A 131,969-nucleotide genomic window follows, 5' to 3' on the forward strand; every position below is an offset into this window, starting at 1 on the left:
GTACAGAGTAAAAGGAAACTACGTTCATCCAGGACCCTGGTGCTACATGAAACACAGACCTATAAGACAACATAGAAATAAATACACTACCTAGACTTACACAGTACTACATAAAGTGTAAAGATATGCAAAGAGTACAATATTTATGACAGTGGAGCGCCAGCCAGTATGCAGTACAGTGCAGTTGTATTTTAGTGTATAACCTAATAGCTACAGTATTTTCACAGATATTATTTTTACCCGAAGAGATCATTCAGTGTTCAAGCGATGCAGTGCCTGTGCTTTTCAATGTCTAACATTTTCCACATGACACTAATAACCACGTAATACACTCTGAGTTACAGCTTTTAATATTCTTTTACCTTTTAAGGCTGCATGTTGATCCGGTTGCTTTTTGATCGTAAACAGAATCACACAGTAAAATGCAATGCTTTGATATGGACCAAGCAGCTGCCAAGTACTGCGGGTTTTACATGTTCAAGGAATTTGCTTTGGTGTATTGGTGCACACTGATAAAAAATATAAACATAAAAATATGAAGTGAGCAGTATAAACTGCTCAAGTATAACATTATGACCACCTGCCTAATATTGTGTTGGTTCCCCTTTTGCTGCCAAAACAGCCCTGACCCATCGAGGCATGGACTCCACTAGATCTCTGAAGGTGTGCTGTGGTATCTGGCACCAAGATGTTATCACCAGATCCTTTAAGTCCTGTAAGTTGTGAGGTGGAGCATCCATGGATCGGACTTGTTTGTCCAGACGCACACACGCACCCGACCATCCACATGATGTAAAAGAAAAAGTGATCAGACCAGGCCACCTTCGTCCAGTTCTGATGCAACTAACAGTGATACACTGTGTATTCTGACACCTTTCTATCAGAACCAGCATTAACTTCTTTAGCATATTGAGAAAAAGTTGGATCGGATCACACGGGCCAGCCTTCACTCCCCACGTGCATCAATGAGCCTTAACCGCCTTGATCGGTGTAATATTGTATAAAAGTGAACCAGTGCAAACATTAAATTACAAATGCTACATTCAGTGCAGATGGAAAAAATAAACTGTACATTAGTGGACCAGTGCAAAACTCACAGTTTGAGGTAGGAAGATAAGATAAAGTGCAGGTGCAGTATGGCTGTCTGGGTCATTTACAGGTGGATCACGTTCTCCAGCATTGAATTTTTTGGAAAAAAGCAGTCCCCCCTCATTGTTTTACATTTAAGACAGCAAGTGATGTTGGAGTAATACGTGGCATGTGGCACGTAGTCTGCGTGATACGAGTGAAAAGAGCTACTGTTTGCGTATTACATTTCACATCTTTTCAACGATGTGACGCTTCAATCTGACGCGAACTCTTCTCCATATGCATTAGCGTCTCCCTTACCTGCAATTTTCATGTCATGTCTTGGCTCTTTCACTATCTACTGACATTTTAAGGTGAATCAAAATGTTTTATAAAAGGTTCGGGAAAGGAATAAATACGAATAACTCCACCAGGTCAGATTTAATCCATGTCTGGCAAATGTAAGATTTTTTTTAAAAAATGATTTTATGGTTTTATTAGCAGGAAAAGTTGGAAAAAATACTAGACTCTTTCATTAATACAGTATATGCTTATTTAATATCCAGTAATGCGTGCTTATTTAACAACACAGTATAAAATTGTTGTAGCAAAATACAAGGACACTGTAACTGTAACATTAGCAGCATATCCCGGTATAAACGACTGCAGTATCACGTTTTTGGCTTCTCTTTATACCATCGATCAACATGTCCTTTACCCATATTCATTTGTAACTGTACATGGGCTTCAAGTGACTTGCCATTTTTAAACAGCTCTAAAGAACAGGCACTCGAGCCACACACTAGAAAAGAAAAAGATATCGGGAAATGTAAGGTGAAGTAGCAAGTCTAGATCATTACTCCTGTTCTATTTCTATTCCTACTCTATCTGGTTTCACGCCAACTACAAGACTAAATCTTTCCAGGGTTCTTTGCTTGGAGATGTTGCGATACAGCCAGCTGCAAAAAAATAATGCATTAATTTATCTTTAAATTTAATAAAATATTAAAAACTATTAAAGACACTGAGCAGTTAAGGATTATTCCTGGAGTTCATTGAATTTGACCTCACAACCTTCTGATCACTGGCCCAACACCTTAACCACTGAGCTACCACATCCACACACAGCCTATACGCAGGGTCAAAGGGAGCATGGGGTTTATCCTTAGGGTCCTCAAGGCAGGGCATATCCTGGATACGGTGCAAACGCCTCACAGATATCACACACACTACAGACCATTCAAGGTGGACGCTGGAATAGAACCCTTATCCTCGGAGGTTTTGAGGCACACCAGGAAGGCCCTCAGAAATGGTGGCTCAAGTGGTTAAGGCTCTGGGTTGTTTATCGGAAGATCAGGTTCAAGCTCTGGTGCTGTATCATAGCTGCCCCTGTGCTCTGACCCCAATTTCCTCAGCTGGGGTATGTGCAGAAAAGTATTCTGCTGTAATGTATGTGTGGTGATAATAAAGGCTTCATGCTCTCTGTTTAGTTCTAAATCTTACAACCAGCAGTGTATTTAAGCTCTTACTGTGTGTGTGTGTGTGTGTGTGTGTGTGTGTGTGTGTGTGAGAGAGAGAGAGAGAGAGAGAGAGAGAGAGAATGTTTGTAGCATATAAACAAAGAACTGAACTAAAATGGTAGAACGAACCCATTATGAAGTGCAATGTGACATCAATTTCCAAACCCTGTTAGGGAGCCATGCATTTCCAAATGACATTCATTCATTTAATCAGGAACTGCGTTATCCTGATCAGGCTTGCAGTGACTATCCACGAGGCGGGAATTTACTCTGAAATGGGACGTCAGTGCATTGCAGCACACACACACACACACATTCACACACTCATTCACACCAAGGGCAACTTGGCAAAGCCAGTCTATCTACTGCCATGGTTTTTGGGAGGTGGGAGGAAACCCACATGCACAAAAAAAAACTCCACAGAAAAATGCATGCAGCTCACAATTAAACCCTCTAACTGTGAGATTGTCCGAATGCCATATTCATGTGTTTTTTGAAGGCATTTAATTCTTAATGCAGTTAATTCTGTAGAGAACCCTTTCTACATGTCCAAAAATGGCACGCGCTTGTGGTACACTGGGGCAACCTTTTTTTAAGTTGAAATAGTTGTTTTTTTCCAGCAGGCTAACAAAAAAAAATAATTTGCGCGTCATAGATGACGCAAACAAGGATCTCTTAAGGAGCATACGGAAATCTGGGGGAGTATAGTACGGTGGTTGGAGAGTAGTTTGCAGGATGGGTGTGCGGCGTGTCAGGAGCGGGGTGGAGGGACAGGTGGTGTCCCTGCGCGCGCTGTCTCTTTAAGGTTAGTCTCGTGCCGCGCGCTGTCTCCCGCACGCTGCGCTCGCGCGCATCGCGTCTTAATTACAGCGCGGAGAGAGCTCGCGCGGAGCAGGTGCATCACGCATCTCCAAACGGACACGATGGACCAGCGAGTCTCGCGCTTCGTGAATTATATCTTCACTGATTCTAGATTAAGACACAGGGATCAGTCATAGTTTGAATCCGGATCTGATCGCGACAGTAGTTCAACTAAAAGATGCGCTTTTCTCTAAATGCGACAGGTTCTGCTTGTGTGGGTATTTTTTTGTATGTGTGTGTGTGTGTGTGTGTGTTGCTGTTACGCGCGCGCTTGTAACTATGGGACGTGGCGCTTTCAGGGATTGTTCACTCGCTTTTTCTGCAAACACCACGCAAACATCACTCTTGTTGCTTAAATAATCGACTCGAACATACCGGACAAGCCGGGGGACAATGGCGTTGCGGGTCAGAAAAAGCTTCCTGCTGATTTTCATTCGGATCTGCCTATGCACAGGTAAGTTTCCAAAGAAAGTGCACTTAATTAAACAAAAAGTTGAAATTTAGTACAGTGAAAGTATTTAAGGTTTATGGAATGCATATGCTTTAAGTCATGGACTTGTTTAGATAAATAACAATAGTTGTATAAAAAGCATTTGTCTAGCTCGTACTGAATGTACTAATAATCATCTCTAATGCAATTATTATACTTTAGGCTTATTACTGCAATGTTTCTCACATTATAATTTAGACAAACCAAAATAAAATACTCTATCTATCTATCTATCTATCTATCTATCTATCTATCTATCTATCTATCTATCTATCTATCTATCTATCTATCTATCTATCTAAACCATTTATTACTATGTAATACAATAAGCTCAACCTTTGTATGGCTCATTTGTGACGTATGGCGTGGTGTGAGATTGGTGTGTGTCCGTCCAGAGGTTTCACTCACTGCATTATGCATACAGACTTGACAGCAACAAAGGTGCAGACCCCTAAAACCATTTGTATAATTCAGCAGCAAGCGAAAGTGCCAGAGGCGTCTGATCATATAATTAGGGATATTCATCTAATAAGTGTTGCATCAAATCTCTGAAGTCGTCATGCTATTGTCTTAGTTGGTTACAAAGGAAAAACACAACAACATGTAGGTTTCTTATTCTGGAAAAAATGGAAAGCTCAGCGTTGCTGTTTAATCCACCGAAGAGACCCGGAGTGTCGTGCGTTCATTTAGCCCTCGGGGTGAAACGTGGTGGTGAATTTTAATATGAAGAAATTTAACAATACATGTTTTAGAATTGAATATCTGTAATGATGTTACACGTGTTGGCTTTTTATGAGAATAAACCTATCGTGTTTATTTTTTTTATTTTTATGAATTAATGTAATACGTACACACAGCTGTTGATTGGTCAGAGGACTTATGTGGTCGTTCAGCTGTTGAATTTACTCCTACAGTGTGTACTGAACATCTGTGAGGAATTGTATTTTATAGTTTTCAGCTTCATCTAGAGCAAAACTCCAGGTGTTTCAGGTATTAAGGTTTGTCTGCTGTGTATTAAGGTTTGTCTGCTATGGCCAAAGGAAGGCTTTGTGAAGTCTCACTTCAAGTGATGTTCATTAGGCTGTAAACACTGGTTTCTAGGAAACTATTACGTAAAGTAAATGTAAAGCAGAGGAAGCTTATGTCCACCACTTTGCATTGTGTAAACTGTAAATTAATAGCAGCTTGAACAAACGGTCAGATTGTTCATTTAATTTGACTTAAAAGAATTACTGAGAGATTGAAAAATATGAACAGAACTGTGTTACATATATGACTTGTTTGATTATATGCATAAACCCGGCTATAACCGCAGCCTTATTTAACCAGTTCCCATAATACAATTATCCATGTAGAAATTGTCGAACTGACGGCCAAGACAATGTTCTCCGAGGCAAACGAGTGATAATTTTATCTTATCATGCAGGTCAGCATTCCTACATTGGCCTTATGCAGAAACTGCAGCAGAGTTTTTAAATCCACATTAGAAGCTTGCCCCAGGCCCTTGAAGGAAAACGGCCTTGTTAATGCAATGAAAAAGCTGTAAATATAGAACATAGCGCTGGCTTTTTCTGCCCTGGCTTGCTGCCTTGTTTGCCAGTTAAATAAAAGTAGTGTGCGAAGTGGATGTGTCAGTTCCGTAGGCAGTGTGAAACATTTGTTCGCTTCTTGGGTAAAATGATTTGTTGCTTGAACTTTAGAAAACTAACTTTTGTTGCTTTGAAACAATCAAATCATTGACGTTTTTGGCGCCTGAGAAGATTCACTGTGGTGAATGTCCTTCGTGTGTGATTATTATGACTGCACCATAATGAACAGTTTGTCAGTGCTGTTTGAAGTGATTTAATGTTGTTTTAGGTTGTGTTATTTTTATTATTCCACCGAATAATATACAGAAATGTCAAGTGGTTGCTTGTCTCTTGAGTAAAATCTAAGCACCTACACGTAATGTTTAGAAGAAGAAGAAGCCTTTATTATCGCCACACTTACAGTACATTACAGCACAGTGATACTCCTTTCTTCACATATCCCAGCTGAGGAAGTTGTGGTCAGAGCACAGGGGCAGCTATGATACAGCCTCCCTGGAGCAGAGAGGGTTAAGTGCCTTGCTCAGGGGCCCACAGTGGAGCTTGGTAGTGCTGGGGCTTGAACTCTGATCAGCAACCCAGAGACTTAACCACTTGAGCTACGACTGCCTCCAAAGTATACACCACTGCCTCAGTGTTTAAAGCACTACATGGCCTCATACTTTAATATTCTGCATCATTTCCTTCTCCAGCGCTTGAGTCCTTGAGGTTTTTGGTCAACTGCTGGTTCCTAAAATCAAAATCGCTTCAAAGTAAGGGCAAATTGTTGGTGCCGATGTTTGGCTCAAAGACTTTTTTTTGAAACATGATTCCACAATGTCTCTGTATTCTTACTTGTATATTTTATGGTTCTGCTTCTTTATTCACTTTCAAACCGAGTAAAAGCATGCTTGTTCTCTCGACATGTTCGGCTCTCTTCCTTCTTCTGTAGTATAAAGATTTAAAAAGGAGTTTAAGAGGGGATAATGAAAACAGGACCTGCTGGCTTTGAATAATAATAATAATAATAATAATAATAATAATAATAATTATTATTATTATAATAATTATAATAAATAAATAAATAAATAAAAACATAATATTATTAGTATGAAATATTTTAACTTTTAGTAAATGTTTACATAAAATGTAATTTTTATTATTATTATTATTATTATTATTATTATTATTATTATTATTATTTATTTTGTCAATCTATAAAAATGTATTTTATCGCAATACAATTTTTTTTTATACCATGCCATTTATTACACAAATAATGTTAGCCTCCATTTCTCTGGGGAAAGCTAGTGTTTTATTTACTTTCCTGCTGTTCATTTAGCAACAGTCAAATATTATTTAATGGCAGTCATTCAAACCGGAATTGCTCATTCCACCAAATTGATTTGTTTAATATCAGGAGATTAAGCCGATGGATCACAGCAGTATTTTTTAAATCGAGCACGGCATTGCGAAAGTCTTCCTGGAGTCATTAACATATTAGGGATTAAACTGGGGATAGGGCAGAAAAAAAGACTGTGTGGTTTGTGTGTCACTCAGTGGCCTTAGGTTCATGGAGGAACCGAGCAGTGTGGTGATAAAAGGCATTACACAAACAGACATTATATAATGCAGAATATGTGTGTGTTCTAGTGCCTTGTGAGATTAGCATTAAGCATAATGCCCCCCCCCCCCCCCACACCCTTTCCATAACGCCCCCTTATATTTTTCTTAGGTCAATATCAAACACTGCATAAATAATGCTCTTTATTTTAGCATATTCATTTGAGACTGCATTATTTGCATAACTCTAAAGTAAACCACTTTGGAAATACAACCCTCTCTGGCCCTCGTCTTCAATCAATTAGTCTAACAAGATCGTAGTTAGGCTCTGAGGAGGCAGCAGGAGATGCATGTTTAATATTTGTTCATATTAATTAATGAGCGTTACATAACGGTGCAGGCTCGTCTCCGTGCCGCATCCGAGTCACGGCTAGCGATATCACAGGAGAAAAGACTCGAGTGTGCTTTGTCTTGCACCAACACTGGTCTTCCGCTCCAGCGGAGCTGCGTGAAAGCTTTGATCGAACAACAATTGAAGTTAACTTCTGACACTCAAGGCCTTGAGATTAATCCCAGTTTGTTCTGCTCTGGTAATTCCTTCCAGAGTTATCACTTACTACATCCCCAGAGGAAGTGCGTCTAAAACGGGAGGGAGGGAATTGATGAAGGCTGGTGGGTCTGATTGAAAGCCTGCACTATGGGATGCGATGATATGCTCTCATTATCGTGAGAAATTATAGCGCGATAGACTTTTCATCATATTTATAGAACACTCAGCAACCGCAGACAGTTAGAGATCGATAAACTGTGTTTTTTTGAGCAGCAACCTGTGATATCGCATGACAAATTAAAATACACTGAAAAAAAAAAGGAATGTGTGGTCAGTCGGATTTAAAATAAAATTATATATATAAAGGTTACGTTTCTTGACAAAATGTGATTTCGTTTATTTAGATTATTTTACTAAACTCGATTTAACTTTCGGAGGTAGGACGCAAACTCAGTTTATTGAGTGTCACAAAAATAGGTACAGCTAAAAAAAAATCAATATATAAGGAGTAAGGATCAATAAAGAACGAGTGAACAATCCAATACACGTTAGACAAATAACAGGGTCCAAAACCAGCACAGGTCAATCAGGATCTAATCAATTTCTCAATAGGATAGGCACAATTGTTGTTTAGAAGAAGAAGACTTTATTATCACTACACATACACCGATCAGGTATAACATTGTGAACAGTGCCAGGTGAAGTGAATAAGACTGATGATCTCCTCATCATGGCACCTGTTAGTGGGTGGGATATATTAGGCTGCAAGTGAACATTTTGTCCTCAAAGTTGATGTGTTAGAAGCAGGAAAAATGGACAAGCGTAAGGATTTGAGCGAGTTTGATAAAGGCCCAAATTGTGATGGCTAGACCACTGGATAAGAGCATCTCCAAAACTGCAGCTCTTGTGGGGTGTTCCCGGTCTGCAGTGGTCAGTATCTTTCAAAAGTGGTCCAAGGAAGGAACAGTGGAGAACGGGCGACAGGGTCATGGGCTTGTGGAACATCATTAAAAGAAAGAATTTCCTGTTACAGCAGATATAAACTGCTGTTCCTCCACAATGCCTCATTTTAATGCTCAAAATAAAACCTTTTCATCGGAAAAAATGATAAAGTTTACTGTTTTATCCCTAATGAACAACCTGAGGTGATGGATGAGGAAAAACTCCCTGAGATGATATGAGGAAGAAACCTTGAGAGAAACCAGGCTCAGAAGGGAACGTCATCCTCATTTGGATGACACTGGACAGTCAATAATGTAAATGAAAAATAATAATAATAATAATAATAATAATAATAATAATAATAATAATAATAATAATGTCTTTTCTACAATAAAATAATAAATGTGGTTTGAGTTATAGACAGCACTACTAAGACTGATGATCTCCTCATCATGTCACCTGTTAGTGGGTGGGATATATTAGACAGCAAGTCAACATTTTGTCCTCAAAGTTGATGTGTTAGAATCAGGATAAATGGACAAGTGTAAGGATTTGAGCGAGTTTGATAAAGGCCCAAATTGTGATGGCTAGACCACTGGATCAGAGCATCTCCAAAACTGCAGCTCTTGTGGGGTGTTCCCGGTCTGCAGTGGTCAGTATCTTTAAAAAGTGGTCCAAGGAAAGAACAATGGTGAACCGGCGACAGGGTCATGGGTGGTCAAGGCTCATTGATGCACGTGGGGAGAGAAGACTGGACCGTGTGATCCGATCCAACAGACGAGCTACTGTTGCTCAGATTGCTGAAGAAGTTAATGCTGGTTCTGATAGAAAGGTGTCAGAATACACAGTGCATGACGGGTCAGCAAAAGGGGGACTAACACAATATTAGGTAGGTGGTCATAATGTTGTGCCTCGGTGTACATTACAGCATATCCCAGCTGAGGAAGTTGTGGTCAGTGCACAGGGGCAGCTATGATATGGCACCTCTAGAGCAGAGGAGGTTAAGTGCCTTGCTCAACTGCCCAACAGTAGCAGTGTTGGGAATGCTGGGGCTTGAACCTTGACCTTCTGATCAACAACCCAGAGCCTTAACCACCTGAGCTACCACTGCCCCCCTGTATTTTCTGGACGTTTGAAAACACATTGTTTTAATGTTACCGATGTACACATCTGGATTAAGTAAATCCAACAAGCTCTTTTTGTGTAGGAGCTCACAGGGATGGAATTTGAGCCCATTGTATTATTGTGTTTATTGAATTTTATCACTCAGACACAATGCAGCGAATATTCCCTCCCCCCACCCCAGAAATGTGTGAAGATGTACATGCTGGGTGGTTGTTCAGAAAAATTTGACTTTGTCATTTAGCATGTTCTCACACTGTGTCTGCGTTTATTAGGAAGCATCGTGTTAGCTGTATATTCGTATGCAAATGGTTCTAAATTTTTTTTAAATGTTTGACTGAAAACCGTTTTGGTTTTTTTGGTTTTTTGTCAAAGAGAAGAAGCAATTAAAATTCTCTCTTCCTTATGGTTGTTTTTTTTTTTTTTTGCTATCTTTTGTCTGCGTTTGAGCTGTCGGGGTATGAGCTTATCCTTGAGACGCACAGCAAGAATAATTATCCAGTGCTCCTTCATTAGAGGCTGTCACACACTCCTCTTTTACCAAAGCACACAGAGGTGTCTGAAACATCCGGCTTTATGGAAAGCCACCCATTTATCCTCTTTATGATTAAAACCACTGTTGAACATAGGCTCTCTTGACATAATGCACTTTAATTATAGCAAAAAAATGTAATGTGTAATATTTGTTTTTCAAGTAGCTGCATTTAGCCGTAAACGTGGTTCATATTTGAACCCCTACGACTTTTTCCCCTAAGTAATTTATTATTATTATTATTATTATTATTATAAATTTCAATCTATAATAAAACACAAGAGCGAGTCATGCTGCAGGTTTTCAGCTAAAACAACTGTTGCTGTGAAGTAATGCATGAACACGTCTTTAATGAGCGCTAATAAATAAACTTGCATTGTTTTATTCTTTCTGTACCAAATCTAATTCCTATCTCAGATCCTGACCTGTTTATATTAAAGGATATGTTTTAAAAGGAGTTGCTCCGGATGAAGGCGTCCACCAGATGCTGAAATCGTTAACAATTTGAGATTGTGGTGGTGTGAAACGACAAAATCATACTTTAGGAACTTTTTTAGGCACTATAGTTTTCGATACCGATGATGAAAAGTGTTTTTGTAAGTTTATTTGTTCGCAGCCTCATTTTCAGCGCCATTATCCTCCATTCAACGATGCCATAGCAACACAACTCGGTCGGCCATGAGGTGCTCATTTCCTGGAATGCAAGAATATGAGATATGTTCTATCTGTGTCTGGCTCTTATCTGCATCTCCATCTCCATTCAGTCCCACGAGGGGATGTGCGGTTCGTTTTCAAAGCTTTCTTTCCAGACAGCAGCTGTGCCAAACCCCAACCTTAATGTCAGCTTTTTATTTTTTCTTTCTTTCTTCCTTTCATTTTTTTTTTTTAACGTGCTCCCTCCTTTCCGTCTGCACGCCTAGACTCTCCGAAAGCCTAATAGATGCTGAGTCATCAACTCCTCAGACTCGCTCCATCACCAGCCATTAAACGTCTACTCCACTCCCGTTCCGTGTCTGATGTCATCCGAAGCCGGACGTTTTCATTTCTTTTAACTTCAGCACAAATGCCTGTGTGAAATATTGCCGTATTGACTGGGAGGCAAATAAAAGTCTATTTTCACCTGTAGAAGCCACATCTGATTTAATCGCTACCTGTCAGACAGAAAGGAAGTTAAAAGCTTTCTGAACTAGTTGCTTATTTCTTTGTTTTGTTTTGTTTGTTTGCTTTTTTAAAATCAGCGTGCAATAGCCTTTAAAAAACTTCCGGTCAATTTCCTTGATTTTTAATTATTTGAGTTTAAAAGCTTTTCGGACATGCCATACATTTGCGATACTTTTGTTTATATCCATGGTCCGTCTAGACAGGAACCGCACTAAGCACTCTGAACAGTGTAAGTTGATTTCCTTAATTTCCCACAGGCTCTCGGTTGCGTCTGGAGGACAGTCCGCCTCGGATCGTGGAGGACCCGTCTGATCTGATTGTGTCTAAAGGTGAACCAGCTACGCTGAACTGCAAAGCTGAGGGTCGGCCTACGCCGAGTGTGGAGTGGTACAAAGACGGAGAACATGTCGAGACGGATAAAGATGACCCGCGTTCACACCGCATGCTGTTGCCCAGCGGCTCGCTCTTCTTCCTGCGCATCGTCCACGGCCGCCGCAGCAAGCCGGACGAAGGCGTCTACACCTGCGTGGCCCGTAACTACCTGGGCGAGGCAGTGAGTCGTAACGCCTCCTTAGAGGTGGCCAGTAAGTTCAATTTCAGCTGTCTTTGTGTAATCTAGGAATTCATTTATTCTTATGGGCTTTGTTTGGTTTATTGGATTGTTGATTTGAGCACTATATGTCCAGAAAGATGTAGATCATCACACATATCTGCTTGTTGGACATCCACTTCCCAAACTGGTGTTAGTCCTAGAATGACCTCCACTTTTCTACGAAGGCTTTTAGATTGTGGCTGTGGGGATTCGTACTCATTCAGCCTCAAGAGCATTGGCATGCAATCCCCCCTATTTATCCCAAAGGTGTTCATTGGGTTTGAGGTCAGTGCTCTGTGCAGGACATTGAGTTCTTCCACTCCAAATGTCTTCAAGCAGCCCCAGCGACTCTTAATTCCAGTGAAGGAAAACTGTAATGCTAAAACGTTAAAAACAAAAACATTTAAGGCAGTTCTGTCCTATGAATTTATTGACCACAGCTTGATAAGGGTTCACACATGGATGTGATGGCCAGGATTCCATATACTTCCGGCTGTATGTCGGAAATATTTAGGAGGAAAAAAGATGAATATAGATCAACCTGACGCTAAAATTACTAACCATTCTCCTGTGTGTATGATGATGCTAATTACATGTAAATAAATAAGCATATTTGCAGCACAGCTGATACGTTTAATGACGCCCACAAAACGCTGACGGGGAGCTGATAACCGATAAAATCACCTAAACAGTGAAATAACATGCCCTGAGTGCAGCATGCTCTAATCGTGATTTACGACTAGGAAAATGTTGGAATTTGGGAATTCTCATCCTGGCGAGTGACCTTTCTTCTGTCATAATTTATTGGCTAAATATTGTGACATATTATGTGTCAGTATCCTGGAATATAATATTACTCACTCATACCTGTTCAGAGCCACAGAACGGATTAGTCACTGGCTTATGAAGCTGCCGCATTATTTCACCCACTTGCAGTGTTTCTGAAACTCGATGATGCTTCCCAAATATCAGTAAAGAAAAAGCTTGGATTTATTTAGTGGAAATATGATGAAGATACATGGGAGACTGTAATATGCTTGAATAGATATTGAGAGATAAAGAGCTAATATACATCAGCATTCAAATGTTACACACGTAGACACAGCCATGTTTTCTGTTGAAAAATGAACCGAACGACATGCATATGCATTGAAAACATTTGAAACGACAATTTATAAACTCTGCATTGCCCAGTGCTTGTGTGGCATAAAAAAGTTCCGGGAAGAAAGGTGCAAGCTGATTCATTAACAGGATCTACTGATAATTCTATCCTTTAAATTGGCAAAAATAACATATCCTCCCTGTTCTGCATGTTTTTGCCTTAGTGAATATGTAATTTTAGATGTTTCTGCTGAGAAGTGCAAAATACAGGGCGGAGTCTATGGAAATAGATTCATTTCATGCCCGCAGTGTGATTTACTGAACCTGACAGATACTTTGGAAGCAGAAATTGTGTGTCAGAAAATGTTCACGTTTGGATGGAAACCCAGGTTTCAGTTTATTGAGAAAACCAGAGCAGACAAACTGAAAAAAAAAAGAAGTAATATTCAAGATCAGAAAACAGATGCGTCAAGTGATGTACAAATGGACAGAACTGGACGAAGACAGAATGTAGAAATAGGCAAAAAAAAGGCAGAAATAAAGGAGGAAAATACTTCAGATACTATGAGAGACTGAGGCATTTGTGAGTCTTGATGGAATTTGTAGTTCACTGCCTGGCTGGGAATCATGGGAAATGTAATATCTGGTATCCACAAAGGCAGTTGAAGTGGTCACTTAATAGGTTGATCTCCAAGGTCTGCCCTGGATTGAGGTGCCGGACATTCTGTTCGACGGCTATGAAACTCTCTGATCAGGACATAGGTCCTGAGTGTCTTGTGTTAAGACCGGCAATATTTCGAAGGGCCATATCCTTCCTGTCAATCAGCTACTAAATTCTGCCACCACCGTGCCTGTAATTGAGTACGGCTCTGACTGTGTAGGCGAGCTGTCCCTTCAGGTCCTGAAGTGGTGATGGAGAATCCAGAGGACCTGGAACTAGAGCTTACATAAAAGAGCTATAGAAGGTAGGTGACAAATGAGACCAGCATGGGAATCGAAGGTCATACATCAGCTCATTGATTTGGTGGATGATCCACTGGACCAGTGTAGTGATGCATCAGTAACTGGCACGCTCAGTGAAAATGGACCAATGAGTAACTGAAAGAGGTCAGGCAATATTCAAGATCAGAAAAGAGATGGGGAAGGGGTAGCTCAGTGGTTAAGGTGTTGAAGGTTGTACGTTTGAATTCACCAGGCTACCACTGCTGGGCCATTTAGCAAGGCCTCAGTTGTATAAAAAAATGAGATAAATGTAAGTCACTCTGGATAAGTGTGCCTGTAAATATATGGCCAAGTGGCATAAAAATAGGATGACCTCTGCAAAGACAGAATGTAGAAGTAGACAAGAAAGAAAATGGACTTACAGGAGTTACTGGGACAGTTCCTTGCCAGGCCATTATGGGGTCCTGGCAAGTGGTTTATTTATGTATCATTGTCTTATTACCATGTGGGCAGTGCCACACCCTAATGAGTTGTCCTGCTTTCTCATCTGTGCCTTGTTTTCCCTCTATGTGCTTCTATATATAAAGGTGAAGTGTAGTGTAGTGTAATTATGCAAAATGGAGGTCCTAGTAGAAAGCCTTACACAGTGCTCTGGTTCGTATTGATGTTGTAGTGGATGAAATTCCTTGTTCTGTCTTAATCGTCTGTTCTCAGAACCTTCTGGTTGTCCATTTGCATGAGTGTGACAGCCTGAAGACCCTCAATGTGTCCATTTGGAGATGCCCAAATATCTGAAGAGATGTTTGAATAGGAGTAAAAGCAAGGCAGAAAAATAAATCATGCATGGAAAAGCCGAATATTAGTTAATCAGTGTCACATCTATGGCCAGGAGGAATTGGAGGTTGTGGCAGTTTATCAATCAGTAGGATTCTAGGGACCTCAGCTTGGACATGATGGATTACCTCCAGTATTTACTGCTGAGAAACTGCTAGATTTTGACTTTGGCATCCCATGATGCAACTGATATATGAGCCCAAGTGATTAGTTTTTGTAATTTCTGTGTTATTTAAGTTCAAACAACACTTAGCAATTGAACAACCTGAGTATATATATACAGAGTCAGAGTAAACCAGAATGAGGTACAATACATGTAATCAATACGCTGCCAAGCTGGACTGAAGAACGCATAGCTAGAGGCGGAATTCTCAGAGTTCCTGCAAAGAGATTTGTGGTTATAACACCAATTATCAAAATAATAGTCAGCTTCAGCCCTAGTCGAATATAACCCTGCTGAAGGGGTTCTGCAGATGATGAAGATTAAACCCAGGATCTATAAAGATCTATTACGCAGTCATTAGCGTGATGAAAGGGTAGAGCATATTCTTTACCTTTATCATTCTTGGGTGTCAGGACTTATATGAGGCTAGTAAATGAAAGGTGAGTGATGCATGAATTGTCATAGGCTAGAGCTTCTTTCACCGACCAGTGGATCTGGGAAGTGTGTGTTTGAAGTCAGGGTGATGGGTGATGAGGTTAAAAGAAAGGAAATAAGTTCACTATAGAGGGCAGCCCCGATGAGGCTCATTTATCAGTCTTTTGTTCAAATCGTGTGTAAATGTTTGCCTAAACCAAACCAAACACAAAAAAGCAAGAAAAACGAAACCACTCTTAAATAACCATGCACAGTACAGCTGATTTGCATGTAGTGATGAACTGCATAATATTTCAAATGCACAAGCAATTGTGAGCACAGAATGCTTGTTCATGGTGCAAATGATTTTGACTCACTATACTAGTAAAAATAGACGGCTGGTGGTCCAGCGGCAGGATCCCACGCTCTCGTTGCCATGGCCCGGGTTGGATTTCTGAGCAGAACGCTAACCCAGCCACTGAAGAGTTAACTCTCAGTGCCGGTCCCAAGCCCGGTTAAAATGGGAAGGTTGTGTCAGAGAGGGCATCAGGCGTAAAACCTGTGCCAAATCGAAACATGCGGACCTGCTGATGATCTGCTGTGGCGACCCCGATCGGGGAGCAGGCGAAAGAACGATAACAACTATACTAGTAAAAATGATTTATGTATGCACTGATCAGCCATAGCATTAAAACTACTGATAGGTGACGTGAATAGCATTGTAGCCTTATATTGTTACATTAGGACCTGTCAAGGGGGGGGGTATATGAGGTAGCAAGTGAAGGGTCAGTTCTCGAAGTGTTGGAAGCGGGAAAAATGGGCAAGCGTAAGGATCTGAGTGGCCAAATTGTGATGGTTAGCCAAGTGAGTCAGAGCATCACCAAAACAGCACTTCTTCACAGATGCAGTGGTTAGTACAGTACCTACAAAAAGTGCTCCAAGGAAAGGAGATCTGGTGAACCAGCGACAGGGTCATGGACACCCAAGCCTCAGTGATTTGCATGGGGAGCAAAGGCTACTGTAAGAACAAAAAAAGTTGAAAGTGTGTCAGAACACACACTGCATCACTGATTGTTGTGTATGGGGCTGCAGATTAGTCATGCTGACCGCTGTCCACTACAGAAAACACCTACAATAGATACATGAGCATGAGAACTGGATCATGGAGCAGTGGAAAAAGGTGACCTGGTCTTGTCTTTTACATCATGTGGACAGCTGTGCATGTATGTGTGTGTGTGTGTTTGTGTGTTCACCTGGGGAAGAGATGGCACCCACATCCATTGTATGTTATAAAGTGACATTTCTGTTGTCTGTCAATTGAATGATTAGTTTTATTCGTCTTAATTTATAGGTTTGTGCAAACATACATGATGGACAGTGTATAGTTAAGAATGTTTTAATTGTCCAGGCTGAATTTAGCCTGTGGGGAAAAAACTATTCTTGTGCCTGGGTGCTCTGGTGGTCAGTGCCCTGTAGTGCCATCCAGAAGGCAACAGATCGAAGAGAGAGTGGACTGGGTGTGAGGGGTCCAAAGTGATTTTCTTAGCCCTTTTCCTCACTCTGGAGGTATAAAGATCTAGGAGGTTGGTCAGGGGGGCACCAATAATCCTCTCAGCAGTCCTGACTGTCCGTTGTAGTCTCTTTGATGTCTGATTTGGTAGCTGAACCAAACCAGACACTTATTTCATATCTAAAAGTGCAGTAATCTATTCAAATGATATGATTTGAAGACGATCCTTAAGACTAAGGTTTACATTAGCTAGTTTCCTTATGCCTACATTTCTACTCACTCAGTCAGATCATTTTCCAAATTCATGGGACACCAGATTCCTCGTGTAAATACTCATACAAATGATTGGTGCATAAATCTGTTCATATCCATCTTGATAAATGAGGCCCATTGGCAGAATGCGGTGAGCGATGACTCCACCTGTCGACTATACAGCGCTTGGATGTGCATGGATTATTCAACTGAGGCAGGTTCCAGTGAAGCTGTGATAATGAATACACGCTTATTTTAAATATTGTTTTGTGTGCGGTATTATAACATACATTATAAAATGTATCAGATCGAACATGCGGTTTAGTTTAGTTTAGTTTAGTTTAGTTTAGTTATGCTACACTGGGAATCTTAAACCGTTGTACCCTGCTGTAATTAACACTGTATGTAACTCATTCAGGAGTGAAGTGTGCGCTTGAGAGCTGTATATGATCTCAGTAGGCTTTAATATTCCGATACTGACATGTCACACAGTCAAGGTTTTCCTTTTTTCTCAGCTGAAGTAGAAATATTTGCCCCGTATAATTGCCACGCTGCTGATATCCCGATACCATGCGGCAGAAACATCCGAGTCACAGTAAGCGCATTGATTTGTGAAGAAGCATAACAGATTAGAGTGGCTTCATTAACAACACTAAACAGCAGTTTAATATCAGCCCATTCCCTTGGCTGGATCTAATTCTCAGCTTTAGTCACTAACAGCTTGTAGCTGAATGACCTCATCATCAGATCGCATCAATGATAATTATGTATTTATGCTAAGGATCCCTTATGTACTATTGACTTGCTTAAGTATTGACTTATTTATCAGCAACTACGTCTGTTTGCAGCTGTGATTTAAACATGATCTCAAACCTCAACAATTTTGTTATAGGATCAGAATCGATTTTCCATGAAGAACTGTGGCAGAACTTTTGTAACTGGCTGTGGATGAGATCATCTTCCCAGTGCTGGAAATGGTGTCACAAGCTGCAATAGGAAGGAATTTGGGGGATGCTGATGTTGAGTATTGAATGTCTTTGCCATGTTACACTTCACAGTGGTGGTTAATGACTCATATGAAAGTAGACACTTTCACAGGGCTTTATGAATTCATAAGTATTTGGGCAATATATTCATAGAAATGTTAAAAAAAACAACGGTCATTTCACAGAAATGTTCAAATTAAATGATGATACTAGTTATTCCAACAATGGTAAAACAAACCTCCCACACTGAAAGCCTATAGCCTATGATGTCCCATAAGTCGATTTCCATCCTGCTGACATACTGGTATGACCACGTCTATCTAAGCTATGCACATCTTTTTATGTGGATCAACATTTTCCAAAACGTGCCTCGGTCCAGTTTGGTTTCTAAATGATGATGTAAGCGCTGACAGTGGAACCATTATCCAAATGGATTAAGAGGATCACTGTAGCTGAGGTAAGAATCAGAAGAAGAATCATTTCACCTTGAAAGAGCGTGTTTACTCGTGTGTAAAAAACCTTAACTGCCGCAATGAAATCATTTATCTATGAGAGAAAGAAAGAAATTATTATATACATACTGCAACCGGTAAATTATTTATATTCGATATAGAGCGGCAATCTAAAGAGTAGGTCGTATTTCACTGTCGTGCCACGTTCGGTATATATATCTGCTGCTTAATGGGCTCTCTGCTGTATTAGTAAGACCTGTACTGCACTTAGGGATCAAGTGCTTGTCCTTGTGGGTGATGAAATCACGAGAGTGAGGTCATAGCAGTGGGATCATACACTGTTGCCAGTCTGCTCCCCGTTAGCTGTGATTCATATGCTAATTAGCGCTGGCCTGCTGCCTACGTTCTGGCTGGGTGATCTATGAGCGGAGGACAACAGGTGGAGGAAGGCGAGGATGTGGGCTGGCAATTCGACCTCGCTTCCTCCCATGCACCTCTTTTGAAATTTGTTTACATCTGCTAGAGCTGCGGCTCCCGCAGCGTAGATTACACGGCGGGGGGAGAACATGCGGCCATCCACGGACGCGTTGGGCGTTGCGCGTCGATAAGCGAGCAACATTCGCAGTGATAAATCAGTTTTTAAACCTTTTAGGGATTAGGAGAATAATGCAGCGCTGTCATCGCCTTCCCATTTGTTTTTATTTTATGATACTTGTTATTCTAGGGAGTGCGAAATGTCCGGAAACACTTATCACTCATAAGCTGTGGTGCTGTCATGGTGTAGGTTTTTGAGTTAGACTAAAAGCCTGATCATAAGGACTAAAGCTAACCTTTATGGAGCCTTTACATCAGGATTAAAAAGCAATAGGGCTAGACGAAATTATATTATCACTGTCAGACCCACAGTGCTGTGTGAAGCAAAACTATGAGTTACAGTGGATGGAAATCACATCCCTCAATGATGAAGACATTCCAACAATTTCTCACGACTCACTTCATGTTAGCATCAGTCAGGCTATGTACTTCCTTTCCGTAAGAGATGACTTAACATAGAACATTATCTCAGAATCTTAGCTAAAATATTTATTTCAGCTTTTAGTTACTAAATCAGATTTTCAGCCGTTCAAAATTTAGCTTTACTTTTTTAATCTTTTTGTGGTTTTGCTTCTGTACTTTCTTAGAATGCTATGCTGGAATTTTTACTCGCACCTCCAGGTTTGTGGGCTTGCCCTTGCCCATGCAGGTTTTTTCCCCACAAATCTTCTGTGAGATTCAGGTCAGGGCTTTGTTGTGGTCACTCCAATACTTTAAGCTTTAAGCTATTTTGTTACACCTTTGGTGTATTGGGTAAGCTTAGGATCACTATCCTGCTGGAAGATTTGACCAGGTTTTAACTTTCTTTCTGCTTCCTGGTTATGTTGCTTCATTATTTTTTAGCTAATCCTCCTTCCTTGTTATCTACATCATCTGCTAAGTCTCCTCCACACCTCCACAGCATGATGCTGCCACCTCCATGCTTAGGATGAGGTTCTTCCGATTGAAATCCTCACCTTTGTTCCTCTACACTTGCTGCTTCATCAGTTTCTCTCGGTGTTGTCCTGAGGGTTCAGTTTAAACTTTTCCGCTTGTTCTTCCCTGGGAGTTTCGTGCGTGCCTCTTTCCCAAACCTTGCTGTTATTTGTGTGGTGAGTGGTTACTTCAACTTGAATTAAACTGGACTTGCTTGGATTTTCTCATTGTATCAATAGCAAAGAGGTACTCGCTGTAAATACAGCCACATATACACTCCCACTTAACTCTTGATAAAGACAAGCAGCTTCTTAAATCTTCCTTTTAGTCAGTACAGCAGTTTCTGGAAACTTCTAGAAAGTCAACTTGGTGCATGGAAAGTTTTATTCCACTGGAACTCTGGAAAAGTGAAGTTCTAATTAAAGCTGAAATAAATCTGTCTCTATCTGATTGATTTGAAATGACTCAGGTGTGAACAAAACGGACGCCGTTATGGATTTACCGAAATGAGCAAATTGGGTAAATGTGAAAGCAATTATTTTGAAAGTCTTTAGCCTACACTCTTAAAAAATTAAAGTGCCAGGAAAAAACAAAACGAGGTGTAGTGATGCTGTAGAAGAACACCTTTCAGTAAATGGTCCTTAAAAGATCCCGTTTTTTTTCTTAGTGCCATAAAATATATATTAATAGTCCAATTAAATAAAGAACATTTTGTGCAGCGGAAACCTTCCATGGAACCTTCTCCATAGAAGCGTTTGAGAACTTTTATTGTTAGGAGTGTAGACAACACCTAGACCACTTTATATGAAAGGACACATGACACTCATGCCGGAATACCGGCGAAAGGCCACTTGCCGAGCTCAGGAAAAATGTGACAGGACCGATTCCACGTTTGAAGAGAAACGTGTGAAACCCATCAGGCTTTCCTAAAATAGCAACACTTTTCTGTTGTCTGTTGTGTGTAGGAGAAAATTATCTGTTTTACAGCACTGAATGTGCGTGTGTGTGTGTGTGAGTGTGTGTGAGTGTGTGTGTGGCTGGGGGAGAAAAATGGCAGTGCTTCCTGAGCTAGGATTAAGATAAAGTAGGACAAACAAAAAAGTAATCAAACTTGCTTAAAAGGCATCTGAGCCAGCTGTTCCTCTCTCATTCAGTGTGGGATTACAGAGTAATGACGCTTCGAAGGCAGCGTTAATACTCCTCATCCAGCGCTTTCGCAAAGCGCCCTATATGAAACCACTAGATTTATTGTCTTTTCCGTTTAGCGTGATGCGTTTGGGCTTTTACTAATCATTCAGGCGGTTTGATTCGGCAGGTAACAGATGAGACGTGATCATTAAAAACGTGTTTCTATCACCTCTTACCTCACCTGGCATGTTCGGGTCTTCTGAAACTTCTTCATTAGGATTGTAGTGGATCAGCAGTTACTGTACAGTTCTGCACCACTGACCGGATGGAGGTGAATTTAAATCCCACGCCTGTCAGAGATCCAGACAGACCGCCTTGGGCGAGGAACTTAAACCTGCACTGCTCAGGAATACGCTGGGATTAAAGCGAATAAATCAAAGATCTGATCGGTCTGATCATCGCATTTTAATCCGCAGAGGCGTCTTTTTATACCGTACCGTTTACTTTCTCGACATCCCGTGTTAATCAATTTTTCCACGGCCCCTTCCTGCCCCGGATCTGTGAGTGTTTGTAAACACAGACAATGTCGCCTCTTCCCGCAAGCCAGGCCTTCATTAACTAAGACCTGTGGGTGGACAGAACAGTTATGTTATTTTAACTCACCTCTTGAGTGGATTTATTTATGCAGTTCTTTGTCATGCTGAAGTACACAATAACAACAGCAACAACAACAACGCCGAAGCGTTCTGATCCTGCCAGTGGTATATCTCTTATTCATACTGCTCGCCTCCTCACAACGACTTCTACGATTTGTCAAGCAGGTACCTATGCTGCATGCAGATCTACTTAATATCCATAAAGCAGCTTGTGTAAACGTTTTTTCATACTGATAATGCTTGAAAATGATGTGTTTTGGATAGAAGCTGTAGTCCGTGAAGGTAAGAGATTTGTGTATTTGTTTCGTGCCCCTTTAAATGTAAATAAAAAAAAAAAGGACCAAATGTTGAAGGAGGAGCTGAGCAGAATTTGGCAGTGGCACATTAATAATGCACTGCCCAACAGGCTTGCCATTTAGCGTCCCTTCATGAGTCCTACAGGAGGCCGAGAAGAAAGCGGCCCTGGCCTTTTGAAACGAGCTCAACCTGAGTGAGGCTCTGCAACAGAAGTGGCCTTTTATTCTTTTCGCTCATAGAACAGAGGTTCAGATCGTGTTCCCACTTGGCAACCAAGCAAGACTACAATTTCCTTCAATAATGCAGAATGCGTTTAAACTGATGAATGATTTTAACGCTCATGAGCGAATACGGCCGGAGTTTATCTGGGACAGACACTGACAGTTCGAGATCGGATGTAAATCCAGGTTGTTTATTTGGAGCGTGGCAAAATGAGGAATAGTTAAAAGGAACAAGGGGAAAAGCAAACAATCCGACAGGCAGGAAGCAGGGTCAAAAACAGGCACAGGTCAGTCAGGGTAACTGGTTCTGTACAGGCTTAGCAAAAAAAAAAAAAAAAATCAAGGTCAAGGGCAGAAAATGTAACGGATGTGAGAGAACTGGACTATAATAATAAAAGGAATAAACAGAACATAGTAAGTAATCAGAGGTAACAGGATGAGAAGGATGGTGCAGGCTGTTGCTGGGAGCCAGAGTCCATAGTGGTAAGGTTTGTGGGCGTGTCCATGATGTGTGATGATGTTACGATATCCTTCTTCACTTAGATAAGACAAAAAGCTATTTCACTGCTGTCTATAAGAGATATATAACAACACAAAAATAAACATTTGGGTTCGCAGTGGAAAACCCGGTCGTCCCAAATTAATATCATTTGTTTTTATCTCAGAGCAGATCTGCAGAAAACACTCGTCACTTCCACATAGGACTTTAGGCTTCCTTTTGATTTTTGATGCGTCCTGTGGGTTTGGCTTTTGTCATGTAGATCTGGCACACTCATATATATATATATTTATTATCTCACAGGTAAGAAAGACAGAGTAAACAGTACTTTGTGTCTTATTTAAAATTTTCTAAATGTTGAGCACAGGATAGAAACAATGGAAATGACACACTCTGTATATGAAGTTTATAAAGATATATATTTTTATCTCTCTCTCTCTCTCTTTCTCTCTCTCTCCCTCTCTCTCTGCCTCTTTGTCTCTCTGCCTCTCTCTCTCTCTCTCTCTCTCTCTCTCTCTCTCTCTTACACACGCGCACACACACACACACACTGATATAACCATTATTATTATTAATATATCTTATTCAAATAGCAAATCAGCCATTATTATGATCTCCTCATTGTTTAATCTGCATCTCTCTCTCTCTCTCTCTCTCTCTCTCTCTCTTTGTCTCTCTGCCTTTCTTGCTGTCTGCCTCTCTGTCTCCCTCTCCCTCCCTCCCTCTCTCTCTCTCTCTCTCTCTCCCTCTCCCTCTCTCTCTGCCTCTTTGTCTCTGTGCCTCTCTTGCTCTCTGCCTCTCTCTCTCTGTCTCTCTCTCTCTCTGCCTCACTCGCTCTCACGTGCTCTGTCTCTCTCTCTCTCTCTCTCTCTCTCTCTCTCTTACACACACACACACACACACACACACACACACTGATATAACCATTATTATTATTAATATATCTTATTCAAATAGCAAATCAGCCATTATTATGATCTCATTGTTTAATCTGCATCTCTCTCTCTCTCTCTCTCTCTCTCTTTAGTCCTGAGCTTTGACAGCTTTGTGGTTGTGCTTCTCAGCGACGTCACACACTGTGCTTGTCAATCTAGTAGACCTGGGTGATACGACCTAAATAAATGTAATATGATAAATATATTAACACCCATCATATGAATATGAATTTCTGTTTTATTTTACCAGTGTCTTGGTGTATATCATATTATCATGAAAATGATGCAAAGTATATCCGTGAGATTGTGTGATGATCCAAAGACCTCTAGAACTCCAGTATGTAGATCTGGGTCATGTGACCGGAGCACAATGCAAAAAAAATCATGTCAAGAGCTTCAGTTAGTGTTTATATCTAACAACAGAATATGATCTTTTCACACACAACAGTCCCCATCCATGCTGAGGGTCTGCAGGCTGAAATGCCTTGTTGGTGAGAATGACCGTAGAGGTTTAAGCTGACAGGAAGGATATAGTAACTCAAATAATCACTCTTTACAACTATGGTAAGCCCTGAGGTGTTTGAGCTGCAACAGTAGAAGATCAAACTGGGTTTCACTCCTGAACTGGAGTCTGAGGCTCACAAACTCACCCATACTGGACAGTTATATTAGAAAAAAAAATTAGAAGATCATCACCTGGTCTTCAGTCTTCAGCTTTCTCTGATGGAACCTGATGTAGTATTTCACTGTTGTTGCGCACCAACTTCAAGGTTTGATGTGTTCTGAGATGCACTTCTGCTCACCACGGTTGTAAAGAGTGACTACTTCCTGTCAGCTTACACCAGTCTGGTCATCCTCCTCTGACCTCTCACCTGTAGAACTGATGTCCACTCAGTGTTTTTCCCACCATTCTATGTAAACTCTAGAGTATGTTCTGTAATATAAAAATCCCAGGAGGTCAGCAGATTCTGAAATAGTCAAACATCTGGTAAACGCAACCATGATCAGAATTTTTCTTCATTCTTATGTTACATTCCATAAAGCTCTTGCCTTGTATCTTCACAATTTCTTGCATTGTCCTGCTTCCACATGAAGGACAGGTGTTACTAAAGACCATAAAGTGGACGATGAGGTACAGGCTGGTGAGTACATGGTGTTCAAACTGAGTTATGTTAAAATCAATGTTCCAGAATCTAGTCTTGAATATTGAGAATAATAATGCTGTTGAATAATTTAAACTTATTGAGTGAAGTGATACACATAAAATGCTCGTGGGCTTGAAGGGTTTGTCGGTTGTCGAGCTACTCATGTAGCTCAGTATCGACTGGAGTTCATGTCAGTAAGATATATAATTGCTTAAATGCAAATATGATGTCCAGTCATGTGACCTTAACGGAGATTGTTGACAAAGCTCCCTGCTCAAGTTGCTACTGTATCTCGAATGGCTAAAAATAATACTGCCGCTTTCTCCTTTTTGGCTCATGTATAACAGAGGACAAGGGAGTGGAGACTTGGGGCCAGGGTCTTATCTGCGTGGTGCAGAGCCTTGAGACAGGAGCATGGACAGGGTCGAGTGTGTTTCGCTCTTCCCCTTAACTAGGCGTGTGGTATTGCTGCGGACCTTACGGGCCAGCTGGAGGTAAACAGTGACACTTTTCCTCTGTTCTTCTCTCTACCTTAAGCAGAGCTCATGAATTACTCATGACTCTTGTCTCCTGAAAGATGCGGCATGTTTCAGAACAGCTTGTCCTTGTCCTTGCTTGTTCATGGGTCTTGTGCAAGTTATATTTAATTCAGCAAGGCGATTGGGCAGGGAGTAGGGAAGAGAGTGACAGAGAGAGAGTGTGTATGGGCATGATATGAGTAGAATGCATTTTGGGACCAGGCACGTTGGCATACAGTGCAGTTTGGACTTGTCAATCAGACAGTTAGTGTTAGAAGTTGCTGGTGAAATACGCTGTTAGTCCCGGGGTTCAGCTGAATCTAAGTATACTGTTCAACAATTAGTAATGAATGTCCATCCGTCCGTCCATCCGTCCGTCCATCCATCCAATCCATCTGTCCGTCTGTCCATCTAATTCATCCAACCATCCATCCATCCATCCCTTCATCCCTCCCTCCATCCATCCATCCATCCATCCATCCATCCATCCATCCATCCATCCATCCATCCATCCATCCATCTATCCATCTAGCCAGCCAGCCAGGCAGCCAGCCATTTTCTTTACTCCCTACGCAGGGTCAAGTGGAACTTGGAGGCTTTCCCAGGAGACTTAGGGGGCACCACAATGCAGGGCATTATCACACACACACACACACACACACTATAATAATAATAATAATACATTTTATTTATAGGCACCTTTCTCAACACTCAAGGACACCAAACAATAAGTTACAAAACAAAGCACATAGAAACAATACGACAAAAAAACAAGCAACAACAACAAAAAACTAAATACAGAAGAGACTGAGACTGTGTGAGAGGGCAAGTAAGATTTATTAAGAGTAAGCAAGCTTAAACAGGTGAGACTTGAGTCTAGATTTAAAGATAGACAGTGAGTCAATGTTACGGATGTCTGGAGGTAAAGAGTTCCAGAGCCGAGGAGCAGAGCAACAGAAAGCCCTCTGCCCCATGGTGGCGAGACGAGCAGAAGACACAGACAGATGAAGAGAAGAGGCAGATCTAAGAGAACGAGAGGGAACATGAATATGGAGAAGATCAGACAAGTAAGAAGGGGCAAGATTGTCAATAGCTTTAAAAGTGAGAAGAAGAATCTTAAAGTCAATGCGAAGTTTGACCGGAAGCTGCTGCAAAACCGGAGTGATGTGGTGAAATGAAGGAGTTTTAGTGGTGATACGAGCTGCCGAGTTTTGAACCAGTTGAAGTTTAAGAAGAGATGGACCATTTAAAGGTGACACTCATCATCCATCGCATATCTTTGGACTGGGAAGAAAACCGGAATACCTGAATGAATTCCCCGAAGCACATGGAGAACCTACAACCTCCATACACGCAGACCATAGGCAGGAATTGAACCTCCCAATCCTGGAGATTGTGTGGCAAACCATTAAGCCTCAGTGTCTCCCTATCAATGACCCAGTGTCTCATTGATGTTTTCTTTTGTAGACTTTATAAAATACATTTTTTAATGCTCAATATATCATCTTCACCTCTACGGACAATATAAACAATGTGTATACGAAATACATTCAAAAGCCCCTGAACATGCTTGGGGATAGTTTCAGTGTGTGTGTGTGTGTGTGTGTGTGTGTGTGTGTGTGTGGGAAGGCAAAATCATAGCTGTTAAACTGGGTAAGAAAAAGCTGCAGTGTTCTGCCCAGTCCCATGTTTTGTTTACCTGGAATCTTATGTGTAACGTGAGTCAGTGAGCTGCTTAACTGCTTGGACTGTGAGAAAGGAATAAGAACAAGAGTAAGTGATTATTATGCATTTATAACTCATTTATAACAATATAACGTTTCTATTATAGCACAACCCTCAACAAGAAGTCGTTCCACATTGCTGGATGCTCTTGATTTTGTAGATTTTGTCTGTCATCCAACTAGGAACATTTGTTATTAGTCATTTAATCCTTTTTACCAGGACATAAACATTGACTTATCAGGCATCTTCCATCAGTATAAACAAATGAATTTATTTTATCGTCAGAAGTCTGATGTAAAATAAATCAGGACACTGTTAGTGTTTGTTTTTATGTCTGTTAGGATAACCGTGAATTTCAGTGGTTCTGAGTATTAGTGGAACGTTTCTGAGAGCAGAAGTGGGTTTGATATCAGCATTTACTTTGAAGATACATAGAAACGTTTGTGTGAAATGCTTATGAAAAACTACAAATTCATAACGCTCTTGAGTGTCTACTTTCATATGAGTCATTAAGCACCACTGTGGAGTGTGACATGACAAAGAAATTCAGTGCTGCACATCAGCAACACAAAGCAGACACAGATTCCATTTTTTGGCCTCTGGGAAAACGAGTTAAACAGACAGCAAATGAAAACATTTGTTTTCGAAGTCAGTAGGCATTAGGATTTATTTTCTTTCACCGGTTGCTGAACCTACTTATCTGTCCGGCAATGCGATATCTGCTTGTCCGGAGCATCTGGTGTACTGGCCTGTCCACTCCTGATGCCAAAAATGACGTCATCTCTGTATAATGTAACGCATATCTAATTAAGTAAGTAAAACTATTAGCTGGTGAAAAGCATACGGATTTACGTTGATGTAGTTCAGTGCCAAGATTAGTAATGATCTTTTTTTTTTTTTTTTTTGGTCAGAAACAAAAGGGTTAACCATTCTAAATGTGCGTTTCTCCTCGTCTCGAGGTACTTGAGAGAGTAGGGGTTGCTGGGTAGGACAGATGTCAGCATAGCACATCCTTCTTTTCCTTCAGTTTCCCTGCCTCTGGGTCTGTTGGGTCATCAGCTCAGCCCTCACACACACACACACACACACACACACACATGCTCACAAAAATACACCCTAGAGGACTCTTTTTCTTTCTGTGAACATGGTCATAGAGAACAGCCTGGGGGACACAGTGGACACTCAGTCAGCAGTGACCGCCAACCACAAAGGAATCAGTGGCTTATGCAGGCAGCGGCACAAGGCAAGACTGAATATATATGTTACACTTTAGTGGTTTCATTATTGGCCCTTGTGGCCATGGAAGAGAAAAGACACTTCCTCACTCCTCGCTCTCCTGCTTTTTACAGTCTTTTGTTCGGGAAGTTTTGCTATGAAATAATTCCTGATTTGCAGTCCAATTACGAGAATCTGAATGACTTTGAAAGTATTTAGTAAACTGGAGAAGTGATGCAGCGTGAGAAGGGACCTGACAGATTGTGCGTGGCGTAAAAGGGCCGCCAGAGTCGTGCGAGTTGTGGCGGTGGAGTGCTGCGTGTGTGTGTGTGTGTGTGTATATTTCACAGTCCACAGGCTGACAGATGACCACTTCAAATGCTGCCGTGCGATCTGACAAATGAACTGCTCAGAGAGACAGTTTTCCCCCCCACCATTTGTCCCTGCTGGATGGATTTGAATATTCATACTTTAAAGAGGCAAAGCTGACATTCAGGGCTTTCACTGTGTCCTCCAAAATATTAACGTCCTCTGAACATCTATAACAGGAACGATCGAAATCCAAACCGGGAACGGTGGCATAGCAACGCCTCGATCGAAGAGCCGAGCTTGCTGAATCGGTATCATAATTAAGAATTGAAGTGAGGATTAATGACGGCCAATTCAATTTCCATTCAATTTTCATTTGCAAACACTAAATGATTAGATTAAGCTTTGCCATGCTCCATTACACTGATACAAATCTATACCAGACAAGAGAGGCAATATGGTTGCTAATGTGATGATTATTCCATTCTGCTGTGTGTAAATTGCTGTTTATCTCTGATTGAGCTGGTAAGACATTCAGAAGGCTGAATGAAGTCTTTTCATTTTGAAGGGGTTTTTTTTCCAACACACACACACACACACACACACACACACACAGTAATCCCAGGCAACTTCATAATGATCCGACGAGCTATCTGAATGGAGTGAAATGCAGGGATAGGACAGGACAAACGACTCTACCTTTGTTAAAGGCTTTCCACGCTGCGACACCCCGGGTTATTGTCACTCTAAACAGAGATTATAACCCTGGGTAGAGGAGGGTGTTGTGCCGGATGTGTACAGCGTAAAACGAGGCGGTGTTAGAACGTTACGCTTTAAGTGCTTAGCGACAGACAGCCAATCAGAAACTCAACAGCGTGTGCCTCATATGACATGAAAACCATGACGGAAAATCAACTGGTGGCAAAACAATGAACATCATGGACCTGCGCACCGTAACGAAAATGATAGAAAATACATGACACTTCTAAATTAGCATAAGTCAGATACACCGATCAGGCATAACACTGTGAGCAGTGAGAGGTGAAGTGAATAACAATGATGATCTCCTCATCATGGCACCTGTTAGTGGGTGGGATATATTAGGCAGCAAGTGAACATTTTGTCCTCAGAGTTGATGTGTTAGAAGCAGGAAAAATGGACAAGTGTAAGGATTTGAGCGAGTTTAACAAAGGGCCAAATTGTGATGGCTAGACCACTGGATCAGAGCATCTCCATAACTGCAGCTCTTGTGGGGTGTTCCCGGTCTGTAGTGGTAAAAGTATCCTTTAAGTCCTGTTAGTTGCTAGGTGAAACCCATGGAGGCCCCACCGCGCATCTTACTGGACTTAAAGGATCTGCTGCTAACATCTTAGTGCCAGATACCACAGCACACCTTCAGGGATCTAGTGGAGTCGACGGATCAGGGCCATCGTAGCACTTGGGTTTCTTTTTAAATAAATTATTTGCTACATTTATTTTTGAACAGTGTTAAAGATAATAATATATTTAACCCCGGAAGACTGTTAAAGAGCATTGAAAATAATTTCAGATGAAAGTCTATGCCTCATACGCAGATTGCTGAGTCGGCAGAAGCGGCAATGTCTGAGACAGTGAGGACCCAATTTAGGTTTAAATTAATGAAAGGAAACAATAAGGCTTTTCACGCCGCAGTTACCCCCAGGTGCTGTCGTTATAAACCCTGCTTTTAATCCCGGGTAGAGCAGGATTTCACACTTGGAAATGCACTTTTTACCCGGGGTTATGCAAACCCAGCTCCGAAGCTTTGCAGTGTTAGAATGTTACTGCTTGTTGCTTAGCAACAGGAATAGAGACGTTGTGCTGTATTTATCTGATCATGGTTGTTTATTATGAAAATATGTAAATAAGAAGGTTAATCCAGGGTTTAGGAAACTACAGACTGAAATGTAAGATTATGAATAGTCAGGATTAGTTTGTAAGCCCGGGTCAATTGGCTACAGTGTGGAAGGGGAAACAAAATGACCCAGGATTCCTTTTACCTGGGGTTTACCATCACCTAAAGTACCTAGTTGACATGCAAAGTATCTAGATCAGTGAACTACTTGTTTGATGTTTTAATGCATGAAAACGTGATTAATTGGGTAGTGGTGGCTCAAGTAGTTGATGCACTGGGTTGTTGATCAGGGATCAAGCCCCAGCACTGCCAAGCTACTGCTTTTTGGCCCCTGAACAAGGCTCTTAACCCTCACTGCTCCAGTGGTGCTGTATCATGGGTGACCACGTGCTCTGACCCTGATCTCCGAGGCGAAGCAAGAATCTAATGGATATGTGACAGATAAAGACTTCTTCTTCCTAAATTTAAGATGTCGTGATCTTCCTGTTGTGTTAAATATATCTAAGTGCTTCAGATATACCGATCAGGCATAACATTATGACCACCTGCATAGTGTCGTGTTGGTCCCCCTTTTTTGCTGCCAAAACAGCCCTGACCTGTCGAGGCATAGACTCCACTAGATCTCTGAAGGTGTGCTGTGGTTTCTCCATGGTCACCACCTCGCAACTTACAGGACTTAAAGGATACTTTTGATAGATAATGACCGCTGCAGACCGGGAACACCCCACAAGCTCTGATCCAGTGGTCTAGCCATCACAATTTGGACCTTTTGGTCAAATTCTCTCAAATCCTTACTCTTGTCCATTTTTCCTGCTTCTAACACATCAACTTTGAGGACAAAATGTTGACTTGCTGTCTAATATATCCCACCCACTAACAGGTCTTATTCACTTCACCTCTCAATGCTCACAATGTTATAGCTGATCTGTGTAGGTATACAGCATAATACGTAAGGGCAACTTTGCTAAATAAGTTAACTATGTAACTAGAAACGTATTTCAACAAACACGAGCTAGCTAGCTAAAGAAACTAGCATGCTACTGAATCCTCGACAGCATTTAGCTATTTATCCAGCGGTACACAAATTTCGTTGGAAATGAAGGGGGTATACCTCAGCATAGCTCACTTGGTTAGACATCATAAGAACAGAAGTTGTGTTAGTTGTGAAAATACAGAAAAGACATTTGTAAACTGATGGTAAAACTTTCTGACATTTAATTTTCTTGACTGCTGCTTTCACTCAAGTGAATTATTAGTACATTAGCACAACTTTTACTTTTATATACATCAGTATGATTTGTAATCTTTTCAGCACTAGTAAATGGTCACAGTTATATACAAAGCACTTTTTCCTTTTCAGTAGTTTCAATTCTAAGCACGAATTCTTAGGTGCACTTTTTAACCGCGATGATGCTTTAACTTTAATCGTGATCATATTTTATGATTGCTTAGCTGTCTTTTTGGTAGCCACGTTGATTGCAGTATTAGCTAATCTGCTGGAAAGTCAACCTGACCTCAAACTGACCCTTTTTTTCCCTGCTCATATCACTGGTTGGATCGTACATGAGTCACCTGCTTTAATCGCTTGAAGAGTGAAAATCCTTCTTTGTCCTTTTTTCTTTCACAAAAGTGCAAATGCTTTTATCCAGCTCTCGACGGTTTCAGATTTTTCTCACCTCCCGCACACCCAGAACGGAAAAGTGGTCAGTTCGTGTTCTAGTCACAGCAACGCCAATTAGCAAATAGCAACACTAGCAGGAGTGTCACCTCCTCTGATGGTATAGACGGTGGTGGTCATGCGGGATTGAGTGCAGGTTAGTGTCTAGATGAAACCGTGGATAGTCTGTCCTTCATAACAAAATGTCTGTTTCATGTTGTCTTTTTCCACAAAATGCGGTTCAGCAATGAATTTCTTTGTCACATCACACTCCACAGTAGTGTTGAATGACTCAAATGAAATGAGACACTCAGTGCTTTAAGAAGTTGTAGTTTTTCCTAAGTAGTTCAGTTTTTACCTAGCCTACTAGGAGCAATGTATTCATAAAGCAGTTATATTTTTTACACAATTGTTTATATCTTCAAAATACATAGTGATATCGAACCCATTTCTGCTCTGTTAGATGTGGAAAATTGTTGAATCATGAAAAGAGCACATTATTGCTAAGCTCTGTGTGCTGATAAACCAAGCAGCTAAATTCCACAGAGAGACAAAAAAGACAGCTATCGCTTAATCACAGAGTGAAACACAAAAACATTTGTGAATTTTAGCAATCAAGTGGATAAGGCACTGGGTTGCTGTTCAGAGGATCGAGTTTCAAGCTCCATTGCTGGGCAGTTGAGCAAGGCCCTTAACCCTCTCTGCTCCTGTATCATAGCTGCCACTGCACTCTGACCCCAACATCCTCAGCTGGGAAGAAAGAATTCCACTGTGCTGTAATGTACACTATGTTGCCAAAAGTTTTGGGACACCCCTCCAAATCATTGAATTCAGGTGTTGTTTTTCAGGGTTTGGGCTCGGCCCCTTAGTTCCAGTGAAAGACTGTGAGCCAGACCTTCTCGTCCAACATCAGTGCCTGACCTCATAAATGCGCTTCTAGAGAGGAATGGTCAAAAATTCCCATAAACACACTCCTGAACCTTGTGGAAAGCCTTCCCAGAAGAGTTGAAGCTGTTATAGCTGCAAAGGGCGGGACAACTCCATATTACATTCATGTGCATGTAAAGGTGATAATAAAGGCTTCTTGCCTTCAGTTCTTCTTTTTCCTAATCTGCCCGTGTTTACTGTTGAATTTCTTTGTCATGTCACAATCCACAGTGGTGCTTAATGACTCTCATGAAAGTGGATTTCATAGTCTGTTTTTTTCCACACAAATGTTTAAGGTAAATGTTGATATCAAACCCATTTCTACTCTCTGAGATGCCCCAAGCGCTTGATCATAAGCATTTAAAATTTCAAGTGCTTGTTGCACTTGGAGGTTATCCAACCAAAGGAAAAACATCTCCCAACAGCATCCTGACTCGTTTTATATCAGACTTACGGCGATAAAATAATTCATTTCCTGATTCCGACTGAAAATGGAACACCACTAAAAAGGGTTAAATATGTCAGCTTTCCACATCAGACATGAGCAAAACCTACTCTTCCCCCCAGGCTGTAATTTCTGCTCTAATAGCTTTGATTCACTACAAAGAAGAGTCACTAACACGCTGAAAGAACCTAGCTAGCTAAAAGCCTAACAGTTAATAAAATAACTAGCAGTTAATTCAATATCACATCCATTTAGCCAACGCCTGACTGAAATGGATTAGAAATACAACTGCTAGTTATGCGCTACAGAGGACAGCCAAAAGTACAGCTACATTTCATTAAACAGTCGAATTACTCGACATGAATGATCACTGATATTTTCTTCCTTTATATGCGAAAGCATGTTTTCTGTTTCATAGTGTGGATCATTTTAATTCAATTTTAAATTTTATGTTAAGTGTGATAATAATAGACGTTGTCTCAAAGCAGCTTTACAGAAAGATTAAAATTCAGAACAAAAATGTATTTATTTAAAAAAATTATTTATTTAATAATTTATGTACAGAATAAAAATTATTAAATTTATTTAAAAATATATGTTTAAAATAAATAAATAAATAAATAAATAAATATATGTTTAAAAATAAGTTTAAAATATAAATATCATTTTAAAATTTGAAATTAATATTTATCCCTAATAAGAAAGCCTGAGGCATTGATGAGAGGGAAATATATATTTAATCATTTATATTTAATCATTTATATACAGAATATAAATTATTAAATTCATTTAAAAATATGTTTAAAATAAAAAAAAAAGTTTAAAAATAAGATTAAGTAAAATATAAGTATAAATTAAAAAAAAAAAAAAGATTATTTATTCCTAATGAGCAAGCCTGATGTGATGGTGGTGGGGAAAAACTCCCTGAGACAATAGGAGGAAGAAACTTTAAGAGGAACCAGGCATAAATGGGAACCCAAACTCATCTGCATGACACCGAGCACGACAACAGCAGTTCAGAGCCACCGCCATGTGCTCCAAATGGTCCCATATCCCAGTCCCATATGGCGCCTTTTCAAAAATGAATCATTGGATTTTAAGCGATTTTATTTTTCAAGGTTTAAAGTTCAGTGCAATTGAATTTCTAAAGGAAAAAATATATATAATTGCAGTAAGTAAAAGTAAAAGTTTAAATAAACCTATTACAAATCCTGCTACATTAATACTTGTACTTGGAATTGCTTTAAGTTTGTTTTTTTATATGTAGTATACGTTCCTGATTTTTTCTTCCCCTGAATTCCTTTGACTTTTACTTACAACTTTTTAAAAAATTCAATCACAAGCACAAAATCGCTGCGTTCCTTTATAATCATTATAATCTTATTTGTAAAGTCCTAACCTTTTTGACAAAATGACTTCATTTTTTTTTACGTTCATACTTTAAGAGTTTTAAATGCCTGGTGCGAAGAATCCGATGCTGAACACCAGCTTTTATTGTGAATTTTTTTTTTCCTTATGAGTAATTGCACTTGCACCCTTGTAAAGGATTCTTTAACCACCTCTGGTGCAATTTAGCATTTTGGATGTCTATTCAAATGTCTGGCATTCCATTATAAACACTAAATAGAGATGATTCATATGTTGGATCAGAACAAATAGTACAGGCAGGTGAAAGTGATAATGGGGGACATGACAGAGGCAGAGCTGGAGAAGGAATGAACAGGAGTTGGAGAAGGTGCTGTGACAGCTATCAGGAGGAGACTAATGACAGGCAGTGTGTGTGAGGTGTGTGTGTGTGTGTGAGGTGTGAGTGAAACATTTCAGCTCCAGAGGGTTTCTATTCTTTGATGTGAATGCCCTTAGGCCCCAGCCACAGGGCACAGGACATGCTTTTAATCTGTCAATCATCCACTCGGGATTCATAGTTTCCATGGCATTTCCGTGTCCGTCTTATCTGTCGTGCTGTTAGACTCCGTTAACGGCACTGGTGATACTTCAGTCAAGATTAAATTCTTCATTTCTTTAGAAAGAGCTTGCTTCACTTTATTTGGAATCGAATCGAGGCCGAATAATGTCATGTAGCAGAAGAAGCGCTCCGTTTGTCCTGTCCCTTGCTTTGTCTGGAAAATTGTTGAATCATGAAAAGAGCACATTATTGTTCAGCTCTGTGTGCTGAGGCTCAATTCCTCAAAGAAAGACAACTATCACTTTATCGTGGAGTGGAACACAAGGAATTTGTAAATGTTTTCTCCTGGTATTTTAAGAATAAATTATTTGTTCATACTGTCAATTGGTCAAATTCAGTGCTGGTTAGTTAATAGATATCAAAAGATGTCATGCAGAGTGTAATTCTCTCTCTCTCTCTCTCTCTCTCTCTCTCTCTCTCTCTCTAATAGCCCTGAGAGATGATTTCCGCCAGGCCCCGAGTGATGTGGTGGTCGCTGCCGGTGAACCCGCCGTGTTGGAGTGCATCCCACCTCGCGGTCACCCAGAGCCCAGCATCTCCTGGAAGAGGAACAACGTCCGAGTGAGCGACACAGACAGCAGGATCTCTGTGAGTCTTCAGCAATCTATTGATTAGAGCCTGAGCGACTTAGATGGGGGAAAAAAAAAGCCTCGAAGCAGAGAGCGCTGATTGCCAAGTGCTTATTAGAGCTTGACCCCTGATCTGACATGACATCACCGTCTGGCAGTCAGGATTAGCTCGAAGAAGGTGCATCAGCATCTTTAGTAAGCGCTTGTGTCTTCTTCGAGTAAGATTGCTTTTCGAACAGGTGTTATTGTCATTACGGCTGAAGACGTGCATCCAAATCAGGAAGCAAATTGCTTCGAGAAGAAAGAGCACTGATTGATGTTCCTGAGCACTTTGTCGATTGTAAGCGTGTAGTGAAAATGTAACTGTCAGCAAGCAGCAGAAGTGTGATTGCTTTGTGCTGTCGCAGATGCGTGGTGGAAAGCTGATGATCTCACACACCCGGAAGAGCGACGCTGGGATGTATGTGTGCGTGGGATCCAACATGGTGGGTCAGAGGGACAGCGATCCGGCCGAGCTGGTGGTTTTCGGTGAGGGACTTCGCTCCTCGTGTATTCATGTCATGGGTCAGTATGTGATTGGATCTTATTATGTGTATGCGTGTGTGTGAGCAGAGAGACCGGTGTTCATCCGTAGGCCGGTGAATCAAATAGTGCTGGCAGAGGATACAGTGGACTTCCTGTGCGAGGTCCATGGAGATCCGGCTCCTACGATCCGCTGGAGGCGTGAAGGTGGAGAGCTGCCTCGTGCCAGGTCAGAAACCAGCTCTCTTAGAACACCCTAAAAACTGTACTTTTAAAAAACAAAACAGATTAATGATATGATTCCTCTGTCCAATCTTTCTTGAAAAAGAGTGCTGGATTTCATTCTAACTAAGGAGAAGCCACACTCGAGTCTATTATAATCAGCTTTCAGTAGACTCAGGTGTGTCTCCTGCTGGACTGGAATAAAAACCTGCACCCACACCAGCCCCTTGTGGATCGTACACCCTCGATCTGAGGTGTTTATTTTTTAATAAGGCGTGGCCACAAATGTACACCGATCAGGTATAACATCGTGAGCAGTGAGAGGTAAAGTGAATAAGACTGATGATCTCCTCATCATGGCACCTGTTAGTGGGTGGGATATATTAGGCAGCAAGTCAACATTTTGTCCTCAAAGTTGATGTGTTAGACGCAGGAAAAATGGACAAGCGTAAGGATTTGAGCGAGTTTGACAAAGAGGGCCAAATTGTGATGGCTAGACCACTGGATCAGAGCATCTCCAAAACTGCAGCTCTTGTGGGGTGTTCCCGGTCTGCAGTGGTCACTATCTATTAAAAGGAACAGTGGTGACAGGGTCATGGGCGGCCAAGGCCGGGAGCGAAGGCTGGCCCGTGTGATCCGATCCAACAGACGAGCTACTGTTGCTCAAATTGCTGAAGAAGTTAATGCTGGTTCTGATAGAAAGGGGTCAGAATACACAGTGCATGACGGGTCAGGGCTGTTTTGGCAGCAAAAGGGGCAATAGTAGTCAGGTGGTCATAATGTTATGCCTGATCGGTGTATATTTAAAAGGCATAGACAGAAGCTTACAAATTGTTAGATTGTGCCTATGTGATACCAAAATCTGTGTAACTTGAGGCTTAATACAGTATCTCATGGGATTATTATACTCAGTACATGTCTTCCAGCTAATTAAAAAAAAAATCTCTTTCGCCCAGAGGCTAAAAACTGTAATTTGTGCCTGTTTGGGATTGTGCGTATTCAGCACTGAATTTCTTTGTCATGTCACACTCCACCATGGTGGCTATTGGAACTTATGAAAATAGATACTTAGAGCTTTAAGAATTTGTATTTGTAGAAAAAACTGAAACGGTTCTTTCATTTCCGACATCTTTAAAGTAAACGGTGAGATCAAACCCGTTTCTGTTTTCTGTGATGCCCCAAGTGCTTCTTCATAAGCATCTAAAATGTGAAGGTGTAATTTTCAATCACCAAAATTCTGTCTAAGGTTACCAACAGATGGAAAAACATCTCACACCGAAAGCCAACAGCGACCTGACTCATTTTGTATCAGAACTCTGACAATAAAATAATTCACTTGTTTATATTCGAGTGAAATTAAACATTAGAGTGGACGACGCCACACCCACACCACTGGCGGTCGCGCTGATCTAATTGAGCTGATTTCTCCGTGTCTATATGATTGTTGCTGACCACAGAATACATAGTGAGAGCAATGTAATATAGGCACAGAGATAAATAATCGGTGGCCATCGCTTGTCCACTACGTCCCCAGAGATCATCCATCCTTTAAGTCTCTTCAAGGGGAAGCAAACTTCAATAAGTAGAGATGTCAGTCACTGCCAATTTAATAGTATTTAGTATTTATTGCATGCCTTATTACCTATGTTTGTGGATACTGCTGGAGGTTGTAAATTTCCCATTGGGATGAATAAAGCATCTATCTATAAATTCTCGTAGTATACACGGTTATATCCTCTCCATAAGGCAGCGAACGGAACAGTTTCGGTATAACACAATGGTTTTGGAGGTGAGGACTGATGAGCGAGTGTATGTGCAATTCCTCACACCACAAAGCTGTGATTTGTTCTCTTTCTTCGGGTGGGTGTAGATTCGAGATCCGCAGTGACAACACTCTCCGTCTGCTGAAGGTGCGAGAGGAGGATGAAGGGACGTACACGTGTGTGACAGAAAACAGCGTGGGGAGAACCGAAGCTTCGGCGACGCTGCAGGTCCACGGTACATAAAAAACCCATACGACTAACACACACACGCGGCATACACACACCCGGTCCATGACGAGGCACATGTGGGCACTCTGCAGCACTCATAAAATATAAAGCAGATGTCTGTGTTAATGGGTTTGTGTGTATGCTCATGCTTGATTTCCATTAAGCTGATCTGATTATGGCTCTTTGGGCCTGTCAGATGCCATCAGTGTTATCTGGGGGAATTCAGACGGAAGGAGTGTGCTTATAAGCTTCTTGTGCTCCGTCACAGACACTACATGCCGCTTGTGGTAAAGCATATGGATTACTACATCTGACAGCCATTAGGGAAGCAGCGCGGGCCAAGCGATGGAGAGCAAAGTATTAATAGAATTTCTTTGTGTTTGTGTGTGTGTGTGTGTGTGTGTGTGTGTCTCGTGAGGATATGTATATTTGCATGTTTTGACTTTTCGGGGACATTTTGACTTGTCCCCATGAAGAAAAACTGGTTTCTGGTTTGTTGCTGAGGTTAAACTTGAAGAAATGGCATTAATTATTTGGTGCAACAAAAATTGTGACAAACATGAATGCCTAAGGTTAGGTAGAGGCTTAGGGTTATTTATCTACAGGAAACAGAAGTCAATTGAAATATCTTACAAAGAATGTTTGTGTGTGTGTGTGTGTGTGTGAGAGAGAGAGAGAGAGGGATTGGGAGGCATTTTTCAAGGCTTTTTGAAATGGTTATGAGGATTAATGAGATAAAAATCGTCCCATTGTTCTTAGCATATTTCGGCGCAGTAGAGATAGAAGTTTCAATTAACATCCATCAGCAGCCAGACTGATGCACAGAGTGAAACCCAGATGCTTTTGGAAGAGCAGAGCCTTTTTATTATTATTTTTTCCCCCTCGTAATGGATGCTTCATCTCGGCCATCATCTTTAAAGTGTCCTCTGCCCAGTAAGCCCTGGAATGACTTAATGTCCTCCAGATTAGGGCTTGGCCACCCACACATCTGTTGTTTTTCCATTCATCACGAGAGAGTATCGGTTTAAAGCCAGCCAAAACCCTCCCGTGACTTAGTAGTGACTCAGTCACGTGACCACTAAAGAACCCCACTGTCTCGATCATCCAAAATTTATCGGACACGGAGCACAGAATAGGAAATGAGGCGTGGAGGTGATATTAAGTTCAAACTCTAAATATTTCATCCTTCAGAGGAAGATTTCTTCTGTACGGCTCATTATCTCAGTCTCTAAATCTGATGTACACTTTCTGGTCCTGTGGATGGCTGAGTTAATTGGCCCTCTCTCTCTCTCTTTCCTTTTCTCTCTGGAGTATTGTGGTAATCGGCGCCTTATTTTATTCTCCTTTTTGTCGCTGGATTGCTGTGGTAATCGTTTGCTTGTCACACTAGACAATTGTGCTCTTGGAGCTCAGTTTTCCTGGTTGCTTTCTCAGTGCAAGTGCTTATTTGCGTGGGAGTATGATAGTTCACTCTAGATTCTCTCTCTCTCTCTCTCTCTCTCATTTCTTTTTCTCACACCCTCTGCAACACGCCTGCTATGTTTATATGCCTGCTGTGAAATTTCTTGAGCAGCAGGATAGAAGACTGGTTATCAAAACAAAGGCCCACACAGCTCCGTGGCTTAGAAATCCATAGGACAGCCGTGCGTGGAGTTTTCACGGCTTGCCAGCCGACGAATTTACAGATCGTCTCGGAAAACTCGTGAAAAACATAACGTATTTAATTTATACTCTGATTTATCAAGAGACCAAACACAGGGGGGGGGGTGGAGCAGCTAATATGGGCTGGTTTGTAATCTTTTTGCTGCTGGCAGCTCTCACGTTTGCTACAGCTGTCTTGCCAAAACAAGTTCCAGCAGTGTGGAAGCAGAGGATAAATTAGATGGGAGTGCAGGGGAGAGGAGCTCCTATGCTATAATTTGATAGAAATGTAAATCATAGCCTGGCATAATGGTAATAATAATCATTTTGATGTAATACAGTATTGTGCTGCCTTGTAGAGGAACGCTTTCGTATCGGAATTGTAAACTGTTTTCCTTCGCTCACAGGAAATTGCTGTGTAGAAATTGAATCATTAAAGAGAAAGTGTGTTAATTTTGCTATTTTAACAAAGGATACTGACAGCAGCTGTAGTTAGCTAAAATAAATCCTTTCGGAACAGGCTGGGAAAGTATTCAAAACTTTTCGGTTTTTGCACAGCGTGTTGTGCTATAGATAAAATTTAAAATTGATAACTTTTTTTTTTTTAGCCACAGACAGTGATAAAATAAAAATGAATGTGATAAATGCATTTTTTGTCAATCTATTAAGATGGAGATTGTTGGATCTCAGGTGCATCCTGCTGGCTTTGAGTACCTTAAGATATCTCTAGACCGTGACTGGTGGTGGAAGTCTTGAGAAAATTGCACACTGGTAGGCACGGGCAAGAGTACAAAAAAAAGAGTTGAAGTTTTATTGCACTGCTGCGCAAAAGGGTCCACCGCTCTCTGAGATCATCCGATCATCCGTTACGCTTAGTCTTTATAGACGTCTTTCTAAACCAGAGATTTAAAGAAAAGGAACCAACTCCTTATATGGTAAAACATTCATTGGCTGCTTAATTTTGTTTTTCTCAGCTAATTTTTCCATTACACTATAGTCCAACTATGGTAAAGTCAGGTGACTTGAGGTACATGAATAAGTAGATCATTTAGAAAGGCACATCCCTGTGTTCATACAGTCCCATGAGTCACAGCACAGCATGCATAACCAAAAACCAAGCAATGATGTCCAAGGAACTCTCCACAGTCCTCAAATATTGGTGAGACATAGACCTGGTCATGGTCATGAAAAGCATTTTCAAAACCTTTGAATATTCCCTGGAGCACAATGGGCTCCATCATTGTGAAATTGAAATCGTCTGAGTTTGTGAGCAAACTCAGTCACCGAAACAAGAATGGCTCTGGTCAGAAAAGTGACCAAGAACCTAATAACCACTTTAACAAACATTCAGCAGTCCTCCACAAAGATGGAAGAACCTGCTGGAAGGACAGCTATACTCCATCAATCAAGCCTTTATGGAAGACTGACTAGACAGAAGCTACTCCTGAGTAAAAGGCATATGGAAGGCACTTAAAAGATTCTGAGAGCATGAGGAAAACACTCTCTGGTGACTGAAGTCTTTGGGCAGAACTCCAAGTGCTACGTCTGGCAAAATCTATACTGCTCATCGGCTGGTGAGAGCGTCTCTGTGAGTGGAAGCTTAGGAAAAATTGCACAAATCCAGGTACAGCTTGCACAGACCTGCTCAAGAAGACTTGCTGTAAAAGGTACTTCTACAAATGATTGATTAACGGATTTGAATGATTTCTTAATGAGAGTTTAAGGTTTTTTTTATTTAAATTAAATCTCCACGAACTACTTTGTCATAAACATTTAACACCTAAACTGAACAGTCATAAAAAGACAGTAGACATTCACTTAAATGGGGACATCTGTACACCTGCTCTTTCCACACAATTAGATTTTCACACACAAGAGTCTACAGAGTTATAGAGTATAGAGTTATAGAGTAAACTCAATCTACACCATATTGGCCATTTTGGGACACCCCTCCAAATCATTGAATTCAGGTGTTATTTTTCAGGGGTTCGGCTCGGCCCCTTAGTTCCAGTGAAAGGAACTCTTAATGCTTCGGCTTCATACCAAGACATTTTGGACAATTTCATGCTTTGTGGGAACAGTTTGGGGATGACCCCTTCCTGTTCCAACATGACTGCACACCAGTGCACAAAGTAAGCTCCATAAAGACATGGATGAGCGAGTTTGGTGTGGAGTCAAGTTCCTCCACACCAAGCTCACTTGTCCATGTGTTTATGGACCTTGCTTTGTGGCCAGATTGATTGAAGATGACAGGAAGCCTACTGTAAGACCACTTTTTACTACCGTGGTGAGCAGAAAAGCATCTCAGCATTCACAAAACTTGAGGAGGTTGGGCTACAACAGTAGAAGATCCACTCCTGACAGCCAAGAGCAAGAATCTGACGCTACAATGGTGACTTCCTCATTGAAAGTGGACAGTTGAAGAGCAGGCCAGTGTCTAGAGATTGGTTAAATGAATGGACAGGTTCCTATTAAAGTGGCCAGTTGGGGTATTTTTTTTTTTTTTAATTTCATTTCATTTACCATATTTGTTGCGCTTTTGGTTTTTGATTGAAAAAGCAAAAAACATGAACCGGAAGAAATGATTTAATAAGCCTAGTGTATAATAGTATAAAAGTGTCAGATTTATCACTGGTAACGGTAAAAATTCCAAATTAGAACGCGATTAAGCGTGAATGTGTTCAAACAATTTGAGCAGCCGCAGATCAACAGAGAAAATGTCAGCTGTGTGGAAAGATTTCACAGTTTCTACGAGGGACATTAGACAAATGATTTATAATCACTGTGCATGCACAGTATGAAGGGGGGGGACGATGCCGAAGGACTTCTCCACCGTTGGTTTGATGCACCACTCGAAAACGTGGCGTCCCTCTCAATATTGTCTAATAAAGCAAAACAACAGAAGCAAAAAGCCATCTGCAGCCATAGTTTATGAAATGATGCACAAATTCACAAAGGACAGCACTGAAGCACAAAGTATAACCAAAAACTAATGGAATTCATTGCTGCGGATGAACAACTGTTCCCTGTTGTCATGGATGCTGGATTTCATTTGATTGTGCTTAATTAGACACTGCTGCTGTAGATAATACAGAATTTTTCAGATGTCTATATAGTACACTATATGGGCATTCTAGATTCACACACACACACACACACACACACACAAACACACACACTCCCCATTTTGCTTTTAAAATAACCTCTGCTCTTCTGGGGAAGGTTTTCCACTAGATTCTGGAGCGTAACTGTGGGGATTTATACTCATTCAGCTGCATTAGTGAGTTTAGATACTGATGTTGAGGAGGATGAGGAGGTCTGGGGATGCAGTCAGCGTTACGGTTCTTCCCAAAGGTGTTGAGGTCAAGGATTTTTGCAGGAGTTCTTCCACTCCAGCCTTTCCAAACCATGCCTTTGTGCACAGGGGCATTGTCATGCTTGAACATATTTGTGCTTCTTAGTTCTGGTGAAGAGAACTTTTAATGCTACAGCATACAAAGACATCCTATATAACTGTGTGCTTCTAACTTTGTGGGTTTGCGGGTATAATGGTCTACAAACCTTTGGTCATAAAGTGCAGCTGCAGTTCATAATAGTGACCACTGCAGACCAGGAACACCCCACAAGAGCTGCAGTTTTGGAGATGCTCTGATCCAGTGGTCTAGCCATCACAATTTGGTCCTTCGTCAAACTCGCTCAAATCCTTACACGTGTCCATTTTTCCTGCTTCTAACACATCAACTTTGAGGACAAAATGTTGACTTGCTGCCTAATATATCCCACCCACTAACAGGTGCCATGATGAGGAGATCATCAGTCTAATTCACTTCACCTCTCACTGCTCACAGTGTTATACCTGATCGGTGCACATCATAATAGATCATAGATATTAGATAACGGATAAAAGCATAATAGATATTTCTGTTCGTTTTAAATACTAAAAATGTTTTTTTGTGTGTGTGTGTGTTTTTCAGCAAAGGATTTGCTAATCTCAGACCTCTTCTCTCTTCTCCTTTCTCCAGTCCCCCCGCAGATTGTCCTCCAGCCCCAGGACCAGGTCTCAGCCCAAGGACAGACTGTCACTTTCCGCTGTGGCACAAAAGGCAATCCTCCCCCAGCAGTTTTCTGGCAGAAAGAAGGGAATCAGGTACAGGTGCAGCTATTGAACCAGCTGAAATGGCTATGTTTTGCTTTCAGGCTCCACTTCATGCAAACTCTCAATAACAACACAGCGCTATTTGCTGATGAGCTATTATGTGTGGGTTACAGACGCCTAATCATTCGACGCTCTCGGTGCTAATTTCTTTCATTTTTCGTGTCTCACCGTTTTCATCCATGACTCATTAAATTCCTCCAACAAGCCAGAGTCTCTCAATAAGCAGTCTCTCTGCCCTACCCGTCGCCAATGCTGATTAGGTGCGTTGCGCTGATTACGCTGAAGTGGTAAATCAAAACCTCGGCTCATTTCGGCTCAGCAGATAAAGAGGCAGAGCCGCGTCGTTATGGGACCGCGTCTCGGGAAGGGCGCTTTTGTGGAGAAAATGTGAAGGAGGCGGAGTGGTGGTTGTGAGGAACATCAGGTGCCAATGCTCCTCCTTCAGACCTACACAGGCTCACTCTGCACACTCTCTCGCCTGATGGTGGATTGGAACAGACTACTGTTCTATAAATAGACAACAGGCCGAGTGAATGAGATGAAAGCCTCATGGGAGGCGGAGTGCAGTGCTCTTCCTGCGCAGGAATTTAGTGAAGTTAGCTTTAGTCATTTTACAGTGAACTGGTGTGCGTGTACGTATGTAGGTGTGTGTGTGTGTTTGTTTGTATGTATGTAGGCGTGTCAGTAGACCATGAGATTTTCAGTACTACATCAGTCATTTCTTAGAATCACTTTTTGCCTAAAGAGAGAGTACAGAATATTAATGACCACTTCACTGGAGACCTATTTATCCATCATGTTGTAATGAAAACTATGAGTCACGATTTGTAAGATTTTAATTATCTCTTATTTAAACACCCACGAATCACTGCATATAAACAAACCAGGTTGTTTGCTATTAATATTGATGGGGTAGTACGATGGAGTCGCAGCAGGTAGCCTTGCTGCCTCACAGCTCCAGGGTCCCAGTTGGATCCTTTGCTCAGGTTTCTTCTCCCCATGTCCTCAGGGTTCACCAGATCCTCCCCTGCGTGGATGTGTGTGGACTTCCTCTTTAGGTTATATTCCTTCAACTGATAAATAAAAGAATTCATTTGTATATCAATCATTATTAATGTTGGCTCCTCTGGAAGGCACTGAAGAAGGAAAGCGGGAGACATATTATATATTGTATAATCATTGTTTTAATGAAACAAAGTAGGCTTCTTTCAAGCATTACCCAGGACTCATATACCAAGGAAAGTTTAAAAACCTTTTGCTGCATGAGCATCATTAGGTGCCTTGCTCCCACAAAAAGCTGGCTCTGCACTTCTGTATGCTAGCCAGAGGGTTTACAAATATGGAAGCAGGCCCAAGAGGCCTCTGGCTAAATGTATTACTCTTTAAAAAAGCAGCACTTAGAGATCAGGTTTAAAATAGGAACCTCATTAGTGAATATATTAAAGGAATAGTTTTACAAAATTTCTTTTACCTCATACATCCACAATCAGCCAAGATGTGTTCAGTCTCCGTGGTTTGCTTGTTATTTTTGTGTAAAAGGTTTAAGATGCTTAACCATATTCAGGTAGGCAGTGTAGCATGCTGAAATCCCCACACACTCGCCCTGAAAGGCTCTGGCAAAGTTTGTAAATGTTTGTAAAAGTTGTGATTAAATAGCAACATAAGTTTATATTTAGAAATGAATTGTACATATTAAGAAACTATTTATATGTAACCTAATTTATATGTAACGTTGGCACAGTGGTGTAGGTAGGTAGGAGGTAGTATTGTGCAGGTTACTGCTCCTGTGGAGTTTATACCTATATATATATATATATATATATATATATATATATATATAGACAGACAGAGAGAGAGAGAGAGAGAGAGAGAATCATGAAAAAAAGTCATGTTTTTATTTACCAGAGTCTATATAACAATGTAGTCTTCGTTATCTTCTATAAACGTCTGGTGACAAAAAAAGACAGCTTTCGAGATGAACTCGTTTTTTCCCAGAAATAAACCAACTTTCATAAATCATGTGGGGGGGAGGGGGGTAGACATCAAGGGGGAGTAGACATTTCCTAGTTCCACAATCATTAAGAGAATAATTAGCAGCCATGTGTTACTGATTAAATTCATAAGATTATTTAATCATGTGTGACCATCTTTATTAAAGCAGAACTTTTGGCAGTTTGGTGTTCTGGAGATATCAGGTGTCTATATTATGCCAAGGAGAAAAAAAAAAAAAAGACATCAGCTATGACTTCAGAAAAGCAACTGATGCTGCTCATCAATCTGGGACGGGATATTTTATTATATCACTAAGAAAAATTCTTCAGATTCAGCCGAAGCTTAGATAATTAATAATAATCATAATAATAATAATATAAAGAACCCCTGAAGAGCTACATCATGTGACCTGCAGGCCTCTGTTGTTGTTGTTGTTGTTCTTTCGGCTGCACCCAAGGTGGATCATTTGGGCCGCATGTCTTGATTTGGCACAGGTTTTACCCTGGATGCCCTTCCTCATATAACTCTCCCATTTTATCTGGGCTCGTGCCCGGCACTGGGAGTTAGCTCCTGAGTAGGTGGGTTAGCTCACTGCCCGCGAGTCGAACCCAGGCCCCAGCAATGAGAGCAGGATCCTGCCACTGGACCACAGGGAGGCTTGAACAGGCCAGTGTAAGCACAGTAAATGTTTATGTTTGTGTCAGCTATGGCTTTTAGGGCAGGGTGACCATTTACGGAACAATATCAAGGAGATGTTTGATCATCATCAACACCAAGCATGTATCACCACAAGCACCCCATACCAACTGTCAAGCAAGCATGGGGGTGTTTGTTTTGCACAACAAAACCTGGGAAACTTGCACTCATTGGGATGATGATGAACTCACCAGAATATTCTTGAGACAAATGCGAGGCCATCTGTCCAGCAGCTTAAACCGGGCCAAATCAGGTCAGGCAACAGGACAGTGATCCCGAACACACTAGCAAATAAACATCCGAATGGCTAAAGAAAAAAAAAAAATAAATAATAAAATCTAAATCTAAAAAACTAAATCTTAAGTAAGTTGTGCATAAACAAATGCCTTCAGACATCAACGAACTGAAGCAATGTGGTAAAGAAGAATGGGCCGAAACAATGTGAGAGACTGACAGGGTGTACATACTTTTCCCCGACTTCTTGGTTTATTTTTTGGGAAAAAAGTCTACATATTGAAATATGTTGTGTTTTCTGTTGTCTGTTTTTATCTAAGGCTATTTATTTGCCTCGGAGAAGTTGTTGAGAACCAGACAAACTGTTATTAAGCCCTTTGTATATACAAAATGCTGGGACACCAGCATGATACCACATAAGTCTAGTGTATATTTCTGCACTAATGAACAGATGACATGTATTTCATAATTAATGATGTTTAAGCAAAATGGCTGAGCGAAGCAATCAAAGCAGACTGCAGACTGCGCTCTGTGTAAACATAAAGAGGAGCAACTACAGCATCCTCCTCCAAAACAAGCAACATGCGGCACCTCGTGCTCATTTTTTAATGATCACGATCGCTGATAAATCTCTGTGCCCACAGTTTGGCCACCCTCATCACAGCTTTCTATTAAAGATAATATTTAAACGCCATAATAACTTAAATAGCAGCAGCAAACAAACCGAGCTAAACAAAATGTTCCAAGAATCGATAATGGTATCGATGCCATTAAGATATAAGGAGGAGAAAGTGGAAGCAAGTCTGAGGCAGAGGGAGTGTATACAAAAGTAAACAGTAGTCTTGTTTCATTGCTGTCTGCCTGGAGCACCTTTCCCATAGATTTCTAGCTTTATTACAAGCAGGTGAGTTTAGAAACTTACAAAATAACATGTAAACTGACAGTAGTGCCAGTAAAATGATTTCAAGTGAGTAAATGGAGATAATATTAAATGCATAGCCACAGACCAGTCAGGGTGCCAATGCTGACCCCTGTGCCTGAGGCAGAGTCATTCTTTTGGCAACGTTCTGCTGGGAAACCTTGGATCCTGCCATCCATGTGGATGTTACTTTGACACGTACCACCTACCTAAGCATTGTTACAGACCATGTACACCCTTTCATGGAAACAGTATTCCCTGATGGCTGTGTCCTCTTTCAGCAGGATAATGCGCCGTGACACAAAGCAAAAATGCTTCAGGAATGGTTTGATGAACACAACAACCAGTTTGAGGTGTTGACTTGGCCTCCAAATTCCCCAGATCTCAATCCAATCCAGCATCTGTGGGATGTGCCGGACAAACATGTCCGATCCATGGACGCTCCACCTCCACCAACTTGCAGTACTTAAAGGATCTTGATGGCAGATACCACAGCGCACCTTCAGGGATCGAGTGGAGTCCATACCTCGAAGTGTCAGGGCTGCTTTGGCAGCAAAAGGGGGACTGACACAATATTAGGCAGGTGGTCATAAAGTTATGCCTGATTGGTGTGTACCTTTTTGAATCTAAGACTGGTAAATTACTATTTATCTTGAGTGAGCCGTTTGAGGAATTTCCTCCCGAGGAATAAAGTTAGGCCACTTTCAACACACACCAGTGCATTACTACTGGTGCCACAGCCCACTTCATTTTTAATCAAGGAAACTAATGCTCATATACACAGAAGTGTCAGTGTAACGTGAGGGATGGGCGTGTGTGAAATTAGGCCGGCTGTAATTACTACCCATCTCAGTTAAAAACAATGAACAAGCAGCACACTTTCCTTTGGAAGTGCAGTAGCACAGTTCAGCATTACTCCACAAACAGGGCTGTACATTTCAGGGAGATCCGTCTTGCAGAAATGTGAACAACTAAGGAGCATGTCTACATGAATGATTGCCTCTCTAATGTCAAGCTCCTGAAATTTGCAGATCACGTGATTATCAGGTGGTTCATCCAATTCAACAACGAGACTGTATACATGAGGGAGGCAGACAGACTTACTCTCAGCCACAACAACCTGGAGCTTAACTCCCTTCAAACTATGATAATGGTGGACTTAAGGAAAAATCCCAAGACAGTGAGATCCTTGAAGTTCTGTAGGGTTTCTGGGGATCATCATCTGCCCCATCCTGAAGTGAGAGACATATTGTCCATCATGAAAAGTGCACATCAAAAGGATTGGCTTCTTATGCCAATTAAGGAAGCTTCCTCAAGGTTTGTTAAGCCAGTTCTACACAGCTATTAGTGAGTCTGTCCCTTTGGAGTTCCATCACTGTCTGGGTTGGTCCAGCCACCAAGCATGACCACAGCAGATAACCCAGACTATGGTCAACACATTATACACTCCTCTGTCAGTAAACAAGGAGCTAATATTATCCCAGACCACTCGCATCTTCTGGGACAAATATCAGTGTGTCACAACAACCAGACTCTATTACTGTCACTGAACAATAACAACAACAACAACAACAACAATAATTATAATAATAATAAAACAAGAACAAGAATAATAACATTTCTTGACATACAGGACAATATCACTGTCATTATCAATGCCCATTATGTGTCTTTTTCCGTGCTGTGCAAGAGATTTTTGCTCATATTTAACGAAAGAATACCTGTGTACCACAGACTAGATTGTTTATACACTTAATAATAATAATAATAATAACATCAGCAACAATTATAAAAAAATAAATAATAAAAAATATTAGATGCTAAATAATAATAATAATAATAATAATTATTATTATTATTATTATTATTTTAAATATTATTATCAATAATCATCATACGATATTTAGCACATTATTTATGTTTGTGTATAAAGTAATCTTATTTTAATATAATATTAATAATAAATAATAATATATATATATAAATATATATTATGATATTACTGTAATAATAAAATATTATCATTTATTAATTTTTTATTTTGTGTGTTTGTATGTATGTGATAGAGCTATTAGCTATAATAATAATAATAATAATAATAATAATAATAATAATAATAATAATAATAATAATAATAATAATAAGACAGTAGTATTATTATTAGCTAGCATCTAATATTATATTATTATAACTATATTTTATTATCAATATTTTTTTGTGTTATTTATATTATTAAGTGTATAAGCAATTTAATCTGTGGTAATAGTATTAATAATAATTATAGTAATAAGAATTATTATTATTATTATTAGTAGTAGTAGCAGTAGTAGTAGTAGTAGTATTAGTTTAGATTTATCATCTATTATTTTTCGACATTAATGTTTACTATTTTCGAAGTGTGTGTGTGTGTGTGTGTGTGTGTATGTGTGTGTGTAAGAGAAATCCGTAGTTCAATTCCTCGTGTGTCCTCTGACTCGTGCTAGACTTTAATTTTATTGAGATTAATTTCCGGGTTCACGTCTCATGCGTATCTCTCAAGTCTGGAAGCAGTGCCTTGTGAGAACTACAGTACTGCGTAACGGACATTCAAGTCTGTGAACAAGCCCAAAGTGTCCTCCTAAGCCGCTCTGATGTTCGTCGCGAGCCAGTCATGACAGCTGGAAGCCTTGGAATGCAACTTGTTCCGCATAATAGACCACAGTCCAATACCACATTATCAGGACGTTCCTTTGACGACTGGAGATAAGAGGGAGGTAAAGTAAAAATCCTTCCAAAACTACCAAGGTCTGAAAGACATCCAGACAAGAAAATACGGCAAAAAAAAAAGAGAATATAAAGTCATAAAATCATGAGAATATAAAGAATACTATAAATATAACCATCAGCATTACTTTCAACACACAAACCGTGGAGCGTTCAAGGTTCTTTGAGATTACGTAACAACAGCTCACCCTGGTTTGAGGTGAGTGTGTGCTGATTTAGCATGCATTTTTAGCGCCATGCAATCCTACAAGCCTCGTGGATCGTGCTAACACACAACTTAGACATCAATTTTTCATCTATTTTTATCCGACCAAACAAAATATCAAATTCGGATATGAATGCTTTAAAAACTGAGCTTCACGGGACAAAAAGAAAATCTTGAATAATCCATTTAGAGAGGATAAACTGCTAAAAGTGGAACGACATCTTTTTAGCAATAAGCATCTCAGCCTGAGGTTTATTATGAAATTTTATTCAATCTTTCAGCAGCCCTTCAGCGTTTATTCACAACAATTTCCCAGTAGTCTAAGGTGTTTTGCATATCTTAAAATATTTCCCAGTATTCACAGAAGGCACAGTGTTAGCAGGACAAGATTTGAAAGGGTATTTTATCAGCAAGCCCAGGGGCTAATGATTACATTTTATTAAATGGGATTATGGGACAATTATATAAAATGGATGAAATCCCATTGTTCCAATGGCCTGTTTTTTCTGATTCGGTCACCTTGGGTACAGAAATAAGGCTCAGGCACACCTCTGTGGTTTAGAGACAAATATTTGATTATATAGTCCTAACACATGCTGAATGGAGAAGTCTGAAGAAATTCTGTACAGCAAAAGAAACCTGAAAATTTAGCGATCAAACAAACTATAGTGTTGGATTTTTTTTGTTTTTTTTTTGCTTTTAAAGCTGCACCAGAAAAAAAAGGAAAAGAAAGAAATGTTTTTAACATTACATTTTCCCAGGCATCTTGGAGATCCTGCCACGGTTCCTCTGCAGCCCTTGGCTGTCTCTCTTGCTTCTGTTTCTGCAGATAAACCCAGACAGCCTCCATTATGGTGTCAATCTAAAAAGTGCTACATTACTTACTAAGCCACACAAACAGTGTACAATTTCTGTGTAACGTTTAAATTGGCCTTTTTCTACTGACATACCAATAATGAAGGCATAAAAATAAACAACGTTTGCATTAAAATATTCTTTTCCTCTTTCTATATAAGAATGAAACGTCACAGTTACAGTAGAAAATCAAAATAGGGACCCGAGTATTTGTATGTATATTCACATTAATGTGGCTTGGAGTGGTTCTGATCTTGGCTGTGATGTTAAAGTAAAAAGGTTAATAACGGAAATGAAATAAATGTCATTTTTGTCATTGAGATTCGGAGTCGAAGATGTCGGCCGTGAAATTTCTGGCTTTTTATGGACATAAAATGGCTCCAGGTCTCAGAGACAAAGTCAGACGGTTTTTAATCAATGGCACGTCTAAATTTGTGGTGATGTAGCGTGTAGTGATGATGCCTCACAGCTTCGAGCTTCACAATTCGATCTTGAGCTCTGGTTACAGTCTGTATCTGAACTTCACATGTTCTCTCTGTATCTGTGTGGGTTTCGTCTGGGTTTTCTAGCACCTCCCTAGTGTCATTTGATTGATCACTCTAACATGCCCCTAGGAGAGAGAGAGAGAGAGAGAGAGAGAGAGAGTGTGTGTAATACCCTGCAGTAGATGATGAGAAGAAGAGAGATTTCAGAATGCAAGTAAATTACTTACTTCTCAAAGTCACAGAGAAAACATACATTTTTATAAGGGAGTAATGATGCAGTTGATGAACAAGACACGGGTAATGGGATGTTGAGCAAACAGAGATGCTGGGGTGTGTGTGGGGTGGTGGGGGTGTATGTGTGTGGGGGGGTGTTTATCTTGGTGATGACCAAATGTGTCACAAGGATGAGAATATCCGACAGTTTGACCTTGATAGTTATTTATTTATTTGTTTGTTTGTTTGTTTGTTTATGTTTTAATTGGAGCTTGTATATAAAAAGATTAAAGCAAAAAGCGCCAAAAAAGCTTTCCTTTTTTTCTGAGGATCAAGTTAGGTTTAGATGTAGGTGTAGGCAACACTTTAATTAGAATTGTGTCGATAGAACAACAATATTTAGATAAATTGTGTGTGTGTGTGTCTGTTTGTGTATGTGTGTGTGTTGTATAGATGCTGCTATTCCCCGGGCAGCCTCCCTCTCAGGCTGGACGCTACTCCGTGTCCATGAGCGGTGAGTTAATCATCACTGCTGTCCACAGTGAAGATTCTGGCTACTACATGTGCCAAGCCATCAGCGTGGCAGGAAGTACAGTCTCCAAAGCCTTCCTGAAGGTAGTCACTGGTAAGCACAGATATTTCCACTACTGGAGAATGGAACTGGAACTGAAACTGGTATTTGAACCCGGTTCTAACGGTTACATTCCTACAAATAATAGAAAAAAGTTCAATAAGAAATCTTGCACATTGTGCATTAACGATGTAATATTCATGTAAATAAGTAAATCGTTAATATAGTCATCGTCCTTGTTCGGATTAAACAGGTCACGTGTTCAAAACTGGACACAAGTACACACCGATGTGATTGACAAAGGTTTTTCAAATCATCTGATTAATTCATCTTATACTATTTATGGATTTCCGGTGCCTAGTCTAGATTATACGGTATTTACCCGCTGAAAAATATGTAGAGATTTCACATTGCTTTTCCAATAGACTCTGCCACTGTTCCTCTGCAGGGTTTGGCATTTAGCACTCGCTTCTGATTCTGTAAAAGATAAAGAAAAAAAAAGCCTCTTCATAGTGGTAGGCTTTATATTAAACAAACAAAAATAAAAGGCCACTACCTTTTCAGAAATCCTGAATACAGATACACGTACTATATACCTGACCATCATACACGTATGTGGGTCATGCCCATACTGTGGAAGCACACAAGAGCACCTATGCACAATGGAGACATGGCTTTCCGATGCTGAAAGGGAAAAACACCTTTGTGCCTGACTGTGTGCCAAGCCTTCTCATCCAGCATCGGTGCCCAATCTCACTAATGCTCTTTTGGCTGAATGGTAAAATCCCCACAGCTACGCTTCAAAATCTAGTGGAACATAAGCGTGTATAAGTAGAATGATCAGACGTCCACATTCTTTTGGCGGTATAGTGTATAATAGGATGTAATAATACAGTTTACTGGCCTGTCAAGCTCCTGGCTGGCTCGCCACAAAAATATCTTCCTCTTCATGTAAGATATGGTGCTTTACAGTATAAAATTCGTCAAAAAAAAGGCTGCCAGCATTCAAATCAATCCACGTTCCTAAATTATTTTAGGCAAAAGTGACCATCTAAAAACAGCATTGCTTGATTTATTCTGCAGGGTCCTCAGACCTCATTCCCCCAATCATCCACCAAGGCCCGGGTAACCAGACGCTGGCACGGGGCTCCAGTGCCAAGCTCCAGTGCCATGTAATGGGCGTCCCACCTCCCAGCATCAGGTGGGAGAAGGACGGATGGAGACTCTCAGCAGATGGCGTCCACGTCAGTCTGATTGAAAATGGCACTTTACACATCAGCAGCCTGCAGGTATTTGATTTGATGGACAGTTCAAGGCAAAACAGACTGTTGGCTTTTATTAATGGGTTGGAAATCGAAAGCACATATGATGTACACATGGCACATATAAAGGCAAGATGACTAGACTTCTCAAATCAAGTGAAAAGTTCACAAAAATACACAGCTAATGGGAGAGAGAGAAACATTGTTCTGCTCAAAAGCACTTACCATGACTCCACTGATTCGAATGGAACATAAAGTGTATTATTTGCCAGCTTTATTACTCTACATTTAAGGCGCATGTGTCTGGATACCATATCATATCAAGCAGTATTGCTATTTTTAGGATATTTAGAGGATCGACCCTTCTTTAAAATAAAATGATAGAATTTTATTCATTCTGAAGGAAATTCTTTTGCCAGAGACTGCTTCAGAGTACACAAAAGAAATAAACAGAAATAACATATATATATAGAATATACAAAAAGGTGCTTGAGAATTAAAATAATATTGCACATGATATGATTTTGACCTTGCCGCTACGCATTCTCCCAAAAAAGCAATACAATTTCCTAGCTTAGTGTTTGTTTTTAAAAACTGTTCACTGAGGAACTACAAGGGAGTTGAAGGATGGGGATTGATAGGGATCGGCTGATATTACAGTGTAGATGAAATTGCAATTCCCTTTATCATATTTGAATAAATAATAATTAAATATTAAATAAACGATCTGAAAACAGACACAGGTCAGGGAAAATAAGAATAGAATAGAAACAGAAAGCCCTTAAAGTCATTGTGTTGCCCTGCGAAGCACAGACAGACAGATAATGAGAGCAAGAATATAATAAAGTAAAAAAAATAAAATAGAAGATTAATGCATTGGTTTGGAATATAAGTGTAGCCTCTGAGGTCCAGAGATCTGGGGGTTACTGAGGTTACTGTTTTCCTGAATAACACCACAATCATCACGTCACCTTTGCACCCGAGACATTTACATTGATTATTATTATATTATTTAAATTTAAAGTCTTTGGGCTGTATTTTCCTCAACCATAGCATCAGCTCATTGTGTAGCTGTCATATTTTTATGACCTTCAACACGAGTGACTCACGGCAGAGCAAACCACAAATAAAAAACATTATTAACAGGGCACGGTTAGGTGAGCTGCGATGATATCCAATTATATCAGAACCGTGTTTCTTATTAACATTAAAGTTTCCTCTCATTATTTATCATCATATCTATACTGGTTTAGGATATTTTAACATTGGTTATTTTTCTTGGCTGTTATTCCACTGAGTCAGAGTCACGCGATGATGTTTGAGCAACTAGCGGAGGTAGACGGATGGAGAAATGTGTCCATTTTTATTGCCGGACTCCCACACTAGTGCACCGTGTCAGAATAAAACCGACTAAAACAGCGCAAAGACTCCTAATTTAAACGCGGCTCGCTTGCAGGTGACTCCCACTAACATTTCAAAATAATAGCGCACAAAATCTTTCCGCGTATTTATAGCGCTAGTCATGATATTCATTTGTAAAAATAAATCAATAATACAAGAGAGGAAACGAGTTTGTAAATCGCGCTCGGTCACAACCCTCTAGTCTGGGAACGCTGAGGTTAAGCCTGTAGACGTCAGGCTAATAAAGTAATGGGAAAAATATTGAAGAGTAAAACAAGCAGAAAGTCAGCGATGGATATCATCATTGATGGAGTGAGCTTCAGGCATATGCAAAGTTTCCTTTCTGTGTGGTTTATAAGCACTGTAAAAGGCTCTGTGGTGTATGCTTTATTGGTGTAAATAAAAGAGGACTATATTTACTGTATAGTTTGAATGAAAAGAAAAATATTACCAGATTTACACTTTTATCAGTGGAGCTGATTGAGTCATGAGTCACTACACGCTAATTATGTCTGAACACACTGTAAGCAAACAACATGTTGTGGATGTAAGACGAGTAGAAACAGATAAGTTAATGCTGGTTTAATTCCTTTTCTCTCCCCCCCCCCCCTTCTAACAACCTCCCAAAGAGCGACACGCTGTAGGTGTTGTAAACCATAACAACACAATTTTAAAAGGCTTCCAGAGCATCCATCATCCCGCTATTCCTCTAGAGTTTTAAATGGAAAATGGAAGCATTATCTTGCTTTAGAAAAGATCGCAGAAGGTTGAGGATTTTTTATTACTTGTTTCCCCAGCATTTCTTAAAATAAACCGTACTTCTTCTGTTAGCGACTCATAAGCCGCACGGGGGTTAGAAACGATCTCGATAAAAGCTCCCGATGTGGATTGCATCGCTGATGAATTTCAAGCGAGACGCCGCATGCGGCTATAGCTCACTCATCCCGTTCATTCGTTTCATTTCCTTCATTTAGTCATTGTTTGTTTCCTAATTGAGAGTTTTGTATTCAGTACACAATATGAGACAGATCGTTCCCTTCTCGTTACAGGCAGGTGTACAGTGAACGAGAGGAAATTGTGGCGCTCAGTTTAATGTAATTGTGGCTCGAGTGCAAATACTGCAGAATTGACAGTTTTTCTTGTATCAAATTGCGCTGGGAAACAAATCCAAATTGTGATTTAATATGCATTGTTGTGCAGTCTTTGCAAAACCTTTTACAAATTGGCTTGAGCCCAACAGCAACATGATGATTTTAATACTTGCACCGGTACGAAAATTGAGCCCATTAACTTGCCTGCATTGCGGATTGATGTCGGCAGCTGTTTAGGACTGTTCTTGATTGGTTCTTTCTTGTTTTTACTACCAGTCAAAAGTCTGGACACACCTTCTAATTCCATGGTCTTTCCTGATGTTTATTTCTTTCTACATTGTAAAACAATGCTGAAGGCGGCCGAAATACACAATAATCTCGTTTGAACAGTTGATATTGAGATATGTCTGCTATTGATGCTCTGTAAAGCCTTCATAACGCCTCTAATCTGAGGTGCTGTTAATTGGTGATTTCTGAGGCTGGTAACTCTAAATGAACTTCTCCTCTGCAGCAGAGGTCAGTTTTGGTCTTGCTTTACTGGGATGGTCTTCATGTGAGCCAGTTTCATCATGGTGCTTGATGGGTTTTGTAAATGCACTTGACAATACTGTTCTTGCAAGAACTATTCCAGAACACCTGACCTTCGTGTCTTAAAATAACATCTGACTGTTTTTTGTTGTCGTTACATATGGATTACTGAAGTCCATGTGTGTTATTTCATAGTTTTGAAATCTCCAGTATTGTTCTAGAATGTACAAAATAAATCCCTAAACAAAAAACATTGAATTAAAAGGTGTGTCCAAACTTTTGACTGGTAGTGTGTATATGATACAATTGTTGGGCGATGGTTAAAGCTCTGGTTTGTTGATCAAAAGATCAGGGTTCAAGCCCCAGCACTGCCAAGCTGCCACTGTTGGGCAGTTGAGCAAGGCTGACCCTGCGCTCTGAAGAAAACCCTCTAAGGACAGGATATATGAAGAAAAAATTTCACGTGCAGCAATGTACATGATCAAGCATAACATTATGACCACCTGCTTAATATTGTGTTGATCCTCCTTTTGCTGCCCAAACTTGCTGCACTGTGTATTTTGACACCTTTCTCTCAGAACCAGCATTAATTTCTTCTTCAGCAACTTTGAGGACAAAATGTTAATATATTGAATTTTTCCATTTTCATCAGTTGTTAAAACGATCCATCGATCCAAATCATTAGATCCTAGTTATGCGAAATGCTTTATGACTTATTCTGATGCTTTGTTCACACATACACCGATTTTATCGCTGCAAGTCGCCGTACTATGAATTCACCAGTAGGCGTTCCTACTACTGGTTGCCATAGCAATAACGTTTATCAGTGGGTGGCACAACTAGCATTACAAATCATGAAACATCCTGGAGGGAGATTTGACATTTGCATATAAAATCCAGCAGCGTGTTTATGCATCATATCATATGGAATGAACAAACAGCAGTGTGTTGCTCTTTGTACAGATCACATGCTCTCTGCTGTCTTGACCTCCATTGGGAGTCGCCACACCTGATCGCTTCATATTCGCAAGTTAAAATGTTTTCGCATCGCTGGACACGCCTATATCTAGTCGTCAGCAGTTGCTGTCATTTATGTATCTGGAAAACTGAAAATCAGTGATCTCCAGTCGCTTTATAGCTGCGAGTCGCTGCATGTTAGAATGTAGCATAGACTGCAAAATATTTGAAGTACTGAAACTTCAGCATTTTGACGACTTTCACAGTATTTTGATGAGTGTGCTCAAAGTTTCCAAGCATCCAAAAAGTACCATTGTTAATTCTTGCTCTGTATGTCACGTTAAGTTTTCTTTCTTTTAATTTCTCTTCGTCCATGTCTCTGTTCCGTACGGTTCTTCAGTCAAATTCCTATTAAGCGCACAAAATTGTATTAGTAATTAATGAGCTCGTTTAGAAATGTAAATAGTGGCTTTGACAGAGTGCCAGTTGGGTTTTTTTTTTTTCCTGGCCTCACCTGCTGTTTGCAGCTCTGAACAGAGCGTATTGGCTATAGTAATTAATTCAGACCGCATGTGATTTATAGTCTGGTGAATTCTAATTAGAAACTGTCAGGTGAAGAAATACTTTAAGCTTTGTCCCTTTTCAATACGGTTCAGTCACAGTGGCGAACGGTGTAAAGAGCCTTCTCTATGCCCAATACATCAGCGGAGTGAAGCGAATCTGTCATGCCGTGATAGTGTTGAACACGAGAGATGCATTAGCCTATCAAAGGCTTAGATAGCATAAAGAGATTTTTCCAAAAGTGGACTGAAATGCTTAATTCACATTACTCTGTAAAGCTGGCTTGAATACTAAAGCACTGGGCAGCACTGAACAAGCAGCTCGCCTTTCAAACGAGGTCTTTACATGACCTTTCGCAGGTCTCTGCAATTTTAATATCGTTTTGATGTAGCCACTGACACGGGCTGTTTAGATTTTAATATCAACTCATGTAATAATCTGTCAGCTTGCTTAGGCGCATGTATATACCTGCTCATTCATCCAGTTATCCAGTCAGCCAATCATGTAGCACTTAAGAAGATGAGTTGATAGGAAACCTGAGAATGGGGAAAGATCTCAATGACTCTGATGGTCGTTGGTGCGTAGAAGACTGGTTTTGTCACTGAGGACGATACAGGGGCAGGTTAACTGTCCAGAACTCTAGACAAAAAAAACAAAAAAAAAACAGGCAACAGGTATATAAAGTCATGAACCAGAAGAAGCAAACACTGACAGCAGGCTTGGATTGAACAGGACTCTAGGGAGACTGAAAGTACATGTCGCAATGTGGCTGAAACTAAAAGGGGTTTATAAAGGTGAGCAGTGTGTGTGAGACAATAGGCAGCAGGAGAGGTGTAATCAAAAGTCCGGTGATTGCTGGTCTGTTGTGGGAGGTGGAGTCCAGTGTGATGGGAAATTGAGTATTTGAGTTTGAGTATTTCAGGAACTGCTGCACTCCAGGGATTTTTATGCACAACATTCTCTAGAGTTTAAACAGAAGAAGAAGAAAAAAAAACACACATCCAGTACTGTAGGCAGAAACTCCTTGTTGGTGGGAGAGGTGGATGGAGAACAGAGGAGACTGGATGAAGCTGACATGAAAGCAATGGTAACCAAAATAACCAATTGGTGCAACTGTGGTGAGCAGAAATGCATAATCGCAGTAGATCCAGCATAATCCCAGCAGAACGTTAAACTGAAGGTTCCTGTATTTGCTGCATTGTGTCACACATGTGGCTGATTGAACAACTGCACGGACGATCAGATATCATTAGGTATTCCTAATAAAGTGGCCAATGAGTGGATACCCCTTGCAAATATTTAAATATCTCTGGATGGCTAGTTTACTGAGGTGGTTACGCTATTTTGAAAGCTGCCTGTAGATGATTTTAAGTGGCCTGCATGGCCTGATTTCAAGCTGTTAGACAAAGTCATGTACTCGTGCAGAAATGTTTGTCAGTTCCTTGGGTGACCTCTAATTCTCAGCAAACAGGCTGTATCTGCCCAAATGTCCCATTTGATCTGCTCCATTTGGATACGGAGCGCTGCTTGCAATTATCTCTGCCTGCTTTCATCCATAAAGTGAGATTATTTGGCCTTGACTGTTGCTAGGAGACCGACTCAGGGATGTACACGTGTGTAGCCTCCAGTTCCGCAGGAGAGACGAGGTGGAGTGGCGCCATCTCAGTGAGAGGTGAGACAACAAAGAATTCCTCACAATGAGAACTTTTTTTTTTTTGCATCCCAATGCATGCATTTGAAATGGTTTTTCCAGGCTTTAAGGTTACATGCTGGAAAAAAAAAGATGTGTCCGAGCGAGAGAGGTTTATTCATATAAAATCATGAAAAAGAATAGCATGAAAATGAGGGTATAATAAAGGGTTAAAGCCAGAATAAAAATAATATCATTTAAACATGCACGCGGTAATTATGTAAAGTTATGCGTCATTAATATAGACCTGGAATTTGAATTCCAGGCTATTTACATATCATGGGAATGAAAATTTTTATATAAAACGCCTAAGAGCATCTCGTAAACTTTAGTTGTGAGTCAGTATAAGAAAACCCTGGATGGTATTGTGGAGGAATTCAGGAAAAATTGGGTTTTGGCTAAAGGTTTTAGTGCCTGTATGAGATATTTTGACACTCATCTTCAAGAAAAATTCATATTTCAATTCAGTTCTATAGCCCTTTAAGCAAGGGACTATTTTTTTTTTGCAATGGTCACGAAACCATTTGCTTTACAGAAATCCGGATATAAAATTTGAATTGAAAATTATCTCTAACGAGCGAGCCGGAAGCGACAGAGGCAGAAGAAGACAAATTCCCTGAGGCGACAACAGGAAGAAACCTTGAAAGGACTCAGACTCAGAAGGGAAGCACATCCTCTTCTGGGTGACAGAGAATAGTGCGATTAAAGATCATTCCACTTCTATAACCGTATTCTACATGTATTATTTCAGCTTCTTTTTTTGGAAAGATCACGTTATCCAGTTAAACAAACACTGCAGTCTGAAACTTGAGAGCTAAGTGTGATTTTTTTAGGCGTAAAAACACAAGGTTCCCTTTTCGAGAGAACTCCATGCTGTGTCACGGCTGACGCTGTGGAAATGCTTCCCATAGCACCAGCCATGATGCAGCATCTGGTTCTCTTGCATGGTTACATACGTAACCTGGTGTAGTTCCCTTTCGAGGGAACATGACGCTGTGTCATGGCTGATGCTATGGAAACGCTTCCCATAGCCTAAGCCATGATGCAGAGGTTCCCTTCCCAGGGAACCGGGTTACATATGTAAACCGGTGTAGTTGTCCAAACGAGCAGTATAACTGACCCTAAGGTGTGTGTGTGTGTGTGTGTGAAAAAACAACTTTTATTTTTGCAAAAATTAAATTGATGTTTGTTGATAATTTTATATGGCTATGGAATGACCTGGATAGTGAGACAAAAACGTCTGTGTTCCAGATACAGAGACGTCGTCCCTGGTCCGGCTCTCTCAGACCCTGCAGCTGCCTGGACCCCCGCTGAAGCCCGCCGTGACAGACGTGAGCCAGAGCAGCGTCACACTGACGTGGCAGCCCAACCAGCACGAAGGAGGCGCTGCTGTCACCTCCTACATTATCGAAGCTTTTAGGTAAAGATCTACACTGGTACTTTCACGCCAATTCTCACCTCCAGTGTGTATTGTCTGCGTGTGAGCGTAATGAGTTCCATGACGTCGCGAGCGTGAATCACAAACATTTATTTCAACGCTGTGGATTTTTTTTTTCACTGTTCAGCTGAAGTGATAAAAGTCTGTAAAGCACAGCTCTGATAGCAGCGCCTGGAACTCGAATCCCAGGTTCGTATTAACGTGCTCCTTCTAATATCTGAGCGTTCTGTAGTAACGGCTCATTCACAGGGACTTGCATGGCAGATGCTTCACAAAAATGTATTGCTATTTAATCAACAAAAACATAGAATTGTTGATAATGTTGATAAGATGAAGCTTCTGTAAATGTTTATTTCAAATTTGCATACTGTATGTGTAATAAGATGGAGGCTTAGATTGATGCAAATGCAGGTACTGTGACCTAAAGATACAGAAATCATGAAGGTGGCTTTGGACTGTTTTGCACTCGAGTCCAGATCACTCTTTAGATCAATTTTTTGGTTACACAATTGACCATATAGTGCACAGTTATAGAAAGGCAATGATTTATAATCATGCTCTCCAGCTGAGGACGGCTTCCTTTATGAGCCTGCTTCCTCTCAAGGTTTCTTCCTCATATCATCTCACCATCATCTCTGGCTTTCTCATCATGGATAAATCTAAAACTATAAATTGCAATTGCTATACAAATTAAATTGAATGGGATTTATTAAAATAATAGCAAATAGTCCAACAAAACTAGGCAAAATTTGCAGCCAAAGAAACAGGAGATTAGCAGTGGGGATGAATTAGGCTAGGCGAGGCTAAGCGAGGAACGCAAACACATTAACAAAGGCTTGGGATCATTAGAACACAAGGTAAGATGAGCAGATACTTCACAAAGTGAGACTCGGTGAATGTCTCATATACACCAATCAGGCATTACATTATGAGGCAGGTGAAGTGAATAAGACTGAAGATCTCTTCATCATGGTACCTGTTAGTGGGTGGGATATATTAGGCAGAAAGTGAACATTTTGTCCTCAAAGTTGATGTTAGAAGCAGGAAAAATGGGCAAGAGTAAGGATTTGAGTGAGTTTGACGAAGGGCCAAATTGTGATGGCTAGACCACTGGATCAGAGCATCTCCAACACTGCAGCTCTTGTGGGGTGTTCCCGGTCTGCAGTGGTCAGTATCTAACAAAAGTGTCCTTTAAGTCCTGTAAGTTGCGAGGTGGGGTCTCTAGGGGAACTGCTGATAACATCTTGGTGCCAGATACCACAGCACACCTTCAGGGATCTAGTAGAGTCCATGCCTTGATGGGTCAGGGCTGTTTTGGAAGCAAAAGGGGGACCAAGACAATATTAGGCAGGTTGTCATAATGTTATGCCTGATCGGTGTATAAAGGGAGGCTGTAAGAGTGTGAGTCTCATTAAAAGTCCAGTGAACTAGAGCGAGGCTGTATGTGTGTGTGTGTGTGTTTTCTGGGATTTGGACTACTGATATAAAGGTTCTGAGGACCACCAAGCTGCCACTGCTGGGCCCCTGAGCGAGGCCCTTAATCCTCAGTTGCTTAGTTTTATATAAAATGAGATGAAAATGTAAGTCAGTCTGGATAAGCGCGTCTGCTAAATTGCAAAAATGTAAGATGTTTGGGTTGTCAGTGCTTTTTTCTTCCACTGGAGAGTCTTCATTTCCCAAGGGCTTTGTGTTCTCAGTAATGTAAAGTTGCCTTTCTTCAAAAAGAAAAAAAGAAAAGAAGAGAAAAGAAAAGAAAAGAAAAGAAAAGAAAAGAAAAGAAAAGAAAAGAAAAGAAAAGAAAAGAAAAGAAAAGAAAAGAAAGAAACAAAGAGCTCAGTGATGGATTCACTGTTTATAGAAGCTATAATATAAGTGATAACAGGAACTTGTTAAATATTCTTAAATATACCATATACTATAAATAGACAACATCCTAAAAATATTCTTTAGAATGTAGTCTAATAGGGAAATAATCACGGCGGTAGTAACAGTATCAGATCGGGCCAATTCACACCACTCCATCACTGGTTATTTTTCTATAGCAGCGTGTTCCAAATGCCTTCCACTTGACTTCAAGCGTCTAGTAAACTCGACTCTTTGCAGTGAATGCTGAATGAATGAAATGTATTTCTTTTTATCAGTCATCTTATAGTGTGATTATACCAAGCTTAGATTAGTTTACGCTCAAGGATTACTTTACACTCAAGTAGACCACTGGGTCTTGCGGGGTCATGTCAGTACATAACGCTGTTTTCTATCACACCTTATTTATCTGAACGAAACATTCCCCAGCACCTCATTGACATGAGACTGTTCTTTTTTTTCCCCCTATCTCTGTATGACTACGTTAGGTCTAGATATTGTCACTCAATTCATTATTATTTAATTTACCACCAAGTGTCGAAACTCATTATTACATGCAAATCAGCTTTCAGGTACAAAGACAGTGCGCTAGGGCTAACCCCATCCATCACACATCATTGTGTTAGCTCGTTCAGTTGCTCTTTCAGAATGGTACGTATTGTCGAAAGGTCTCATTAGGGTGATGGCTGTTGGAGCAGCTCTATTCAGAGGCTGTCATGCTGATGGAGGCTCAGGCTACACAGGAGAGCGCCGGCTTTTCTGTTGCAGAATCCCTTTAATGCTCTTTTGTTTAGCTCCGGAGCAATATTTTTAAAAGGATATTTATGTTCTTGGCTTTTTGGGATTAGTTTTGATGATGAGTCATTCTCAATATGACATAATACCAAAATAATATTCAGGTCATTTTGACCTGAGAGAGTAGCAAGATGAGGTAAAAAGATTAGAAGATGGGAAGTTGATGATGAATGTTCCGGTTGTGTTGCTGTAAAATCCACAGATATGGTCTGGGGCATCGGTACATTCATGGTGGGGTGTCAGCGAGGTTAGAAGCAGAGGTCAAGTCATTACTTAGCTTTGCTTTGACACCTTATTACGGATGTGGTCTGATTTATAGCGTGGCCTCTTCACACTTCACACAGAGTTTGCACATATACGGTACTGTCTTCCTTACCAAGCCTTGGCCTGTGTTAGGAAGGCTCTTCTCACACACATGTAGTAGCCTTTTTTTTTTTTTTAAATAAAATGGGAAAAAATGCGATTAACTTTCAGGATAGTTTACTGGCTCAGGCTGACGTGGTAGGTTCCAAAGGAGGTTCATTAGAAATCTGGGAACTTAACGCCGATGAGACTTTCACACATATCTTTGTCTAATAATGTGTATGCATTACCACCTTCCGCAGAAGCGCAGATTAGACCAGTTGTTTTGCAGCTTATCCGAAGTTGTGTGAGAATAAAATTCTATGAAAAAAGCCTTTTAGTCAGAGAAAAGCTTGTATTATGATACAGTAAACAGAGTGTCTAGTGTAGAAACACAAGAAGACAGCAAGTGCGTCTTTTACAAACTGCCGCATCACAGGGCTGTGTAACACACTCAGAGGAAAGTGCTGACGATGCTCTTCCACATACATGAGCTTACCGACGTCAGAGACTGAATATTGGTCAAGGGATAGTAATACCGTCTCCTGTCAATCAACTACACTAGCCTGTGAGCTCATGAAGGCAGAAGACCAAAGATAGATGTCTATACTCTGTATAGTGTGTTGATGTGTGATAATGGAGACCTAGCTAGTGGGTGGGACTAAGATCTTTCTTCAACCCTAGAAGTCTACCTTTGTGTGAAATTGCTTATTATTATTATTATTATTATTATTATTATTATTATTATTATTGCCATTGTTGTTATTGTTAAATTTATTTATTTATTTATTTTTGAAGCATTTTTGGATTATCTAGATAAATCCCAAAGATCATAGGGCTTTAGGCTTCCCATGATATGTTAAAAACAAATTTTCTTTTCGCAAAGAAATTCATTTTCAACCCATTACACAGCATGTTTTTGCCTACACTGAGATGGAGGATAATTAGTATGCTTTGTAATGACCCCTGGGCATTCAGTTCCACTGACTTGCCGGAATTTTCACATTCATTGTGTTTTGCAGTGAAACTCCTTGAATATAGTTCATAGACTGATTAAATTGCCAGCATAGACCGAGAAATGTAGATTGACCCTTGGATTGTGTAGTGACCATACCAAGGGAATTGTGAACTCATTTGCACAGGGTATTAACTCTTTTTCCCAGACCCACCAAAAATATGGTATTTGTTTTTGTTTGTGTCCATGTTCAGCACTGAATTTCTTTGCCATGTCACGTTCCACAGTAGTGGGTAATGACTCATGTGAAGGAGATGCTCAGGGCTTTAAGAATCTGTAGTTTTTCATAAACATTTCTGTTTATACTTTGCCTACTAGGGGCAACATATTCATAGAAAAGTTCCAAAAAACACAAATGTTTATATCATATGGTGATATCAAACCCATCTCTGCTCTCCGAGATGCTCCAAGTGTTTTGTTCATAAACATCTAAAATATGAAAAATTTATTGTCTTAAAACACTAAAATTTATCTGTGTAAGATAAAAACAAAACATCTGACACTGAAAGCGGAAAGCGTCCTCAATCGTTTTATATCAGACTTGAGGCGATAAAAATAATTCATTTGCTTGTACTGATTGAAAATGGCCATTTGTGTCCCCCAGCCGAAGGAAATACCAGAGTACTGGTAAATAGGGTTCATTCAAACTCAGCCTTGTTTTACATTTGTGCCACTCTGTGCTGCATACCAAAAAACATAATGCTCTACACAATATTCCTATAAACATGTATATTCATATATAACTGAAAAGCGAAAGCAATGACGTGTTTTAGTTGCTCTTTTATACGATTTTATATCTGACTCCACCAGGTAGATCATGTTATGTGTAAAATCCTGTTTTCTTGTTTTTGTTTTCCAGTCAGTCAGTGGGAAACACATGGCAGACTGTTGCAGAGCAGGTGAAGCAGGAGAAACACACAGTGTCCGGTCTCATCCCCAACACTGTGTACCTTTTCATTGTGCGTGCAGTGAACTCGTACGGCCTGAGCGACCCGAGCCCCATCTCAGAGCCTGTCAGGACGCAAGGTGAGATTTTACTGAAATCTTTTGTAGTGCTGAGCGATGAAGACATCTACACATATATACAGCAGCCTTGTTTACACCTTGCATGGACATGGTCAGTGCTCAAAAAAATATTTATAAAAACAAAAGGCATGCAGTCCAGACAGAATGTGACTGGCTTAGCCAGGTCATCTCTGTCAGCAGTGCACTACGATTGGATCTCATGCATTATTTTTGAATGATAAAAGGAAATACACAATCACTAATACACACAAGTGTTAATAAAAAGGCTACATAATACACCAGTCAGGCATAACATTATGACCACCTGCCTAATATTGTGCTTGTCCCCCTTTTGCTGCCAAAACAGCCCTGACCCATCGAGACACGGACTCCACTAGATCCCTGAAGGTGTGCTGTGGTATCTGTCACCATGATGTTAGCAGCAGATTCTTTAAGTCCTTAAAGGATACTTTTGATAGATACTGACCACTGCAGACTGGGAACACGCCACAAGAGCTGCAGTTTTGGAGATGCTCTGATCCAGTGGTCTGGCCATCACAGTTTGGCCCTTTAGGTCAAACTCGCTCAAATCCTTACGCTTGTCCATTTTTCCTGCTTCTAACACATCAACTTTGAGGACAAAATGTTGACTTGCTGCCTAATATATCCCACCCACTAACAGGTGCCATGATGAGGAGATCATCAGTGTTATTCACTTCACCTCTCACTGCTCACAATGTTATGCCTGACCTATAAGCACTTTGCTAACAGACAGATTGTCCAGACATCCTTTTCAGCAGCAAACTTTGTGTACACTTTGTTTACCTACATTTACTTTGATTCCTGATACTGATTCTATACATCCCTCATTCTCATAGATAGAACGCAGCATACTTTGTTACATACATATTATCCATGCAATTGTGAAGTGCAAAAGAGTCAGCTTGAGAAAAGCCTTTGGATGGCATTGTGGAGGAATTCAGGAACACTCAGTAAAGAGGAAAAATGTGGATTTGGCTAAAGGTTTTTCTGCCTGTAAGATTGTCCAAGAAACAAATTCACCAAATAAAAAAAAAAAAACAGTTTCAATTCAATTCAGTTTCAACTGTATAGCACTTTTAGCAATGGACACTGACACAAAGCAGCTTTATACAGTAGAAATCCAGGTAACAGCAAGAAACCTTGAAAGGAACCAAATTTTAAAAGAGAACAAATCCTCGTCTGGGTGAAGGACTTTTTGATTATAGATCACACCACTTCAATAACTGTATTCTACGTATATTATTCCACCGAATCGATTTAAATGTACTTTTTCATCTTGCCTGGGTAACCTTCCTGCAAGGGAAGTTGTGTAAGGAGCCAATTTAGCAAAAACAGCGATGTAAAATATAAACCTCGATTTTCTCACACGGTGAACGACAGACTTTGATCAAACTGTCGGATTGTTGCGTCACGTACACAGTAGCAAAACAGGCTTAAGCCTAATTAATTCAGTTTATAATCAGATACCCAGCAAAATGTCCAACATGCTACTGCACTGGGTTGAAATCTTTCGTTGCTATTTACATACAAATGAGAAACAATTGGAACAGCAAAGCCAATTAAGTTGTTTTTGCTGTGTAGACTGAAGACCTTTGAGTTTGAGATCAAAAGATGAGCGTTTTTAATTGCTATCTATATGTATATTTGTTATATTTGTAAAAACATAGAACCTAGCATGTTATGTATCATCCCAATGTCTAACACTGTGGAATATGGCAGATGTTACCCAGTTGTGCAGTGTTAGATCGATTGTTAAAACCCGAGTGTAAATAAACCTGAGTGTCTAATTTTAGCATTCAGATTCACCTGTGAAACCTGCTTTTGTTTAAAAAAACAGGATAATTCTACATGTAGATGTCTATGGGAGAAAAGCAAGCTGAATTTTGCAGCTGAGAAAAGAGGGAAAAATCAATCAGGGGCTTTGCAAAAACACTGGGCATAGCCACTACAACAATTTGGAATGATCTGAAAAACGAAATACACCACTGGTGTACTAATAACCAGGTGTCAGCGAAAGAAAACAACAGCAGTTGATGAAAGAAACATTGTGAGAGCTGTGAAGAAAATCCTCAAAATACAGTGGAGTATACATTGGTTCTGGAGGCGAATGTAAATGCAGATAATCCGTTCCAGCCGCCCAAAAACATGAGCAATATGACCAATACGAAGCGTATGTAAACTGCTTACAAAGAACCCAAGCCAAGCATTCCATGTTAGGGGTCCTCACAGGAAGTCGTGCCACCAAGCTTGGGCTAAAAATAGAACAGATCACCCACGCCACCAATCTGTCAACAAAAAAACGCCTGAAAAATCACCTAGCTTTTGAACGCATGCCGAAGGCAATGTTGGTATCGTGGGTTGACTCTTTCCAAACAGCTTCCACTGACTGAAAAAAAATTCGCTTGGCTTTCCACTGACGCTAACAAGTTTTGAACAGCTCCCGGGCGTACGCGCGACGGTTCAGTTCGGTTCGTTAGTATGAAGAAAACGCTCCATATGCCAATGCAGGTTTCTTGCAAAATTGACGAGGTTGATGACGAGCTTCCCCTGTAACAGTCTGTGACAACAGCAAGAACCTCCACAGGGCAGGGGTGAAGGTATCACAAAGAAGACATTCATAGAAGAAATATAGAGGTCATACCACAAGATACAAACCTGTCACCAGCAGTAAGAATCAGACAGCCAGATTGGAATTCAAAAAGAAGTACAGAGATGATCCACAAAAGTTCTGTAACAGGATTAACCTCTACCAAAGTGATGTCAGCTCATTTGTCAAGCACAGTGGGTGGAGTGTCCTGGCCTGGGCTTGCATGGCTGCTTCTGGAGCAGGAACACTAATGTTTATTGATGATGTAACTCATGTTGGCAGCAGAAGAATGAATTCCGAAGTTTACAGGAGCATTCTGTCTGCCAATTTACTGAGAAATGCATCCAATCTAATCAGGAGGAACTTTATCATGCAGCAAGACAGTGATCCAAAACACACTGCCAGCACAACAAAGGACTTCATTCCAGTTTTTTTTTTATTTTTCATGGAGAAAAGTAGAAGGTTTTAAACTGGCCAAGTAAATCATCTGACCTTAACCAAAGTGAGCATGGATTTCACCTCCTGAAGGGACAAACCACCCCAAACAAACACCATAAAGAGGCTGGAGTACAAACTGGATTAAATATCACAAAACCAGAACCCAACAGTTTGATGATGTCACTGATGAAGATTACTAAATATCAAGTGTTCTTTACTTTCATGTACTTCTTTTCCTGTACTTTTGCTTGGGTAAACATTGGGTGGTCTAATACAAAAGGTTCTATGTTGTAGAAGCTGAATTTCTGTTGTGTCATTCAAAAACAAAGAGATAGATAGATAGATAGATAGATAGATAGATAGATAGATAGATAGATAGATAGATAGATAGATAGATAGATGGATGGATGGATGGATGGATGGATGGATGGATAGATAGAGAGATAGATAGATAGATAGATAGATAGATAGATAGATAGATAGATAGATAGATAGATAGATAGATAATGAATGCAAGGATGGAAGAAAGAATGGATGGAAGGATAGATAGATAGATAGATAGATAGATAGATAGATAGATAGATAGATAGATAGATAGATAGATAGATAGATGGATGGACTGGATGGATAGATAATGAATGCAAGGATGGAAGAATGGATGGAAGGATAGATAGATAGATAGATAGATAGATAGATAGATAGATAGATAGATAGATAGATAGATAGATAGATAGACAGACAGACAGACAGACAGACAGACAGACAGATAGATAGATAGATAGATAGATAGATAGATAGATAGATAGATAGATAGATAGATAGATAGATAGATAATGAATGCAAGGTTGGAAGAAAGAATGGATGGAAGGAGAGATGTACTGGCCCAATGTACTTTTACAAGAAGTGAAATAAAACCACTACAACAGCCAGTATTTCCACATCCACTGTTTCTTTTGACTGATATTGTGGGTTGGTGTATTTTTGTCCATGGAATTATATAAATATTTTGAAAGCCAATATTAAAACTGTAATGTCAGTGAATGGCTTTAAAACTACAGAATTCATGTTGCTTTGTAACTATTACAATACAATATATAAGAACCAATTCCGGAGTTATTGACCTCTGGGCTGGTTTTGTAAAATTCACCCAGCAACTCTGCCCTCGGGTGAAATACGGTAAAGCTTTGGTAAGCAAAAATGATTATTAATGAAATAAAAAGATTCACTGAGGTGCACAGGTCATCAGAGCCTCAGACAGTTGTAGTAAAAAGAATTTTCAAGCCCACCAACTGCAGTTCTTTAGAGTCAGAGATGATGTGTGCTTTTTTTTAAATGTATTTATTTATTTTTGGGGGGAAGAATTTGTGCATTATGTACAAGTTGTAGTGGATGGGTTGTGTTCCTGGGGAGCCTTGTGAGCAGCAGAAAAAAATTCTGCATGTAGTAAATTAAGACTCGATTAAGATGGTCCTCGATAAATTAGATCTTATTGCTTCCTAAAAGAAAAATCATATTTTCATTCGTATCAGGAAAAAAAATGTGTAATCAAGTTGTGTGTGTGTGTGTGTGTGTGTGTGTTTCAGATGGCAGGCCTAGCAGCTCACCAATCGATCCCCGACGCATTCAGGCGGATTTAGCAGAGGTCACGGTGTATCTGCATCCTCCAGAGATCTTGACTCCCACCAGCATACAGATCACATGGACTGTAAGAAAACGTCTCCGTTATAGATGTGAATAGCGCGTTCATTTTCAGCTTAGCAAACCTTGAACAACGAGCGTGTTGTGTTATTTCAGGTTGAGCGTGAGCCTTACTACCTTCAGGGTTACAGGCTGCTGTACAGGCCGTCGGGCAGTGCCTGGCTGGTTCAGGACATAAAGGCAGGGTCCAAACACACAGCAGTGTTATCAGAGCTGCGCAGAGGCACAGAGTACGAGCTCAAAATGAGACCCTACTTCAAAGAGTTCCAGGGCTCTGACAGTGAGCTAGTAGTGTTTCGCACCCCAGAGGAAGGTATGTTTTTTTATATTAACTAATTCCTTTTCTGGTTTTATTCAGAGTGTACCAGATACCCTCCAGCTAGGAACAATGTTCCCTGAACCTACACTGTACCGCTTCCTGTATTGTCCATGGATGCCAACTCCAGTTATCTGACCCTAACCTCATTTCAGGATTCAGGGTTGGAGCTGTAGGGTTTTCTAAGCCAGCGGTTATTGAAATAAGTTGTGAACATTTTTTTCTGATGGCTCACGTCACCTCGGGACAGGTTTCTTAACGAAGTGTTTGGGGCAAAATGAAAACGGAACAAAAGTTAAAAGGAATGTTGAAGCTTGAACTTCATGAGCTTGGCTCAAAGCCTCGACTGAAGTTGTTCAGTAAAACGCTGTTTATATTGCAAGCTGACATTATTAAAGTGTGGCAAATGATTGGGATGTAACCAAAGAATGCTTTACACTGATCAGGTATGACATTATGATCACTGAGAGGTGAAGTGAATAAGACTGATGATCTCCTCATCATGGCACCTGTTAGTGGGTGGGATATATTAGGCAGCAAGTGAACATTTTGTCCTCAAAGTTGATGTGTTAGAAGCAGGAAAAATGGACAAGTGTAAGGATTTGAGTGAGATTTACGAAGGGCCACATTGTGATGGCTAGACCACTGGATCAGAGCATCTCCAAAACTGTAGCTCTTGTGGGGTGTTCCCTGTCTGCAGTGGTCAGTATCTATCAAAAGTGGTCCAAGGAAGGAACAGTGGTGAACCGGCGACAGGGTCATGGGTGGTCAAGGCTCATTGATGCACGTGGGGAGTGAAGGCTGGCCTGTGTGATCTGATCCAACAGACGAGCTACTGTTGCTCAAATTGCTGAAGAAGTTAATGCTGGTTCTGATAGAAAGGTGTCAGAATACACAGTGCAGGACGGATCAGGGCTGTTTTGGCAGCAAAAGGAGGACTAACACAATATTAGGCAGGTGGTCATAATGTTATGCCTGATCTGAGTATGTCCCTGCACTAGCTTTTATTATTTAATCCATGCAGGCTTAGTTTCATAAATCCTGCTGATAAATTAATATTTTATTTTGAGAATTTTAGCATAAAATATACAATTGTGTTGCAGTAGAATTGAACGAGATGAAGTGGGACATTCACTGCTTTGTAAAGAGCAGAGCATGAGGGATCACTAATGACTTGGATTTAATCAGACTTCTTTTTTTCTACTTTCTCAGTGCTAAGTGGCCCTCCTCAAGCGGTCACTGTGGTCCAGTTGGATAACAGCTCCACAGTGCAAGTATCCTGGGAGCCTCCCATAACTGATATCCAGGATGAGCCCATTTTGGAGTACAGGGTACAGAACTCTTTTCACCATCGTGCCCCATTTTTGCATTACGTTGACCCTGATACTGAGTGCCAGTCTGATGTCCCGTGCAGGTGTGGTGTGTAGGGAATGTGTCTGGACTTCAGATGCAGTTAAACCAAAGCGTGAGCAGTGAAGTCCTCCACGTGCTGGTGAATGACCTGGTGCCTGAGATTCTCTACAGCGTGCAGGTGGTTGCAGTGACCAGCGCAGGAGCTGGAGAACCCAGCGAGCCAGTATTTATTCTCATCAGTGAGTGCCTTCCCCCTGACAGCTGACAGCTGCCTCTGGAGCTCAGGGTGACATTTATTGGATGTTACAGATTGAACGAGAGAAACTTCCTACCCAATTGCTCATCATGTTCATTGAACTGCACTGCAGATGAACTTTGATAGATTGGGATATGTGATATTAATGCTTTTTTTACTACACGAGCAAGTCAGATTAACGTGGATCAGTATTTCATGAGACACAATATTTCAGAGCACATTTTAGATGATCTTTTCATTTGCATGCTTAATTTTCAGCCTGTAACAAAATGTTTTTTTTGTCAGATGGTTTCCAAACTTAAAGCTATTCACTTTTAGTGCCTTTTACTTTCATTTAGATCTGGTGTCGCAAACACAAACCTTTGGTGGTAAGCCGTTTATTGAGCTCATAACATTGGAAAACCACTCAAAATCTAAGGAACAAGGATCATTAAAGAGCTAGCAAATGATCCAATACACGTTAGGGAAATCCGCAAGGTCAAAAACAAGCACAGATCAATCAGGATATAATCAAGATCCAAACAGGATAGGCACAACCGTGTTCAAGAACGGAATATATTTAGTCTAGAAATCGGGTACACAGGAGCGTAAAGACAGGCTCGGTGAATGTCACAGACGTGAGAGACGTACTTCACAAATAAACAACTGATTAAAAGGTGCTTTTATACAGCGCTAAACCAAGCATACATAATTAGGATGGACACAGTCAGGATGATGTTGACTGCGAGAGCGTCTGTGCCAGCCCTGTTTGTAGACTGTGGTGAAATTTACTCTGTAATAAGTGATATAGTATTAAGTAATTACTATTTTTAGCATGTTCATTTTCTCTTTGTGAAATATATAACTGTTTTACTTATTTACATATAACTTTTTAAAATATATACACTGATCAGGCATAACATTATGACCACCTGCCTAATATTGTTGCCCAATTCAGCCCTGACCTGTCGAGGCATGGACTCCACTAGATCCCTGAAGGTGTGCTGTGGTATCTGGCACCAAGATGTTAGCAGCAGATCAAAAATTACAAGGCTAAAAGGATACTTTTAATAGATACTGACCCCTGCAGACCGGGAACACCACCACAAGAGCTGCAGTTTTGGAGATGCTCTGATCCAGTGGTCTGGCCATCACAATTTGGCCCTTTTGGTCAAACTCGCTCAAATCCTTACGCTTGTCCATTTTTCCTGCTTCTAACACATCAACTTTGAGGACAAAATGTTGACTTGCTGCCTAATATATCCCACCCACTAACAGGTGCCATGATGAGGAGATCATCAGTCTTATTCACTTCACCTGTCAGTGCTCACAGTCATGTTATGCCTGATCTGTGTAAATAAACCTAACATACAACCACATTCAAATAAAAAGAGGAATCCGCGTTCAACAAGCATACATGAATAGCCTCCAAGGAAAATAATGCACATTTGACATGAGCTTTAGGAAATCCCTGGTAGTCAGTGGATCAGAAACATCAAACATCTGATTTTTTCTTAGAAGCATCAAACCAGCTCACTTATGAATCAGTGCTAACAGTGCGGGGCGGCTATTACTGATTATTTCCATTCTTGTGATTTTTTTTTTTCCTCACAAGATGACCCCTACTGTTGGAAAGCAAAGTGTGATTGAAGTGTCAGTTCTACTGTCAGCTGCTAATTATGTTGGTGGTCACACAAGGCCATCTGTCCATCTAATGTGAGTTAGCTAGACTTCTCCAGACACCAGAGAGAGAGAAGAAAGAAAAAAAAAAACCCTGATTGGATCATATTTCATTTTTGACATTTGAAGACTAATGAAACTCTCACTATTGTACCAGCAGAGATTAAATACATTAACTTAACTGACTTTTATACTAAAGAGCAGACCGTCTGCTATAGAATACCATGAAGCCGGATTGCGGAATGGAAATCAATTACTTGACCTGAACCTTATTTCACATGCGGTTTTCTGAATACGATCCACGGCATCACAGGATTTGCCGTCAAATTAAAGCTGACATTCTGCACTTTAGCATAATGCGTGTTAAATTACTTATAAACCGTGCTGTAATTTAGATTTAGAGTTAGAAAATGATGAATTCTTCTCCTGCGCTGTATGACATACAGTATCACTAATTTGACACAGCTATTTTGATGTCAGTGCTGTTATCTTTTTTAGAATCCCATATATCTGACAAATCTAACATAACATTCAGTCATACCTTCCACTCGATGACACTGAACAGCCAAACTGTCATCCTCATGCCTCTCTTTCTCTTCTCTCTCTCTCTCGCTCTCTCTCTCTCTCTCCCTTACTGAAGCCCCTGTGGGCGAACCCTCATTGCCTGTGCTGAATGATGACAGCAGCAGTCTTTCGGAGCACATCTCGGTACTGTTCAGACAGCCAGCTTTTATTGCTACTCTGGGTTCAGCCTGCTGGATGGTGCTGATGGGCTTCAGTGCCTGGATCTACTGCAGACACAAGAGAAGGAAAGAGCTTGGCCATTATGCCACCTCTTTTGCCTACACACCTGCTGGTATCCTGAAACGAAACATACCACACTGCTGTTATTTTTCTGCCAGAAAACAATTCCAGTGTTTTAAAATGTTGACCCAATTTTGGTGGTCAGAACCTTTAATCTGTTCTGTTCAGCATTGTTTTTGCACTAAAAATTGTGTGCAATAAAATGAAAGACTGAACAAATCTCTCAGAGAGCTTAACGAATCGTACTGTACCCTTAATTTCCGGCATGAATATAATGCTTTAACCTGTTTTCTTGCTTTACCTACTCGTATTCTCAGTAGAGTTAAAGATGAATGGTATTAACCTTCGTTTTTTTCCCAGTCGGCCTCTCCAACGGTGACACCGCAGGACTTAGCAACGGAAGGTAAGCAAAGTCCATCTGCTTAGATTTTTTTCACGTGCCTTTTAAAAGTATCCTGTTGAAACGTATGTAATGATTTGTCTCTGTAGGCCATGCATGCTTGGATCCAACATGGTTAACTATCCCTGGCTGGCGGATTCTTGGCCAAACAACAACTTCAACCAGAGCAAAGACTCCATGAATTGCTGCACTGGCAAACACGACTCCACAGACAGGTTCTGCAACAGTAAGAGACTTCTCACGTCATAACAATGACTGTGACGGTATTTTATTTGTACCTTTTCTAGTAAGTCTTTATAATTTATGCATGATGGTGGTTTATGCTTATAGCTTTGGGACTTATGGTTAGTGTTAAACTAGCGGTGCTAACCAACTAAGTAGCTACCTAGCAGCTAATGTAGCAGCCTAATTAATGCTGTCTCACATCGTAACAATGACCGTGATGGTATTTTTTAACCTTTTCCAGTAATTCTTTATAATTTAAGGATGATGGTGGGTTACGCTGATGGCTTTGGTACTTGCCATTATGGTTAGTGTTAAACTAGCTGTGCTAATGAACTAGCTAGCTAATGTAACAGCCTAATTAATGCTGCATAGCAGATTTGAATGTTTACTAGATTCTGAATATATTTGACTGGTTATTATATTTCATTATTAACTCACTGACACAATCCATACCTGAATTAGTATTTGTTTTGTTATTTTTTGCTATTTATTGGTGGTTTAAATTGTTAAGGTGCTGGGTTGTTGATCAGAAGGTTAGGGTTCAAGTACCAGCACCACCAAGCTGCCAAGTTTACGCCCCTGAGCAAGGCCCTTAACCCTTTCTGACCCATAGGAGCTCCATAGGTCTGATCCTGCGCTCTGACCACGACGTGCAAATATGCGCGGAGGCGAATTTTCACTGTGCTGAAATGTATAAATGACAAAAATAAAGGCTTCTTCTTGTTGTTGATTAGTGCTGTGAATATCCCTATATCTATCTGTGTTTGGATTTAAACCTGGTCATTTTTTTATTAAATATAAATCATGTAACTATGTCCTCAGAAACATGAAAGAAAAAAAAAAAACGCCACAAAGGTAGACATGCAAGCAGTCTGAATTCTGGCTCTGACATTTCCTCAACCTCACCTACATCACTTGAATTCATAATTGGCCTCAACTAGAGATTTGTTCAGTGCTGTTTTGTTTTATTTGGAGCAGACTAGTAGCTTAATTTAAACAATAATAAACAAACAGTTGGATGAAAGAATGAGCGCTGCATCTTTACTGAACATCGGGAGTCTTTGTCCCGCAAGCTTTATATCTGTTCACTCACTCACACTCACATGAAAGTATAAACTATAATGCTTGATATGAATGATTTATATTTGAATTATGTACACATCATGTAAAATGTCATTTTTAATTTTTATTTTATTGTGTACTTTACATGCACATGAATGTAATATGGAGTTGTCCCACCCCTTTGCAGCTATAACAGCTTCAGCTATCCTGGGAAAGTTTAGGAGTGTGTTTATGGGGATTTTTGACCATTCCTCTAGAAGCGCATTTGTGAGGTCAGGCACTGATGTTGCACGAGAAGGCCTGGCTCACAGTCGCCGCTCTAATTCCTCCCAAAGGTGTTCTATGGGGTTGAGGTCAGGACTCTGTGCAGGACAGTCAAGTTCCTCCACACCAAACTCACTCATCCATGTCTTTATGGACCTTGCTTTGTGCACTGGTGTGCAGTCATGTTGGAACAGGAAGGGGTCATCCCCAAACTGTTCACACAAAGTTGAGAAAAAATTATCCGAATTGTTGGATGAAGCATTATGAGTTCCTTTCACTGGAACTAAGGGATCAAGCCCAAGTGCTGAAAAACAACACCTGAATTCAATGATTTGGAGGGGTGTCCCAAAACCTTTGGCGATATAGTGTATGCATCCATTTAGAACATATCATCAGTTCATTCCAGGTAATCCCTATATACAACATCCCTATATACAACACAGATCTGTAATAGAGAAAGGATGGACAAGCAGGCTAGCGGTTGTGCAGAGACAACTCTTGCCATATTTTAAACCAAGGAGAATGTGTCCCCTATCACATCAAGCACTGACTTTGACCTCCACTTCAAAACTGATTTTCTTCTCTTCCTTTATTCTCCAGCTGCAGGGACAAGCTTCCTGAGGCCAAACCAAACATACAGCCCTACATCCAACGAAGGCGCCATCTACAGCACTATAGACAGAGCTAGCGAATCACAGCATGACCTGAGTAGCGTTTACTCACATGACCTCTACACCAGCTCGCCAGTCTTGTCCAAACCTGACCATGACCAGTGGAGCTTACAGTCTGACCTCAGCTCAGCTGAATACGCCCAACTCCAGTACCCAACGACGGGCGATGGTACTGTGGATACATTTCACCTTCTGTCTTAACACTATTGACTTTATAGCAGTATGTCCTGTTGAACCAAGCAATCTTGTGTAATCTTATAGCAGTAAAATTGCAGGCTTTATTTTAAAATAACCATGTTCTTTTCCAGATATATCAAGATTATAATCTTATATATATACCTTGTCCTGACTTGATCATTGTCTCTGCAATATACTGTAAAATCCAATATAAACAATGTCCTTATGTTTTCAAGGATGAAACATTTCAAAAGTAAAAAATCAAATGTTAGATATTTTGTTTAAACATGCAATTGATCTGAACATAAGGTTGAAGTTATTAGATATTTACATAAGCCATGCTTGCCTTTACATATAAGATAATTATATCATTTTTAAATACATTTTTTTTAAATGTACTCTGCTGTTACAGCTACTGTGGAAATGCAGAAGAGTTGTGAGTCAGCGACGTATAACTGGTCCAACGTTCTGTCCCTGCCGCCGCCAAATACACGAGAACAGAGACAGCAGCCCAGGTCAGACCCAACAGAATGCACTGTCTTACACAAAGCCAAGAGACGAATTAAGACTTAAGAAAACAGCACCATGTTTCGAAGTCAAAAGTTCCAAATCTAACACTCAAGTTTTTTGACTCGGGAACATTTGATGCTTAAAATTGCACATTTTAGAGATGAGAAAAGATACACCGACCAGGCATAACATTATGACCACCTGACCACCTAATATTGTGTTGGTCCCCCTTTTGCTGCCAGAACAGCCCTGACCCATCATGCACTGTGTATTCTGACCCCTTTCTATCAGAACCAGCATTATCTTCTTCAGTTTGAGCAACAGTAGCTCGTCTGTTGGATCGGATCACACGGGTCAGCCTTCGCTCCCCACATGCATCAATGAGCCTTGACCGTCCATGACCCTGTCACTACTGTTCCTTCCTTGGACCACTTTTGATAGATACTGACCACTGCAGACCGGGAACGCCCCACAAGAGCTGCAATTTTGGAGATGCTCTGATCCAGTGGTCTAGCCATCACAATTCGGCCCTTCGTCAAACTCGCTCAAATCCTTACGCTTGTCCATTTTTCCTGCTTCTAACACATCAACTTTGAGGACAAAATGTTGACTTGCTGTCTAATATATCCCACCCACTAACAGGTGCCATGATGAGGAGATACTCAGTCTTATTCACTTCACCTCTCACTGCTCTGGATGTTATGCTTGATCGGTGTATATACATTTAATATTTACTAATATTAAAAAATATGTTTATTATGCAGATCTATGAAGAAATATCTGTGAATGTCCTCTTGGTATAAATTCACATGAGCTTGTTGAACATCCCGTTCCGGATGTATTCCCACTTTGCTGTTATAATGACCTCCACTCTTCTGGGAAGTATTTCCGCTCCATTTTGGAGCATGGCTGTGGGGATTTGTGCTCATTCAGCCGTAAGAGCATTAGTAAAGTCGGGCACTGATGTTAGGGCGAGAAGGACAGTGTTCCAGTTGATCCCAAAAGTGATCACTGGGGTTGAGGTCTGCGCAGTCCTCTTGTGCGGAACAGGTTTTGGCTTCTTAGTTCCAGTGAAGGAAAATCTGCATCATACATAGACATTCTAGACAGATCTTTGCCTCCGACTGTGTGGTGACAGTTTGAGGAAGAAGCGCATACGGGTTTCAAGGTCAGGAGTCATATATCCTTGGTTATATAGTGCATTTATCTTCTTCATGCGCTATAACTTTTAATACTGTATGCTGTTCTAAAATCCGCAGTCCTGTGTATATTCAGTTTATACGTGGTATCCCTTTGCTGCGTGTCGTTTCTTTTTCTTTTTTTTCTCCCAGATTATTTTTGACATCTTTCTTAATTAGCCAGCCTTGTGCTGGACTGCTCTCAGTGGACAGAACGCAGGTGGAGAGTAAATAAAGGACCCGTTTTATCTTCTTATTGTGACAGCTTATAACTTATAATGACAGAAGCTAATGAAGTTAGAGCCCAAGTCTAAGCTTCAGTGCCACACTAAGAGAACAAGCAGGATGAGACACAGGCCACCTGAGCATAGCCGCTTTATAATAGCTGCTGGCAGTGCGCTGTGCAATGAGACACATCAACTTAACTTCCTCCTCTCCTCACATCATGTTTGCAGTGTTGCCCTCTGGGATCGACTGGGTTTAAGAGGATTTTTGTTGCAGTGTTCAATATGTAATACCCATAAATCCTATCCACAAACAGCCCAAGGGTCTGTGGTCTTCTGATACTTGATCCATTTATTTGCTAGTCTGGTTCTCTGTCATGCTGTTGGATAATTACCTCAGGTCTCAGTGGGTGGGTTGTTATAATGTTTGTTTGGTGAAAAAACTCTTAAATGGGTCTCCAATTTCAGTAATCCAGGTCATTTCGATTTGTGGTAACCGGATCCTCTTCAGGATTATTATGATATGGATGTATGGTATATGTGCTTTGTCTCTTGGTCCTGCAGGTGTGAGGATGAAGAAGACTGGTGTGCTCCTTTACCGGAGAGGACGTATCAAATGGAGGGTTTGGAGAACGCTGCTACGTTGCCTCTGAGAGGGGAGCGCTGTGGGCGAGCTACCACCTACAGCCAGCCGTTCACAGCCACCCTAAACCCGTCTCCCAATGAGGAACTAATGCCAGTTAATCCACGTTTGCAGCATCCTGACTTACTGCTACGGTACACACTGTTACGGCTTACACACCTACACGTCAGCATCGAAACTAGCCCGCGTCCTTCCTGGCCGGCTCCAACATTACCAGATGGCTAGCAACCTGAATCAGCATCCATTCTAATGAAAAAATTAATGGCTAGGGAACAGGCAGGTCAGATGAAGGGTTTATGCAATGTACCCTCTATGCATATTAACAAGGAAGGAACAATTGGTATTTCACACAAGTTCTGAGACTTTGTACTTTGATAATAAAAAAAAAAGGTAATAGTGTGCTGTTCAGATTACAGCAGAGGTGGATGGTCTCTTGTTTCGAAAGATATATTGATATACAGTACATCAGTATAAGGGCATCATTTGCTGCTAACAAAGCAGATTATTTTGGATTTTCTTGGAACCCAGTGTGACTGTTTTCTAGCCCAGTATTTTAACCCAGACTGTAGATTGATGCAGCTTTTCAGCGACAGTTCTGTCAAATAAAACACCCCCATTGTTCACAGCAGCAGTGATGTGAAATACAATTGTGGGTATGGAGTGGGGGATTTCGTCTGTCATCATAATATCCCCCATAATTCTTTAATTTCTAATAGTTGTAAAGCTATTGATAGATGTTAGATAAAAATCCAGAGAACACTGAGAGTACATGCCTGTAGATTTCCATATCCTTTTAGCTTAGGATTGTTTTGCTAGCATGTAGACAAGCCACATTGTTATAAAATGGCTGGCTAGCTGTGATCCATCTTACTTATTCACGGATCATTAATTGTAGGGCATTTGTTGTTGTACCATAATTCATTTAATTACAGAGCGTGTCGATGTGCATTCGGTTACAAAGTCTGAATGTACGGCGCCTGTTGTGAGAGCCGTAATTATTGATACCATGCATGTGAGTGGCCAGAAAAGGACTATAATAAACATTGTACACCAGGGGTTTTCGGGTTTCATCTGCCAAGTCAGGGTCAACTGTAAAGTTTATGCTGGAAATTAAGCACACTCAGAGCTAGCTGGGTCTAATGAGGCATGTAGTAGCTCAGTGGTAAACGTGTTGGGCTAATGACCAGAAGATTGTGAGTTTGAGTCCCAAATCCAACAAACTGCCACTGCTGGGCTCCTGAGTAAGGCCCTTGTTGCTTACTTGTATAAAATGAGATTAAAATGTAAGTCACTCTGGAGAAGGGTGTTGGGCAAATGGTAATGGTCTTGAGGATCAAGACTTGAGTTCCTTAGTGTAATTGTTGTCATTTGGTAAAATCTTCTTGGGTTTGTTCTCCTCTAGCAGTAAGGGGCCATGTGCACCAAATTCCAAATTAACTCTCACCAACCTGGAATCACACAACAGCCTGCCCCGTCTGCCAGGCCACTGGAGAGATGTCTGCCAAGTGGAAAGGGCTCAGCACTTGAAAGGTAAACAATCTACCAGAATGATTTGTTTCAAAACTCTATCATGGATTAATATAGTATTACATTTTCTCTAATTATGCTCCTGAATAGGCGAGATCGCTTTGTTTGTGCGTGAGAAATCAATTCCATCCCCCACTGAGCAACCACGGTCCAAAAAGCCATCATCCAGAGATGGACCCCGGAGAAGAGAAACCTCAAAAACTGGAGGTCGAGAGACAAAATGTTTCTATTTCCACAGAATTAGGTGCTGTAGGTGTGGTAGGGTGCATGTAACAAACTGCTTATTTGTGCAGATCTGCCCCCGCCACCTGAACCCCCTCCCGCAGAAGGCTCTAAGGTCGAGCCGGCAGCCGCGTCGAAGACCAGAACACAGCCGCCTAGCCGAGAACGGAGGGCAGATCCGAGAACACCGAGCCAGTGGAGCACAGAAGGTCTGAAAACCTACTACACACTCACTAATAGGGTCAGTCACCCATTCTGTAACTAACGTCAGTCAAGTGCTGCAGGAATGCCAGATGAATTTAAACAAGTCTATTCATGTTTAAAGTCGGTCACAAACAAAGAGGCGCTTCCTCTCTCCTGAGGTCAGATTCCTTTCCTTTCCTTCAGTGCATGGTGTTTGAGTGTAAACGCTGCGTGTGTGTGTTTATATACAGATGAGGAGCTTATCCTTTACAGTGTGAATATGCAGTCCAGGAATCACATGTCCAGTCAGTGTTCTCCTCCTGCACCTTCCAGCTCTTGCTCTCGTCCCTACACAGCTTCCCACACCAGGAGGAAAAAAGAGGTGGGTTGAGGATATGGGCACAGTTCTGTGTGTGAATGATTGAGTCTGGACTAATTCGAAATAATTTCAAGCAGCTGAACCAGACTCCTTGAAAGCAGGCATATGGTATAGTTACATACACAAGAAGATATAAGACTGCATGTGTGTGTGTGTGTGTGTGTGCGTGTTGTGTGTGTGCGTGTGTGTGTGTGCGTGTTGTGTGTTTACACACTACTTGGTTCAATAGGCCTGAATTAGTTAATTACAGTATTTACTCACACAGAACATACGGCGCAGTAGAGCAGAGATCGATCTCAAACACAAAGGCCATTTAATCACAAGGTTCATAATTGACCTTTCATTGACAAAACAGAAACACGTCCTCAAGTAGGAGTAACGTAAGTAAGATCTGATTAGCCAAAACATCATCACTATGTTTTTGTGTGGTGAAAAGCAGGAGATCGTCTCATGCATCTTTGCGCTGTCTTCTGTCCTCTGGCATCAGTTTAAATCATCACATGTTTGTTTGCTTGCAGAGCGAGTGAGTGGAAGACGACGACGATGATGATGATGATGATGAATTTCTACTCGGTGTCCTACTGTGCCATGTGCTCCAATAAACCTTTATTGCAAATGATGTCCAGTAGAACACAAGAGCCATACAAGTGTATGTGATTCCCATCCACCTCCTTTAAGCTATTTATTTATTTATTTATTTACTTATTTACTTATTTTATTTTATTTTATTTTATTTTATTTTATTTTATTTTATTTTATTTTATTTTATTTTATTCTGGAGTTATTTTTCTATGATTCCTTTCCTATGTTGAACCTCTGCTTTTATGCCTCTAATATTTTGAACTATGCTTTTGTGTGTGTGTGTGTGTGTGTGTGTGACTGAACAACAACCGATTTTTGCCAGACAAAGATATTTCTGAATGTATTTTTTTTCCCTTTCTATTTACCTTGATACCTCGATGTTTACATTTAATTCCACGCTGTTTATCTTGTGTAACACTAGAGTCTCTGCGTCTAAAACCCATAACGGTTTTTTTAGGGTAGAATAGTACAGCAGTTTAAAATCCAGCATCTCTGCTTCAAATCCGTCCACACTGCAAAACTGTCATGCGCTCGGGAGAGATGAGTCTCGCCTGCTGAGCCGCGCTGCTGACATACACACATAACCGAACTGTGCAAGCTAAAGTGCTAATGTTACACACTCTGAATGGAAGTAAGCAGGGCATATTAATATTATATGAATGACATGGCCGTGTTGAACACATTAGCATTGAAATTGTCCTCTGTCGTACAGTATTTTGGATTGTGCAAGAAAACACAATAAAGAAAACATTGAAATACAGTTTTATATTAAAATAATAAATAAATGTTTGTCTGGCTTCTTCTTTTATGAACTGGTTGCAGTGAATGAACACTGAACATTTCCATTCCAGTGCACTGCAGAGTTTAGGCACAAGACAGGGTTTTTTTTTTCCCCCCATTTACAACCTTTTTGCTAGCATGTTCCTGTGCAGAAGTTTAATAAAGTGGCGCAAAAGGCGGCATAACGCTCAAAATCTGCCAACACCGTGGGATTTTTAAACCTATTTTTGTCCAAATAGGTGTGTGCGTCACTGCCTGCACAAGATCCCCCTGGAGACGAAGGGATATTTTCCTCACTTCAAGCTCAGAGTTATAGGTCTTTTCCCATTTCTAACAAGAACGTTTTGCTACCGGTCTTCAACATAAACAGACCGGTTCGCCCGAATCCTATCTGAAAACAACAGAATGATATTATTACATTAGACATAACTCTGGCTATGAAAGGTCAGTTTACAATAAAAAAAAAAAAAAGCATTTCTTAACTGTGTATAAAACTAAAAAATACAGCAGGACGGCTGGGTGCTCGTCAGGGACGGTGCTGAAAGGCCACCAATTAAAATTTGCATTCATGAAAATCCTGTTTTTTTTTATTTTTTAGGAACTCTTGACATTTTGTGAATTTGCAAATAGAGAGACTCATTAATGTGAAACTCTTGATATATCGAGCTCACAGCGGAATTAGTGCATTTATTTATAATCATTATAATGTGAATGAAATATAATTTTTCCGAAACTCAGTTATTAATATTTCATACATATTAATCACTCGAAAGAATGTAATCCAAAACAAATCCATCAGCTAAGACAAATATGAGTTATTATATTAAATGATTACAGCCTTCACAGCTTTGTGGCATTAACCTGAACTTAATTCATGGTTGAATAGTGAGCAATAAACAGAATTTAAATGCAGATTTTAATAATAGTCTTATTATAGTATCATTATTATTATTAGGACATGCACTCAAATGTACATTTTACAGTTTTATAACAAAAATCTATAATCACAGTGAGAGCTTTAGATTGTATGACCTTTGCCTCATGGAGTTCGTTTCCCCGCTCCACTCTGAGTACAATGATACATGTTCTCTCCTTGCTTTATGGGTTTCCTCTGGGTTGTCTGGTTTCCTCCTCCCTGTCCAAAGACATTTCATGTAGCCTGATTGGCATCTCTAAATTGTCTGTAGTGTCTCCCACACCGCTGCGTTTCCTCCACTGGCTTTCAGTAGCTGCATCAGATGCAAAACACTGACGCTTGTCTACAAAGCCAAGAATGGACCAGTGCCATCTTACCTCAAAGCTTTTATTACTCCTCACACTGCACCTCGCTCCCTCAGATCTACTAGCACTGCTCACATCATCTCTCAGGGTAAGAGGTAGGTATACAGGTAGGTATCTTCTCTGTTCTGGCACTGAGGTGGTGGAATAAACTACCCCTAGGTGTCCGTACAGCCGAGTCACTGACCGTCTCAAACGGCCTCTTCCTGAAATACTTAAACCCTCCCAACACAATATTTACGCCGACGGTATCCCAAATCTGTGCCCTATTGAACCAGTGTTAATGTATTCATTGAAAGAGACTTCTAAGCACTCTTGTACGTCACTCTGGATAAAAGCGTCTGCCAAATGTCAGAAATGTAAATGTATGATTGTGCCCTGTTCTGGGTTGGCATGTTGTCCCCCGAGTCCCCTGGGATAGTCTCTAGGTTAATGTGTAGGATAAGTGGTTGCTTTTTACTGTTAGAGCCACAGTGAAGCAGATTATTTGAATAAATCTACAAGAAAATCAAGCATGGGAGAGATCACATTCTGTATTGAGAACTGACTGACAAGCAGCATGAGAGTGTATCACCTTACAGCTCCAGCAGTTTGGGTTACTGTCTGTATGGAGTATCTGTACATGTTTCTGTACTGTGTGACTGTATGAGTTTCATCTGCCACCTCTTGAATACTTACTATTAGAAGTTGACACCCGGGAGTTGAAGATGAATGATTTATTAATCCTTTCCTTAAAAGTGTGACATAATTAATGTGAAGTGTGAATGTAACATGTGATCATGTTGAAGAGGTAAACTGCTCACTACAGCTCAGATACCACTTGCAAGCCTGGATGATTGATCATTCAAATGATATTTTATTTTAGATATTATATTATTTGATTTAATTCCATTTTATTTGTATAACACTTTTAACCAGATCATGACACACTTTGCTGTTGGCTTGATGAAGCAAGTCGTCTTCTTTTTGGAGGGCAGATAGGGTGCTAATGCTTCTGGAGGCAGGTGGACAGATAGGGTGCCAATACTTTTGGAGGTGAGTGGATACATCACCAGAATACACATTACCCACTTCTCTACATTGTGCCAAACATTTTGATATGTTATGTTTAAGATTCCGTGAATGCAAGTCTATTGGAAATTTTGGGATATTCGATCATCTGCTATGGAAAAATGAAAGTCTGATCGGTTCAACAATTTACAAAATTTTTTATGGAATTCTATGGGGAATAAAGGCCGCTTTGATCTTTCGTACCGGGAATACCGTAATTCTGATCGCTTAGAAAATTAATAGCAACAAACCTTAGAGAAGGATGAACAACTTTGAAGAAGTTTGGTGCGTGTAAGGATCTAACGGCCAAATTGTGATGGCTAGACCACTGGATTAGAGCATCACCAAAACTGCAGCTCTTGTGGGGTGATCCCGGTCTGCAGTGGTCAGTATCTATCAAAAGTGGTCCAAGGAAGGAACAGTGGTGAACCGGCGACAGGGTCATGGGCGGCCAAGGCTCATTGATGCACGTGGATAGTGAAGGCTGGCCCGTGTGATCCGATCAAACAGACAAGCTACTGTTGCTCAAACTGCTGAAGAAGTTAATGCTGGTTCTGATAGAAAAGGGTCAGAATACATAGTGGTGGGCCGTGCATTTCACACCTAGGCCTTCACTGGTGTCGTTCCTGAATTAATCCACCTCTATACCATCATTATGACGCCACGGCAATAGATACTAATCAACCATTAAATAGCAAAGTAAAAAAGAAATTAGTCTACAGTATTTCAGACCTCACAAGGAATAGTAAATTTTATTACAGTCCGCCTTGAAAATGCATTTGTAAGGATGTCTGCGACCAAATCGATTTCTTCACTTCTGTCAGCCACTGAGTTATATATATTTTATTTAGTTTGTGCGGTTCGCTGCCTCTGACTACTCCAATCGTATGTCTGCTAGATGGCCCCAGTGACGCCAACTCGAAATCTGATTGGTTAAGGTAACAATTTCATTGCCACTTATTTTAAGCTATAGGGCGCCTGCACTATTTATTCTGAAGGCCTTAAGGAAGATTTCTTTCACCCTGGCAACACATGATGTCATCCACTGGCTGAAATATGATTGGATAAATACTCTTATCATAAATATACACTACTGGAAGCAGCGCACCCAAGAGAACAATGAAATGTAGAGAATAGACTATTAGGAATAATTTAATACACATTCATAAAAATATATTAAAATGCAAGTCAGTGATTCAGATCACTCCTGTTTAGGCCAGCAGAGAAGGCCTTGCTGGCCCTGATGGCCCACCACTGCAGAATACACAGTGCATGTCGGGTCAGCGACCAACACGATATTAGGCAGGTGGTCATAATGTTATGCTTGATCTGTGTATGTTGCTTAATTGGATCTCTGCATGTTGTTTTCCTGTATGCTATTAAACATGTGGGGAATTGTTTTATGGGGGTCAGGCTGTCAAATGAATGTAAAATGTGACAAATTATTTTTAAATGGTTTTTCTAGAGTGCAGTTTAGTGGCTTTTTTTCGCTTGTGTGAGTGCAACCTCACCAATTTCCACAACAACTGATGAATTATTTCTTCTTAGTGAATGACTGTCTAAACCAGCCAATATAAACACACTTTCAATGGATTTTAATGGTGTAGCTCTTTTGTAGAGGCTAACAGCACTAACATAGGTCTAAATACCAAATAGAAAAAAAAAGATGGACTAAAAATAAAAAACTGGGTCAATTTGAAAGGCAGTGCCTTGTCCAGTCCAGTATGGATTAACCCTGTATGGGTTGATTTAACCCAACTTCTGATCTGGACCAATCTGCTTAGACCTAAATTGTGGGTGAAAAAGACTTCATGTTGTTATGGTTACTCTCTCTCTCTCGCTCTCTCTCTCTCTCTCTCTCTCTCTCTCTCTCTGTGTGTGTGTGTGTGTGTGTATAACAAGAGCAGGGTTTTTTAAATCATCATAAAAGAAGTTTCAGGCTGTGCTTTTATCTACTAAACACACCTAGTGTGAAAGAAGCCTTATTCACCAAAAACATGATAACTCAATATCGTATTTGAGCACATTTCAAAAGCATGTGCAGGGAATTTCAATCTGGGGTTTAGATTTAATTTGACTCCGGAGCTAGCAGGTATCACCAATAGCCATGTAGCTATTGTATGAAGAGCCTGGATTCTTTTACGTAGGTCTGCATCAACAACCCAGACTCCCATTATTATCAACCTATGAACTACTGACTCTTGCGTTCAGTGTTATTGATGCATTTCCAATTTGAAGTAGTGTGGCTAACGTCGTTATTTACCTTTGTCAGTGCAGCGAAGCAGCAAATTGTTCTTCATGGTTCTGTAATGCCACTGTAAGGTATTGAATACAGAACATTTTAAGAAAGAAAATGAAGAAATATTCTGATCAATGATGTGTCCCACTGTGCTCAGCGTCTTCAAAATCGACAGCTTCACAGCATTCTCAGAGTGGTCTCAGGAGACGATGGTTAGTTAAACTATGCAACTGTTAAATCCGAGACAGAGGTCTATAACAAAAAAATCGCTGTTTCATACCAGAACTGTGTTAGCAGTGTTACCATCAAACCCATTAACGTCAAGCTACCGGCTATTACATGTGCAGAATAACTGCACAGAGTGCTAACTGCAGAGAGTGAGCGGTGATCTCTGCTGGAGTGACTGGATTGTGTTTTGGTTTCATTCTTGTTAACCTTTAGAATTTCTGCCATGTTTTTTTTTTCGAACCATTACTTGGGAAATATTGTACAATTTTATACTTTATGCTTAATATTTTTGCTTGCCAAATATGTGCAGCTTCTCTGCTTTAGAGCAATTGTCCTTGACTGACCAGTCTGTTTTCAGTATCATATAATTTCAGTAAATAATAAAAAATTATATTCAACACAACCATAAATGACTGTTTAATATCCAGTGAAAATGAAGAAAGAAACTATATTTGTTGTTAGTTCTGACAGTCGGATGGTTGTTTCCATCTTGGACTGTGGTAGCTCAAGTGGTTAAGACTCTGGATTGTTTATTGGAAGATCAGGGTTAAAGACCCTGCACTGCCAAGCTGCCACCTTTGGGCCTTTGAGCAAGGCCATCAAACTCCAACCCCATCTCCCAACACCAATCTACTCCACCCCCACCCCCTGCTCCAGGCGCGCTGCATCATGGCTGACCCTGCACTCTGACCCCAACCCTCCAAGGATAGGATATGTGCAGTAATGTACACCGATCAGGTATAACATACTGAGCAGTGAGAGGAGAAGTGAATAAGACCTCATCATGGCACCGGTTAGTGGGTGGGATTATATTAGACGTATTATTGTGATGGCTAGACCACAGGATCAGAGCATCTCCAAAACTGCAGCTCTTGTGGGGTGTTCCCGGTCTGCAGTGGTCAGTATCTATTAAAAGTGGTCCAAGGAAGGAACAGTGGTGAATCGGCGACAGGGTCATGGACGGTCAAGGCTCATTGATGCACATGGGGAGCGAAGGCTGGCCCGTGTGATCCGATCCAACAGACGAGCTACTGTTGCTCAAACTGCTGAAGTTGTTAATGCTGGTTCTGATAGAAGGAAGAATCCAAAGAGGGACCAACGCAATATTAGGCAGGTGGTCATAATGCCTGATCAATGTATTTGTGATATATAAAGGCTACTTAACTTAAATCAGTATCTACTAGTGTTAAATATGTCCTTTAATCAGTCAAACACAAACTCTTTTTACTTTTGTATTGCTTTTGTCCTCCACCAAATATGCACCGCTGGGTTTTATGCCTTTGTTTCTGTATGTGTGCTATGTCATGAAAACACAGACTAATTTTAAATCTCAGAATTTTCCATCTCTAATTTCCTCTACACCTTACTCCAATTCCTTTTACCAAAAAAATTAATTTATTTACAAATTTTAGCAGCCAAAGAAGGCCAAGCACTGGTCAAATTTGTTTTAGCTTCCCCAAATGTGGTTATTCCGCCACCAGTTTCCACAAAGATAGAAGCACACAATTGCTTAGAATGTGTCTGTATCCTGTAGCTTTGAGAAAAACCCTTTACTTGAACTAATAGACCTAAAAATGTTCGAATAGAACTGCAAATAAAGTCATGAAGACGTAGTTTTCTAAGGCTGGTGTGGAGTGTCCTGCACAGACCCCTGACCTCAACCCCACTGAACACCTTTAGGATGAACAGGAAGACCAAGTCACCTCAGATCTCCTCATCGGGTTATATACTTTCGGCCATATGGTATATGTATATGTATGTCTATATAGATTCACAACCATTTCACAGAAATACAATACAATTCAGCAGAATACAGAGTGGTCAGGATGAATGCTAGAAATTCACAGTTTAATTTTTATATAAACTGACTTATGCAAAGTGCAAATTCCCAGTAATACATCATCTAAGAGAGAGTTTAATGTTTTTATAGGAATCAAGCTCAAAAGTGGAATGTCTTAGTTATTAATGACCTGTCTAGTGGGTCCCAGAAGGAGAATGTTGAAAAAGATGATATGCTGGATCTGAAGAATCAGAAATGATCTCCTTTACTCACTCAGGAGTGTTCTGAATAATATAAAAGAATTATTCATTTTTATATGATGTATGAAATGATGTGAAAGTTAAGGGAGGCCTGTTCCTGTTAGGACTTTGAAGTATATTGCTGGACTGAATATCTGATTTTCCAAATGAAACATATTACATTAATGGAAAAATTAAAAGTATAAAGTAATGATAAAATATGAACCAATATATATACTTGTCATCCACTTTATTACGATCGCCCACACACCCACACGTTTATACAGTTATCCAATTATGTAGCAGTAGCACAATGTGAGATATCAAAGGTCCACAGCTTCATTTAATGCTCACATCAAAGATCAGAATGAAGAAAAACGGCGATCTCTGTGGCTTTAATCATGGCATGGATGCTGCTACCAGATGGGCTGGTTTGTGTATTTCAGAAACTGATGATCTCCTGGGATTTTCACACACAACCGTCTATGGAGTTTAACCGAATTTAGAGAATGGTGCAAAAACAAAACCAGTGAGTGAGCAACAATTCTGTGGGTGGAAACGCTTTTTTGATAAGAGACATCAGTGGAAAATGGCCAGATTGGTTCAAGCTGCCGGGATAAAGTAACTCAAATAGCCACTCTTTAGAACTGTGCTGAGCAGAAAAGCATCTCAAAACATAGGCTACAAGAGCAGATGACCACATCAAGTTCCACTCATGTCAGCAAAGAAGCAACAAGCACAGACTAATCAAAACTGGACAACTGGACATTTGTAGCTCACATGGTTAAGGCTTTAGGTTGTTGATGGGAAGGTTGGGGGTCAAGCCCCAGCACTGCCAAGCTGCCACTGCTGGGAAATTAAGCAAGGCCCTTAACCTTCCCTGCTCCAGTGGCACTGTGTCATCGCTGCCCCTGTGCTCTGACCCCAACTTCCTCAGCTGGGATATGTGAAGAAAAGTATTCCACTGTGCTGTAATGTATGTGTGGTGATAATAAAGGCTTCAGTTTTTCCCAGCTTTGATGTTTGATACACTATATTGCTAAATGTTTTGGGACACCCCTCCAAATCACTGAATTCAGGTGTTGTTTTTCAGGGGGTTGGGCTCAGCTCCTTAGTTCCAGTGAAAGGAACTCTTAATGCTTCAGCTTCATACCAAGACATTTTGGACAATTTCATGCTCCCTACTTTGTGGGAAAAATCATTATACACCAGTGCACAAAGCAAGGTCCATAAAGACATGGATGAGTGAGTTTGGTGTGGAGGAACTTGATTGGCCTGCACAGAGTCCTGACCTCGACCCCATAGAACACTTTTGGGATGAATTAGAGTGGAGACTGCAAGCCAGACCTTCTCGTCCAACATCAGTGACTGACCTCACAAATGCGCTTCTAGAGGAATGGTCAAAAATTCCCATAAACACACTCCTAAACCTTGTGAAAAGCCTTCACAGAAGCTGTTGGAGTTGGAGCTGGAGTTGAAGCTGTTATAGCTGCAAAGGGTGGGACAACTCCATATTAAATTCATGTGCATGTAAAAGGCAGGCATCCCAAAACTTTTGCCAATATAGTGTATGAACATTAACTGAAGTTCTTGGCCTGATTTTATCTACATGTCTTAAATCGTATTATATCAGGCTTTTGTGGAACCAAGTACAACAATCATATTGTATGTTTTAACACAGATCATAAGGCACATGAAGCCTGTTTGTGACAGTCACAGAGTCAAAAGCTCCTTAGATTTGCTCTCTTTTTAGGTTCTCACTGTCACTTTCATCAGCAGTGATTAAGAAGGTGTGAAATGCCGTCACAGTGTGACGAACACCAACAAAGTGAATTATTTACTTTTCATAAAAATGCTTTTGAACTTTGACTGAACATGCATTGTGGAATTAAATTAGAAATTACACAAAAGGACAGACAAAGGAATCAAGTTGAGTGGGTTTTCCATTTGCTGTGAAAGAAAATGTCACCGCTTTTCTGTTTAGCATGTATGGTATTTAGAGGAAAAACAGCACAAAGCCAGAAGCAATTAAAAAAAATTAGAAATCACAGCTGCTGATCTTATTTAAGTGTGTGTGTGTGTGTGTAATAGTTTACCCCACACCAATCCTATTATGTGGTTGATGAGACATTGCTCAACGTGAATAGTTTAATTGTCAAGCTATTGATGTGTATTACATTATATCCCTCCTATTATATTATAACCATCCCTGTCCGAGCTATACCCTGTAACATCATTTCAATCGGAATCTATGTCATGACTTTTCCAGCGCTGGTCATGCAGATGAAAAAGTTAAAGGATGAAGTGGAAAAACTTTGAGGTGATTATTTGGTTGATGGATGTGTAAAGATGTTGTCAGCATGCATCAATGCATCAGACTGAACAATAAGCCAGATGGCAACCTTGGCTTTTCATGCCATTTAAAAAAGAGGAAGCAGGAGCGTTCTGCCGTTGGCATGCGATAAATGGATACAGACATGACGAAACTGTTTTCTGGCTCGGTGTATTAGCCATGGTTCGACTGACTCGAACTGCTGGAAGTGGTGTGTGCTTACAGTATATAAAGTTCTCAACACTTCTGAAAGCAAAGCAACGTGTTAGTCAAGGCCACATAACGTAATTAAAACAGATAAAAAAACAAACAAAGCATAACTCTCTATATTTTAGGCAAAAAAACCTAGACACTCTGAACCAGAAGAAATGCAAGCTATAACACTGGAGATTTAGACCAGAGACGCAGAGCTTGTTCGAGTGTCTTAAAAGGTCAAATGCACAAAAAAGAGAAAAAATAATGTAAGTGCGCGCAATACTACTCCATTATAGCTCACACGGGCAATTTCTGAAAACTATTCACAAACCACACAGGCAATTTCCACAATACTTTTTTGCATTTAAGCCTATTCATGTCCTGCTCAGTGTGATACGCCGTGAACAGCAGAGAGAATCAATAGGCTTACCCAAGTGTTTAAAAAACCTGTGAGAAGAGTTCGAAAACTGGGAAAAGTCTGCTTTGGGATCATCCTGGTGGTTTCAATTCATTCTGATCCAATAATCCTGCCCTGATCTCCATGAGACATGGACATTTTCAGAACAAATGCATTACACGTGTTCATAAAATTTTAATGCAGACAAATAGGATTGCCCATAGTGATGCGAAGACCTTGATATATTAATCTAATGGCTGTTGCATTGCAGATGAAAGATGGTATTGCAGTAAATGCATATAAGGCACTGCAGTACAGGAGAGCTGATTAACTGATTCATTATAATCAGTCCCTGAACTAAATGGACCATTTGTTGCGATGTGGGAGTTGATCCAGTTGTATCGATCCAGGTTGTGCATTGAATGAGCAACAAGGTGCTGCAGTGTTTGGCCCAGAGGTATGTGCTAATCTTACACATTTATGGCAAATGCTCCTGGCACATAAATTGTTATTTAATGATTATTGTTTATAATATTTTCAATTTAGAGGCATATGCAGTGACTTATGGCCCCATGGTATCAGGATAAAAAGCAAAGATGCTTTCAGAATTGCTCGTCATAAATCACTTGCCGTTCCCCGCATGCCACTTTAGATTAGCTCTGAATGGCTGCATAGAGTCAGGCTGGATTTTACTACAATGATTAAAGGCAATTAAAAAGATCCTCGCCGAAAGGAAAATGCATACAGCCTCTCGCATGCATATAATCTCCACTTGACGGCTTGATAGATAGAAATGCAGTAAATGCAGCTATTTCCGCACTTTAGGATGGCAAAATGATTGAATGCATAACACACAATGCCAAAAACATTATGCTCAGTGATATAAAGTTTGTTTTTTAATTAAACAATAGGAAACGGTAGAAGCTCATCCTCTAGCAACAATCCATCGCTAAATTTAACCACTACGGCTCTGGTGGTTAAGGCTCTGGATTGTTGTTTGGAAGGTCAGGGGTTCAAGGGGTTGGACAATTGAGCAAGGCCATTAACCTTCCCTGCTCCAGGGGCACAGTATCATAGCTGCCCCTGCGCTCTGACCCCAACATCGTCAGCTGGGATATGCAAAGAAAAGAATTTGACTGTGCGGTAAAGTATGTGTGGTGATAATAATAATAAAGGCTTCTTCTTCAAAAATGTACCAAACTGGGATCCTGAAAAAGGTCATCAGGGTCATCATCAAAAATTTCAATACTGACAGTACCAAACCATCTGTGGCCATTAGTCAAGAGAATAAAACCGGTCATGCTCAGTGGGTGGGAAGGATGAGGTTCATCACAGAGACACAGGAGAGTGGTCAAACTCGCTCAAATATTTCCATTTTTCCTGCTTCTAACACATCAACTTTGAGGACAAAATGTTGACTTGCTGCCTAATATATCCCACCCACTAACAGGTGCCATGATGAGGAGATCATCAGTCTTATTCACTTCACCTTTCACTGCTCACAATGTTAAGCCTGATCGGTGAATGTTAAACGGTGTGCAATGTTTACAACATACAAAAGAGAAACAACAGTTGATTAGTTAACTGATGCATATTCATTCGTTCATTCAACTCCAGTAACCATTTGATCCTCGGTAAGTGGTCCATTGCAGGGCATCATTCAAACACACAAACGTTTACATAGTCATTCCCACCTAGGGATGATTTAGCATAGACATTCTGCCTTTCTGTCGGGATACTGGGAGAAAACGTACAGACAGCAACCTCAGAGCAGAAGTGAAGCCAGAACCCTGAAGTGCTACACTACAGTGCTGTCTGATGCTTACTGATGCATTCATTGATATCTAGTTTCCAGTATTATCTCACTGCAGTAGTCTGACATCAAGACTGTTCATTCAAACCGCAAAAAGTCAGGCTATAACATTTCAGTCTTACTCAAAAACACATGTTTGAATTAATAAGATGACCTGAAGATAAGTCTGAGAAAGCATAGTGGTGCAGTGCAGGTAACATATATCATAAAATTACTCTACCCAGTGGAGAGCACAATGTTAATGATTATTAATGCGTACGTTATTTAATTATAAAACATCAGTTCAATCATATAGTTTATAATATAGTCAGATAGTGTATCAAGGGTTAGCTGAGTTCGTGATAGACTGGATTGTGGATAGCGTCGGTTTTCCATTAAAGTAAATAGTTGCTGCCATCTAGTGTGAGACTAATGGAGTACTGTGACGGAGCTCAGTATGGGATGAGACCCTGAATGGGATGCCAGTTTGTTGCAGTGCACCACATACACACCCATTCACACACTCTTTCACCCCTCAGAGAACTGCTTTTCATACGCAGGGTCACAGGGAGCCTGGAGCCTATCCCTGGAGACTCAGGGCACAAGGCAGGGGGCACCAGTCCGTTGCAGGGAAAAAGCACACACTCATTCCCACATAACAGCAATTTCCATTCATTTATTTTCTTATCATACACAGGGTCACAGGAGGAAGCCTGGAGTCTGTCCCTGGAGACTCAAGGCAGGGTGCAGCTTGGACAGAGTGCCAGTCTGTTGCAGGGAACAATAAGACACATTCACACACTTTTAAGAAGCATGGTTTTGGACTAGGAGAGTTCCTGAAGGAAAGAGCTGCAGCACAGGGAGAACAGGGAAACTTTATCTTAGCCAGTCCACCTACTGGCATGCTTTTGAGAGGTGGAAGAAAACCAGAGAACCCTGAAGTTCTGAATCGAACCAGGGCCCAGGAGCTGTGAGGTGGCAACGCTACCCATTGTCACTTCCAGACCAGTGTACCCCATATTATAAAGTTAAAGGATTAATAATAGGAATGAGGGAGCTTTTTTATATTAACAGTGACTAAAGTATCATCTGCATTTAGATACCTGTCTTTCAGGCATTTTGAAAAGTTAGCTTTTTTCTCGGCGCAGACACTGGGGGCTGAGCGTTATAGTAAAAATGTATTATTGCTGTTGATGTGTGTGTGTGTATTCCTGCTGCCTGACATACTCCCAGTGCCTTATCATGACACACTTCTACTGCTGTGGCCCCTCCAGCCAACCATTTCTGCTAATTCATCCTGACTCTCTGCTTCTGCTTGGTGCTTTCTTCACTTATGACTCACCTTCTACTGCTGTGAATGTTCCCACATGGATGTTTAAAAGAACTTGAAAAATAGTCTCATCTTTGCTTCAGTGAATAATCTGTACTGGATACTTATGAACTGCTGTTGCATGCCCCATGTTATGAATGTCAATACTGACCACCCTTAATACTGCTTGACTTTATAGTAGACATTTGCAGAAGAAAAATGATTTAGTCCTACTACTGTATTATTTTTCTAGACAGTTTAGAATATTTCGTTGACACTGATCAGGCATAACATTATGACCACCTGCCTAATATTGTGTTGCTCCCCCTTTTTGCTGCCAAAACAGCCTCGAGGCATGGACTCCACTAGGTGTGCTGTGGTATCTAGCCTCCATGGATCCCACCTCGCAACTCACAGGATGTAAAGGATTTACAGGACTTAAAGGATACTTTTGATAGATACTGACCACTGCAGACCGGGAACACCCCACAAGAGCTGCAGTTTTGGAGATGCTCTGATCCAGTGGTCTAGCCATCACAATTTGGCATTTCATAAATCTCGCTCAGACCTTTACACTTGTCTATTTTTCCTGCGTCTAACTAACATCAACTTTGAAGACAAAATGTTTACTTTTATCTTATCCAGTGTCACCCAGAAACCATGAGTTGCTTGTAATTCAGTTTCATCATAATTTGTTCTCAGGTACTTGCCTTTGACCTGTTTTACTTATGGATTTCTATTACACTGATATGAGGCATTGTCTGCTCTTGAAACTGATTTTACTGAATGAAATTAAATTGGCTTGACTTGTTCAAGAGGGAAGTATCACTTCAAATCAGTCTAAAGTTATCACATTTATCCTCTTATGAAATATGTTTATCTCAATGGGATCGGTCTTTTCCAGGATGGCGATGCCCCTATCAGTGGTAAAGAGAAGGATGGCACATCAGGTGGCAATGCTACCTCACAGCTCCGGAATGGTGTGTGTTCCCAGGAACCCTACCACAACCCTGACCGGTGGGATAAACCTGTTACTGAAAGTGAGTGTGTGAGGTAATAATAAGTGAGCAAATGAACACACATATGTTTGACTGATGGTATAATGATAATAATAATATTAGAATAGTTTAATTATACTACTTTAATATAATACTTTTATTATTTGTGGCTGGTATACTGTACATTGTTTTCTTCATATTTCTTGGGAAACTTTCAGTGTTAGCATTTTAATGTTGAAACGAGAAATTTTGAAATTCTTTCATGGACTGCCTCACAAGCCAAAGCTCAGGCAAACTTAATCTCTTTGGTTATAATAATAACAACAATAACAATAGAAAAGTAATTGACTAATTATTAAATGAATTAAATAATAATAATAATAATAATAATAATAATAAATAGATAAGTAAATAAATAAATGAAAAAATGAATGAATGAATGAATAAATAAATAAAATAAATAAATAAATAGAAATAATTCATTACTTTATTTAATAATAACAATAATAATATATAAATAATAAAAAAATAATTAAAAAATAAATTAATAATAATAATGATAATGATAATAATAATAATAATAATAATAATAATAATAATAATAATAATAATAATAATAATAATTGCACCATTGTGTGAGTGAATGAGTGTGTGTGCCCTGTGATGAGTTGGCACTCCGTCCAGGGTGTATCCTGCCTTGATGCCCAATGATGCCTGAGATAGGCACAGGCTCCCCGTGACCCGAGGGTAGATCGGATAAGCGGTACAGACAATGAAATGAAAAAAAATGAAATAATTGCACCACAATGTCAACCACTATTTTATACTATTTTATCTATTTGCCCAAGGTAGTGATGATACCTTTCAATACCAATGATAAATGACCAGACCTGTAATTTTTTTTCTGTGCCTCTTACAGAAACAGAGTCCCTTGGGGACTTTCACACCATCACAGATCCGCCATTTCATCTGTCAGCTTGTGACAGCAAAGAATTAGTGTCTATAATGACCTCAGAAACTACACTGACCTAATAGTTCCTCATGGGCCATTGATTGCTGTTATAGAAAGGACATTAATCAGTTACAGTTACATTATATACAGTACTGTTTAGTGTCACCCAAATGAGGATGGGTTCATTTCTGAGCCTTCCTCATATTGTCCCAGGGAGTTTTTCCTTGCCACCGTCGCCACAGGCTTGCTCATTAGGGATAAAATAAAATAGTTTAATAATTTAATTTAATAATTTATTCTTATTTCCAATTATTTAGTTACTTTTTAATATTTTTATTTTCATTTTCCCCTTTCTCCGTTTCTCTTCTTTTGTAAAGCTGCTTTGAGACAATGTTCATTGTAAAATGAACATTTTACATATACTACATACATACTATACAAAATAAATTGAATTGAATTGAATTGAACTGAATTATTATCACATCATTCTCTCTCAACATATTTCATATGCCTGCAACTTGGAGGTGAACCATAAGGAGTTTACTCAGCATGTCAAAGTTTGTATAGTCAACATTTTATTTACTGACAGATGGCAACACAGACATTGTTTCCATGCAGAGTCTAGTGCAGAGCACAATGTGTGTCTCGTGGTGTTTGATGATCACTCACTCTGGCTGGTATTCAGAAAGCTGCCAGTCATCAGTCATGCGATGTAGACATGCTGCTGAGAAGAGACACAGATGTCCACACAGGACACACACTGGACAAGGCAGATGAGGTGTTTTTTTCACCTCTTACTCTTTAAAAGCTTCTTACAGGATCCAAATGTCAATTAGATTTATTATGATTAGAGTGGACAAAACCTGCACCTGATCCTCCTAATTTAATTGGAACTATATGCGGAGGCTACCAGAAGAGCTGAGATGATCCACAAAATGGTGCTTATTGAATGTCAGCTAACTCAAATGCCTCCCCATCCATTCTAACCTGTCTATTCCTAACTCAGTTTCAAAGCAGGACAGCACAGGGAACTGGGACATGGTGTCTGCAGGGCTGTAAGCAACAATCAATAAACAAGATGTTGTATACTGTATTGAAGTATTTAGGCTGCCTGCAGATTCTGATCCATGATCCAAGACCTTAAGCATTACATGACAATAAGGGTTAGGGGTTAAGGTTAGGGGTTAGGGTTAAGGGTAAGGGGTTATGGTTACGGGTTAGGGTTAAGGGTTAGGGGTTACAGTTACAGGTTAGGGTTTGGAGTTAGGGTTGGGCTTAGGGGTTACGGTTACGGGTTAGGGTTTGGAGTTAGGGTTAGAGGTTAGGGTTACTCCTGAGATACCAGTGTCCCCGACCCCTTCTGCTCTCCAGATGGCCCCATATGGACAGCCTAAAGATACAGAAGATTACTGTGTGAAGGTACCACTTAGAAACCATAAAGATGGCTTTGGACTGCAGTCGATACAAACAATTTTGCTACAACGGCTTAGGACTACAATTGCGATGATAGCTTTAGAACTGCAATTGCCACAAATGGTTTTGTACTCAAGTCTCCATCAATGAAAAGTTAATCACTTCAACAAAATAGACTTGATGCTAAAACTAGAATGAATTTCCTGTTGACGTTATTGCACTTTAAAACATAAACAGAGTACACAGTTCTAGAAGTGAAATGATCTGGTGTCACCTAGCTGAGGATTGAGTCTGGTTCCTCTCAAGGTTTCTTCTTTATATCATTACATAGAATTTAATATTTCTTTTCTGAATTTATCTTCTACTCTAAAGCTGCTATGCAGCAGGTTTTGACAATGTTAAGCGCTATGCAAATAAAATTGAATTGAAAGCCTGAAAATGTTTGGAGGTAAGGTGTATTCATTGTGATATCCATTGGTCATTCATAATTGTACATACGGTCAAAAAGCATAAAACTTATGAGGCAGTTAGTCCCCACCTTTCCCTATAAGTACTTTTGGAAATATAGTTGCTGGGGTTTATATTTGGATGTAATGCTGGTTGTGTCACAGCGAGTATTCTGGTGTGAGGTTACTCAGCCTTGGGAGCAGGCATATTTCCTGGTACATTGTGTCTCTGTGACTAGGTGGAAAGGAGAATAGGAGAAACTTGTTTGTTCCTTAGAGACACGGGGAAAATGCATTTCCGTGAGGCTCGATATAACTCCATGGCTGGTTACCTCAGGGTGGAAAAACCATACAGGAGTTAATGACCCGATTTTATCGCCTGGGGATATACAGTGATGTACGTGTCAGTCAGTGGTGCACCACAAAAATCAGCTGTCAGTCCACCCCAAAAGTGTTGTTGCACCATCTGCTCTGTATTGAGAATCTCTTGTAGAGAAAGCATATAATCAGGCCATTAGTCCAGTTAGCACATAGATAACAATTCGGATTAAACCTCATGGACTATGTGACATCTGTGTAAAAAAGTATAGCTGAGGCACTGCTGGGATCCAAGCTGGAATAATAAAAGAGATCCAAAGTGAACAGGCCACATCATTTATTTCATATACGTGCAACAAGCTTTAAGAACCGTTAGTGTGAATTAGAACTAGCTTACACCAAACCCAAAACAATTCACACTTCTTTTAGATCGAAATATGATTTGAAAGTTTATATACAGTGATAAACCAAATTAGGATAAATGCCAGTTAAGGAATCCAAGCAGACTTCCTTTAATAAACATGTTTTTTTTACTAGGAAGTCAGACTTCATGGAGCAACACACTTGAGCCTGTGCTGCATGCAGTCGCTCTGCTGGCTAAGGACAAAAGAAAAGCAGCTCAGGGAAAAGTTGGAGAAATTCTCAAAATGGGAGTTAGAGAAACATCCACAGTGACTGGAACAGCTCCATTGTGCTTATGCAAAAAAGATTTCTGAGTGGATTTCCCCAAGGAGAGTTGTGTTTCTAAATCTGACTAGTATTTGCTCTTCCCAGTGCGTTTTATTGACGAGTTTCTGGAACGCCGGGACATGGCTTGTTTTGTACTTGACCTTGGATTTGACCAAACTTGCTGCTTCACTTGTGACCAAAATATGAGGCAAAATTGGCTCATTCAAATTATGAAAATGATTTTTCTGTGAATAATAGACCACAGTCTATATCCTTTCAGTACATATCCTGCTGCATATTTAGATGACATCATAATTTACATTAACAGTCATGAGCATGTGCAGTCCTGAGGGACTGAGGGCATGAGGGCAGTCCTGAAGTTCTTGAGATAAGTCTGACTCACAGGAAACCCAACAAAGTGTCCATTAGGACAGATGGGGGTAAGAGCGTCTGCCAAATGCCAGAAATGTAAATGGGGTATAGTACAACATCTAGACAGCAATTACAAACCTGCCTTACTATAAGTTGAGCAGTGCCTAAAGGAAGTGTGTTAAAAGAAGGTGAGTATGAACATGAGAAACTGCTTTCCAAGAAAGAACATACACATCCTTGGGGTGTCTCTGTGGCATTATCCATAGTAATCTCATGCTTCAGCCGCAGTGAATGATTTTCAGGTAAGCGAGGCTCCAAGGAAAAGTTGTGCATCGACGAGGGTGACCGAAGGAAAGAGTGGTGTTTAAGAACATGTACATACACTGATCAGGCATAACATTATGACCACCTGCCTAATATTGTGTTGGTCCCTATTTTGCTGCCAAAACAGCCCTGACCCATCGAGGCATGGACTCGGCTAGATCACTGAAGTTGTGCTGTGGAATCTGGCACCAAGATTTTAGCAGCAGATCCTTTAAGTCCTGTAACTTACTGGACTTAAAGGAAACTTTTGATAGATACTGACCACTGCAGACCGGGAACACCCCACAAGAGCTGCAGTTTTGGAGATGCTCTGATCCAGTCATCTAGCCATCACAATCTGACTCGGTCAAATCCTTACGCTTGACCATTTTTCCTGCTTCTAACACATCAACTTTGAGGACAAACTGATTGACTGATGGTCAAATAAGACCTGAGCCAGGTCATCCGTTTTCTGTCAGTATTGATTTAAAACTCAGACGGTTCTCTTGTTTAACTGTAAAGCTGAACATTTTCCATGTGAGCTTGTTTTTAAGAATGAATCATTCTTGTTCACTTCCATGTACAGACTGATATTTTTACCTGTCAGTGTAAAACACATGACTGCTTTGGCAGCTTTGTCCAGCTTTTTAAAGACTGCATTAGAGTGTGGGTTATAAAAGGGTATGTCAAATCATGTCAAGAAGCCTTTATTGTCATTTCAATCATATATAGCTTACACAGTACATAGTGAAATAAAACAATGTTCCACCAGGACCATGGTGCTACATCAAACAACACAGAGCTAAGGACTAAATGTGATTGGTTGGATGTACTGTATAAATTGACCCCTTTCAGTCTGAATGAGAGTGATTTTCAGTTCGTGAACTAAATGAACAAACTGGTCATTGTCATGAGCGGGAATAAAATGACCAAATTAGCTTGACGGTCTGCTGACTCACTGATGTGCATGTCATTCAGTTAGCCACCTATTCAACAAGAGCTGTGTTTTTCTCAATACATGAACATGTACAAATGCCCGATGGCTATTGTTTTTATTGCAGCATTGAAATCTACTTCATACAGATAAATAATTAAAAAAAATAATAATAATTTCATGTCCTCATTTGAGACAACTCTGATAACTAAGCAGCACTGACTTTGCTTAAATGTCTTCCTTGCAAATAAATTCACCAGAACTACTGGATGTCAATTTTAATAAATAATAATCAATCTTGATTCATTAAAACGTTTTTAAATGAATGTAGTGATTGAGTGAAAGAATGATTTAATCTAATAACTAAAAAGGAACTGGTTGGTGCCATCTAGTGGTGGAATAATGGAAATTACGGAACGAGTCACTGAACGAATCAGTGAGGGGATCTGAATGAATCTTTTTGTTGAACCGAATCAAAAGATTCGAGTCACTGGGATGAATCGAATTTTCCACCGTTGTTCTTTGTGAAGAGGCAGAGGCTGCAACGGTGTGTGTGTGTGTGTGTGTGTGTGTGTGTGTGTGTGTGCTTAGCTGAACAAATAGTTCAAAATATAACACTATAATGAAATTTATTGCGTCGGCAGTTTATTCACCATAAGTATATGATCCATGCAACTATTTAATACATCTATCATGTTCATATTAGAACATTGCAGTGGTCAGGCATAACATTATGAGCAGTGAGAGGTGAAGTGAATAAGACTGATGATCTCCTCATCATGGCACCTGTTAGTGGGTAGTGGGGCAAGTCAACATTTTGTCCTCAAAGTTGATGTGTTAGAAGCAGGAAAAATGGACAAGTGTAAGGATTTGTGTGAGGTTGACCAAAAGGGCCAAATTGTGATGGCTAGACCACTGGATCAGAGTATCTCCAAAACTGCAGCTCTTGTGGGGTGTTCCCGGTCTGCAGTGGCCAGTGTCTATCAAAAGTATCCTTTAAGTATCCCATGGAGGCCACAACTCACAACTTAAAGGATCTGGTGCTAACATCTAGGTGCCATATACCACAGCACACCTTCAGGGATCTAGCAGAGTCCATGCCTGGACAGGTCAGGGCTGTCTTGGCAGCAAAAGGGGGACCGACACGATATTAAGCAGGTGGTCATAATGTTATGCTTGATCTGTGTATATAGTCAGAATGTTGTTTTTGTGCCAGATTGTTGTTGTTTCTCATTCTAGTAATATAACTGAATGAATATAATGTGAGTAACATGTAGTCATCCTTTCTTATAGAAAAACCTGCCTTAGAAATCATTAAGTTTAATCTTCACCTCTATAACCATTAGGCTTTTGAGAGAATTTAACATCGAATGTGAAGCATAGTCACAAAATTGGTCATATATATATATATATATATATATATATATATATATATATATATATATATATATATATATATATATATATATAATGAATGAATAATCCATATTCTTTTCTATTACAGTTGCACCAGTTCATAACGTTACCGCTGGAAAACAAAAGGGGAAAATGATCTAACAATCATGTTTTTAAACTGTCAGTCAAAAGCACTTCGTCATCAGTATTAGTGTGGCCCTCTGTATCTTGTGCTAAATGGTTTTGTATTTTCAGCAAATTCCCTTCAGCGTTCGACTGCGTCTCTGGCAGCTCTATTGTCCTTCAGCGCTGTGATCCCCTGGTGCCTGAACACCACAGAAACACATCTATCTATGGTAGTGCAAGAGCTGTCTGTCCTGGTGTAACTGAGCCACAAAGTTTTTAAATTGAACAAAGTAAGGTGTAGAATACATACAGGTAGGTCTGGGTGTGTGTGTGTGTGTGTGTGTGTATGTGATAGCTTTAAATCGCAAAAGTTTTATTGGAAAATTGTACTAGGGGAGGTATTAAGGTGATCATGTGGTACACACACATATTCAGTGAGTGTTTTAACAATCTGTTGCTCTGATATTGATTGTTTTTCCCCCTGAAATGTGTATTCTGTAATGTGTAAACTTTCTTATTTAATTTCTTTGGTTGATTTAAATAGAACATGAACTTGTGAAAGTAGCTAAAATATTTTTTTTACATAGATCTGTAGGTATTTAAATATTCAGTACTCCTCAGTGATTAGAAGTATTACAGATTTTGGAAGTGAACTAGCTTAAAGATAACCCCCTTAAAAATTGCCTGCAGTAAAATAGAGCAAAAGTGTAAAGCTGAGGCACAAAAAAATGGATTTTTCCCCATATCACTTACAGGTGCATGATGTACAGCTTTATGGGAGGTGGATTATTCTGTGCTGGGATTGGAAATATACTGCTGGTGGTCTCCACAGCTACAGATTACTGGATGCAGTATCGCCAGGCCAGCGGTTACATGCACCAAGGCCTGTGGCGCTACTGCGTGCCTGGGAAATGCATGATACACACTGACAGCATTGGTGAGACATAGGAAATTAATAAAAATAAATAATAGAGTGCAACAAATCAATACGTCTTGTTTTTTTTAATCCCTGTTACAGCTTACTGGGATGCCACCCGTGCCTTTATGATCCTGGCCATCATGGCATGCTTCTTCGGCATGCTCATAGGCATCATGGCTTTCATTAACTACACCTCTTTCGGTGGCTTCGACAAAACATTTGCTGCTGGAATTCTCTATTTCATGTCATGTGAGTGTTAAACCTCAGTAAATTAGCATGTTCAGACTACTTTTATGCAGTAAAATGCTGTGATGCTGTACATTATTCCATAAAATATTTAAGCACTATTACGTTAGGCCATTAATCATTCCTTTCCAGGCTTTTTCGTGCTTCTGGCAATGGCTGTGTACACTGGGGTGACTGTCAACTACTACGGGAAGCGATACGGAAACTGGAGATTCTCCTGGTCATATATAATGGGCTGGGTGTCAGTGGTGCTTACATTCTTTTCAGGTACAGTATATTTCATAAATAATTTACATTACATTTGGGCTATATACACTATATTGCCAAAAGTATTCGCTCACCCATCCAAATAATCAGAATCAGGTGTTCCAATCACTTCCATGGCCACAGGTGTATAAAATCAAGCACCTAGGCATGCAGACTGTTTTTACAAACATTTGTGAAAGAATGGGTCGCTCTCAGGAGCTCAGTGAATTCCAGCGTGGAACTGTGATAGGATGCCACCTGTGCAACAAATCCAGTCGTGAAATTTCCTCACTCCTAAATATTCCACAGTCAACTGTCAGCTGTATTATAAGAACGTGGAAGTGTTTGGGAACGACAGCAACTCAGCCACGAAGTGGTAGGCCACGTAAACTGACGGAGCGGGGTCAGCGGATGCTGAGGCGCATAGTGCGAAGAGGTCGCCAACTTTCTGCAGAGTCAATCGCTACAGACCTCCAAACTTCATGTGGCCTTCAGATTAGCTCAAGAACAGTGCGCAGAGAGCTTCATGGAATGGGTTTCCATGGCTGAGCAGCTGCATCCAAGCCATACATCACCAAGTGCAATGCAAAGCATCGGATGCAGTGGTGTAAAGCACGCCGCCACTGGACTAGAGCAGTGGAGACGCGTTCTCTGGAGTGACGAATCGCGCTTCTCCATCTGGCAATCTGATGGATGAGTCTGGGTTTGGCGGTTGCCAGGAGAACGGTACTTGTCTGACTGCATTGTGCCAAGTGTAAAGTTTGGTGGAGGGGGGATTATGGTGTGGGGTTGTTTTTCAGGAGCTGGGCTTGGCCCCTTAGTTCCAGTGAAAGGAACTCTGAATGCTTCAGCATACCAAGACATTTTGGACAATTCCATGCTCCCAACTTTGTGGGAACAGTTTGGAGCTGGCCCCTTCCTCTTCCAACATGCCTGTGCACCAGTGACCAAAGCAAGGTCCATAAAGACATGGATGACAGAGTCTGGTGTGGAGGAACTTGACTGGCCTGCACAGAGTCCTGACCTCAACCTGATAGAACACCTTTGGGATGAATTAGAGCGGAGACTGAGAGCCAGGCCTTCTCGTCCAACATCAGTGTGTGACCTCACAAATGCGCTTCTGGAAGAATGGTCAAAAATTCCCATAAACACACTCCTAAACCTTGTGGACAGCCTTCCCAGAAGAGTTGAAGCTGTTATAGCTGCAAAGGGTGGACCGACATCATATTGAACCCTATGGATTAGGAATGGGATGTCACTTAAGTTCATATGCGAGTCAAGGCAGGTGAGCGAATACTTTTGGCAATATAGTGTATATATATATATACACACACACACACACACCCCAACCAGGCATAACATTATGACCACATGAGCACCCTAATTGGTCTTCAGCAATTTGAGGATCGGATCACATGGGTCAGCCTTTGGTCCCCACATGCATTAATGAGCCTTGGCCATCCATGACCCTGTCACCAGTTCAACACTGTTCCTTCCTTGGAACACTTTTGATAAATACTGACCACTGCAGACCAGGAACACCCCACAAGAGCTGCAGTTTTGGAAATGCTCTGATCCAGTGGTCTAGCCATCACAATTTGGCCCTTTTGGTCAAACTCGTTCAAATCCTTACACTTGTCCATTTTTCCTGCTTCTAACACATCAACTTTAATGTTATGCCTGATCAGTGTGTGTGTATATATATATATATAAAAATAAACAATGCCTAGTGTTAAAAGTAGTTAATGGAGACTTATTTTGGGTTTTTTTTGCAGGCATGTTCTACATGTGTGCTTATCGGATGCACTCACCAATAGGCCCCATGTCACGCTGAGGCATGTCATCTTCTCCTAGATCCATTTATCATTCAGGCTGAAAAGGTTTCAACCATGTGATCCTGGATACTTTCATTTTAATTCGTTTTGTTTACCTCATGATAAAAGAATAAATGGTTGGGACAAAAGATATTTTGGGCTTTTTGACCATTTCTTTACAAATTGGGTCATAAGACACAAATGTAGAAATTTAAAAAAAAAAGATTTAATACTAAAGACAACAAAAATGATACGTAGTCAGAGCGTGAAGGTGTTTATTGTACCGTTTTAACAGGAATGAGACAAATATGGAACACATACGCATAAACATGCTACTCACTGAGCAAACTGTCAGGTGTATGCCTAAGTGTTAACAGAAAAATAAAACCCACCTTGAACATAAAATGTTGTGATTAGAAACATGCCAAAAAGAAAAAGAAAAACTGACTGCAAGTGTGAAAATCAGTAGTAAACGTTGAACAGATTAGTCAACTTCCTCAATAGTTGGTCCAGAAGACCCGCCTCCAGGTGCAGCACCGCCCCCAGGGAATCCCCCGGGCATCCCACCTGGCATGCCACCTGCACCCTGGTACAGCTTGGTGATGATGGGGTTGCAGACCTTCTCCAGTTCCTTTTGCTGATGCTCAAACTCTTCTTTCTCAGCAGTCTACAAACATGGTATGCGTAATAAATTAAAGAAGGAGCACAGGGACTGCTACTTTTAGATATTTTAAAAATACCAGACAAAGAAAGGATAACTGATGGTCCGACTTTGAAAAAGGATTTAGCATGGACCCTTGATTACACCTTTAATACAGTGATATTTTAAGAAAAGCTATGCTACATGTTAATAGCATTAAGGCTACACAGTGGACTTGTACCTGGTTCTTATCCAGCCAGCTGATCACCTCATTGCACTTATCCAGGATCTTCTGCTTGTCCTCATCACTGATCTTTCCTTTCACTTTCTCATCCTCAACAGTGGACTTCATGTTGAAAGCATAAGATTCAAGGCTGTTCTTTGCAGCTACTTTGTCTCGCTGGACATCATCCTCAGCTTTGTATCTCTCTGCTTCCTGGACCATTCGCTCAATGTCCTCCTTGCTGAGACGACCTGAAAACGAAAGTTTTATTCCCTTGTTGTAAAAAGAAAACCCCCAAACATTATGAGGTATACAAACTCATGACAGTCGTGCTACCTTTGTCATTGGTGATGGTGATCTTATTCTCCTTGCCCGTGCTCTTGTCCACTGCAGAAACATTCATGATACCGTTAGCATCGATGTCAAAAGTAACCTCAATCTGAGGAACACCCCGTGGTGCAGGAGGAATGCCCGTTAACTCAAACTTTCCAAGCAGGTTGTTGTCCTTAGTCATGGCTCTCTCACCCTCATACACCTTTCAGAGAACAATTCGATTAGAATTTGCTTTCGAAGAAGGGAATCCCCCCCCCCGAGTTTATGATCGTCTCATTCTCACCTGAATAAGCACACCAGGTTGATTGTCTGAATAAGTTGTGAAAGTTTGTGTTTGTTTGGTCGGAATAGTTGTGTTGCGTTTGATCAGGACCGTCATCACTCCTCCAGCCGTCTCAATACCCAGTGACAGAGGAGTGACGTCCAACAGGAGCAGGTCCTGAACATTTTCTGACTTGTCTCCTGCCAAAATGGCTGCCTGGACAGCTGTGGAGCAAAAAAAATTATTATTTGCACTGTGTGCAAATCTCAACCAAACAAAACCATTGCCAGACAATGGCTGTTTATTCAATTTACCTGCTCCATAAGCAACAGCCTCATCAGGATTGATGCTCTTGTTGAGTTCTTTTCCGTTGAAGAAGTCCTGTAGAAGCTTCTGTATCTTTGGGATTCGGGTAGAACCTCCAACCAGGACGATGTCGTGGATTTGAGATTTGTCCAGCTTGGCATCACGAAGAGCTTTCTCTACAGGGTCCAAGGTGCCACGGAAGAGGTCAGCGTTCAGTTCCTCGAAGCGAGCCCTGGTGATGGAGGTGTAGAAGTCAATGCCCTCGTAGAGAGAGTCGATCTCGATGCTGGCCTGAGTACTGGACGACAGCGTGCGCTTGGCTCTCTCGCAGGCGGTACGCAGACGCCGGACAGCCCTCTTGTTGTCGCTGATGTCCTTCTTGTGTTTGCGCTTAAACTCTGTGATAAAGTGATTGACCATGCGATTGTCGAAATCCTCGCCACCGAGATGGGTGTCGCCTGCCGTGGACTTCACCTCGAAGATTCCGTCTTCAATGGTAAGGATGGACACGTCAAAAGTTCCACCGCCGAGATCGAAGATCAGGACGTTTCTTTCTGTTCCTAACTGCAAATGAGATATAATGCAGTAATCAGAAGACATTCATGTGTAGTACAATTACTTTTTTTTTTTTTTTTTTTTATTACTGCTATGATGTATTACACCCACTTTCTTGTCCAGGCCATAAGCGATGGCAGCTGCAGTTGGTTCGTTGATGATTCGAAGGACGTTTAGTCCGGAAATGGTCCCTGCATCTTTTGTAGCTTGTCTCTGAGAGTCATTGAAATATGCAGGCACTGTAACGACTGCATTCGTGACGGTCTAAAAGCGGAAAAAAAACATTTTGGGGCAGTTAAAATTGTGTTTCCTTCACTTTCCTGTGAAGGTTTAATGAACACAGCAAACAAGCCTTGCTAATGTTTAACATGTAAACATGGGCTAACAATCCCATTATACAGTAATGCGACCTTGAGCCAACAAACAAAAGCAACTTGAGCATTTCATAGAACGCAGCTTAAGCATGTTTACGATTTTTCAAGACCAAAGTGACGGGATTAGAGACACCGAGTTCATTCTCACCTTTCCAAGATATGCTTCTGCGATTTCCTTCATCTTTACAAGCACCATCGAGGAGATTTCCTCTGGGAAAAATGTTTTGGTCTCTCCTTTGTATTCCACTTGAACTTTAGGGCGTGAGGAATCATTGATCACTTTGAACGGCCAGTGCTTCATGTCAGACTGGACAACCTGATCGTCAAATCGCCGTCCAATCAGCCTTTTGGCATCTGTACACCAAGCACAAAAGAGAAGACGTACACGAGTGCCAGTTAGCCGTCTCATAATTCACACATACGATTTGTATGAAACTGAAAAATCGATGCTTACCGAAAACTGTGTTGGTGGGATTTAGGGCGACTTGATTTTTGGCAGCGTCGCCTATCAGTCTCTCCGTGTCTGTGAAGGCAACATAACTGGGCGTGGTCCGATTACCCTGATCGTTGGCAATGATTTCAACTTTGCCATGCTGAAAGACACCAACACACGAGTATGTCGTGCCAAGGTCAATTCCAACTGCTGGTCCCTTTGACATGGTTTGCGTCACCTGCAAATACAAAAAGTTTACAGATAAGACGGTGTGTTTTGTATGGTGATAGCTCGACTAATCTGATGCCCCCCCCCCAGTGCTGGTCACTTTCCTTATCCAGCACCTGTTCAGCTGATCTCTTAACAGACCTCAGCTGTCCTCTCCCTTAGCAATTAACCTTTATCTTCATGCACACAGGCCACAGTCAAACAGGCATGTATATATAGTTGTTTCCTATAATAAACCTCAGTCTGATTTATCTGGCTCGTGAATCTTACATTCATGTACACTGTGGCCCTATTTACAGACTAAAGATTTTGACGGGCATGAGGAGAAAGTGGAAGAGAGAAAAATACTGAAAAATATATGTGTGCTATGATACTAGAATACTTTCACTTTGAAACGCTGATCTCTTTCTCAACCGGAACAGAAATGGTTTCTGTAAACCTTACATAACAGCACATGGGAGTGTCCTGAATGCCTTGTATGGGCAGATTTCGAAACAATCACGAATGCTTACTAGAACATTCTGCATATTCTGGCACAAACTCACGCCGACTCAATACCAGCAAAGTAAAACTATCCAACAGTCCAGTCGTGAGCAATCTGGATTTTTATGACACACTTCTATGGAGGTACAATGTCCACCTCGTCATGTTGTTTACACTCTTGCAAACTATCATTACTGTTTTGTTTTGTTTTTTATATCCACTAATCAACACAAACACTAGCATACTCTCCTTTGTACATTTCATCTTCACACACCGAGCCGTATATACTTAGTGAATAAAGGGGAATTCTTACCTTATAACACTTTTTTCAGACTTCTCTCCGCTTCAGTTGGCTTCTCCCTGATGTCACTGCGATGCACGCTCTCACCGCATCTACAGGCTGCGCGCGCGCCCGCATCTTTTTATACCGCCTGCTGGATTCCGCGACTAACGCCCATAGAAAAGTCCAGAACGTGGAGGGAGGGATGCAGCCAATCAGAATCGAGAAAGCGAACCAGCGCTGGCCAATCAGAAAAGCGGGACCGTTTTCAGGCTCGCTCCACGCCACAAACGGAAGAAAGCGTCAGCTTTGACTAGAAAGATCTAGAGTTTTTAGTAGAAAGTGTTCAAGGAAGAAACGATATCGAAAGAAATATTTAAAAGATTATATTGGCTAAAAAGAAAGGTAGCATCACTACAGAATGTCAGCGAGCGACGTGCGGCTGATAAAGTACTCAGGGTACATAGTGATCAGGCATAACATTATGACCACCTGCCTAATATTGTGTTGGTCTCACACTGGCTCCCGAAACAGCCCTGACCCGTCATGCACTGTGTATTCTGACCCCTTTCTATCAGAACCACCATTCACTTCTTCAGCAATTTGAGAAACAGTAGCTCGTCTGTTGGACCGGGCCAGCCTTCTCTCCCCACGTGCATGAGCCTTGACCGCCCATGACCCTGTCACCAGTTCACCACTGTTCCTTCCTTGGAATGCTTTTGACAGATACTGACCACTGGGAACACCGCACAAGAGCTGCAGTTTTGGAGATGCTCTGATCCAGTGGTCTATCCATCACAATTTGTCAAACTCACTCAAATCCTTACACTTGTCCATTTTTCCTGCTTCTAACACATCAACTTTGAGGACATAATGTTCACTTGCTGCCTAATATATCCCACCCACTAACAGGTGCCATGATGCGGAGATTATCAGTCCTATTCACCTGTAAGAGCTAAGAATGTTATGCCTGATCGGTGTATGGCTGCTGCTTCCAGATGCATCCACAATTTCAAAGCCTTTCTTATAATAAAGTGAATGTAACAGTACAGTGTGTATAATAGCTAACTATTGCACTCGTTCAGGACTGCAGAGGAGTAGATAAGTACTCAGGCTGTGAGCCAAATTCTTGGGAACACACCCTGTCTGCTGTTTAGTCAAGGGTGATATACTGTAAATAGAATATTTTTTGTTACAACTGCACAATGTGGGTGTGAAAAGTATCAAGGCACATTGTTGTGAAAACAGTTTGACAGGAAGGAATGGATGGCTGTGTAAGAATTTTCATCACTATCACTCCCCATAGACTACGCTCTTAAAAACCATAGTGAACAGCTTTAGCTGTGGCGTAAACAGAATTTCCACGGTATATGAAATGTGGAGCATTTTGTTTGCACCAACATAAAAACAATACAATTTAAAAGAATAGCAATTCTTCAGTTGATTATTTTTGTCAACATACACATAAAAAAAATTCATTTTAAAAATGTTGGTCTCCCTAAATTAATTATTTAATTGATTGATTTTAAGCCTTTGTACAGTATTTTGCATGATAAAATATGAGGTACATAACTTAGTACCTATATAGCCAAAAGTTTGTGGACACCCCATTATTACACTCACATGCGCTTATATACAGTACTCATATGTCTCATTGCAGATTTATTCCTCTCTTTGCTTATTATAATAACTTCCACTCTTCTCGATTTTCAAGTATTGCTATGGGGATTTGCCAGTTTAGTTAAAAGAGTAGTTCCAGTTCATCCAACACAATGGTGTTCAATGGGAATGAGCTCAGGGCTCTGTTTAGGCCATGTCTTAAAGTGCAAAAATTTAATTAGATGTGAACTTTTTATGATTGTCTAACTGAACCTGGGAAGAAGAATAAGAAGGAATCACTGTCCAGTATTCAGCTGGATAGTGAGGTGTCAATCATGATAAGACAGAGGGCAGGATATGAGGAAATTGCTCTGTGAGACACACAGATAGTTTGAGGTAAATGAGAATATCCTCACATTGAACAGAACTTTTCAAGTTATCATGAGAACCCTACGTTATAGCAGATGTTGAGAAAAGAAAATATCTGCACATCGGAAGTGATATCCAAGAACAAACTTAAAATGTTAAGTTTAATTCAATTAGTTATTGTGTGTATACTGGTCAAATACACTATATGTTCTAAAGTGGGTGGACAATCCCTGTGGCGGTTCATAGTAATCACACTATTATGTTGTATTTTGTTGTGTAATATAATACAATTCCTGAAATATTGTCAAACAGCAAGTGACTGTTTTAATATATATATATATATATATATATATATATATATATATATATATATATATATATATTCGGTATGTATATATATATATATATATATATATATATATATATATATATATATATATATATATATATATATATATATATATATATACATACCGATCAGGCATATCATTATGACCACTTGCCTAATATGGTGTTCACCCTCCTTTTGCTGCCCTGACCCGTCATGCACTGTGTATTCTGACACCTTTCTATCAGAACCAGCATTAACTTCTTCAGCAATTTCAGCAACAGTAGCTCGTCTGTTGGATCGGATCACACGGGCCAGCCTTCTCTCCCCACGTGCATCAGTGAGCCTTGACCGTCCATGACCCTGTCGCCGGTTCACCACTGTTCCTTCCTTGGACCACTTTTGATAGATACTGACCACTGCAGACCGGGAACACCCCACAAGAGCTGCAGTTTTGGAGATGCTCTGATCCAGTGGTCTAGCCATCACAATTTGTCAAACTTGCTCAAATCCTTACACTTGTCCATTTTTCCTGCTTCTAACACATCAACTTTGAGGACAAAATGTTGACTTGCTACCTAATATATCCCACCCACTAACAGGTGCCATGATGAGGAGATCATCAGTCTTATTCACTTCACCTCTCAGTGCTCAGAATTTTATACCTAATAGGTGTACATTCACCTTAAACCCAGCATCCATATGAATCATTGTTTATTAAATAAGACCATTGGTCTAACATAAATGCATATTTATGTCAATGATTGTAAAGGGCGCTAGAACCTAGCCAACTCATGAGTTCTCAATGTTCTACTAGTGTAAATGCATCTTTCATGGAATATATACTAACTTGTATACAAAACATGGTATTTAATTACACAAAATGCATCCACACACCAACCTGATGAATAAAACAGTATATCGGGATACTAGGGATAATCATGTTTTCTCTCCCAAGAGGTAAAAAAGACGATACAAATCTTTATACAACCTGCTATTAGAATAAAACTTTTTCAGAGCCCCATTAGCCAGTACTGTTAGCCAGTTTGTTATTTGTTGCTCTGTGGTACTCTTGCCATCTCCTGTGCAATGGATACTGGGTTAGATCTTAGGAGGAAAACATCATATTTGAAAGTAATGTCAGACTACTTTACCCTATGAGCAGTGAAATGTCGGACCAGGCTGAATTTTTGACGTGATGCAAGATCATCCTTATTCCAAAATTGGGTTTATATTAATAGATCAGGGCCTGATTGTGTGTGTGTGTGTGTGTGCATTTGTACTATATTCCTATAATGATGTTTTAATTTTTATATACATATCTTATAATTATCAGGCTCCTCATGAGCCTGGTCAGGTGTAATGAACATGGCTAATAATCAAAACATGGCATCCAAAGAGCTTTCCAAGTTACCTTTAGTAACTCTAAAGCTTGACACTCTTGCTTCCTGATGTCATTTTGAAAAGCACAGCTTAACACACAAGTGTACTCTTATCTGTTCAGTCGAGAGATGAGCTGTGATCTGTTTTCAGATAAATACATTTATTCAACCAGGAGTCTGAAGACACTTATCCACGGATTTAATGATTCATAAAGATCAAATAAAAGGACACAAATTCACATAAATCCTTTATATGAGGCTATATTCATAGTCTGGTTTGTTCAAATGATGAGTACAATATTATTATTATAGTACTGTAGTTGAAACAGATTAACATTGCTAACATGATAATATACACACACACACACACACATACACACACACTGATTAGCCATAACATTGTGAGCAGTGAGAGGTGAAGTAAATAACACTGATGATCTCCTCATCATGGCACCTGTTAGTGGGTGGGATATATTAGGCAGCAAGTCAACATTTTGTCCTCAAAGTTGATGTGATAGAATCAGGAAAAATGGACAAGTGTAAAGATTTGAGTGAGTTTGACTGGCAGGGCCAAATTGTGATGGCTAGACCACTGGATCAGAGCATCTCCAAAACTGCAGCTCTTGTGGGGTGTTCCTGGGCTGCAGTGGTCAGTATCTATCAAAAGTGGTCCAAGGAAGGAACAGTGGTGAACCGGCGACAGGGTCATGGGCGGGCAAGGCTCACTGATACACGTGGGGAGTGAAGGCTGGCCCGTGTGATCCGATCCAACAGACGAGCTACTGTTGCTGAAATTGCTGAAGAAGTTAATGCTGGTTCTGATAGAAAGGTGTCAGAATACACAGTGCATGACAGGTCAGGGCTGTTTTGGCAGCAAAAAGGGGGACCAACGTAATATTAGGCAAGTGGTCATAATGTCATGCCTGGTCAGTGCATGTAGACTTAAATCTGAAACTGAGCAAATTTCATAACCCTTCCAGATAAAGAACCATAGACCCAGAGAATGGCCTTTTGCCATTTTCAATGAATACATTGTGTGAATTCAACTTTCAGCTATTTTTTACACCTAATATTAGCTGACAACCTCCCCATCTCCACATCTCCAAAAATAAGGAGTAATCTTCTTCTAGAGGAAGTTAAAAGATAAGCAACTCCTTTGTTGGAGCTTTGGATATGTAGTTGGAGTTGGGGAAAAACTTTGTGGATGCTTGCAGAACCTCTCATTGGTTGAGGGTATTTACTTAGGGCTCGTTTCTGGACTGTGGGACTTCCCAAAGGCACAACTAGGTGATTTTCACTACTTTGGCAGAAAGGAGGGGTGAAAACCTTCTGGAATAAAGTCATCACCCTCTGGCTGATGAGACATGCTGGTGCACACGCAAGGCTGTAGTGGAAATAGATCACTCACAAGATATAAAAAGATTCAGCAGTCGGGATGTCAGGAAGTACGGGAAGTATGGGAGATCTTCTGAGATCTCAATTTAAATTGCAATTGATATCACTAGCTGTAAATGAGACTTTAATATGTCATCCAAATGAGATAAACATTCCCATTCACTGCCATGAAATTAATAATACTATTAGTCAGCATACATTGAAGCAGATCCAGGACACCATTAATGCCTCTTGGGACGATGGAAAGTATATCCAGGGAAAGTCCCATTCTCTCACAAAAGAGATACATGCATTGTCTAGTGGGTGTGATGATTTAAAGAAAAGCTATACAAAAAACACACACGCCTATTCACAACAACATGGCTCTGAATAAAAGAATATGTTGTTACATAACATCCTATATATATATATATTTTTAAAGCCTGGAGGTGTGTGAACTTGTTGAAGGTGTGTGAGACATTTGTTACAGCAATATTTAGATTCCATATATTGTTGATCAGATGTTTTATTAGGATCAGAATCAGGTTTATTGGCCAAGTATGTTTTTATACACACAAGTACCCTCAGAAGTACAGATATAAAATAATGACTCAATACATTTAATTTACAAGAAAATGCCAAGCGGAAAATAATTAAATAAACTCCACAGATTATGGGACAGTATATAAAGTGAGAAGATGTCATGATTGCAAACATATTTATATTTTAATTAAAGCAGAAATGGTTCTCTCATAAAGTTTCACTAACTTCATCTTGCTTAATACCAAGAACTCATAACCATAAAACACCAGTGTTTCACTAAAACACCAGTGTTCACTTACAAATGTTTTGTGTGTGTGTGTGTGTGTGTGTGTGATTGACATACCTTTTAAGTGTTGTATGGCTAAATATTATGTAAAAAAAAAACCTTCACTAATGGCGAAATAATATTACATAATAATATTTAAACCTATGTGTTACTATCAGCTCGAAACACGATTAGAATATTGATATTAGTGTCTATAATGACCTCAGAAACTTCACTGATCTAATAGTTCCTCATGGGCCACTGATTGCTGTTGTAGAAAGGACATCAATCAGTTACAGTTACATTATTTAGTGTCCAGTGTCACCCAAATGAGGATGAGGTTCCCTTCTGACTCTGGTTCCTCTCAAGGTTTCTTCCTCATATCATCACAGGGAGTTTTTCCTTGTCGCCATCGCCACAGGCTTCTCATTAGGGATAAAATAAAATAGGGATAAAATAGTTTAATAATTTAAATTAATAAAAAAATTTTTTTTTTAATTTTTCTCTCTCCTTTCTCTGTTTCTCTTCTTTTGGAAAGCTGCTTTGAGACAATGTTCATTGTAAAAGGCGCAATACAAATAAATTGAATTGAATTAAAACATTTCAGTTGAACTCTGTGGAGTTATGATCAGATACTAATTTCAGAGTAGTGCTAAATGAATCATGATACAATTGTGCACAATTAAAGAGCAGTGTATGTCGTGGTGAAAAAGAACAAGGAAGCCAAGAGGTTGCTTCAGCAATATCCAGAGCCCTAAGAAGGAAACACAGACAAAGAGGAGCGAAGCCAGGACAGAACAAAGATGTCCTGGAGGAATAACAACACATAGCACTTCGAATGAACTTTTTCCGATGATAAACATTAAAACTACTATGTTATTGTCCCTGGAAACCAGGTTAAGAGTATATATCTTTCTCGATTTTGCTCTAATATTGGATGCGAATATGTTCTCAGCCCGTCTGAATGGGTCCTGCGTTAGGGAAAGGTTTCGTGTTGCACTAGCCTTTGTGTCTTCACACCTCAAAGGCAGAGCTAAAATAAATAGGCTCACTCGGTACACGGCAAACAGCTCTAAAGGAAGGAGGAAACGACCAGACATATGTCAGAGAGATTTTATACTAACAAGGTAAGACGCTGTTCATTCATAATCATGAAAATCATAACATGTCTGGTCTGGTTCCAGTTGATTAGCTGGTGACCGGTATGAAAAACCAGTGTTTTTTTCAGGATAATGTGGCGAGCATTGCTGGTGTGTGTGACCACTCTGACTGTACACTGTGAGACAGGCTCTGCTACATGTAGACAACACTCTACCTTTCGACCAGCAGGTTAGTTGTAAACATTGCTGTTTGAAGATGATTTTAATTACATGAGGATAAAATTAGCGACTGGGAATTGTACTCTGTTTCATCTGTCTAATACGCTTAGCCACTGGGAATTGTAATAAATACCATGTTCACCTCTATCACCTGTGTTCTAATCCCTGGGTCACTACTAGGAAACAATTTTTATGTAATAATTTGAGAAAACAAAACATTTTTCTATCGTTGAAATCCTCACTTAAACCTGTGTGACAGATCCTGTCCAGTGTTTATATATATTTAGATTTTATATTTATAAGAGTATATTTATCCTGTTAACAGGTCATTTGAATTATATTCATTATAAAAATAACTGTTTACAAAATTTTATTTCATTCATACGCTATGAATACAGATGTATCCCCCCCACCCCACCCCACCACCATACAGATGTTTTTTGCAAACCAAGTATTCAAAACTACTAAAATATCAGGCTCCATATGTACATGTGTATAATAATAAATGTACATACATTATTAAAATAGTCATTAGTGATTCATACTGGTATAATTTTCTATAAGGAATTTGAGAAATTGGACGTTTATTTTTTTTAAATCAATTTTGAGAACTCTGAGATGAAAACTCTCCAGACATTCGGACTGTATTATTTATATATAGTTGCCTTCCTTTTCTCAGATGACCAGGACATCACAGTAATGTGTGGAACTGATAATATCCATCTAAGCATCCTCCTGTGTCCAGTTTACTACTCTGGCTATAATGAATCTCTTATAGCCCTCAATGGAAAATTTAACACTCCAGCCTGCCGTGGAATTGTGGATTTGAAAGCCAGTACCCCTGTCCTGAGATTTAATTTCTCAATCTCTGCAGAGGAAATTTCCCTCTGTGACAATTCTCTTCAGGTAGGAACTGTGAATACAATCATTTTCCCCTTAAGTATCAACATTCCCATTATTTTCTGTCCCTTCTGAGCCTGGTTCCTCTCAAGGTGTCTTCCTCATATCATCTCAGGGAGGATTTTTCTTCACCGCCTTCGCCTCAGGCTTGGTCATTATGGATAAATGTTGGAGATAAATAACTTAAATAACTTAATTTTAAACTTTAAATCATTTTTCCTATGTTTCTATACTTCTGTAAAGCTGCTTTGAGTCAGTGTGCACTGTTAAAAGTGTTAAACAAATGAATTGAATTGAATAAATAAAACAGTGTTGAAGTGGACTCAGAAATTCCAGTTTAAACCAGTTCACTACTAAGCAACCTTATTTAACCTTAGGTTATTATCTTACATCAATTTAAAGGTAAAATTGGTTCTAAAATATACAATAAAGCCTATAATACATTTAATCTAATGTTCTTAGCAATTTTCTAATGTTTATTAAGGAATTCTGGGTCAGTAAATAAGGTTCTATTTTAGAGAAATGTTTCGAACCCCTTCAAAAAGCTCATGTTGATGTGTTTAAGTCTTTTCTTTCTTTCTTTTTTAGCTTACAGATGAGGTGGGCACAGTCCAGTTCTCTGACACCAGAGTTCAGTCTATTAACATTTCAGGAAGGATCGTTTCTTGGGAACCAGTCAGTGACCCCTTCACATACCACCAAAACCTTATTTATCAATTCTCCTGCCGTTACCTGCTGGAGGATTTGATCAATGACACTGAAGTTAGCATGTGAGTCCAGATTCATGGTTATAAGTCAAAATTTTTGCCATAATGGTCCTGTCGAAATATTGCGTTGTGTGTTTGCAGGTCAGGCATGAACCTAGCTGCTCGAGAGAACAGAGGAAGTTTTGTCAAGGCACTCCATATCAATCTCTTCACTGTAAGATTATTGATTGATTTATTCTGCATTCTTTATTGGGACCCGTGACTGCAGCATGATGCAATAATAAATAAATGTTTTTTATTATTATTATTTTTTATTGCTAAGAATCGACAATATACACAACCTCTAAAAATACCTGAAAAAGGGTTACAGCTGAAAACTCGGATATATGTCCAGGTCAAGGCAACAAATCTAACGAACAGGTATACATATATATATATATATATTTTTTTTAGATCAGATTCAATAAAATTTTTTGCCCACGTTAAAGATACAGTGTTAACATTTGTGTTGCTTTTGAATTCTTTCTGTTGTCAAAGGTTAAATATCCTGCTGGATCGCTGCTTTACAACCACAAGCCCTTATCCAACAAGCACCATTTATTACGATCTTTTTATTGGGTGAGTGTAATACAAATCAAGGGGGGAAAAAAACACCATAATGGAAAAACTTTTATAACAATATTGTAGTTACATTTCACTGTAGGTGCAGACACGATGGACAGACAGTAGTGTATTTAAATGGAGTATCCCAAGAAGCACGCTTTTCCTTCGAGGCCTTTCACTTTGTGGAACGCAACAACAAAACCTTCTCCACGTTCTACCTGCACTGTGTCACCCGACTCTGTGAGAATTCCACCTGTCCCTCCATGCTGCCGGTAACTATATTAAGATGTTCAATCCCTGTGGCTGTTTTCTGTAGTCTTGGATATATCTGAGCTTTGCATGTTGTCTTATTCATTATTCATTTAACTGGGACAGTGGCGAATTAGTGGTTATGTTTCTAGGCTTGGGATCCGAGGGTTTTGAGTTCAAATCCCCAAGGGCGTTAGTTCTGAAAGTTACATTTGAAATGCTATTAAGGAGCTTTTAGCATTAATAGCATGGGAAAGTGGTTACAGTGAATTTTGTTATACAGATTATGATGTGTGGTTTATAAAGGCTCAATTCTTAAATCTGTAATTTGAAGATCAGATCTTTTTCAATGTCTCTGTTTGGCAGCATTTTGTATGAATGTAAATACATGGTGGTAATAAGTCATGTCTTTTTCCAGTAACAAGTAAGTCTTAAATCTTAACCCTGAAATCCAGAGTCAAGGTCGTAGTCATAGCCATGCGACAGCACCGCGTGAATCTGATCAAATTGAAACTTTATAAAAAGTAAAGCTGCCTTTAAGCATAGGGTGTAAATCTTTCTGATATTTATTAACTCCTTCCAGGTCGATGTAAACTATTTGGTGCATTTCTGACATTTGGCAGACGCTCTTAACCAGAGTGACTTACAGTTTATCTCAGTTTAAACAATAGAGGGTTAAGGGCCTTGCTCAGGGGCCCAGAAGTGGCAGATCGGTGGACCTGGGATTCAATCTTACAACCTTCTGTTCAGTAATCCAACTCCTTAAACACTAAGTTACCACATCCCAAGCTATAGTTTGATGTCTCTGACATCAAAGTTGCAATGTGCTATGCTGCTTTTGGTGTAAAATACCTCAAAAGAAGCTAAACCAGTGCCACCAGTCCCTAGTCTGTTCTTGGCCGAAATCCTAGTCCAGGTTGCGAGTCCTTTTATATTTTCTTAAGCATGTAAATTCGTGAATTGAGTTCAGACCTATGCCAAATAACAAAGTAAATGTCTACATTTAAATAACAACATGGTCAGCCTCCAGGCTGGTTTATGGAATTAGTGGACATGGATGTCCAGTCTTATCTAACTCTAGCACAGGTCTGGCTCACAGCTTTCATTCCAACCAAGAAAGAACCTAATTCCACCTGTTTAATCAGTTGATCCAAGTTATGCAGGATGCTTTCTCTTAGAAAAAAAAAGTCATTGAAATTACAGCAATTAATGATGACCAATAATCAATAGAAAAATCTAAGGAATAATAAATAGTCAATAGATGAATAATCAATAGAGGCAATAAGCTGAGGCAGGAGCAGGATGATGAGGCATTTACTCATACATATGAACCAAAAAATAGAAAACCACACACACACACACAACACACACACAAACCAAATATCCACACAATATACTTAATGCACACAATCATACAATAAACCCAACTAATTGATGGGCATCAGGTGTAGTGTTAACTATAAGGTTAAGTTTACCAGCTTCACTGTTGTTCACAATCAGTGTAAAAACAAGACATGTCATAGCTGGAAGAAGCAGCAAGCAGGAACAAGCTGTAACCACTGACAAGGCAAGCAGGCAGCTACTGCCAACAATAAGAAATTTTCCAATACTAAATATAGTCTATTAGAGGCACCTCCCAGTGATAGAAGCAACAAAGTATAAACTGGACACTAATAATAAATACCAAGGTTGCATAGACAGTACACATAATACACATCACTGAGTTCGCTTACCAGACAACCGACTCTAAATAACTGATTAAGGGTGATGTGAGGTGAAATGATAAAAGGACAGGGAAACCAGACAAGAGCCATTCAACTGTTCAACAATACCAGCTGTGCCTAAAAAACTATTCCTTAGAAGGGTTTAGAAACTTCATCATCGACTGGCTGGCATTGGCATTATGTAGGCCAACACTGGTGCCCCTGCCAACACAGAACAATAAAAAAACTTTAGAAATATCTGAAAATACACAGTATCTTAAAGCTCATTTTTCACTACTATCAAACACAAAGGTCCACCTAAAAGACTACATCAGACAGTAGGGTCTGGACTTTTTGTGAAATTTGTTCGACTTGCCATGTAAGCTGAAGTAAAACTCAGATATAATGTAAGCGAACTGCATGTCTCATGGATGGGCACCTGCCCACTACTGCATACATGAGCTTGCACCCTTATAAATGATTTCTTAGACTCCTGGCTTGAGGATTTGAATTTGCAATACACTGTTCTCCTCATCCCTCAGTTACGTTGCCAGATCACAAGTAGGCATACCTCCAGTGCACGTCCAGACCTATCCCGTCCAAGGACTTACTACAGATACACTTATGATATTCGAGAGCTTAAGGGTTTTGCATTGCATATGGTGCACTATCAGGTCAATACAGGTCCACCATACAACTCCTTGTGTAATCCCATCCAGTTGTGCTGCATCATACTTTCCCTTGTGTTCTGACCCCAAATTCCTCGGCTGGGATATGCGAAGAAAAGTATTCCACTGTGCTGTAATGTTTATGTGGTGATAATAAAGGCTTCGTCTTCTATACGGAAACATCATATGGACACTGGATCATTAGTATGGTACCTGACCATACTAATGATCCAGTGTCCATATGATGTTTCCGTATAGAAGACAAAGCATCATCACGAACCATGCCAACTAATGTTGGCATGGTTTGCAGTTGGTGTTCCAGTTAATTAGGTTTTCGGTGTGGTTAAAGGTCAGGACTCTCAAGGCCACTCACACTCACTAACTGTGCACAAGAACAGTGGCCTGCTGGAGATGATTTGGGCTAGGCACTTTAGTTCCAGTTAATTAGGTTTTCAGTGTGGTTGAAGGTCAGGTCTCTCAAGGCCACTCCACGCCAACCTTGGAAACCATGTCTTTGTGCACAAGAATAGTGGCCTGCTGGAGCAGATTTGGGCAAGGCCCTTTAGTTCCAGTTAAAATAAATCTTACTGTTAAAGCATACAAAGACATTCTAGATAATTGTGTGTGTCTAACAGTGTGAGGAAGAAACACATACTGTATGGATGTGATAGTGAGATGTCCACATGCTTTTGGCCATATGGTGTATTTCAGGAAGCGTGTTCTATGAAGTATTTTATGGAACAATTGTGAGTGTGTGGTAATGTGATGTTTATATATATATATATATATATATATATATATATATATATATATATATATATATATATATATATATATATATATATACTGTTATATATACCTATTACTATACCTACGTATGGAGTGAAGTGTTTTGTGGTTCATGAAATCTGAGCAGAAACAGCTCTGAATAAATCGAAGTGAAGTACTTGATGTCCAGATAGAAAGTTTTGTAAACCAAGTGAAATTTGAACTCACAGACTGTCTGCAACCTGTTTTTGTGCAGAAGTGTATAAAGAAAATAAGAAGGTCACTCCAACTGAGTCAATACCTGAGCAATGTGGAAACGGTTTCTTCAGGCCCAATCAAGACCAGAACTGACAGTGGTGAGTATGACAACAAACGATGTTTATTCTTAAATCTGATCAGTTTAGAACAAACCAGGAGTTCAGCTTGATGTCCATGATACTTTTAATCTTTCTTAAATTGGACCACAGGCATCATCAATTCAAAACAATAATTCCACATATGAACAATATGACTTCAATATGAAATCCCCAAGCATTTTCTTTATTGCAATAATCTTTTATTTTCCACAGCTGTTTCAACACTCTCCAAGTGTACAGACTGTGTTACAGGAGTGGTCATACTCACATGCTTGCTGAGTGTCTGCTGTACTGGATTAGTGGTACAGATTTTGATCTATAGGAGACATACATTTTTTGTTAGGTGACCATTTTAATGTTTCTTCAGACCAGGCATCAAAGCTACTTTATGAAACAATATGTTTTTGTAACAGACACACACCTTTATTTTTTTTCCAAAATGTATACTGGATATAATTTATGTGCATTATTTGCATTATTATTTTCCTGTGTGGAAAAGTATATAATTTAATATGAAATTAAAATATTTTGCAAAAATTATTTTCAGACCTGTGACTCTGTTTTATCTACCTTTATACGCTTTTATTGACACCATTTGTGGAAATCTATGTGTCTAATGGAAGAAATCTTAAAAAGCAAAACAAAAGAAATGTTCAGTATATTTTTTATTTATATGTGATATTTAGAAACCTCTTAAAAATCAGATTCCAGTTTCAGCTGAAATATAAAAGTCACCTACAGTGATTTTTCCAAACTTGTCATAAGAGCTAAATTTGTCATAAGATTAGATATTTAACTACTTCAGGCTAGTTCCACTTTGTGGAACCGATTCTTGCTGCAATAGAACAAGAAGAAGAAAAAGCCTTTATTATCACCACACATACGTTACAGCACAGAATTCTTTTCTTCACATATCCCAGCTGAGGAAGTTGGGGTCAGAGCGCAGGGATAGCTATAATGCAGTGCCCCTGGATCAGAGAGGGTTGCCCAACTTGTTTAAATGCCCAACAGTGGCAAGCTTGGCAGTGCTAGGGCTTGAACCCTTCCAATCAGCAACCTAGAGCCTTAAACACTGACATCTGATGTGAATGGACTGTCCAGTTTTTAAAAAGAGAAGCAGAATTGGCAGTGTGCTAATTTGACATTAGCAAAGAGGTCTAACTGAGCTTTGCCAAACATTTCAGGGCACTGGGATTCTATTTTTGGGTGCAAACGGCACTCTCCAGAGAGTTCAGGGTGTCTTAGCACCATTGTATATTCCTGGTAGGTGACGTGTCCTCGACAAGTCTACAACAGGATAGGGCAGCTATGATGTAGCACCACCGAAGCAGAGACGGTTAAGGGCCCAAAAGTGGCTGCTTGGCAGTGATGTGGCTTGAACCCTGACCTTCCAATCAATAACCTAGAGTCTTAAACACTGCCATAGTGTAGTATATTACACCTGTGATTGGACAGCTGGTGGGAGTGGACTGTCCAGTTCTTCCAAAGGGCCTTGCTCAATTGCTCATCAGTGGCAAGCTTTGCAGTGATGGGGCTTGAACCCTGACCTTCCAATCAACAACCTATAGCCTTAAACACTGCCATGTAGTATATTACACCTGTGACTGGACATCTGGTGGGAGTGGACTGTCCAGTTCTTCCAAAGAGAAGCACAATTGGCAGTTTGTTGATTTGACATTAGCAAAGAGGTCTACCTGAGCCTTGCCAAACATTCCAGGGACCTGGTTGTCTATTTTTGGGTGCAAACGGCACTCTCCAGAGAGTTCAGGGTGTCTTAGCACCATTGTATATTCCTGGTAGGTGACGTGTCCTTGACAAGTCTACAACTGGATGGGTCAGCTATGATGTGGCACCACCAGAACAAAGAGGGTTAAGGGCCCAAAAGTGGCAGCTTGGCAGTGCTGGGGCTTGAACCCTGACCTTCCAATCAACAACTCAGAACAAGTCTGGTGGTTAATTTTCTACCAGCTTTCACACAGTTTGGGAGTGATTTTCACCAATTCATTCTAGCAGATTTGCTTCATTTCCTTGAAGTCTGTTGGATGTTTTGTTGAAAGCAATTTTCAATCAATGCCACATATTTTCGTAGGGATTCAGATCTATATTTTAAATCAGCCACTGCAGACCATTTACTTTTTTGATTTTAGCCACTTGTCTTGTAATGTTCCCCTTTGCTCCATCCATTCTTTCTTCAATTTGGACAAGAAGCACAAGTTCTCTGAGTCACCAGAACAAAATGCTACTGCCAACATACGATCAGGTATAACATTGTGAGCAGTGAGAGGTGAAATAAATAACACTGATGATCTCCTCATCATGGCACCTGTTAGTGGGTGGGATATATTAGGCAGCAAGTCAACATTTTGTCCTCAAAGTTGATGGGTTAGAAGCAGGAAAAAATGGACAAGCGTAAGGATTTGAGTGAGTTTGACGAAGGACCAGATTGTGATGGCTAGACCACTGGATCAGAGCATCTCCAAAACTGCAGCTCTTGTGGGGTGTTCCCGCTCTGCAGTGGTCAGTATCTATCAAAAGTGGTCCAAGGAAGGAATTGTGGTGAACCGGCGACGGGGTCATGGGTGGCTGAGGCTCAATGATGCATGTGGGGAGTGAAGGCTGGCCCGTGTGATCCGATCCAACAGACGAGCTACTGTTGCTCAAATTGCTGAAGAAGTTAATGCTGGTTCTGATAGAAAGGTGTCAGAATACACAGTGCATGACGGGTCAGCAAAAGGGGGACCAACAAAATATTAGGCAGGTGTTATCCCTGATCAGTGTTTTTCAACATCAGGATGGTGTCAATTCAGTTATGGCATGCATTAAGTTTGCACCTCATATAGCACTTTGAAGTTGGTCCAAATATTAAATAAAAAAGTATCTCAATCTTGGTCTCATCACACGGTATATTTCATATATTTATTAGATCCAACCTATTTTGTTCAAGGAATGAAAAAATACTGATCATGTCTAATCACTTTTTCTGATCAATGAGAAATTTTTTAATACAAACTGTTCCAGTAATTGTTCATTACAGTCGATAAGATTATTTCGACCAGACCGAGATTAGGAGATTATTTTGATTCAGCTGTTTTAGGACATGAATATGTCATGTTTGGACAAATGTAACATGGCTGTTTTATTATTTTTTAATTCTATCACTGGATAAATATATTTTATAATCACTGGAAATTGACCGCCAGGGGGTGCCCTCATGCACATTTTTAACCTCTTCTTTGTTTGTCATTTCAAATTCCTATTCTACTGCATGGTATACATATAGCACATGGACACTAACACTTTACGAAGTCTTACAGTTTGCCTCATCTGTCTAATAAGTTCTGAGCCTTGTTTTTTTTTTTTTTTTTTGCCCTGATGCATTTCGCTTACCGGTTGGTTTTGATGCATTTTGATCTCGGCCTGTAGTCTCGGTGTTGATTTTCATACATTGTGTTTTAGACAGACATTTTGCCTGCTCTGACCCTTATATTCTATGGTAGCTCAAGTGGTTAAGGCTCTGGGTTGTTCATTGGAACTGTTGGGCAATTGTGTAAGATCCTTAATCCTCTCTGGTCTAGGGGTGCTGCATCATAGATGCCCCTGTGCTCTGACCACAACTTCCTCAGCTGGGATATGTGAAGAAAAGAATTCCACTGTGCTGTAATGTATGTGTGGTGATAAAGGCTTCTGTATGAGAGGCTGTTTAGGTCACAATTGTGGCAATTTACTGTGTCGTTAACTGACGAAAATCACACTTTTCATGCAGTGCAATACATACTTTCTCTCACACACACTATTATACCCTTGCACACAAACAACTACACACACACACTACTGTAGCCTTGCACGCAGACAACTATACTCCCACACACACACAAACACTGTCATACACTTGCACACAAATAACTATACACACACACACACTACTATATCCTCTTACCTTCACAGTCGCACTCACACACACATTATGTCATTCTCCAACACAGATAACTTGATGGCTTATACAATAGAGAATAATACCATACATCAACCAGAATAATAGTACAATAGTGTAATAGTGTGAGTATAGTTGTATGTGTGCAAGGGTATAGTAGTGTGTGTGAGAGTAGTTAGTTGTATGTGTAGTCTTAGTTGTATGTGTGCAAGGGTATGATAGTGTGTGTGTGTGTGTGAAATTGAGTTTGAAAATGTGTGTGTGTGTGAGAGAGAGAGAGAGAGAGAGATTGTGTCTGGGAATTCATCATGCGGGCTCAGTAGGATGAGTCTCCACCTCCTGAATGCCTAGACATGCATGTTGAAGTACCCAGCATTTGAGAGGAAGTGATGGGGCGGAACCAGACCTCTCAGTTGAGGGCACCCAAGGAAAACTGTTGAAAGATAGGTTAATGCTTGTTCTGTATGTACATAAACCCTGAACCCTGAGACTTGACACTGGGTCACAACTACTCCCCATACCATAGAGGCCTTGGTTCCACAAAGCCCAGTTCTCAAGGTCATACCACCATACTCACCAATATGGATCAATTCATAAAATCCTGTCAACATGTGCGACCTCACTAAACAGTCCACAGTCATAAAGCCTCCTCAAGGACAACGTATTTCACCGAGGCATCCAGTCCACTCCCTGGGTCTGGCAGGGATTCTGCAAGAGGATTGATATTAGCATCAAACTCTCCTCAGGGTAACATCCTCAAACCAGTGGTCAGTTTTTATCAAAAGTGGTGCGAGGAACAGTGGTGAACCGGCGACAGGGTCATGGGTGGCCAAGGATCATTGATGCATGTGGGGAGCGAAGGCTGGCCCGTGTGATCCGATCCAACAGACGAGCTACTTCAAGCAACTTCAAACTACAGCAACTTCAAATTGCTGAAGAAGTTAATGCTGGTTCTGATAGAAAGGTGTCAGAATACACAGTGCATGACGGA

The 131,969-nt window shown here is 40.2% G+C and overlaps 4 protein-coding genes across 5 annotated transcripts; 3 read left to right on the top strand and 1 right to left on the bottom strand.

The window, feature by feature from the left end:
• The first annotated feature begins 3,247 nt into the window (after positions 1-3,247).
• zgc:77784 (uncharacterized protein LOC402947 homolog) lies at positions 3,248-85,803 on the top strand. 2 transcript variants are annotated; one of them, XM_058412862.1, is made up of 27 exons: positions 3,248-3,903; positions 11,632-11,958; positions 36,076-36,233; positions 36,622-36,742; positions 36,827-36,965; positions 38,829-38,956; positions 44,613-44,737; positions 53,562-53,733; positions 54,763-54,968; positions 61,070-61,151; positions 62,421-62,589; positions 67,482-67,648; positions 72,278-72,399; positions 72,489-72,705; positions 73,921-74,039; positions 74,123-74,300; positions 76,617-76,832; positions 77,141-77,183; positions 77,270-77,406; positions 79,332-79,571; positions 79,992-80,094; positions 82,056-82,268; positions 83,537-83,664; positions 83,752-83,868; positions 83,955-84,092; positions 84,318-84,448; positions 84,964-85,803. In XM_058412862.1, exons 1-27 carry the CDS (start codon positions 3,843-3,845, stop codon positions 84,970-84,972), a joined length of 3,966 nt encoding a protein of 1,321 aa, XP_058268845.1. In that variant the 5' UTR covers positions 3,248-3,842; the 3' UTR covers positions 84,973-85,803. The 2 variants fall into 2 exon arrangements, with proteins under 2 accessions (XP_058268845.1, XP_058268846.1); XM_058412863.1 differs by having other exon boundaries at positions 3,249-3,903; positions 83,540-83,664.
• Positions 85,804-107,331: 21,528 nt separating this feature from the next.
• On the top strand, positions 107,332-109,817 carry lim2.3 (lens intrinsic membrane protein 2.3). Its single transcript, XM_058413784.1, has 4 exons — positions 107,332-107,509; positions 107,591-107,740; positions 107,870-108,004; positions 109,759-109,817. The coding sequence occupies exons 1-4, from the start codon at positions 107,332-107,334 to the stop codon at positions 109,815-109,817; spliced, it is 522 nt and encodes a 173-aa protein (XP_058269767.1).
• A 238-nt stretch (positions 109,818-110,055) lies between these two features.
• hspa8b (heat shock protein family A (Hsp70) member 8b) lies at positions 110,056-114,104 on the bottom strand. Its single transcript, XM_058413782.1, has 9 exons — positions 113,948-114,104; positions 112,945-113,161; positions 112,639-112,844; positions 112,228-112,380; positions 111,570-112,125; positions 111,277-111,479; positions 110,997-111,195; positions 110,679-110,911; positions 110,056-110,464 (listed from the first exon to the last, which is right to left on the bottom strand). Exons 2-9 carry the CDS (start codon positions 113,147-113,149, stop codon positions 110,282-110,284), a joined length of 1,938 nt encoding a protein of 645 aa, XP_058269765.1. The 5' UTR covers positions 113,150-113,161; positions 113,948-114,104; the 3' UTR covers positions 110,056-110,281.
• Positions 114,105-120,575: 6,471 nt separating this feature from the next.
• si:dkey-4p15.5 (zona pellucida-like domain-containing protein 1) lies at positions 120,576-127,503 on the top strand. The gene is made up of 10 exons (XM_058413783.1): positions 120,576-120,901; positions 121,003-121,103; positions 121,773-121,999; positions 122,582-122,763; positions 122,842-122,914; positions 123,023-123,120; positions 123,238-123,318; positions 123,404-123,575; positions 126,948-127,047; positions 127,261-127,503. Exons 1-10 carry the CDS (start codon positions 120,627-120,629, stop codon positions 127,392-127,394), a joined length of 1,443 nt encoding a protein of 480 aa, XP_058269766.1. The 5' UTR covers positions 120,576-120,626; the 3' UTR covers positions 127,395-127,503.
• Positions 127,504-131,969: the final 4,466 nt, after the last annotated feature.

The sequence above is a fragment of the Hemibagrus wyckioides genome, linkage group LG17, assembly GCF_019097595.1.
Source record: "Hemibagrus wyckioides isolate EC202008001 linkage group LG17, SWU_Hwy_1.0, whole genome shotgun sequence".
Classification (NCBI taxonomy): Eukaryota; Metazoa; Chordata; class Actinopteri; order Siluriformes; family Bagridae; genus Hemibagrus; species Hemibagrus wyckioides.

Excerpts from the sequence above, each read along its gene's own strand:
- hspa8b (XM_058413782.1), bottom strand. The coding sequence starts at position 113,149 with ATGTCAAAGGGACCAGCAGTTGGAATTGACCTTGGCACGACATACTCG. Across the intron at positions 111,196-111,276 it reads AACCTGGTGTGCTTATTCAG|GTGTATGAGGGTGAGAGAGC; the intron begins GTGAGAATGAGA and ends GTTCTCTGAAAG. Across the intron at positions 110,465-110,678 it reads GCTGGCTGGATAAGAACCAG|ACTGCTGAGAAAGAAGAGTT; the intron begins GTACAAGTCCAC and ends CCATGTTTGTAG.
- si:dkey-4p15.5 (XM_058413783.1), top strand. The coding sequence starts at position 120,627 with ATGATAAACATTAAAACTACTATGTTATTGTCCCTGGAAACCAGGTTA. Across the intron at positions 120,902-121,002 it reads AGAGATTTTATACTAACAAG|GATAATGTGGCGAGCATTGC; the intron begins GTAAGACGCTGT and ends TGTTTTTTTCAG. Across the intron at positions 123,121-123,237 it reads GCAACAAATCTAACGAACAG|GTTAAATATCCTGCTGGATC; the intron begins GTATACATATAT and ends CTGTTGTCAAAG.
- lim2.3 (XM_058413784.1), top strand. The coding sequence starts at position 107,332 with ATGATGTACAGCTTTATGGGAGGTGGATTATTCTGTGCTGGGATTGGA. Across the intron at positions 107,510-107,590 it reads GATACACACTGACAGCATTG|CTTACTGGGATGCCACCCGT; the intron begins GTGAGACATAGG and ends TCCCTGTTACAG. Across the intron at positions 108,005-109,758 it reads GGTGCTTACATTCTTTTCAG|GCATGTTCTACATGTGTGCT; the intron begins GTACAGTATATT and ends TTTTTTTTGCAG.
- zgc:77784 (XM_058412862.1), top strand. The coding sequence starts at position 3,843 with ATGGCGTTGCGGGTCAGAAAAAGCTTCCTGCTGATTTTCATTCGGATC. Across the intron at positions 62,590-67,481 it reads TACATTATCGAAGCTTTTAG|TCAGTCAGTGGGAAACACAT; the intron begins GTAAAGATCTAC and ends TTTGTTTTCCAG. Across the intron at positions 83,869-83,954 it reads AGAAACCTCAAAAACTGGAG|ATCTGCCCCCGCCACCTGAA; the intron begins GTCGAGAGACAA and ends TTATTTGTGCAG.